The sequence below is a fragment of the Spinacia oleracea genome, chromosome 2 (assembly GCF_020520425.1).
Source record: "Spinacia oleracea cultivar Varoflay chromosome 2, BTI_SOV_V1, whole genome shotgun sequence".
Lineage (NCBI taxonomy): Eukaryota > Viridiplantae > Streptophyta > Magnoliopsida > Caryophyllales > Amaranthaceae > Spinacia > Spinacia oleracea.
Genome location: NC_079488.1, coordinates 86,077,210 through 86,191,074, shown reverse-complemented (window position 1 = coordinate 86,191,074; position 113,865 = coordinate 86,077,210). Strand labels below are relative to the sequence as shown.

The 113,865-nt window shown below is 36.8% G+C and overlaps 8 protein-coding genes and 1 long non-coding RNA gene across 15 annotated transcripts; 5 read left to right on the top strand and 4 right to left on the bottom strand.

The window, feature by feature from the left end:
* Nucleotides 1-23,805: 23,805 nt before the first annotated feature.
* Nucleotides 23,806-41,318, top strand: LOC110791724 (uncharacterized). The gene is made up of 9 exons (XM_021996486.2): nt 23,806-24,145; nt 24,686-24,766; nt 29,999-30,119; nt 30,202-30,296; nt 34,865-34,936; nt 39,071-39,331; nt 39,476-39,584; nt 40,706-40,892; nt 40,979-41,318. The coding sequence occupies exons 1-9, from the start codon at nt 24,122-24,124 to the stop codon at nt 41,061-41,063; spliced, it is 1,035 nt and encodes a 344-aa protein (XP_021852178.1). The 5' UTR covers nt 23,806-24,121; the 3' UTR covers nt 41,064-41,318.
* Nucleotides 41,319-48,097: 6,779 nt separating this feature from the next.
* On the top strand, nt 48,098-49,262 carry LOC130467970 (uncharacterized). The gene is made up of 2 exons (XM_056837189.1): nt 48,098-48,681; nt 48,969-49,262. Exons 1-2 carry the CDS (start codon nt 48,225-48,227, stop codon nt 49,001-49,003), a joined length of 492 nt encoding a protein of 163 aa, XP_056693167.1. The 5' UTR covers nt 48,098-48,224; the 3' UTR covers nt 49,004-49,262.
* Nucleotides 49,263-60,000: 10,738 nt separating this feature from the next.
* Nucleotides 60,001-66,170, bottom strand: LOC110791713 (uncharacterized). 2 transcript variants are annotated; one of them, XR_008928177.1, is made up of 4 exons: nt 66,104-66,170; nt 65,886-65,927; nt 65,706-65,766; nt 60,001-60,222 (listed from the first exon to the last, which is right to left on the bottom strand). It is a non-coding gene; the product is annotated as an uncharacterized lncRNA (long non-coding RNA). The 2 variants fall into 2 exon arrangements; XR_008928176.1 differs by lacking the exon at nt 60,001-60,222 and having other exon boundaries at nt 65,529-65,766.
* Nucleotides 66,171-66,954: 784 nt separating this feature from the next.
* Nucleotides 66,955-69,653, top strand: LOC130467969 (thylakoid lumenal protein TL20.3, chloroplastic-like). 6 transcript variants are annotated; one of them, XR_008928175.1, is made up of 7 exons: nt 67,521-68,301; nt 68,402-68,431; nt 68,625-68,731; nt 68,812-68,846; nt 68,920-69,000; nt 69,101-69,183; nt 69,282-69,327. XR_008928175.1 is itself a non-coding variant. In XM_056837186.1 (6 exons), the coding sequence occupies exons 1-6, from the start codon at nt 67,270-67,272 to the stop codon at nt 69,316-69,318; spliced, it is 333 nt and encodes a 110-aa protein (XP_056693164.1). In that variant the 5' UTR covers nt 66,955-67,269; the 3' UTR covers nt 69,319-69,653. The 6 variants fall into 6 exon arrangements, 4 of the variants coding, with proteins under 4 accessions (XP_056693164.1, XP_056693166.1, XP_056693165.1 ...); XM_056837186.1 differs by lacking the exons at nt 67,521-68,301; nt 68,920-69,000 and adding an exon at nt 66,955-67,310 and having other exon boundaries at nt 69,282-69,653; XM_056837188.1 differs by lacking the exons at nt 67,521-68,301; nt 68,920-69,000 and adding an exon at nt 66,964-67,310 and having other exon boundaries at nt 68,625-68,686; nt 69,282-69,653.
* A 9,737-nt stretch (nt 69,654-79,390) lies between these two features.
* Nucleotides 79,391-81,133, bottom strand: LOC130467606 (uncharacterized). The gene has a single exon (XM_056836161.1). The coding sequence runs from the start codon at nt 81,131-81,133 to the stop codon at nt 79,391-79,393; it is 1,743 nt and encodes a 580-aa protein (XP_056692139.1).
* Nucleotides 81,134-81,250: 117 nt separating this feature from the next.
* Nucleotides 81,251-82,789, bottom strand: LOC110789065 (uncharacterized). Its single transcript, XM_021993715.2, has one exon. The coding sequence runs from the start codon at nt 82,787-82,789 to the stop codon at nt 81,251-81,253; it is 1,539 nt and encodes a 512-aa protein (XP_021849407.2).
* An 8,221-nt stretch (nt 82,790-91,010) lies between these two features.
* Nucleotides 91,011-92,970, top strand: LOC110791712 (transcription factor RSL3-like). The gene is made up of 5 exons (XM_021996476.2): nt 91,011-91,694; nt 91,812-92,018; nt 92,125-92,190; nt 92,273-92,338; nt 92,673-92,970. Exons 1-5 carry the CDS (start codon nt 91,131-91,133, stop codon nt 92,763-92,765), a joined length of 996 nt encoding a protein of 331 aa, XP_021852168.1. The 5' UTR covers nt 91,011-91,130; the 3' UTR covers nt 92,766-92,970.
* Nucleotides 92,971-95,563: 2,593 nt separating this feature from the next.
* On the top strand, nt 95,564-97,563 carry LOC110791711 (transcription factor RSL3). The gene is made up of 5 exons (XM_021996475.2): nt 95,564-96,249; nt 96,336-96,602; nt 96,718-96,783; nt 97,095-97,160; nt 97,284-97,563. Exons 1-5 carry the CDS (start codon nt 95,770-95,772, stop codon nt 97,374-97,376), a joined length of 972 nt encoding a protein of 323 aa, XP_021852167.1. The 5' UTR covers nt 95,564-95,769; the 3' UTR covers nt 97,377-97,563.
* A 1,039-nt stretch (nt 97,564-98,602) lies between these two features.
* Nucleotides 98,603-109,303, bottom strand: LOC110791723 (vacuolar-sorting receptor 4). Its single transcript, XM_021996485.2, has 12 exons — nt 108,726-109,303; nt 107,328-108,020; nt 107,158-107,246; nt 106,961-107,030; nt 106,798-106,881; nt 106,611-106,687; nt 106,425-106,506; nt 105,131-105,213; nt 104,979-105,042; nt 100,197-100,325; nt 100,001-100,110; nt 98,603-99,105 (listed from the first exon to the last, which is right to left on the bottom strand). Exons 1-12 carry the CDS (start codon nt 109,051-109,053, stop codon nt 99,010-99,012), a joined length of 1,905 nt encoding a protein of 634 aa, XP_021852177.1. The 5' UTR covers nt 109,054-109,303; the 3' UTR covers nt 98,603-99,009.
* Between the last annotated feature and the right edge of the window lie 4,562 nt (nt 109,304-113,865).

The window sequence follows — 113,865 nt, the reverse complement described above, 5'->3', positions numbered from 1 at the left end:
ATCACAAAGTGACGTCTACTCGGGTCCGAGTCGCGCACCGCCAAACTCATCTGGCCGACGAGCGTCGCATAGCCCAAATCGCCCCAGCGATAGTCACCCAGTGTAGACACGTCCTCCACCATGCCTATCCACCTCGGGTCAAAGGTGTCAGTCGGACCCGATAGAAAAGCGGAAGTAATAAAATGGAGGTAGAACAGCCGAGCCTGTCTCGAAGGCGACTCCTCTACCCCATGCTCTAAGGCCCACATCAGGTCAGCGAAAGGTATCCCACGGGGCTGGTACGAAGGCAATCTCCTACCCATCCACGAGCCCAGGAGCCTAGTACCCTCAGCAACAGTCGGCGATGGGCAATCCGACCTCAGACGAACGGGGTTCCCTGTAAAGGTCAAGCCCGTCAAAGCCGTGTAGTCCTCGGGAGTGATCGTCATCTCGCCCCAAGGAAAATGGAAGGTGTTGGTGGTATCCCACAACACCTCATGAACGACCGCAGAAAGGACAGGGAGATGTTAAGCCGCAGTATCTCCCAAAAGGTCTCGACCACCGGAAACAGTGAGCTCGCCCTTACCAAAGCCTGGGCGTCCGAGCTCAGGAAGCTAAAAACGGTCTCACTCGTCGCTGCGCCATAGCCGCGAACCGTAGTCTCTCTCCTCGCGTGAAGGCGGGAAGTCACGTGGTGCTCTAGGTCGTAGTGCAGATCACGACCGTCGTAGAGCTCAGGGCCCACCCATAGGGGACCCGCGCCAGTAGACTGACGCGTCATGCCACGCTCCTCGTGGCCACCAGAAGGAGGTGACGACTCGTCAGTCATGCTGATCAATAATACAATTAGGCATTATACCTTTAACAAAACTGGCACTCACACCAATCACTAAAGGAGTGCATTCCGCTCATAAAATGGAGTCATACAATTTTTGTTCCCTAAGACATGATACTAAGTTCATATCGAGCAAAAAATTCCCTAAGTGAAATTTTTTTAATTAACTCCAACAAAATGAAAATTCTTCCATAATTTGTCATTCATGAATTATGAGGAACGCAAGCAATATATACCAAGAACACCTACATTGCAAGAAAACACTAGAGTCGTAGGTATACTTGGGGGCTAGCATGAAAATGCCCAAATTCAACAAGAATCAACATACTTGCGAAAATTAACATGCACAAACTAATTAACATGTTATGAGGAACATTTCCAACTATCTAATTGAAGGAAAGGGGCACAAAATCAAAAACCCCCAAATCAATTTCATGCATAAAAATACTTGACAAAAATACTGAAATTGACAAAAAAGCTCAAAATTACTGAAAATTACTTACATTGGGAAGATTAGGAAGTGATTTGGAGTAGAATTCGTAAAGAAAAAGTGAAGAAACGAGCAAGAAATCAGTTGAAAGAGATGAGGAGCTTGAGCGAAAATGGTGGAAATGGGAAAGGAAGGAGACGGTCCGCGAATTTAAAGACCCGTCTCCCCTTCGCGTTTTCAACGCCCAGCTCTGAGCGTTAGAAATTCTCGCGCCCAGAGCTGGGCGCTGAAAATGCTTCCCAGACAGCGAATATTTGCTGTCGGGCACGCGCAATCCCCTATTTTGTGTAAAATATCTGTTATCTTGATATTTCTTTCCCAGGAACGGTATTTTGCAATATCGTTAAAAATATACACAGTGTGGACCCACTTATAGGACACACCTGATCAGGAAATATTGCGGCCCACCAACAGGTTGTAATCACAAAAGCCCTTCTACATAGGCAAAATAAGAAATTCAAAATGGGCTCGCCCACCCTCAGCGGGCGGGGTCTGCGTCACTAGCCGCGCAGGTCCTCAGTTTTCGAAAAATAGAATCTTCAAAAACAAAATGAAACAGGCTCGCCATCTTCAGCCGGCGGGGTCTACGGCGCAAACCACGTAGGTCCTTATTTTCAAAAAAAAAATATAAAAAAAAAAATTTCAAAATAGATTCGTCCACTTCTATCGGACGGGGGGCCCATCCTTAGCGGACAGGCTCGCCATCTTTAGCCGGCGGGGTCTACGTCACAAGCCGCGTAGGTCCTTATTTTCAAATTTCAAAAACAAGATTCGTCCACTTTTTCGTACGGGGCGTCCACCCTTAGCGGACAGGCTCGCCATCTTTAGCTGGCGGGGTCTACGTCACAAGTCGCGTAGGTCCTTAGTCGCTGCAGCGATAACTTTTTCTGGTTTTCCCTTTTCCAAAAATTAAAAGGATTGGTTTTCCGTTTTTTCCAAAAAAGAGCGATGTCCTGGATTTTTCTTCGTTTTACGTCCCATAAAAACAAGGGGGTTTTCTCGTTTAACTAGCCCTGAAAATGAGAATCTTTAAAAACATTTTTACCTCGTGGTTGGGCTTGGCCAGGCCCAATTACACTTTATAGTTTTGATTTCGAAAACATCTGTAGCTACTCCCAACGACAAAGTGAGGGAGTTTCTACGCACCTTTAGATCCTTTCAATGACAAAGTGAGGAAGTTTCTATACTATCAGTTGACAAATCCCAATGACACGTGAGGGATATGTCGACATTTCAAAGTGATGACCCTTAAGTCAAATGTTATCACTCGGGGGCTCGTGAGACCCTCGCAAAACAGGTCACATACACCATGGCTTGTGTGACGCACTCCGTCTAATACTTTGACCATCGTCTTACTCCAAGACTCAGTCAAAGTGGGGGCTAACTGTAGACACCTACTTTTGTCCCCATTCCCGAAAGGGAAGGTTCGATGATGAAAATATAAATCTCCACTTGACACAAAATAACGAATCTCAATTCCCCTTTTCATTTCACCCGAAACCTGCTATTTATGGAAACCTGCTAAAAATAGTAACTACCGGAAAGAGTAGCTTCTAAAAGTGGCAAGTCATAAAAGATAGAAACCTGTCAGAATTAGGTGTTGCACTCCAACGTAAATCCTAAATGAGATAGAAAATTGCGAGAATCCTATTCCTAATATGATTCGGAAATAAGAGTTACGTATTAATTAAAATCCGAACGAGCCTAGAGTTCGTAACGGGCCCAGACGCATTCCGTCATGAAATTGATACGCACTAAAAAACTCAATTAAGTCTCAAACACTACGGATTTCAGAAATCCGAATCTTACTAAGAAAACAGCCTAGTCCCTATTTTCAACGCCTGGCTCTGGGCGCCGAAATCTTCGGCGCCCAGGCCTGGGCGCTGAAAATACCTGGGTACGTGTTTTTTCCTAATTCTTTGTGGATTAGAACTCTGCAATTCTATCTTTCCACGAACTCTTCCCTATAAATACAGTCCCAAATTCGACGTGAAAGGAACACACACACAATTCATATTCTGAGTATTGACTCCAACCCTTAGCCTAAGCCTCACGCTGCGAAATTGTTCACGCGTTCTGTCGCAATCGATCCATAAATCGAACAGAACGTATCCTGTCCCGTAATTTGAGATTCGTTAAATAAAAAGGAGAAATAGCAAAGTCAAAGTGGTTAGTTTTCTGAGAACCGTGACGCACCTCTCAAGGGTGCGTCGTAATGTGTCCCTTTTCGATGATTTAATTGCTTTCCTCGCCCTTTTTATGAACTGTTAAACTAACTAAATCTGATTGTTCTATCACGCCTAACAAATATAATATTTTTGGGAAATTGGATTATCATGCTAGGTCCCTTAATGCTATTTAAATCAGATAATCACGATCGATCTAGTATTATAAGTTGCATATTGCTAAAATCAACTCAGATTAGTTTAATAGTTAACGTATGTCCCTTCAATTATTTATGCTGAGCTAGTAAGGATATCCTGCCTCTGGAGTTATCGAAGAGCGAGTACTCCTCTCGGTAGTTACAGTCCCCCGAATCCTCAATCTCTACCTTGCGGGTGTATGTTGAGAGATCCCCACACCAGGGATCACAAGGGAACCTACGGCCGTCGTGGTCAAACATAATTGCACTCCCTTTATGTCACGATAACCGGGTTTTGTCAGTTTTTCTCATTGTCATTAAAAACTGAATGGCGACTCCTACATTACTAGTCAATTGGGTGTATACTCACAGGAAATCCAATTACACTTGATTGAATAAAAAGAATCGTCACACCCACGAGGGACGAGGTCACGCATTAGCCTCGTGCTTTTTCGACCCCCTCACAGTGGCGACTCCACTGGGGATAGTGAAGGAAATACTCGTGCTTGTAGGTAATCAAAATAGCCGAAGGGTGAAACGATCCTACCCCGCGTTTATTTCCCCATCAAGTTGGGACGACCTGAAAATCAGCATATTAATGTGAACGGGCAGAACCGCATAACGAATCTCGGCTCCTCAGGAGTTGGGACTAAGGATACCTTTTTCCGCCAATAGGGGGGTGCATACGCCGCGCATGTTTCCCACTCGGTACTTGTGCAGGTAGTTCACCTATCCCGAACCCAATCGCTCACTCATTAGGTCCCTCTCGCCTGCATGCCCCCTTGGCTTGCACTTGCGGGTTGGCCTCTTGAGCGAAATTCGTCTGTTGAAGACACTACCTCGACCGGGGCATGTGTTGGATCTACGATAGAAGCGGTACCAAGCCAGGCGCAGATAACTACCCATAGAAGCTTATCATAAACTACATGACATGTTATTATCGCCTCATGATGAATGTTAGTTATGTGTAGCGAAATATGTGATTGTGTGTGACAAACTATCCTAGAAAACCAACGACCTTAAAAGTTGCCCAAACATTCATAGACTAATTTGCCAGAGAGTTATACCGAAATACGTGTTCCGCAAACCCGAATGATCGCCACAAAAATAAGCGACGCTCGGAATGGCCTGTAACGAATCCCACAAACGCTGCAACGCGTAAAGGACGTTATTAGGTAAGCATGCAAATCGAAGTCGCATAAACAAAAAAATATACGCAAACAGAAACCGAGCACCAGTCAGGGACGCATTTTCAGCGCCCCTGGCTGGGCGCCAGAATTTCTCACGCCCGACGCTGGGCGCTGAAGTTGCTGCTTGGCCTTCTGGTCAGGCGCAGCAGCCTCGGTTCCCGCGCAAAAGGAAAATACGTAGCACAAAAAATGTTCGTAAAAAGAATTGCTACGAGGCGTAAGAAAAGCACTCGATTTCAAAAGCGACTCGTGAAAAAAAAAAAATTAATAACTCTTTATGTCGTTGTTAGGCCTCCTACGACGACAATGCTCGGTACTAAAAGTCGACCGTGCAAATAATTATGAATGTCACACGGGCAAAGATTTTCGAAAATATAAAGAGTTCAAAGTGCACACGTAGCGGTCCAAATATACTAGTCCGACTTAAGGGTAGTCATAGAATGTCTAAAAAAACCGACTCACGAAACAAACTAATGTGTCTCCTACTCCACAAAAATAATGCAGGGCCCCTGAATACCTGCCCGTGATAGCCATCAAGGAACACGATGGAAGAAGCATATCCCGAACATCTATACCTAGAGGTCGCACAAACCCAAGAGATGCATGCTCTGGGACACGACCCTTTACGTTCTCAAAGGCCACTCGCCCCAAAGAATCGTGCTATGCCAAAAACGCTCCCCAACTCACATGCTTTCGGGCTATTGTTTGGGTTAGAAAAGAAAAGAGCGAAGAATGAAACAGAAATTATGGCATTAGCTCTTCAAGATGAAGTGTTCGATCCTACTAAATTGATCGCTCCATCGCCCTCAAAAGATGACCAAATCCAACGAGGGTGGCGCAAGACTTTCAAATGGACTAATGCTCGTGGGATGAAGTTCAAGATATCTGCGGGAGAGGGTCCGATGTACGAAGAATTAGAGTCTGAATCCGAGTCTGACTCCGAGTCCGAACCTAGCAAAATTATAACCCCTCCAAAAAATAGTTTAGACCCGGAAACCTCTACTCCGGGAGATCTTTTTGATGTAATGCTTCATGACTTTAATAAGATAAACAAAACTTTTGAGTATGTGCCGCTTAAAAATCCGAGTAATAATGCAGAATGTCTCGCCACTAATGAGCACGAAAAAGAGCCAGAAGAGGAATACACCGAACTAATAAAAGCTGTAAGTGAACAAGAACTCAAAACTCCTATAATTGAGGACACAGAATCGGTAAATATTCATGGAACAGAAGAAAATCCTAAAATCATTAAAATTGGCCTCACCTTAACTCCCACTGAAAAGGCCGATCTAATCTCCACTTTGCGGGAATTCGAGGGTGTCTTTGTTTGGTCCTACAAAGACATACCAGGAATAGATCGAGAAATCGTTGAGCATAAAATTCCGCTAGATCCCTAAATGACGCCAGTAAAACAAAAGTTACGGCGGCTCAAACCAGAGATAGACTTGAAAATAAAAGAAGAAGTCACTAAACAATTAGACGCCGGCTTTATAAAAGTCTCCAACTACCCAGAATGGGTGGCCAATATTGTCCCCGTAGCTAAAAAAGATGGACAAGTGCGAATGTGCGTAGACTTTCGAGACCTCAACAAAGCCAGTCCCAAAGATGACTTCCCCCTACCTCACATTGACATACTAGTAGACAACACCGCAGAACACGCGCTCCTCTCCTTTATGGACGGGTACGCCGGATATAACCAAATACTCATGGCAGAAGAAGACATGGAAAAAACAACTTTCATTACCCCTTGGGGTACGTATTGTTACACTGTAATGCCTTTTGGTTTGAAAAACGTGGGGGCCACCTATCAAAGAACAGCCACCACGTTACTCCATGACATGATACACAAAGAAATCGAGGTCTATGTAGACGACATGATCGTCAAATCTAAAGACCGGCACGGTCACCTCCCGGCACTTTGAAAAGTTCTTCACCCGAATCTTGAAATATAACATGAGACTAAATCCACAAAAATGTGTGTTCGGGGTAACCTCTGGAAAATTGCTAGGATATGTTGTTAGTACACGAGGAATCGAGATTGACCCATCCAAGATCAAAGCCATTACCGAAATGCCCCCACCAAAAACTGGAAAACAGATAAGGGGCTTCCTAGGAAAGCTGCAATACATTAGTAGGTTCATTTCCAAGCTTACTATGACTTGTGAGCCAATATTCAAAAAATTAAGAAAATAAGAAAAAGTCGAATGGGATGAACCATGCCAAACTGCCTTCGATAAAATCAAAGAATATCTAAGCAAACCACCCGTCCTCTCCCCGCCTTTGCCTGGAATCCCTTTACACCTATACCTAACCATCACGGATACTGCAGCGGGAGCTATGCTCTCACAGTGTGTACATGGATCCGAGCGAGCCATTTACTACTTGAGCAAGAAGTTCATACAGTACGAGACGAGATACACAGAACTTGAGAAAACCTGCCTCACCCTCGTCTGGGCATCCAAAAAACTCAGACATTACCTATTGGCCCACACTGTTCATATAGTGTCACAACTAGACCCCTTAAAATACATGTTCGAAAAGCCCGCCCTAAATGGTCGCCTGTCCAGGTGGCTAGTCATGCTCTCAGAATTCGACCTAAAATTCATGCCAGAAAAAACAATCAAAGGAAGAGCGGTAGCCGAATTCCTGGCCGAGCAAGCCACGAATGAGGAAACCACAGAAGCTTACCTACTCCCTGACGAGGAACTTCTGATGATACGAGACGACTATTGGACACTATACTTCGATGGCGCGTCCAACCAGAAAGGATGCGGCGTCGGAGTTCTCCTAGTCAGTCCCGAAGGGGCCCATATACCAATTTCCGTCAAACTTGACTTCGAGGCCACAAACAATGCCGCCGAATACGAGGCCTACATAGTTGGGCTAGAGGCCGCAGTTAGCCTCGGAGTCAAACATCTACAAGTCTTCGGGGATTCTTCCCTAATAATCAACCATATATCCAAAAGATGGAAGGTCCGAAGCACTAGTCTCTCAAAATATCAAGCTCACTTAGACTAAATAGTCAAGCAATTTGAAAAAATCGAGTATATGTACTTACCAAGAGACGACAACCAATTCGCGGATGCACTAGCGAAGCTAGCTTCAATGCTCAACATCCCGAATGAATGGGACGGGATGACCCTTCGGGTCGAGCGAAGGAAAGAGTCGGCTTATTGCTGTGCCATAGACTCTGAACCTGAAAACACCGAAGAAGAACCATGGTATACGGACATCCTTCGTTACAAAACAAGTGGGGAATTCCCCCCAAACACCTCCCCGCGAGCACAAAAGGCCCTACGCCTCCTCGCTTCACAATATAGCATAATTCTGGGAGAACTGTACAAGTACACGCCGAATAAAATCAAGTTACTTTGTGTCCGCCAAAACCAAGCCCAAAGACTAATGGAAGAATACCATAACGGCGTGTGCGGACCCCATATGAACGGAAAAATGCTATCCCGAAAAATATCCCGCTCAGGGTACTATTGGACCACTATGGAAAATTTAATCGTTTTTACGATTTATTTTAAACGATAAATTTATAAACTAAAATTAACTATTTTTCGTTAACGATAATTTATTTATTTTTAAGGAATTATTTTAATTAAACATTTTTATTTTTAGCAATTTCTGAAAATTAATTACAATTTTTGAATTTTGCCAAATATTGTAAAATTATTAAATAAAAAAAAAAAGAAAAAAAGAAAATGTCTGATTTATTTCCTTGCTCCCCACGCACAAACCAGGAAGACAAAAACTTCCTTCCTTCCCTCAATTCAGTCCAAATGCAGATGCTTGGACCCCAAGTACACTCCCTTGTTCATCACACTTCCCATATACAAATTCAGAAAATTAAGGTGGAATTTCAACAACAAACAAAACACAATTTCAATTTCAATCTCACTCCTTATTTTTGGTGATTCAATCCAACCAACCACCATCAACCACCGTCTGCCACCACCGCAGCCACCACCGTGCACCACCATTCTCACAACCACCTCAACCACCCTGACCACCGTCGCCCCCAGCACCACCGCACACTCCACCCCTCGTCCCTGCTCTTCTCCTTCGACACTCCCCTGTCCCCCTCTTCCTTTTCTCTTCGCAGCACCACCGCCGACACCACACCACAACCGTCATCATCAAAACCAACCTCCGCCGCCACTCTCCCCGGCGAGCCGTTCTCCCCTCCGCCCAGAACCACCCACGAAACCACCCCAATCTCCCCTGTTTTCGCCCCTTTTCGTGCTCTTTTCCCCCTTCCCTCACTGATTCTGCCGCCGCGAACCACCCCACCGTCGCCTCCCGGCGCGGTTTCGGTGTTGCTGCGCCGCCCAAGACCCCGGCCACCACCCCTCCCTCCTCTCTTTCCTTCCCCGCTCCTCTTCGTCCTCCCTCCCTGCTCGTGCCTTATTTCCAGAAAACCAAAATCCAATTTTGGTTTAAGACTTTGTTTTTATTTTCCCTCAAAACCCACATTTAAATTTGGGCCATAATCCCTTTGGGCTTTTGGGTGAGTTAAGATTGATTTATAATTATCAGATTTTAATTTGTCAATACTTATGATTTAATAATTTTTATAAATGCATATTTACTAATAAAAATTGGTTATTATTTTTCAGATTTTATTATCAATTTTATGAGAATAAGATTCTAGTTTTATTTATCAAATGGAATTTAAATATTAGTTACAGGAAAATCGATTTATAAAATATATATGTACTTCGATTAAAAATTTCGATTAATAATAATATTTTCTTTTAAATTCGAAATTATATTTTTATTAAAATTCGTTATTTATAAATCCATTAATTATAAAATTTATGATTTACAAAATATTGATTTTGATTTATTTATCGATTTAGTACTAATTCAATTATTCATTATTTTGAAAGAAATTGGACTCGGAGCTCAGGACGAACGAACCAACGAAAATCCTTAGCAAAATCGTGGAAGTGAGGTAACGGCTATTGTTAGTACCCACAATTCCCTTCTAAATATGTTTATGAAATCATGACAATATGATTGAACTTATGAACTGAATGTTTTGACATGTTTTATGAATTGCGGGAAATGAAATGTGATTTGATTGAATTATTTATTATAATATGATTGATTGAATTATTTATTATAATATGATTGATTGAAATTCTTATAAAATGATCTTTATAAGAAACCATGAATGAAATGATGTTTATGCGATGCCATGAAAGAATTGATATATTGTTGATCCCAGGATCTAAATGATGTTTTACCATGATCTCATGATCTAAAGGATTTATGTTACTTCAACTGAAGTAAAAATGCTAAAATGTAAAATTAAACGAAACATGATAAATGAAAGTGAAAGACCTAGTCCGTTTGGCAGTATATGTTCACAGGTTACTATTCTCGGTCATGCATGTACCCATGGGGCATCCGCCCATTGAGCCAAGGCTCTCATGTTTTCGGGCCAAGGCCCCATGTTTTATGGACAGCGGTCCATCGTGGAAGACGTTCCACCATGTCATACTTGCCACGGCTAGCATGTGCACCCTAAAGTTATGAATGAATTAAATAAAGGACTTTATAAAATGTTTTACATTATTCTATTCTCCCTGTGTTATTAAATAAAATGAATTGAAATGAATTTACGCTACTAGAATAGTTCGTTACTGAGTCTTCGGCTCACCGTTTTTGTTTTCTGTTTTAGGTACTGCGGGGAACGATGGAAACGAGTAGTGGCGAGGAATTTCACTTTAATATTATTCACCTAGTTTATGTTTAAAAGTTTTAATAGTTTAATTAAAGACTTTTAGTAAGTTATGTACTTTTATTTTGGTATTATAAAGGATTATTTTATATTTTCGGAGTAATTAATAGCTTACGATTGATGTTTGCCTTGTAATTTCCAAAGGGAAGTTACGGCTGGTAATGCCCCGACCGAATTAGGATAATTCCGCTGCTAATTATGCTTTAATAATTGAATTAGAGGTCGGGGTGTTACAGATTACAAATCAACTATACCTAATATTTATACCAAAAGTAACCCAATCTTCTTCGAACCAAACTGCTCACCAAAAAGATATGAGCATCCATAAACGAAGATTGGGAACAAACGAAGATTGTGCTGCACATGTAAAAGCCCGCACTAAACCCCTTAAAATGAGCCCGCACTTGAGGTTTTTTCCTCTAGTGGAAACAACTTACTCCGCTACTGCCTTGTCTTCCGAAGTTTTGGTGCCACCATCACGTTGATAATCACTGCTTCCGGAAACTACCCTAGTAGTGACCGTAGTAGGATAGTACCCAACATAATTTAAGTTGTCACCACTGTCGTATCCTCCTGAGGGAAAGGTGGAGCCTCCAAGTCAGTCACAGTGCGCTCATTACCCCTTTTTCCCGAAGACTACCCTTCTCCTGCATTCGTTGACACCACAACCTTCAAATCCCTTTCATAAGCATCACTTGCACCAGGCCCCGGTGATGGCCTTGTGCATCTTGGTCAACAGCGGGCCACCAAAAAATGAGGGCCCATTTTTGCTAGCACAATATACATATTAAAAAAAAATTAATGAATGATGCTACTCCGTGTTCTGTTCAGCTATTCAATTTCCCAAATGAACGTTGTTCCCTCTCTCAACAAAAAATCAACGCTCCCATTCATCTTCCCTAAATTACTAGCTTTTTTCAATTCCAATAATATCACAAATTCCCAATTCCAATAATCTTATTTTTAATCTTCCATATTTTAATGAACAACTTACCATTCTCAAACAAATCATTAAATTCATTTCAAGAAAATTAAAAAAAAAAAAAAATCAGATTGGGGATTTCCAATTTTCGATTGAGTGGGATTTGGGGATTTGTTGAAGATGGAGAACAAGAATCGTAGAGAAAGAGGTAATTTCGTGTATATCAATTATCGGTTTATAAAATTGCTGATAGATTGAATCTCTGTTAAATTTTAGATAGGAGCTCAGCTGTTTGGGACTTTGGTTTTTAGGGAAATTTCAAGAGTTGATGATTTGATTGTCTATTTCTTCTGTTTATCTCAATCTTGATGTTGAATAATAGGAATTATAAGCTAAGAAAGGTTCAGACTCTTAATTTCGTGTTTTTTTTATGGTTTTGATCTTCCTATTAATTCCCATATATCTTAATATGCTTTCAATTCGAAGCTGGATTTATTTTTGTTGTTGTAATTTCAATTGATCGCTTCTACATTAATTCACTAATGTTTTTTCAAAAAGCGTTAAATAGAAAAGATTGATAAAAAATTTGAATTGTATTGGGATGTTATTTGAATTTTAAATATAGTTTGTTTATTTTATTTTTTTGGTTTCAATTTGTAGAGATAAAATTGTAACGCGTAATGTTTTGATTATCGCACTCTTTTTTTTAATATCAGGGGCCTCATTTTTAAGATTGAACAAGATTAGAACAGGGCCTCCGAAATATTTAAGACGGACCTGACTTGCACATGGTGGAACATTGAGAAAGAATTTGTGGCCAACTGCCATGGTTAAAGCAAAGGAGGCTAAACTGTGCACCACTTCATTATCAGCTGAGGGATATGCTTCACCACCAAAGAAGAGAACTTCTTCATTAAACTTTCAACATCAGAGAGAACTGGTGTTAACTCATGTGTGTAATACTGATCCAAATTAAGAGAAGAGCATTTTAACCAACAACTGCGCATTAGTTTCCAATTCTAACTTCTGAATATTATAGTCTACAGCCATGAGTAATCCTTCACAAATTGCATATAATGCAACTGCAAGTGGAGTAATGGCATTGAGTTTGCTTGAGAAACCCGTATACCATGTTCCAGCTGCCCCCATAGAATACTCCACCACCCCCTACTTCATTATAACCCTTCCAACTGCCATCTAAATTTAGCTTGATATGATCATCAGTTGGAGGAGTCCAAACTGAATCCTTATTTTTCACCACTGCTTTTGTTGGGGAATACAGTTAAAAACATATTAACGTAGCGAAATAATCCCCAAAGCCAGGAACCATGTATAAAGTACAAATCAAGCAGACTTACGTTTGTAGCGTGTTTTCCCTAGATTCAACGTACCACAAACACGAAAAGAACTCCAGATGTCGTTCCTCTACTTGGTTCACCGACATGTTCAGATCCGTCTTGAGCTCGATGGCTTAGAAGTCACTCAAGATATTTTTACTTTTAGGGAAGAACAGTTTGAATGGAGGCTCAAAAGAGATTAGGGTTTCACTTTTGATTTAGGTTAAACTGAATTACGTAGAGTAGTAGTTGGAAAAACATAATGGGAGGGGTGGTGTTATAACCCTAAGGTTATAACACTAGCCGGCCAAAAGCACAAAGGCCAAGGCCGGCCAGCACCCACGCATAAGCCCACGAGCAGCGCGCAGCCACACAGCCATGGGCCTTGGGCCTCGCTGTTGTGCGATGTTGCTGTTGTTGTCCCGCGCGCGCCCAACTGCAGGCCATGGGCCTTGCTCCCCGTTGGCGAGCTGCTGCGCTTGATGGGCCTTGCGCGCTTGTGCGCTTGGCTCGTCGGGCCGGCAACTTTGCCTTGCTCGTATTCACGACCAATGCCTTACGGCTATTGTTTATCGTATACTTCGTAGTACTTGACGAATCACCTTCGTACGATACGATTATTCGTTTCTCCTAGATTACGAATATATGCGATACGATATACGATTCCGATCCAACGTCATATCATATATTTATGTTTTTCCGAACTAATTCCCGAAAATCTATTAAATGAATTTCCGATTCATTTAATCCGGTGATCTGTTACATGCCAATAATGTGACCTTATAGGTTCAGTCAAGAGTAAGCTGTGAGCCTAATATAGATTAGAGCTCACTGATCGGAAGCATTGCTCCAGCCAGTTGTTCCGATCACTTGATCTCACTGAATTAATTGTTCGTAATTAATCTGAACCTTGGTATTAGACTAATGCACCTTGGGTGAAGGACATATTTCCTTCAGTCTCCCACTTGTCATTCAGACAAGTGTGCATTCACATTCCTTTGTCTCTTAATGTTACTTACTGAACATAAGGTAAGATCCAAGCCATCCTTATTAGGTCCAAAAGTGTTTCTCGGATTACTGAGTTCAACTGTTAAACTTTAACAGAAGGTTAAGCCTTAACCATTCTGAGCACGACCATGCATTTTCACAGTATCTAACTCTCCGAGAGGCCTTGTTACATAGCAACACCATATCCTATCAAATATAGGAGGACAATCCAGTCTTGCAATTTATGAACACTCACTTTGATTCATAGTACGCCCAATAACTGGTTTTATAGTCTCCTTTTACGGTGCGATGTTTAGCGAGCATCAAAACAAACTAATCTTCAAACGAGCAATCATAATTACTCATGTTTTGAGGAATGGTTCTAATCACCATTAACGAGAACTACTTATGACATGACTTTAATCTCTTAAAGTGTTCTCATGGTCAATCCGATACAAGATCCAATAAGTATCTATGCAAAATATTTTTGACATCCAGTCAATCTAGTTCAAGAAACCGAACTACAAATCTATTTGCAATCTAATCTTCATTAGTCATTGGTCGTCCAACCTTTCAATGACCTGGATTAGGGATCCTTTGTGACTTAAATATTTAAGTTCACTTATGGGTGTTTCTTTGTAGAAGAATCCATCTTGACATCCCATTTGAATGTTTTGAATAACTTGTATTTTTCATTTAATACTAAACCAAAATTAAATGAATGTGAAATAAAGAATTTCATAAATATGAAATGGTTAAACCAATTGTTTTAAACACAGATCTAACAGGTGTTCTAAAAAAAAGTTTAGAAAATCAAAGCCATTCTCCAACATGCTTGCTTCCCATGGTTGCTACATGTGCGTTGTGCTTCACTTGTGGCAACGGTTTAGTCAATGGATCTGCGACGTTGTCGTCGGTTCCAACCTTTCAAATCTCGATTTCTTTCCTTTCAACGATTTCTCGAAGTATGTGAAATCGTCGCAGTACGTGCTTGGACTTCTGGTGGCTCCTAGGCTCCTTTGGCTGGGCAATGGCTCCACTATTGTCGCAATACAACGCCATTGGTCCTTTAATGGAGGGGACAACCCCAAGTTCTTCGATGAATTTCGAATCCAAACAGATTCCTTTGCTGCTTCTGAGGCAGCAATGTACTCGGCTTCAGTTGTAGAATCCGTAATAGTTCTTTGCTTAGCACTTTTCCAGCTTACTGCTCCGCCATTGAGGCAGAACACAAAACTAAACTGTGATCTAAAATCATCTATGTCGGTTTGAAAGCTTGCGTCCGTATATCCTTTAACGATCAACTCATCTGTACCACCATAGACTAGAAACTGATCCTTTGTCCTTTTTCAGGTACTTTAGGATATTTTTGGCAGCAGTCCAATGCGCCTCACCTGGGTCTGACTGGTACCTGCTCGTTGCACTGAGTGCGAACGAAACATCCGACCTCGTACAAATCAAAGCATACATGATGGATCCAACAGCCAAAGCGTATGGAATTCCACTCATCTTTCTACGCTCATCAGATGTCTTGGGACACTGAGTCTTGCTTAGATATATGCCACGTGACATGGGTAGATGGCCTCTCTTGGCTTCCATCATACTGAACCTAGCTAGCACCTTGTCAATGTAAGTGATCTGGCTTAGTCCAATCATCCTCTTAGATCTATCCCTATAGATCTTGATGCCCAATATATAATGTGCCTCTTCTAAGTCTTTCATTGAGAAACACTTTCCAAGCCAAGTCTTTACAGACTCCAAAATAGGAATGTCGTTTCCAATAAGCAGTATGTCGTCTACATGCAAGACTAAGAATGCAATTTTACTCCCACTGACTTTCTTGTATACGCAAGATTTGCCCTGATTCTTGATGAAGCTAAATTCATTGAATGCTTCATCAAATCGTATATTCCAACTCCTTGATGCCTACTTTAATCCATAGATGGGTTTCTTAAGCTTGCATACCTTTCCTTGATTCTTTTGATCGACAAAACCCTCCGGTTGTGTCATAAACACATGCAGTCTCTTCAAGAACACCATTCAAGAAGGCAGTTTTGACATCCATTTGCCATATTTCATAATCATGAAACGCGACAATCGCAAGAATTATCCGAATAGACTTAAGCATAGCGACTGGAGAAAAGGTTTCATCGTAGTCAACCCCGTGAACTTGTCTGTAACCTTTTGCTACCAATCTAGCCTTGTATATGTATACAATTCCATCCTTGTCTTTCTTCAATTTGAAGACCCATTTGCATCCGATAGGTGTAAACCCATCTGGAAAATCAACCAAATCCCAGACTTGATTTTCAAACATGGAGTCTATCTCAGATTTCATGGCCTCTAACCATTTAGTGGAGCTTGGGCTCGTCATAGCTTGCTTATAGGTCATAGGTTTATCACTATCTAATATGAGAACTTCTAAGTTTTCAGTCAAGAGGACGCCTGTCCATCTATCCGGCTGAACCTTAGTTCTATGTGACCTACGAGGGGAAACAACGTCTTGATGAACTACTCCCACTTGCTCTTCTGAAGGCCTTGGAGGTTCTTCACCTTGAACTGCTTCTAAAGAGTTCTTGGTTCGTTGTTCATCTCGAATCTCTTCGAGGTCTATTATTCTCCCACTTGTCATTTTGGAAATGTGATTTCTTTCTAAAAAGATACCGTCACGAGCAACAAATACCTTGTTCTCTGACTTGTTGTAGAAGTAATACCCCTTAGTTTCATTTGGATACCCAACGAAGAAACATTTGTCAGATTTTGGTTCGAGCTTGTCCGAAATTAATCGCTTGACATATGCTTCTCAACCCCAAATCTTTAGAAAAGACAACTTTGGAAGTTTCCGAGTCCATAATTCGTATGGAGTCTTTTCAACAGCTTTTGACGAAGCACAATTCAGTGTGAGTACTGTTGTTTGCAACGCATGTCCCCAAAATTGTAAAGGAAGTTTGGGTTGACCCATCATTGACCTGACCATATCGAGTAAGGTCCTGTTTCTCCATTCCAACACTCCATTCCATTGAGGTGTCCCCGGAGCAGTCAATTCAGAAAGAATACCACATTATTTTAGATGGTCATCAAAATCATGGCTAAGATATTCACCTCCTCGATCTGATCTTAGAGCTTTGATTTTCTTGCCATGTTGATTCTCTACTTCATTTTGAAATTCTTGGAATTTCTCAAACGATTCAGACTTCTGTTTCATTAAGTAAATATAGCCATATCTACTGAAATCGTCCGTAAACGTTATGAAATAGCTGAAATCACCTGTAGCTTTTGTACTCATAGGCACACATACGTTCGTATGTATTAGCTCTAGTAGTTCGCTTGCTCTTTCTCCTACTTTTGAGAAAGGTCGCTTTGTCATTTTACCAAGTAAACAAGATTCGCATTGATCAATCTTCTCTAAGTTGAATGATTCTAGAATGCCCTTCCTTGGAAGTCTTTCCATGCGTTTTGTGTTTATATGGCCTAATCGACAATGCCATAGATATGTGAGATCGGAGTCACCAGTTTTAGCCTTTTTGGTATTTATGTTATAAATTTGTTTGCTTGTATCTAGCACATATAGACCATTTTCTTGTTGTACTGAACCATAAAACATTACATTCAAAGAAAAAGAACAACTATTGTCTTTAAATTGAAAACTAAAACCTTTAGAATCCAAACTTGAAACGGGAATGATGTTTCTGGTGATACTAGGAACATAGTAACAGTTTTCTAGTTCCAAAACAAAACCACTAGGCAAAGATATAAAATAAGATCCTACGGCTAATCCAGCAATCCGTGCTCCATTTCCCACGCATAGATCCATCTCGCCTTTATCAAGCTTTCTACTTCTCCTTAGTCCATGCTAATTGGAACATAAGTGTGAGCCACAACCAGTATCTAATACCCAAGAAGTAGAATTTGTGAGATTACAATGTATAACATACATACATGAAGTAGAAGCAACGTTCCCGTTCTTCTCTTCTTCCTTTCTCTTCAAGCAATCCCTCTTCCAATGCCCCTTCTTCTTGCAGTAGAAGCATTCAGAGTCGACAGGAGAACGAGTCACCCTTTTCTATTTACCAGAACTGGTGCCGTTGGACTTAGGTGTGGGCGCAGCCTTGCCCTTACCCTTCTTGCCCTTTTCCTTGCCAGATTTCTTGAAACCCTTGCCCTTACGCACCATAAGCATGTCGTGCTTATTCTCTTGCTTGAGCGACTTTTCAGCGGTTTTCAGCATACCGTGAAGCTCAGTAAGAGTTTTCTCCATATTGTTCATGTTGTAATTTAACTTGAACTAATCATATCCACTATGAAGCGAATGGAGAATGATGTCAATGGCCATTTCATTTAAAATGTCAGAATCTAGAGTCTCATGTTCTCAAACAATCCAATCATTTTAAGAACGTGCGGGCTCACTGGTTCTCCTTTCTTGAGCTTAGTCTCAAGGATCAACCTCTGAGTCTCGAATCTTTCGATTTTGGCCTGATCTTGAAACATGTTCTTCAACTCCGAGATGATTTGGTAAGCATCCGAGTTAATGAACGTTTTCTGAAGTTCAGGATTCATGGATTCAAGCATCACACATTTGACATCCCTGTTGGCCTGGATCCAACGGTTAAGGCAGCTTGAGTTACCTCCGGCCCGACGGCCTCTGGTAACTCTTCCTCAAGGACATACTCCTTTTCCTCATGCATTAGAACTTTTTGCAAGTTCCTTTGCCAATCGAGGAAGTTATTGCCATTCAACTTCTCTTTGTCGAGAATTAAACTCAAGTTGTATGAGTTGTTATTGTTTGCGGCCATTTGATTACTACATTTGAAAAGAATTTGCAATAATTAACCATTCATAATCTTTTAAAAACTTTGAAATAAAAGCAATCATGCAATCATTAAAGCTATTAAACATTTCATTCATGCAAAAATAAAACGATTCCAAGACCCTAAAAGTCCCAAATTCTTAAGCAGCTTTGGCATGTCTTAAGTCTTTTAAGATTCTAGGTAAGCAAAACCAATTGCTAATAATCTCCAAATTACTATTGGTTAATAAATTAATGCCATAATTCATCCTTTTGCCACAACATATGCCATTGTTGTTTGAGTTACAACCACAATCAACGTGTTCCTTTGGGATACCTTACCATCTAAGTCAACTAAAATAGTACCTCGGCTCGCTTTGGCGTAAACCTACTACCTTAGATCCTCATATTTTTGTAAGCGCTTGATTTGGAAGGCAATTATAAACTCAATATTACTTTGGACCTAGTTGTTTCTATGTCGGTTTGATTATTTAATGAACTAAATCTAATCGAACATACAAACAACATTCATGCATAATATACATTCATTCATAATATATATAAGTGCATAAATTAAACTTTGGTGAACTAGTATGACCCAAAACTTGGTCTTGAAGCATCCAATCTTCCTTCACCTTGTTAGCTTGGCATTGTCTTGAACTTCATTCAAAAGCTAACTTAAAGTTCTAAATATCCTAGAAGAACTTGAAATAATAAATAATTACATCAAAACTTCAATGGTACGCAGACCATATTTAAAACTTTACATTCAAAGATAAAACGGTACGCATACCGTATTTAACTATCCTAGATTGGCCATACTAGTCACCTTGAATACCTGCAATACATAACATAATTTCTATGCATTCATCCATTCGTGTCCTAAACGAATGGCCCAAATAAATATGCAAGTATTTACATGATTTATTTAAAAATCATGTTCACGTAAAACGCATCCTAAAAGATTAATCAATTTTGAATTATTAATCCTTAGAATTATTCTAATCAAAATTTAATTTAATTAAAATAATGGTGCCCTACGAAAATAATTAGAATTAATTATTTCATTTAATTTCATTAAATGGCTCCCACTTAAACCAACATTTTAGTTTGGACAATTTAATTTTAAATATTTAAACTCACGGCCAGGCCCAAGTCAAATAAAATAAAATAATTAAAGTCCACCGTTAGCCCTTTTTGTGCAAAATTAAGTCCAAAGCCCAAATTTTGGAACTTGATATTAAGCGAAGCAAACATGCACATTTGGCATTTGGATGCATCGTGGGCTAGACGAGTGCCCAGCCCAACGATGCGCAGTGCGTGCCAACATCGCACCCACACGAGGGCGCAAGCCCATCGCGCAGGCACAAACACCGCAGCAGCGCACAGGCGCATTGCCCATGCCCACTGCCATGCTGCCTTCGTCGCTGCTCGCTGCTTGCTGCCTTGGCCCAGCCGCTGGTGGCCTTGGCGTGCCGCGATCTCGCCCGAGCTCTGCGCGCACCCACTGCTCTGTTGAGTAGCACGCAGCGCACACAAGGCCAGCGCCTTGCTACCTTCGTGTGCGCGCACCCCTTTCGTCTCGCATACGGGCAGCAGCCCTTGCTTCGTGCAAGTGGCTCGCTATCCGACTTTTATTAAAAAAAAAATCAACCTTTTTAATGTTCGAAACGAAATTGCACGAAAAAATCATTTTCCATAATTTTAACAAACTTGTTCATTTTAATTACGAAAAATGACGTTTGATCGATTTTATTAAATTTCAAACAATCTAATTAATGAAATATAATAAACCTAGGCTAAAAAATTATTCAAATTTAACGAACGATAAATATCAACAAAAATTTGAATAAGTATGATAATTCAATCCAAAATTTTAAATCGTTCTAAACATTTAAATTTTAGCTTTTTTTTTTATCAAATTTGGGTTAGGTGATCGATTAAAATTAACGAATCTAATCAAAATTTTAATCGATAAATTTTTAAATCTGACATTTAATCATGAAATTACATTCCCCTTTCCAACTAAATAAATTTCCAGATCTAAATAATTAATAAAATCAAATTACGATCTAAAAATCATTAAATTAGGGAAAATTCAAATTAGGGTTTATACTTAACATTTGTGGTCGAAAATTTTACCATAATTTTAAAATATACCCAATAACAGTAAGGAAAAATTTCAATTAATTCCGAGTAGTTTAGGTCTAGTAATAAATTGAAAAACTTTCCAAAATTGTTAATTTAATTCATTAATTAACAAAAATGCCCAAAAACTCAAACTTCGGGGCCTGATTTTGCGATTATGTTCACATGAGTTGATCTTAAAACGCCTTTTAAAATCATATTAGGGTGAGAAAAATCAAATTTTTTACGACATTTTACGAATTCAGAATATTTTCTACGATCTATCCAATAATCGAGAAACATTCGAAAAATTCACGAAAAAATCAGGAAAAATTCGACAACATCACAAACATAATAACATGCCAAAAAGTACTTAAAATACATGTTTCTCATGATACCACTGTTGGGGAATGAGAAGTGAACAAATTCTCAATACTCCATTCTCACATATGCCGCGTCAATTGCCATATCATACCCACTCAAAAGGCAACTAATCAATTCTGAACTTCAATAAGCACTAATCAAGCAATGAAGGAAAAAAAAAGGAGAATTCAAACTAGCAATAAAAGGAAATATAACCATTCACAAAAAAGGAAATAACAAATTTTGTATGAAATGAATGAAATATAAATACAAATACATATGGAAAAGAATTTTTTTTAAAAAAAATTCAGGTTATATGTATTTAGAATGGAAATTTGAATAACATAAATATAATGATAGACTATTTCGAAAAAAAATCTTATAAAATTATGAAATAAATTGAAAAATATACAAATCAATCTAATAAATATAGAAAACGTCATTTGAAATTTTGCATTTGATGGATATTTAATCAATTTAATAAAAAAAAAGTATGTACTTTAGTCAAATGGTTAAACTATACAATTTATAACTAGCACTACATTATTTGATTATGACATTTTATCTTAGGCATCTACCAACATTTCAATTGTCTAACATATTAATAAAATATTTCTCTTATGGACGTAGATATATCCTTGATTAATTAATTGTATAACTACTCTCTATTTGTGTTATTACCATCATTAGGCAAATTTGCCAAAAAAGACCTTTTATAACCCTGAATTTGCGAGAAACAATCTTTTAATTTTTTTTTTGTGAAGTACGACCTTAAACTAAAAAACATTTGCTAGACACAACCAAAGCCCTATTTCAGGCGTCGACTCCCGAATTTCGGCCTTTGACCAACATGTGCAAGGCACAAGGTCTTCATTTTGGCTATTCACACTCATTTCTCTCCATTTATCCCATATAAAAGCATATTCCTTAACAAAAGAACCCCCCCCCCCCCCCCCCCCCCCCCCCCAAAAAAAAATCTTGATCTCTCTGTTCTCTATATTCTTTTTCCCAGACAAATGAATTTTCTTTCCTGCCCATACAGAATCACTAAATTTGCAAGCTCCAAAGGTGGTTTTTTTTTTTTCTCAATTCAATCATTCTCCAATATAGTTCGAGTGTTTTCATTTGCATTTTGGTAAGTTTGGTGTTGTAATTTTGTGGAATTGAAATGTAGGAAATTTAGGGGCTTTCCCCCCCAAATCTTTGAATTGAACCGAATTGAGCATCTCGGCGTTTGGTAATTGTTGATGTTGCAGTAACCACTCTTTCTCAACTCTCTCTAATTTTCTTTCAACTTCAAGTTTCCCTGCTTTCCATGATTCCTCCTTTGCTTCCACCCCTCCATTCTTTCGTTTTTCTTCGCTGTTCGTGATCTGAGCACTTCCGCGGTCTTGATGCTGCTACCAGTTTCTTCTAGTTCCATGAACAACTCCTCTTTGTTAGCTCTTACGTTTACAAACTCGCCACTTAACAATTTTTCAAGAGTGGCCTCTAACACACTACTTTTCTAGCTCCTTGTATTAGTTGTATAGTCCTATGATAAGATGCCATGAAAATCCATGTCCTTTAGTTCTTTGAGGGATTGCTTAGTCATCTTGACTTCTTATTGGCTGAGGCGTTATGTATCTGATGTTGCTCGTTCTTTTACACCATGAACTTTGTCTTCTAGGCCATCTAAGCAGTCAGACTTCTGGGTTTAGGAACATAATATAGCCTAAATCCAAACCCGACAAAAGGTAAAAATGATTGTTAGGAGTATTGTGAATTTGAATGAGAAAAAAACACATTGGTGTAATTTTTCATTGATGGCGCAACATAAGTTGAAGAGTTTGCAGATGTTTTTTTAATTTTTTTCTAATTATGTTTTGTTTTTCTTATGGGAGAAATGGAGGGAAATGGGTGTGAATAGCCAAAATGAAGACCATGTGCCCTGCACATGCTGGTCAAAGGCCGAAATTCAGGAGTCAACGCCAGAAAGAAGGCTTTGGTTGTGTCTCGCAATTTTTTTTAGTTTAAGGTCTTACTTCACAAAAAAATGAAAACGTTGTTTCTCGCAAATTTTGGGTTATAAAATGTTGTTTTTAGCAAATTTGCCTTACCATTATAATGTACAGAATAAATGTTTAATACCCTTTTTTTATTTACTTCTAATTTTATAGAAATCATGTGCATTAGCACGGGCCCATCCTAGTTCACACTTTATAGAAATTAGACAAGTATTTTATTAGCTTGGAGTAATTATAAATTTATATTCCAACCATTAAAAAGTAGTCTATCTGAGTTTTCTATCCTCAACATCAATACTAAGTCTTAAGATTTAAATTTTGCTGACATGTCATATGACTCAGCTAGTCTTAAGATTACATATATCAATTTGTAGCATTGAAGTGAGATAGTCTTAACAAAGTCTTAAATAAAGTTTTGAGAAACTAAGACTCAACTTAAGACTCAATGTGTGAGTTAAATAAAATAAAAAGTTAAAAATGTTATATTATTTGAGATGTTTTAAATGAGTTTGAGGGGGTGAAGAGCTAAATTTGGATGAATCTGGAGAAGTCTTAACAAAATTTAATTAATTAAATATTAGTGGAAAGCTGACATGGCATACGAAAAAGTATTAAGATAAAGACCCCCTTGATGTTACTCTTATCATAAAACGAAGAAAAGAAAAAAAGAAATTAGACAAGAGGAGAAAAACTGAAATGTGTGGGAAAATGTAAAAGAGCTGGCTTACAATCGTTGCTGCTGATACCAGAAAACAACTGTGAGAACGAAAGTGAGCTGTAACTGTAATCTATGATCCATCATAATTCTCACCCCCTCCCAGTTTCCTCTGTCCTGATTCGTCGTCCGATTTCCTAAACCCTAAGTTTTTTCTCCCCAATTGACCTCAGATTCGCTTCCAATCTCAACAAATTTATCATCAACTTTTGTGCTATTTGTCCCTTAATTCACAATTTTTTTTGAGGGGCTACATAATTTGTCAATGCAATGGTGGTCTGCAAATGCCGCAAAGTAAGTCCTCTTTTCTGCTCCTTATGCTATTCAGATTCGTCAATAATCCCCAATTTCGTAACTTTTTGTTTGGCGGCATGCTGAAATTAGCTCTTAATTAGAAGGATAAGCTGTACAGTTCGGTGATCTTGCTGTTTCAGATCTGATAGAGGGATCTCTTAATTAATACGCAAAATTGGGTTTAGTTTTTGTCAAATTTAGTTAATTTTAGGGGCTTTGGACGAAGAATAGTACAGGTTAATATCGGTTTTGTAGATGTATACTGGGACGAACTATCGTGAGTTATCAATGTTGTGTTTTTTTTTTCCGGGAATTGACATGATCGTAATGTGCGAAGGAATGATTAGTATGTGGCTTGCATGCAAAATTGGATTTGAGGAGTGATTGAACACTGTTTGTTTGTACCGTCAAATCGAAAACTAATATTCGGCTTTTAGTCTTGATTATATATCAGGCTATCAGCTTGCTTTATTGAATTGCTGTTTTTTCCGTTTGTGACAAATGGTAATGCTTACAGATGTTTTTTTTATGGGTTTTCAGGCAACTAAGCTATACTGTTTCGTGCACAAGACTCCTGTTTGTGGAGAATGCATATGCTTTCCTGAACACCGAATTTGTGTGGTAATAATTTCAAATTTATGGCTTATACCTTGCATATGAAAGAATACTACATCATCTTCTTCTATCCTTTCCTTGCATAGGAACTGTGCATAGTCTCATAAGTGCTGAATTTTTGAAGATAACCTGAATCTTATCTTAAATTTTTTCTCATTGTATAGTGTCTAGCCTATCAGAGGTAGGTAAACATAGAATGTATTGAATTGGCCTTCTGAAAAAAGGTGATTTTCTTTGAGAAATTTCTGATTGAAATTCTCTCCAGTCCTTTGCTAATGCCGCTACATTTAAGTGACACTAATTATTTTTGTATAGTGTTGTATGAAGCAGACAGAGATGGAACTTCTATAATTTGCATCACTTGTGAAACATGGTTTCTTAATCCAAATAGAGCCAACGTCATATTTAAATCATGTCTGTTACTCTGTTCCGAATCTTCCTTTGGATTATTCATATTTCCATGTTAGCTACATTAAAGTAGTTATTGGCGTTGTGCTACACTTTCCCTGACTCTGGGCTTTGGTAAACTTCTTTAATCAAAGCTGCCCTTATTATGTAGAGGTAAGGGAAGAAATTTATTTTTCAAAGTGACTAATTCTTCACTAGGATAAAAAAATTATTAGTTTATTGGTTCAGAAATCAATTACTTCCCTTGAAATGTGATCGTCTAAGGAATCATCTCTTTCCCTGGTAATACCTGTATGGCTGTACCACTGCTTGTTAAGTCAACTTCTTCTGTCTCATCTTTCTTTTGAAATCTAAACACCCTATTTGAAATTGTGTTCATGTAATCACATCATATGGTGTGCACCTAGTGCCTAGTGGTGGATCCAGGATTATCTCTTCTGTTGTACAAACCAAATGCCCTATTGGAAATTGAATTTTCTGAGCACGAAACAATACGAGTTTCACACCGGGACTGAGACACGGCCCGGACTCCCACGGGGGCAACGCTTGAAAACAAGCAAGGGCTTTAGCGAGTTGCGTTACTTTTTGTTCTGCACTTTGTGGTGGATCCATTGTTTTAATATTGGGTATGCCCTTCTGCAAGAGCAGTAATTTAGATCCGTTTTAATCAGCCCATAATTTTTCTTCAAACTCCCCTTTAATTTCTTTTTAACTTTTTAAGGCGTTTTTGTTTATAATTTGATTACAAAATCTTTAAAGGAAAAGCTTGAATCCTAATTTGAAATACTGTTGTTCGGTTATGCTCCCTCTGTTCCTTAGGGTGTGTTTTCTTCAACTTATATGACTCAAACTAATCTGAACTTATAGGACCTTATAAGACCTTATAGGACCTAAGACCTTATTGAAACTTATTAGACCTTATTTAAAGTTTATTAGGTTATTTCTGAACATTTAGCCATTTAAATATTTAAAGTAGTTGATTGCAAATATTAATAATACAGTTTTTTCATGAAATGCCCCTAGTTTTGAATAAATTCACCAAATATCCCTCAACTTTCCATAATTCATAAATTACCCCTATTTCAATACTTAATCTACCAAGTACCCCTATTTTAAAATTTAATACACCAAATACCCTTTAATGACGTCATCAACCTATTATTAACCAACCCACCAACCTTCTATTTAACCCCCTAATCAACCCACCCATTAACCCCTAACTAGGGGTTGATAAATTATTGGTTGATAATTAGGGGTTGATAAATTATTGTTCCGTATTAATAATAATTTATTGACCAAATCCAAGTTTGAATCCGACTTAAAAATCCGACAAAATCATTTTATAACTGTTAACCTTAAATTAGTAAGGATAAATTATTTTAATGTAAGGCCCTGTTCTATTGGACTGAAATTTCTTTAATTAAATTAAATTAACTGAACTGAAATTAAATTAAATCAACTGAACTTAAACTAAATTAACTGAAATTAAATTAACAGGATTGAAATGATAATAATAAAGATAATAATAATAATAATAGTAATAATTAATAATAAATTCTAATAATAATAATAATAAAAATAATGATAATAATAAATAAAATAATAATAATAATATAGTAATAATTAAGAATAATAATTATTTTATTAATTAATTAATTGATACTAATAAGATAATATAATAACAATGATAATAATTAATAATAACAAAAATAATAATATTCATAATAATAATTAATAATAATAATAAATAATTATAACAATCATAATAATATTTATAATAATAATTAATAATAATAGTAATTATTATTAGTAAAGTACTCTGTAATATTAATAAGTATTATTAATCAAAATAATAATAATAATATGCGGAGTATTAACAATGACATTAATAATATTAATTATAATTAATACTCTCTCCGTTCTTGAATGTTCACTTTCCATATTGAGTTTCTTTTTATTAGTCTCTTTTGGAATTTTTCCTTATTTGTCCAACATTTATCTCCATTATACCCTTATAAATATCCAAATAGTAAATCTTTATTCCTATTCAACCCCTTAATTATTTATCTCTCCTACCCACATGAGTTAGATTCATGTGACAAGTGTACTTTTATTGGATTGTATTAGATTCCAAATAGGATTACCATTCAAGAACGAAGGGAGTAATAGTAATAATAATAACAATAATAATTATAAAAAACTATGTCAAAAAAAAAAAAAATTATAAAAAAAGAATATTAATAATAATACTCTGTGTGGGATGCTGTGGTTCCTACAGTTTAAGAGGGTGAGGGTGCAGATGGATACCAAGGGTAGAGTTCAGCAGCTAATTTGGAAGAAAGTCAGGACCTCTGATGTAAATTGGTTTAACTCTTGGTGAGTTCCAGTTTGTTTAGGCTAGTTTAGCCTTTCAGTTTTGCTTTCCTTTCGTTAAGGCAGCTTACGTTGTAATACTGTGTTTTGGTATTAATAATATCTCTTATTTGTTTGCCAAAAAAAATAAAAAAAGTAATAATACTGTGTAAAATTTAATAATAATAATAATATTGAAAAATGATAATAATAGTAATATAATAACAGTAGTAAAGTAATGGTAATGATATTTTTATAATAATATTGATAGTAATAATAATGATAATAATAGTAATTTGAATTGAGCTGATATTAAATTAAGTTAACCGCAATTATAGATCCTGAAGTAAGGCATTATAAGCTCAAAAGAACAGGCGTAACAATATAAATATGATTTATTTAATATACCAACGTAGGTAATAGTCAAATATATAATAATGATGCTAATAATCATAATATTACATGTTTTATTCGTTGGAACTTATAGACCCTTATTGAAACTTATAAGAACTTATTTGGACCTTATTAGAACTTATAGAACCTTATTGGAACTTATATGACCTTGTTGAACTTATAAGACCTTATTGAAGCTTATCTGAACTTATTTGAACTTATTCAAACTTATTCAAACTTAAACTATTTAATAAAGATTCTATAAGTCGAAGAGGACACCCCCGTAATGTTCTACTCACTTTTTCTTTTGGGTGTTTCATAAAGTTCCCCTCACTTCTACTCTAGTTCTATTTTTGTCAAGCATCTTTTACTATCTTACCCCCTTTCTCCACAATATTTACACATTTTCCCTCACTCTCCCTTACTTTACCCACCTTTTATTACACACTCTCTTTTACTTTATCTACGTTTTGCTTACACGTGCTCACTTTTCTCAAAATTTTCTAGAAACAAGAGTCTACGGTCAATGAGTAGAACATTAAGGAAAAGAGGGAGTATTGAAAATAGCCTTCATTTTTATGAAAAAAACTAATAGAAGGATTCTATTCCTAAAAAGTAAGTATTCTATTCCTAAAAAGTAAGGATTCTATTTTAACCATTCATTTTTATTTTTTATTTTTTACCAATAGTTATATGACCCAATTGAAGGATGCCATATTGTCAACCCCTAGAACTAAAGAAGAAGGGTCAAAGGGGAATGCCATGTATAATCTATGGGCAATTGGGCATTGATTCAAAAGTAGAAAAAAGTGGGTTTTAATGTAAACAACAATAAGACAGATGGAAAAAATTGCATGTCATATATAAAAGTGGAAGTGGACGAAATAGCACGTTGAAGAAGAAAATGGGGAAGAATATCAAAAAAGTTGAAGAAATGAAAAAAAATCGGGAGGAAGTAGTAATCATGCCTCGGTTTGCGCTGTACGCAACTCTCCTCGAATAGCTCCTCAGCTCCTCTTGTTCCCTTTACTCTTGGGAGGGCACCAGCAGTCCAGCACCACTGTTATTTCTCCCCTTATTTTTCCATTTATCTGTGCTCAGTCGCTGGTTCTGCAACCAGAATCTCCAAAAATGTCGGTTCCGCTTTTGGATGGAAGGAATTGGGGAAAAATGTCAAAAAGTTGAAAAAACGAAGAAGAAAATTAGGAAGAAGTAGTAAACAACTAAACATACCTTGGTTTGCAAGTACAAAACTCACTGTCAGCACAGTAGATCAATTTTCATATTCCATTTTCCTTCAGAATTCTTCAAAAAAATATGTCAGTGTATTCAATAATGCACATGTATACCTTTAGGGCGTTCTAGACACGTCCTTCTCTGTTCTATGATGTCATAGCAATAAATAGTTTTGGTACTATTTTGGGTTTGGTATGATACTGTATGTTCTGTGTTGAACTGGTACTGATGGATGATATATGAAGCGAACACATTTTGAGCTGAGGTAGAGTGTCGATATACATGAAAGCCAAAGTCAGATAGCTAGCTGTCACTGTTCTCGCTAGATAGTTGTTATCACTTATCAATATAAAAAACATCCAGGCAGAATAATGGTACACATTTTTTATGGATTGAGGATTTTCTGTAAACAATTTAATGCAGGTGTTAAGAGATTATGGAATAGGGCAACCTGTCCTCATGAATCATATCTTATTTATACTATGTGATTGTGACAGATCTTAAAGTGTGGCATACTATACTGAAGGAAATAGTCTGAGATTTAGCTTGTCAATGGGAGTATTGTCCTTTCAGATTCATAGATATGCTTATTTGTCTTTTTAATTGATACATTATTTTTTTTCAAGTATTTGGCGTGGTCTCTATATAGAGTTAGATGTATGCGTCCTCATTTTAGTGTTTGGGCAGTGTTGTAATGGAGCAAGCTGGCTAAGTCGTAGTGAACTAGTGCCTTTAGTGGTAACATTGCTCATTCATGAAGGGTAATTTATATTGAAGGCTTTCTTATGGGTAATTTGTATTGAAGTCTGAGACATTGTTGACCTAGTTGTGCGTGTCAACTTTATGTAGGTCCGCACCTACTCAGAGTGGGTAATAGATGGAGAGTATGATTGGCCTCCTAATTGCTGTAAATGCAAAGCTGTGCTCGAGGAAGGAACAGATCCTCAAACTACTCGCCTTGGCTGCTTGCGTATGTTGTTTTGAGATGAACATTTTCAATTTGAGAAGGCATCTAATTAGATGTTAATATGAATTATGTGATCTTGGTTCAGATGTTATACATACAAATTGCTTGGTTTCGCACATTAAAAGTTCTCCTCCGCACACAGCACCAGCTGGATATGTCTGCCCTGCATGCTCAACTTCGGTGAGTCCCTGTTTGTTAGATTGCTTTAACGCTCATGTTTTCTTTTACTTTTAATCCTGTTCTCTAATTTTGTTAATGCCACTTTTTAAACTGCTGGACAGATAATGTTCAAGTAAGGTCTTGATTTTGTCATTCTATATGTAAACTTGATCTGTAAAAACAGTTTATGTAATATTGTTGTGTGTGGATGTGGATGTACTTTAGACTTAAGTCAATGTGTGGCTAATTTCTTAAATGCGGAGCTGAAGAGGCATAAAAATAGTAGAAATTTCAAGTGCAAGTTTTAAGTGCTAAAAGAGGTTTACATAAGAAAGACACCCCTCTTGTTGATTCATCTTGCTTATGGGGCTTTGTTGCTACTTTTGGGAAAATATTAGGCGTCATGGATTGTAGCATCCAACATGAGATACAAGCTGGGAGGTTGACCCTTAAGGAAGAGATATTGCTCTCCAATGTTGTCTTTTGTGTGATCGTTTCCATGATTGACCATACAGTTTTCATCTCAGGTGCCTTCGTTAGCAGTTGTTAAGATGTAGCCCATGTAGGTTTTAATTGAAACCAAAGAACTGGACAAAATGTCTGGGCTTGTGTTGAAGAATGATGATAGTCAGTTATTATGACTTCTCATCTCCTAAATTGTCTCCACTGGAACCTTTGGCAACGTGGATCAATTTCTTTCTTCTGAGGTCATTTCTATCATGCTCAAAATTGCGTTTAGATTAATTTTTTTGAACCTTCTTCTGTGACTTAAACATTTTTATGACCATTTTTTTCTCCTGTGCCATCAGACTAGTACTTCCTCTACTTTGTTATTTTCTGGCTGTCCCTAAATTCATATTTGGCCTGTATATAATCCTAGCTCATTTACATTAGTAGTAGCCAAATGGTTCAAGTATGGAACTGTCTGCTATGCTATCAGTCACCTACCGCATTTTTGTTTCTTTTGGACCTTTTTTCCCTCTCTTGTTTAACAATTTCTCTTATATCGTCATTCCACCATAAATTTGAGAAAAAGACCCGAGGCTCAATTGCTAAATTCACTCCTACAAGGCTTGCTGCCAGATCTTCTTACCTATTTCTGTGTTTTACTGCATATAATATGATTAGATTAAGCAAGAACTCATGAGTCATGATTTCTGGAGCCCGTATCACGAGTTTTTTGAGCTGTTTGTTAGTACTTTTTTACCAGTCTTTATTCTTAATTATGTGATCCTTTTGAACTCTCTCTTCTAAAGTGAGTCATCAGGTTTCCTATGCTAGGAAGCTGTTACTATTTCTGACCTTTTGCATTTGCTTGTCCTAGTGACATGCTATTTTATCTTCTTCAGTTTGTTATATCTTTCAGTGCCACATGGTGTGTTGGACAATAATCATGTGCTTGAACCACTATCCAGCCTTGTTGACTGTTTCAAGATTATTTGCAGATATATGCTAACTATGTCCTCTTACTAATATCAGTATTCAGTAATTGCTATGTTGTTGTTTCTTTTATTTTATTTTTATTAATGTTGTTTACCCTTATCATTAGCTATCTGTTTTCTCTATCTTATACGGTTTGACAAATTAAAGGCAGTGTTCTTTTCATCCTTTAAAAGTTATTTAGGCAATATAAGTTTGGTCAAGTTCTGGTAGGATTTTAAGTTCATTTTACAGCCAATATAAGTTCGGATAAAGTTTAACAAGTTCAGATTAGTTCTAATAAGGCTGTGTTTGGTTCAACTGAATTTAACTTATTTGAACTTATCTGAACTTATTTTTGCTGAAAAGAACTTATTTGTTAAATTGTCAAAGAAAAACTTACTTTTTCTGAACTTATTTGTACTCATCTGAATTTATTTTTGCTGAAATAAGTCAAAATAAGTTAAATTAAGTTGAAACAAACAGACCCTAAGTTATACTCCTGCCGTCCCTATTTAATTGTCTAGTTTCTCCAATTTGCACGTATCTAGGAGAAATTAATAAAAAGAGAAGATAGTAGGGTTTGGTTGATGAAAGATGCATAAAAAAAGTTGTGGGATTTAGTTGATTAAAGGTGAATAAAGGGAGATAGTGGGTTTGGTACTTTGATTGATTATAAGGTGAATATAAAGAATTCGACGTTTAAAAGAGATCAAGATTTTGGAGAGAAATTGGACATGTGAATAGGGATGGGAGCCCGGGAGGATCATAAACAAAATTCAGGTGCGTATGAAGTCTTTGTCTATTAGTCAAAACTCTGTACCTTTGTTATGCGTCAGCCCACCTCCTATTATTGATCCACTATTTCTGCCACCGACATATTGCTAGCAAGTCATTCTAGCTCGCCACCGCTTTTGCTTTGCACCACTTTGAGTCCACGAGTGTGACCAGCTGGTTACTTGGTCTCTTTTGCTTCACAGATCTTACAAACTAATAAGAAAAGCTCTAACAACAGTTACTGTACTATAGTTTTTGTTTGAATCAAGTTATGTGGATCAAGGTGACCTTACTCTCCATCTATTTTGCAAAATAATTTTTTTCTAAATCTTAGATCAACCCAATAATCGATTCTGGCCTCATTTATTGTTTGAATAAATTTTCATCATAAACTCAACCCAATATGCAGCTGATTTGGTTCTTACTTTTTGTCCAAGATCAAGAATGGTAATTGAAAGTTAAAATCTTTGTTCTCCAATCGCATTCGTCGACATTGCTTCCCCACAAATTTGTCTTTCAACAAAGTTTCTTGCTTTGGATAACTAATGCACTCTTCTTGCATCCTACAAAAGTCATCGATTATTGACCAAGGCAAGCGTTGCAGAAATGCTATGGTCTGCACCGTTGTGATTTCCATATTCTTCGACTTATGGGATTTCTATTCTTCGCCACCTTAGTTTAATGCTTCCTCCTTTCTTTTTTAGTTGACACGTTTTGACTTCTGAGATTATTTACATACACTGCTTTGACCATCTTTTGTAATTTATACCTAAGATAAAATATAATCATGTAGGATCTTGTTAGATTCATATTATTTGTATATTTTCAAAATATCAACTTATTGATAATTATTTGCTAATTTGCCAATAAAAAAAGAACTTATTGATAATTAAAGACATCCGTTGAAGTTTTGCGTTGGAAACGTGATAAAAGAAACGTGTCAACTAAAAAAGAACGGAGGTAGTATTCTATTTTATTTATCCCCTTTTCCTTGCTGTTGCTTCTGTCAGAAAGTTAATTATCTCTTGTTTTCCTTCCCTAGATCTGTTTATCTGTTGTGAGGGTATACATATTGGGAAAATTATCTCTGTGGTAAGGGAGAAGAAAGAAATGCTCAATGGAAAAGCAAAAACCCTATCTGACCAAAGTAATGATAGGGTGAAGGGGGAAACAGAGAGAAAGGAGAGAGTATACACTGGTTTAGTGTTACTAGTAGCATGAATATTGATATGTAGAGATCAGTTAGGGCCTACTCGTGTGTGATTAGATGTTTCCATTATAACTAAGTAAACTACCTGAATGGAGTGTGTCTTGTTTGTTTAATCTTTTATCCCTGTATCCGTTTTTTCTTTTCAATATTATCCTTGTTCTACGTTTTAGCGCATTTTAAAATGATATTAACAACGCTCATCTTCCACGAGTTCAACTATTTTCAATTTGAAGGTAGGTGGTTTGATGGGAAAAGAGCTAAGGCCTTCCTCTTAAACTTATTCTAAGAAGAAGAGTTGGGGGGGGGGGGATCTTAAGGAAAACACCTGAGGAGTACAAAATTTTGAAGCCAGGAAAAACACCTGAGGTGGTTGGGGTCTTAAGAAAATATTCTTTGACCTCACTTGATCTTGTTTGATTGTTTTCTCCCATTTCTCATTTTGGGGGCAGCTTGGGTCCACTATGCTGAACTTTTGGGGTCTAAATTTCTTTGCCTTCCAAATGGGTGTATTACGTATGATTGTATGAAGGTCCATGATGAAGGACTGGCCACTTATTTCTGAAGGTAAACTGCAGTAAGATTTAATGAAGATTACGTGCAGGGAACCTACTGGCTGCCTAAAATTCCACCTTGTTGGATCTTAGTAATAAAGTTTTGCGAGGCTACTTTTTGTTTTTGAGTTTATGACATTCGTAGCATATCTCCTTCTAATTACCTGTATTTGTTGATTGATCCGAGTTTCAAATATGAATGTTGCTTTTACTAAAGTTTTAAAAATATCATACAGATTTTAACTTTAAAGCGTAATAATGGGTGGCAGTGTCGCACTAGACCTTCTCAGTCAGTAATTTTGTGAATATGACTACGGCTTGATTAATTGTACCAGCCTCTTATGGAAAAATATGTTTTCTAGATTGATTAAAGCTCCTTGCTTATACTTCACTAGATATACATTATGACACTTGGATGTGTCATATTGTGCCAGATGTATACTTGTGACCCACATCAATATCTTGCTATCGTGTGTGATTCCCAAGTAACATACGTATTAGTTAACCTATTTTTTAAAAAGTAGGTACTATTGTGTGTTTTTTTTTTTTCATTCCTTGCCTGTAACTATCTTTAGAGTTTGTATCATTCTTGATTTCCAATTTTAACCGTAAACATTGTTCTTTGGGTGTAGATATGGCCTCCAAAAAATTTCAAGGATTCAGGATCACACCTTCATTCAAAGCTTAAGGAGGCAATTACGCAAGTAAGGTTCTTAATAGCTCTTGTTAACTAATACCTCCGTTTTTTTTATTTGCAACACTTCCCCAAAATGGAAACATCACAATACTTGCAACACACTTTAAATGGAAAACTTATTTTGTACTTCCTCCGTTTCGCAATAGATGCATGATTTCTTTTTCACGTATCCCAACATGCTTCTTTGAACATTAATATCTCAAATTGTGTGTAAGTAAAAATTATAAAAAATTGATATTTGGAATCCTCACAGTGATACGAATTTAACAAGATCTCACTTGACTATATTTGTTTTTACATAATGTGAAAGAATAATTGTCAAAGTTAGTTAATGAATAGTGTCCAAAAGAGAAATGATGCATCTATTGCGGGACGGAGGAAGTATGCAATAACATTTATGACCTAACTTTATTCTCTTTATTAACTTCTAACCTCTCACCCACCAAATAAAACCATGGAACTTTCCATTTATGCCCTCATAATAAAGAAGTTTGATTCTTTTTTCTTAAAGTGTGTAAGAAAGTGTATGTTGGAACTGTATAGAAACGGAGGGAGTACTTTACTCTCTTGTCCCGCTAAACTAGAAAAGTTAATAAATAAAATGCTTTTCCTACCTCGCCTTCTTCCTTTTCTTAGAAAAAAGTATGAAAGTGTGAACAACTTTGGTAATTTCTACTGACTCAGACATTTGCTATGAGCTATGCATAGTTTTTGTCGGCATAGTCGGTCTTCTTCCTAGTGTATTCAATATTCCATATGACAATTAGGGACTAAAGCCATCATAGGGAATCGGGGAGTGAGAGATTGAGGCTCAATCTTGGCATGTAGGAGCCAAGGGTTGAGCATCTGTTTGGGTTATCTTGTTCTTGTTGTCTGCTAAATGGTGTTATATTGACATCAAAATGGGAATTCTTGGGACAATGAGTGTTGTTCCTATATTTCTATCGAAAATGAATCATGTTGTGAGTTGTGATCCGACATTGTCTTTGTACTGCTATCTACGAAGCATAGAAAAAAAACGCGTTCGCGTTAACGGTCACATTGTCGCGGAAACCGCTTGTAATGGATGAATAGAACGGATCGTGGCTGATGCGGTGTGAAATTTTTGAAAAACATCACATTAGCATGTCTAAGCCTTATTATTACATTTTAAGTCTAAAAAGTATTATATCGACGCAATATAACCAAATCTATCATAATATGAGTTAGTATTATATTTTGCGAAAGCACTCGAAATATCATGTTTCATAAACTACATAGCTAATTACAAAAATATTTTTGGTCAATTTGTGTAAAAGAACGGTGTAACAGGACAAAAAACGTCTAACGCGGTGAGTCACCGTTACGTAACGGATGACGCGGGGGGAAAAGACGCGATTTTTTTCGAACCGTAGCGTAACGGGGTTTCGCGGAACGGAAATCCATAACAGGTTACAGAACGGCCGTTACGTAACGTAACGACCGAGTTTTAATTCCATGCTACGAAGTATCAATTTTACACTTATGAATATTCGCTAATAGAAACCTTGTAGCAACACAATTATATTTTTATGCTGTTTCACTGATTCAGAAAACTTGTTAATCCCTGTGCAATCCTGTAATCTAACCTTTTTTCTGCTTGCGAGTTGTGACAAGCCAGTGTTATGACTTATGAGCCAGCAGTAATTAAGGTTTTCATCTAATCTCGCTATTTCGACAGGAAACTAGCAGGCAGCATAGGAAGTTACTGGGCTACATTCACCCTTCACCTTAGGGGGGTTGACATTTTGGTTCTGACCTACAAAATGAACTCTTTTTTGTTAAATAGTTAACAAATTGTTGATATGAACTTTGTTTTTCTAGGTTCAATTTCCTGCAGACAGATAAGACCTGCTATATTATCATTCAGGATGACCTTGATATTCTTAGTTAAAATTGATCCTAGCGTAGAAAGATTATGCTTACTGTTTTACACAAGATTATTTACAACGGGCGAGATATACTTTTTGTTGAAGTAAGCAATATTCGCTCTAAAATATGTTGAGATGGTTAACCAAACATAATTATCTACAAAGAAGGACTCATATTGTGTTGCAAGTATTGATTATGGATCAAATCAATCTTTTCATTGATTATGCTAGTAAGCAATTTTGGGTTCTAAATTTGATGTATTACAATTAATAGAAATAACTTTTAACCAAAATCCATCCTTAAGTGAAGGATCTATCCCCAAAAACACCTTTTAACTGAGAAAATTAATATAAACCACCCTTAATACACAACTCTGTGCTGAAAGCCAACCTTGACCCTAATTCACTCTAATTAACCCTTATTCCATTTCCACCCCCATATTTTTTTGTTTTTGGGAGTTGTACGCTATATTAGTCAATGAAAGGCTTTACACAAATTCTTATTTAAAGGTGGTGTACAATAAATATTGTACATCGGAGTAAAAGACTCAAAATGTTTAAAAGTTGTCCAATGTAATGTAAAAGTTATTTATTCTTTTGTGATATAAATTTCCTCTTAATAAAATTATCCCTTCAAAATCAATAACAACATATAAAAGTAATTACTCCCTCCGCCCCAGATTAGTTGTTACACTTTCTTTTTCCGTCTGTCCCAAATTAGTTGTTACACTTCTAAATTAGGAATGACCCACAATTATTTTATTGTCTCTCTTCCCACTAAATTTTTTTTGTCCCCACACCCTCTCTCATTCAATTAAAAAATACACCTCACTAACTCCTATCACATCTACTTTTTCAATAAAATAACAATTGATAACCAAACAACCACTTATCATCTAAAACTTTGTGCAAAGGTAAGTGTAACAACTAATCTGGGACGGAGGGAGTAAGTAACTCTTTAAAATATTTATCCATCAAAAAAATATAATATAAAAGTTAATCAAAACATGTTAAAAGTTACCAAAAACTGAGTAACAGTTATCACGATGTACAATAATTTATTGTACATCTAGTGCGTGCAAGACCTTTTGAAGGGTTTATTTGTGCGATTAAAGTTATTACAGCCTCAGATTGGCATTTTATGTGCCCTTTGCTGCAATACAAAAATAAAATAAATACTTCGTGTTATTTTGCGTAGAAACAGGTTTTAGAGTTAGTGTTGAAAACAGGTCCCGTATTATAACTTTTTCTAGGCGTGTTGTATTAAAGAATGAAAGATGAACTATTCAAGCAAGAATCAATAAGCATATTAATTTACTCATAGTTTAGTGCCTTTAAGTCAGTGGATGAAATCATAAACTAGGAAGATAATTTTAAAGAAAACTTAGCTGGATTGATCTGACTAAGGACTGAATTTTGTAAATAAACAGTTTGTAAACAGATCCTATGAGGTGTATGCTTTTATGACTTTAGGTGTGTACTTGTTCAGTCATCACTATTTCTTGTTACCATTTTCATTGTTATTATACTAAAATAGACACTAGGATGTGCATGTCACATCCTGGTGCAAAATTTTCCCGCCTAAAAAAAATTATATTTTTTTATAGGATTGTGTTAACAGGACTCAAACAATATAAGAGTCCTATTAACACTATCCTATAAAATAGGATTGTGTTAATAATATAGGATTGCACCGGATTCTATTAAGTGTATTAACACAATCCTATAAATTTTTTTATAGGACTTTTATAGGATTGTGTTTATAGGACTCAAACAATATAAGAGTAAATTGATCGTAAAATTAAAATATAATTATTTAGCTTAACTTTGTTTTTGTAATTAATGCTTCTTACTTCCTATTAATGTTTTTTCAGGGGAATTGTACTTTCAATTACTTGGTTGATTATCGTAATTAAACATAGTACTCCGTATGAAATATTTTTATTGGAAAATAAATTAAAATTTAACGAAATTCTTAATAGTAGAATTTTTTAAATAAAGGGCCTTTTCTTTTTGTTTCGCCTATGGCCCATAAATTGTCAGGACCGGGCTTGATGTTCAGTCAAATGATTTTAGAATATCCGTGCATGCACGGGACCTAATCTAGTGTTTTAATATTAATGTTTGTTCTTGAAACCTGTTGAATGTTTGGATTGTTTAATCTAAGATATGTTTCGCTTATTAATCTGAAGTCTCGTGCTCTTCTGGAATACTGTTTTTTTAGTTTACAGTATCTGGTTGTCATATTGCAGACTGGTCTTGAGAAAAGTGTTTTTGGAAGCCATCCTGTCTCAATGACAGCACCAGACCGCGGTCCACCCCCTGCCTTCTCTTCAGATCCCTTGAAGCGTGTATCAGGTGCTGGAGGCATCGAAGGAATGAAAAATGAAGCAACAGTTGGTGTTGGAACAGGCTCATCTAGAGCTACTACACAAGATATTGTAGAGATAGAGGGTTCTCCCGCTAGTTCTAATCATGAGCCTAATTTTGTTAAAGCTGGAAGTCCCGCAACTGTAAGACTTCTATTCAAATCTGCATTTGAAGTTTGCTGTCAGTGTTTGGAGTCTGCATTCAAAAACTCTTGTTCTTTTTGTTGTAGTATTGTTTCTCGTAATTTCCTTTTGGTACGTCAGTGTTAAAACTAGAGGTTTGTGCAGGCTGGGGCTACTACACGGAAAGGTACAATACATGTTGAAAGGCAGAACTCTGAAATTTCATATTTTGCCGATGATGAGGATGGGAACAGGAAGAAGTACTCTCGAAGAGGTGAGGATGCTTTGCAAATGCTACACTTTCATAATACCCGTTCTTTGTACTATGGACTATGGAGTAACTGTCATGTATAGGGAAACAAAAAAAAATGAACATTTAATATAATGCCTTCCACCACCTCTTTTTTATTTTATTTTTTAAAAGAAAACTTTCATTCACTACCATTTCTATTTCTGGAAGTTTTTAGGTACTTCAATGCATAATTGTACAAAATGAAGCAATCACAAAACTGAATTTGACATTGGAAAAATAGACATTTACCAGAGTAGTGGGATGAAGGGAGTATTACTTTTCATCTATTTTTAATTAAAATATTTTAGTGATATCTACAATTTATAATAATAAATTATAAAGCGTTCTTGATCGTATGCAATGTCATATATTCATCTCAGCCAGGAACATTTTATACTTAATGTACAATAATAAGTGTTTATTTTAGGGTTTAAACTACAGACCACCGAGAATTGGATTTGATGTCTTGCCTTCTTAGCTAATTATAAGCTATGAGTTCTTACTTTATTGAAATATATTTAAGTTGGATTGGGTGAGTGTTTATTTTGTTAATGGTTAAAGCTCGACCTAGGAAAATAGGGGGCCTTAACAAGGAGAGTAAGATAGAATAAGTCTTGGTGTGAAGGCATGTGATTTCTGTTATGACACTTGGGATTGAAGATATATGAATGAACCATTCTGTCTTAAGACTGCTTTACCTGGATTCTAGTTTAATTATTCCCTCAGTTCCACACTGATAATCATTATTCATTAATATCATTACCATAGATAAAAAAAAACCTATATTTTGGTTGACACATTTGCTGATGTCCAAATCATGATTTTATTCCTCAAGGAGCTTTATAATTAGTTGCTACTATTTGCTGTTATTGTTGATTAAAGAGCATCAAGGGTATAAGTGTATAACTTTTTCCAAAATTTCGAAGTGTTGTAAATTAACTCAATATGACGATCTTCTTGAAACCAGCCAAAATTCTTTTACCTCTGACAGTAGCACCTGGACAGAGGGAGTATTGCATATCTTTTTTCATGCAAGCAATCAGATGCAACTTTTATGATTAAGCAAAGTGTTCTGTAACTGATTTGGTCATTAATTTCAACAGGTCCTTTTCGTCATAAGTTCCTCAGAGCACTGCTGCCCTTCTGGTCTAGTGCTTTGCCCACTTTGCCAGTAACTGCTCCATCTCGTAAGGACTCGTTAAATGCTGATGATATTACAGAAGGACGTGTGCGGCATCCGAGATCATCAAGAATGGATCCAAGAAAAATTCTCCTTTTCATAGCCATAATGTAATGTTTACTGATGTATTCTGATCTTCTATTTGCAATTTTATGTTTTCATGTTTTACAGTTGTAAGCTTCTTTGGTGGTTGCAGGGCATGCATGGCAACAATGGGTATCCTCTATTACAGACTTGCTCAAAGTAGCCTGGGCCAGGAAATGCCTAATGATGAGCAATAGTGATTTGCTGTGTAAGTTATTAATACCAATTGGAAGAAAGTTTATACCATCCTTCACTGTTTGAGTCTCTTGGCCAGTTGTCTGATTCTTCTAATGTGTAGACCTCATCGCTAGGTGTTTTTTTGTTTTTTGGTTCTTTTAAATGTCACTACACCATGTCTCTATATAGAACTGTTAAACCTCACTTGATGACAAATTTTCATCTCCACTTCTCATTTTGTTTTCATATTGGCGAGGAGTTTCTATTCTTTTTCATCTTTCTTGTTTGGGAATTACTGAATTAGGGTTGTTGCAATAGTAGTCTGTAGCCTTTGTACTCTTATCCGTAAGAATTGCTGTATTTTTGCTCTTCTTCAGCAGGATAGGTTAAACACTTAAACTTCTCCATTCCCCCCCCCCCCCCCCCCCCCCCTCCTCCCCGTTTGGGACGGTATATTGAAGCTGTAAATCTCTAAAATTATACCCCATGTGTTCAATACGTAATGTACTTAATATGGTTGGGGCTATAGGACCACAGTAGGGGTGTCCATCAAACTCTCAGAGTTCCTTTTGCCCCAGTTTTGATTTTGAATTCTCGAATCTTACTCTTTTTTTTTTTTTTTTTTTTTAACGTTTCAATTCTCAGAGAATTTGAGTAGTGGGGAAAAGGGCAATTTTTAGCTAATGTTGCCAATGCATTCATCTAGCTGTACCTAATTTTAGCCAATACATTCATCTATTACTCTTGCTTTCTCTTAGGGGGGAAGCTTCCTTTCATGGCTTCAGGCTTCTGTTTTTATTTATTTATTTATTATTGTTGTAGATGAATTATTTGTTTTTTGTTTGTTTGGATAAAAGGTACTTGTAGTTTTTGTTAACAACAGGGTACTTTCATTTAGTTTTCAGCAAGTAAACACAAGGCCAAGCAAAAAAACTACCGTTTTTCATTTTTATTTTATAATAAAATAAAATTATTAGGTGCACCAAGAGTATTCTTATGTCCATGGGTTATATCTCTTACATTTTCTCCTCAAATAAGACGTACGTGTAAAGTGAAAATGCGAGAGGGTGCACGTAGATGTGTTGGGATATAAGAGGGAGTAGGGAGTAGGAAGGGTTAGAAACTTAGAAAAACCCTAAATGAAATTAACTAAAAATCTATTAAAAGCTTTTATAAGAATTGGGGTTTTCTAAACCTCGTCCCATTATTCACCCGCCCTATTAAATAACCCAACTACCTCTCCTTATAATTACTAACCTCTTTTACATTTTGTAACTTTTGAACTTCCACCCACCCTTCAACCTTCACACACACTCCCACCACTTCGGTGAAAATTTTACGGCGACTCAAAATATCGATGGGCATTTTTTCAGCGATCAAGTCGGAAGCTTGCAGAGACTTTCACAGTTTGCGGTTACACAATGGTGGAGACTTTTGTCGTTTGAGATACTATCATGGTGGAAACTTCTACCGTTTGAGCTTCGAGCTCAAACAAAAGAGGAACACTACCATGACGGAAGCTTAAAACGCAAAAGTCTCCATGTTACAAAAAAAAATTAATTCAGTTGTTAGTTGTGACATTGATTAGTTTTATATAATTTAATGTTTTAAATGAATTTATTATTCCGGAAAAGTTTACTTAAACTTTTTCCTTTTGAGCTTCGTCAGTGGTGTAGACTTCCTCTGTTTGACCTCCCACCATGGGAGAAGCTTAAAATGCAAAAGTCTTGGCACAAAATTTAGCAGATGTCTATACTTTTTTTTTTTAACATGGAGACAACTGCATGTTAGGCTTCTTCCAGAGTAAAGACTTCTTCGTTTTAAGCTTCCACCATAGTAAAATTAGCTCAAACACCCGAAGTCTCTACCATAATGCAAGCTCAAAACGAAGAAGTGTAGGTCTATTTGAAATATCTATTAATCTTTTTTAATCAAATGTCTAATATGGAGTAATAATTTTTTTCAAAATAAATTATTCACTAAATTAATTTTTCTTATAAATTATTCTTAATCAGATTGAAATTTGTTATTACTGTATCATAAATTCAAAATCGGGTTAATATTTTTTTTTGACACGGGGCTTCTTCGTATTGAGTTTGGACCACAATATCGGCTTATACGTTTTGAGCTACCACCATGGTCGAAGCTTAAAGTGTAGAAATCTCTACCATGGTATAAGCTCAACACGAAGAAGTTTTCTCTTTGAAATATCTATTAAAAAAAAAATCATCAAATGCCAAATATGGAGTAACAGTTTATTTTTTTTAAAAAATAGTATTTGTATTTATTACTATTCTTGTTAATTATTATTGACCAAATTTTAAAAATTATTATTATAAAAAATTCAAAAGCGAATTAATATTTTTTTTTATAATACAGGGACTTTATTGTTATGAGTTTGGACCAAGGTAGAAACTTTTATGTTTTAAGAATTCTTCATGGTCAATGCTTAAAGTGAAGAAGTCTCTACCATGGTACAAGCTCAAAACGACGAAGTCTAGGTCTATCTTTTTTTAAAATAAAAAAGCTTTACCGGCTGGTGGCTGGAGGTTGAAGGCGGGTGGGAAGGGGGTGCAAGTTAAAAGGTAAAAGGTAAAAAATGTAAAAGAGATAGTAAATATAGGGAGGGTTAGTTGAGTTATTTATTAGGACGGGTGAGTAATATGGCGCTCCACAATAACTATTTACGTTCCTCCCTCTCTTCTCCTCTTTTTAGGGTTTACAAAAACTAGGGTTTCTTAGGCCGGAAATAGCCAAAGCTCTTTGGAAATTTGGTTATTTCCGACCCTTTCTCTTCAATTCTGTTTTGTTTTTTGCGTTCGATCTCAATAAAAAATAGACATTTTCAGTGTAATAACTACCCCTATGATGGTTCGCGTCTAGTTAAGTTTTTTGTATTTAGTTTAGTTCAGGTTGTTTTTCCGTAAATATTTGTGCGGAATTGAAATGGAGACCAATTTTCGACTACAATTAGACGAATCATACTAAAATCATATTTATCACGGCAACAACATATTACAGACCCCCTTGTCAAGAAAAATTGTAAATCACAACGATGTTAAAGAGGGTATACAAAATATTCGATATACTACCATCGTTGCTATGGTGAAAGGAAGTTTTTATTTGATTCTAATGTTATGTATTTGTTCAATTCAAATTTTTATTTAAATGTCATATGACTTTTTATCAATGAATTATTTAGATTATAAAATTTTTAAAAAGAGTATTTACATTCATGTGTAGAATCAAAGATAAATTGTTTTTTTTTACCACCTATAAAATTGCATTTTTTTTTACTATACCTAGAAAACTAAAACATGTACTTTAGCACCTAAAAAAAAAAAATTTAAACTTGTTTTTGACCACTTGAAAATAGAAAAATAGATGAAAATGTTATGTGTGACCCACTAATTCAATTTTCCTCCAATTTTTTACACTCACTCTGCGATTTTCTTTAACTCCTTCATCCTCCTCTCTTTGCTGTCATTGAATTTTGTCAATTTTGTGAATTAATGGAGGAAAAATTATGTGAATTAATGGAAGAGAATGAAGCAGGGGAAGAGAATGTAGTTAAAATACATGAAATCGAAGAAAAGAAAAATATGAAATATTACTGTTATTGTGGCACCCCACATAACGGTTTCATCTATTTTTTCATTTCCAGATGATAAAAAACAAGTTTTAACTTTTTTTAGAAGGTAAAATACAAGTTTTAGTTTTTCAGGTGGTAAAAAAATAATTTTTCGATTTTATTAGGTGGTAAAAATATAATTTTTTGATTTTTTAGGTGATTTAAAGAAAAATCCTAGAATCAAGCCAATCAAAAAAAAAAAACATTTTTTGTTAGAAATGTAATTAATAATCAATACCTATTATTTAAAAAAGATAACTATCTCTATTTTAAGGACATGTAAGCAACACCGTTATCAAGACATGTGGCGGACACATCAGCATCACCTCTTAGAAGACATGTAGCTATGCGTTTACACCTTTTTAAAAAACATAAAACATAAAAGAACAAAAAAACCCAAAACTGCCCAATTTCATATCCTGTCATCGTCTTATTGTCTTCTCTGCAGCTGATAATCATCTCTATTTTAAGGACATGTAAGCAACACCGTTATCAAGACATGTGGCGGACACATCAGCATCACCTCTTAGAAGACATGTGGCTATGCGTTTACTCCTTTTTAAAAAACATACAAAATAAAAGAAAAAAAAAACCCAAAACTACCCAATTTCATATCCTGTCATCGTCTTATTGTCTTCTCTGCAGCTCCGCATCCTCCTCCTCGGCATTAATCTTCATTCATTGCAAACTGATGAGTTCTCCTTGCAAATTACGACCATTGACAATCTATCGTCTTCAATTATCTTCAATTTGATCCCACCATCGCCAAAACCCTCCCAAAAACCTTCAGTTGCTCCTCGAAACAGAATCAAACTCCAATTTCACCTTCAATTCGATCCCACCATCTTCTCCCTATCTTTATTAGCCTTCATACATAAATTTATTCCCCCCCAAAAACGTTATCATTTTCTTAAATCATGTCGGTTACGGTTTGTTAGCACAGGCAGTCATTGACATTCCATCTCTCATATGTTAATCCTATCCTAATCTATACCTATTATTTAAAAACTAAAATCATATATATCACATGTCACTTTGTTGCTATTATCTTATTCTTCTACCTGCCACATGTCTTCTCTTCTTACTACCTATCTTCCCTTTTCGGTTTCACCCCTAACCTTTTCAGTCCTTAGTCTTTCCATATTCCCCTTCCATTTATCTCCAACCTTTACTCTCTCATTTAATCCATTTAATTTACACTTAAAATTAAAACCTTAATTATTTACTCCTCTCCTCTTCAATTGTGGTATTCATCTGTTTTGTACGAAATAAATTAATGTTAACCTTTTATTTATTAATGAATCATTTAATCTATTAATTCATGGAGAATTTAATCCAAAATATTTGGGTTTCTCTTTTGTAATCACATGACCGTCATAAATAGATATGAGGTAGCTACTCTATATATTTGTTTGATTTGCGTGTCTACTAGAATGCGGAGTTTATGGGAGTTTATATATATGCAGTAAGGTTCTATATTTTGTGGTTTTTTAAAAATTTTAATATTTAGTTCATGATTGTTGTGTGAATTCGTGTTCACTATTTTTGTAACTTTTATAATTATGTGAATTCGTGTTAACTTCCATTTCTATCTTATTCATCTGATTGATTAATTGTTTAAATTGAGTGTTTTTTCATTGAATTTAAGGTTAATTTATTAGTTAGTGACGATTACATAAAACATACAACTGGAATTGCTACAAAAACAAACATCTTAACCAGGTTATTCAATTTTTTTTGGAAGGTTTGGGGTTTTATGCAATTAATGTGATTAATTATATGAGATTAGAGAAATTTAAGTTTGGTTAATTACACTTCGCATGAGATTAGAAAAATTGGAGGGATTGACAGTTCTTAATTGAACTTTGAGGAAAATAGCACAAAATTACTCAATTTACTTCATAAACTTCTTCATGGGCATTGTGAAAGGCAGGTTAGATGGTCTTTTTTGGATTGCCAAAAATTAGACATCGAAATAAAAACATGAAGCACTTGGCAGGTTGTTAAGAAATACAGAATAATATTTAGGTATACATATAGTTTTGGAATATAGAGTGAAATTGTAGCTATTTCTAAAATAGTACGTCAGAGTAAAAGACTAAAAGAAGCACTCGATCACTTTAAATAGATGATCTTAGAAGATTAGATTGTACCTAGCGGCTTAACTTACAAAGTTTGATACTTCGTACTTTGATTAACTTCTTTGGCAGGGAAGAGAAACTTAAAGAAGCATTATTTTGTCTTAAGGAAATGAAAGAGGTAAGCAGCAAAGAAAGCTTTACAAATACTAAAAATATTGCTCAGAGAAAGTGACGTGTGTATGCAACAAATGTTTAGCATCACGAATAATATTAATTTAGTTGGTTGCTTTAAAAAATGATAATTATAATTTAGTGGAAAATGCTATTTGATACTCCATAATTATCTTTAAATATGTATACCACGAAAAAATAATAACCATTCAGATATAAAAAAAAAGTCCGTGCATTGTACGGGCTCAAAGACTAGTTTAGTTAATGAGGGAGACAAGTGGTGTAATTAGTTGATGAGTCAAAGAAACAATTGTTGTAATCTGTTAAGATATGTTAAGATATTAGATATTATTCTGTGAATATTCTGTAGAGTCCTAACTATGGTGAGTTACCTAATGTGTACCTAGGGTTTAGGTAACTGAGTTGTTCTATATATACGTATGTTATTAATGAGAATGATACGAGATTACACAATATTTGACATGGTATCATGAGCCTAGGTTAAAAACCCTAGATTTTTTTCCGCAAGAAATTTGAGAGGGTGTAGCCGAGTATTGAGAACAGCGACTTTCTTCGCTTGTTGAGTATTGAGATTAGGAGTTCACAATTCCTTAAGTATCACCATGAGTTCCGATGAGGAGGCACCACCAAAGGTCATCGCCGCCGCCGTCGACCTAGACTACTATCTCGGGTCAGGCGACGGCCCCGGTATTGTTATCACCCCTGTGAAACTGAGAGGAGCATCGAACTACGATGAATGGGCCAAAGCCGTTCGTCGCTCGATGATTTCAAAATTCAAATTTGGTTTTCTTGATGGGTCTGTGAAGGAGCCCATTACGGACGAGACGAAGATGAAACATTGGATTGCGGTCAATTCGATGGTGGTGTCTTGGATCACAAACACCATTGACGAGAGTTTGCGTTCGAATCTGGAGGACTTTGATATTGCTCACGAGTTGTGGAGTCATTTGAGGACGCGGTACTGCGTCGTGTCGGGCACCAGGGTCTGCCATATTAAGATGGCTCTGAGTGGTTGCAAGCAGGGCACGTCTGAGGGCGTCATGGAGTACTATGGCCGCTTGTTGAAGGTATGGAAGGAGTACGTACAGTATGCACGAGTTCCCAGGTGTGTATGTGCGGGTTGTACGTGTAATATAGCGAAGCAGGTGGGGGACATTCACGATGAAGATCGTCTGCACTATTTCCTAATTGGCCTGGATGATCACTATGAAGCCATTCGTGCACAACTGTTAGCACGATCGCCGTTGCCAGGACTCGACGAGGCGTACCAGACGGTTATGAATACCGAGACCATGCGCGCCAAGGCTGCGAGAGGTCCGGAGAGTGTCATGGCGTTCAAGGTCGAGACTAAGGCTCGGTCGAGGTCGGGAGATGTCAGTGGCAGATTTTGTGGTCATTGCAATCGTGAGGGTCATGAGGAAGAAACTTGTTATCAGCTGATTGGATTTCCTGAATGGTGGGATGAGAAGAAACGAGGTGGACGAGGGCCTGGTCGAGGAGGCAGGACGTCGATTAGAGGAGGCAGAGTAGCTCGCGGGGCAGCGTCGTCGACCAGTGGTGTCGCTCGTGCCAATGCCGTGAGCAATGCCACAGGAGGGGCGACAACCACTGTGACGAGTGGAGACGGATCGCATGGTGCAGTGACGACAACCACACATGAGCTTGTTGGGGTGACGAAGGAGCAAGTCCAGCAAATAGTTGACATCTTGTCACGACCTTCAACCAAGTTGCAAGGTAATCTTGATTTACGTTGGATTGTTGACAGTGGGGCATCACGTCATGTGACGGGTGATATTTCAATCCTGAGAAATATCAAGACATCAAGAAATCAACAGGTTGTGTTGCCGGACGGTCAACCTGCAAATTCAAACCAATATGGTTCGGTGGTCTTGGAGGATGGTTTCGTGCTCGATAATGTTCTATTTGTGCCTAAATTGAACTGCAATTTAATTTCTGTAACTCAATTAAGTGACGAATTACATTGTGCTGCTCAATTTACTAACAAAATGTGTGTTCTTCAGGACCGCTCGACGAGGATGGTGATTGGCGTAGGTGATCGACAGGAAGGACTATATTTTTTCCGTGGGGCTCCAAAGGTTCGTGTGCTAGCAGTGGAGTGTGTGGTCGACTTGTGGCATCAACGGATGGGGCATCCGTCGGAAAAAGTGTTGCAGTTACTTCCTCATGTGAGTCATAAGATTAGGAAGAATAAAACAATTTGTGATGTATGTCCGCGGGCGAGACAATGTAGGGAGAGTTTTCCAGTTAGTGTTAGTCGTGCTAGTCGCACATTTGAATTGGTTCATCTTGATTTATGGGGACCCTACAAGACTCCCTCGTCTTGTGGGGCAAAGTATTTTTTTACCATTGTTGGCGATTATTCTAGAGGTGTGTGGATTTATTTACTGAATAATAAAATGGAAGTTGCATCGACATTTCTTAATTTTGTTGCCATGATTAAGTGTCAGTTTAATAGATCCCTTCGGGTAGTACGCAGTGATAATGGTACTGAATTCAATTGCTTACAAAATTATTTTCGTCAACATGGGATTCTGTTTGAGTCGTCGTGTGTTGGGACGCCTCAACAAAATGGGAGAGTCGAGAGAAAACACCAACATATTTTGAATGTTGGGAGGGCGTTACGTTTTCAAGGAAATCTTCCAATAAAATTTTGGGGGGAATGTATTTTGGCCGCCTGTTACTTGATAAACCGTACACCTACCCCGATCCTTGACAATAAAACACCTTATGAGATGTTGTTTGGTAAACCACCATCGTATGTGCCTATCCGAGTGTTTGGGTGTCTGTGTTATGCATATAATCTCCGGTGTAAAGGGGATAAGTTTGAGTCTCGGAGTCGCCGATGTGTGTTTTTGGGTTATCCGTTTGGCAGGAAGGGATGGCAACTTTATGATCTAGAGACACATGAGTTCTTCGTCTCACGGGATGTCAAGTTTCATGAAGGGACGTTTCCTTTTGTAGATGAATCAGATGTGTTGCCACCGGTGCATGATGGTCATGGGGGGCTTGACCATTGGAGTTTGGATGAGAGTGGGACTACGGGTCCTGAGACCGTGTCGTCGCCTGCAGGTGATACTGCTGGGGTGTCGCCGCCTACAGGTGATACTGAGGGAGTGTTGTCGCTTCCGGGAGCTGATGAGGGGGTGTCATTGACCAGTGGTGACGACAGGGGAGTGTCGTCGCCTGTGAGGGAGGAACAACAACATGAAACACCTAGTCGAGTGGATTCAGACGTCGTCTCCTCACAGACAGGTGTAGAGGAAACGACGGATAGTGACGAGAGTGAGACAAGGCAGTGTGTGGAGGATACGGAGTTAGGAAGGGGGAAGCGTGTGAAGTTTCCGTCGACAAAGCTGAAAGACTGTGTGATACATACAATACGGGAAAAATATAGTACTTCCGACAAAACACCTACGGCGTCATCACTCTCAGGTACTCCTTATCCTATCACATATTTTGTTAATTATGAGCGTTTTTCGTCAAAGCACAGGCATTATATAGCAGCATTGCAAGAAGGGCAAGTTCCTAAGAGTTTTAAACAAGCGATGCAGCATGAGGGGTGGCGTCAGGCAATGGCCGCTGAAATCGACGCGTTGGAGGAACAGGGGACATGGACGTTGGAAAATTTACCGGAAGGGAAGAAAGCACTGGGGAGTAAATGGGTGTATACTGAGAAGCGTGATGAGGATGGGAATTTGTTGAGACTGAAGGCTCGATTGGTATGTTTAGGGAATCATCAGGAGGAAGGGTTGGATTATAATGAGACATTTGCTCCCGTCGCGAAGATGGCGACAGTTCGAACTTTCCTAGCTGTCGCAGCTGTCAAACAGTGGGACGTGCATCAGATGGACGTCCATAATGCGTTCTTGCACGGTGACTTGGAGGAAGAGATCTATATGAAGATTCCTCCTGGATTCCAGAAGAATCACTCTGACAAAGTGTGTCGAATGAGAAAGTCGTTGTATGGGTTGAAACAAGCACCTAGATGTTGGTTCCAGAAGTTGTCGACGGCATTGACGCACTATGGATTTCGACAGTCGCTGTCCGATTATTCGCTCTTTACTCTGTCTAAAGGTACGTTGCAGCTGAGTGTGCTCATTTATGTGGACGACATGATTATCGCGGGCAATAACAAGTTTGCGCTTGAGAGTTTTAAGGCATACTTGAAGGAGTGTTTTAAAATGAAAGACCTCGGGGCTCTGAAGTACTTCCTTGGGTTAGAGGTGGCACGAAGTAGTCAAGGGTTCTATGTATGTCAGAGAAAATATGCCCTCGACATCATCTCAGAGGCCGGATTGTTGGGAGCAAAGCCGGTGGACTTTCCCATGGAACAGAATCATAGGTTGGCATTGGCAGACGGGCCAGACCTGTCGGACGGTGAGCAGTATAGGCGTCTGATCGGACGTCTGGTTTATTTGGCTGTCACGCGACCAGACGTTGCCTACTCTGTACATGTCCTATCTCAATTTATGCAAGCACCAAAGGAGGCACATTGGGAAGCAGCTTTGCGAGTAGTGAGATATTTGAAGAAGTGTCCGGGTCAAGGTATACTACTTCGGTCGGACAGTGCGTTGCAGTTGGAGGGGTGGTGCGACTCGGATTGGGCAGGGTGTCCAATGACGCGTCGGTCGGTGACTGGATGGTTTGTGTCACTTGGTATGTCGCCAGTTTCTTGGAAGACCAAGAAACAGCATACTGTTTCTCGGTCGTCTGCTGAGGCAGAATATCGGTCGATGGCAGCTCTGACGTGTGAGTTGAAGTGGTTGAAACAACTACTACGCGACTTGGGGGTGACACACGACCAAGGCATGAGGATGTATTGCGACAGTCAGTCTGCGTTGCATATTGCACAGAATCCGGTGTTCCATGAAAGGACAAAACACATCGAGTCAGATTGTCATTTCATTCGAGATGCAATCAAGGAAGGGATCATCAGTCCGTCGTACGTGTCGACGAAGGTTCAGTTAGCAGATATCTTCACCAAAGCGTTGGGGAAGGCGCAATTTGAGTTTTTTTTGAACAAGATGGGCATTCGAGATCTACATGCTCCACCTTGAGGGGGGATGTTAAGATATGTTAAGATATTAGATATTATTCTGTGAATATTCTGTAGAGTCCTAACTATGGTGAGTTACCTAATGTGTACCTAGGGTTTAGGTAACTGAGTTGTTCTATATATACGTATGTTATTAATGAGAATGATACGAGATTACACAATATTTGACATAATCCGATCTTAATTACTTGCCATATTGCATTAGATTAAGATGGATGTTTTAAAAAAGGAGCATAATCTAAGAATATCCTTAATTATAAACATTTCAGTTGAATGATGCCAACATGGAGACATAGCTTCCCTCGTGTGGGTGTAGCTTTGTTTCTTTACTTAATTAAAGCCGGCGCCCGATATCCCTTTTTTTGGACCATAAGATTAACTCAAAAGTAGTGATTGATTGTGTGGGGCCGGGTGTTGTTTATCAACTGACATTTGACATAAAATCAGATGATTAGTAAGGAGTTTTAGTTATTAGGAATCCATTTGTTTCGAAAATTCTAAAGTAAACCATGTATACCGGTATACCGCTATTTACCACTATTTTAATAAATGATATATACTCGCTATTTATTACTAATTTAATGATAATCTCACTTGTATGGATCAGGTCCACGCTATTATTAGTGCGGGTCAAGATATTTTAGGTAATTTACAGCATTTAAAGATGTCATGGACCATCAATGTTCACGTGATCCAAAAAACGCGCGGCTCATATAGTAGCTGTTACGTTGATATAGTTGTACTTATATGTAATATAGTTACTCTACTAGTCATACATTAAATTTTAACAATATAATTATTATAAATATATGTGACATAGTTATTGTAAAGATCATATAGTAACTCTTAAGTTGATATAGTTGTATTTATATGCAATATAATTACTCTAATAGTCATATAATAAATTTTTAATGCCATTTTGATAAGAATCCAATTACTTAATTATGTATACATAAAGATATTGATTGTTTTATATCATATAGTAAATATTTCTATTGTATAGAAATAGTTACTTTTCTATATCATATAGTAACTCTTTCTATTCTATAGTTACTATTATATATTATATAGTTAATGTTATAAAAAAGAATAACTATATAAAAAATAAGAGTAATTATATATTCATTCCTGTAGAAAAAAAGAGTAAATTATAGAAACTATATGTTCAATAAAGTAACTATATCAATAGTAACTATAAAATAATAATAATATAACCATTTCGATAAGAATAACTATTCAATCCAAAGAGTAACTATGTCATTTAAAAAGTAATTTTAACTATAGAACAATTACTATATTATAAAATAAACAATATGATATAGATTCTTTAGAGGTCATATAGTAATTTTTTCTATTATATAGTTACTATTATATATCATATAATTACTGAAATAAGAAAGAGTAAGTATATCAAAAGTAAGAGTAACTATAAGTCTAGAATAGTAATTAAGAAAATATTAACTACATGGTTAATAGTTTTTAACTACGACATTCTAATTATTTGCATTTATTAAATAAACCACATTAAACTCAAATGTTTTTTGAACTGAAAAATTACTAATCGCAACGTCCACGTTCCTTCCTTCCACCAGCACGTCATCTCCTTCCTCGTTTGCATCCTCTCCTTCCTCTACCATGTCTTTGGTTTTCATTGTTGTCAGAACTTTCTTCCGCGTCCTCTCCTGTTTTTTTTCCTTGCATAAGTTATTCTTTGCCCGACTTCAATTCTGGATGCATCATCTTTGTATTTTTGAATCAATAATAATATAAACTAAGTTAATAACTTAACATTTAAACATGAAAAAAAACATAGTAACTATGTAAAACCTATAGCTTTATGCATCGTATAGTAACTCATAGAATTAATGATGGTAAGATACTCGCAGAATTGCAAATATAGTTATTGTTATAGTCATATAGTTGCTGTCATAATAACATAGTTACTTTTATTACTAATAACATAGAGTACAAAAAGAGAACATAAAAAGAACACAATGATAACATAGTAACTATTAAAAACATATAGTTACTATTATACATGATATAGTATCTCTTAATATTAATAATAGTCATATACTAGCAGAGTTGCAGATATAGTTATTGTTATGATCATATAGTTACTATGATCATAACATAGTAACTCTTATTACTAAAAACATAAAAATAACATCATAAAATACCATAATAACAATACCAACATATAGTTACTATTAGACAAGATATAATACTCATAAGTATTATTGATGGTCATTTAATCACAGAGTTGCATACATAGTTTGTAATACCCCGTATTTTTCCATATTTATAAAAGTATTTTTTATATTTATAAAGCATTTTTATGAATTTTAGAATTTAAATAGCATTCAAATACTTCCTCCGTATTTTAATACTCGCAACGTTTGTTAATTTCACGCATGCCAATGCACAACTTTGATCATTTATATCTTAAATTCTCTTTATGCAAAAATTATAAGAAGTTGATATTTTGAAAATACACATTGAGACGAATCTAACAAAATCCCACATGACTATGTTTTATCTTATGTAAAAAAACACTACTAATAGTCAAAGTAGATTATATGAATAGTGGAAAAAGTCCAAACGTTGCGAGTATTAAAAGACGGAGGAAGTATTATTTAAATGTATTTTTATTAATTAGAATATTAATTAATTAATTACGAAACGAATTTAATATTCGAAGTCGGGAAATTATTTGGGTTTCGATTTTAAAATGGTTTGAATTAATTCTAAACCCAACTCGTTTTCATGGTTAAGCCCAACTAGAGTTTCTAATTTATATTCCTAATTCAAACCCGATCATTAAATGAAAACCCAATACCCAAACTCATAAGCCTAGCCCACTAGGGATTTTGGGAATCCTATAAATACCCCTCTTAATTCAATTGGATTCCCTCATTAAACCCTCACATTATTTCTCTCTCTCCCTTGCACCACACGTCCCCCTCCTATCTCTTTTGCTCGTCCGTGCACAGCCCCAGCCGAGCACCCCTGCTCGTGCTCCCCTCGTTGCTGCACACTCGACGCCTAGCGCCTCGTGGGCCTTGCTCGTTGCAGCTTCCCCTCGCCAGCCTCGCACACTCGTTCCCTCGCCCCTTGCGTGTTGCGCCCCTCGCACACATGCACACTCGCACAGTCCCTCGGCGCTGCTGCCCAGCCCTCTCGCCCTCGTCGCACACTCGCCCTCCATCTGTCGAGTGCCGCTCAGCCCGCGCCCCTGCTACCTTGTTGCTTGCTTCGTCTCACACCCGCACACACACAAAACACTCGTGTGCGTGCCGCGCACCATACTCCGTATATTTTTGTACCTTTTGCGCCCGGTCACATTCAATTCGTGATCGTACCGTGCTATAGGCCGATTTGGTATAATTCTCTTCTTCCTAAAATATTTTATTTCAAATTATGTATTTTAAATTATGGATTTTTACTATTATTATTGAATTATGATTGATTAAACTGCTGGGGTTGGTTATGAACACCAAATTTTGAGGATTTTTTTGTTTAGATTATTGAAGGATATTTTGGTTTGAAGTATTATTGTAACGCCCCGAAGACCTCTAATTCACTAAATTAAGAAGCGGAAACATCCTAATTCGGTCGGGACATTACTGCCGTAACTCCCTCTTGGGAATTACAAGGAAATCATCATAATTATTATTACTTTAAATCTCCAAATTAACATAATAATCCTTTTATATCCATAATAAAAGTGCATAACTTAATGAAGAGCCTTACTTAAACTATTACAACTTAAACATTAACCTAGGTGAACATTGATAAAGTGAAATCCTCGCCACTATTCTTTTCCGTTGTCCCCAGCAGTACCTAAAACAGAAAACAAAACGGTGAGCCGAAGACTTAGTAACGAGCTACCCTAGCATCGTAACATCATTTCAATTCATTTTATTTAATAATCAGGGAGAATAGGATATGGTAAATCATTTAATAAAACATCTTTTTAGAAGCATAATTTCAGAAACATCATTTCAAGAACATCAATTCAGAAACATCATTTCCTTAACATCATTTCTTTAACATCATTTCTTTAACCTTTTTCCTTTTAACAGATTTATTCTGGTCGTCAGGACTTTACAGGAAAACATGGTAGGACGTCTCCTACGAGCAGGGGAAGCTAGTGCTACATACCCCTGTGCGCCCGCACAGCATCGCAGGCTGACTCTTTTTCGTAATTTAAACTTCTATTTTGGGGAAGCATATAAATAGGATTTCATTTCTTATTTTCAAGAGTTAGTTTTCATTTTAGTTTCGAATTAGTTTTTCAGCTTTGGCTCTAAATACTTTGTAATTTCCCAAATTTCTAGAAAGAGAAACTCAATGAAATTCAAGTTTGTTCTTCAATTCTCAAGTTTTGTTCAAGAATTCTGAAGCTTCATAGTAATTATTTCTTCCTTAATCTCTTTTTCTCTTTCATTGCTTCTCTTAATTGCTTAAGTTCTTGATTTCTACACTTTCTATTGGTTGTGGTTTGCATTAAATTTTAGGATTTCATGTTCAAATTGCTTGTTTGATTCTCAATTTTGCTTTCAATTCTTTCAACATGTTCAATTACATAATCCAAATCTTTAGTTTAATTTCTTTTTCAATGTGTAGTGAGTAGTTTCCATGCTAGGGTTAGGGGTAATGCTTGGGAAGTAGTTAGGGATGTAGAATTGAATTATTGTTGATTTTGTGATTAAATTGTGATATGTTAGATAGGAATTCCATGTTTGGCATGATTGGTAGTTGCAAATGCCATGAATGTTATTGAAATTGGAGTGTTCATCATATGCTTGTCAAGAGATTGAGAGTGTTTAATTGCATATGAGTAGCTATTTGATTTCATGAACCATTTTAGGACTTAGGTGACGCGAGAGCGTGCTATAGGAACTAGAATTGGTAAGGCGTTCTAACCAAGAGGGGTGAATCGCTAAAATAGTTGGTTGCTCCCTAGAAAGTATGTCTTTGCATCATCATGTATGTTATTCGATTCATTTTCCCCAATGAAACTCAAGTGGATCCCCAATCCCCCTAGCTTTTCCATAATTGATTGTTTGCCATATAAGTTTGGATTCGTTAGTTTCAAATCAATTCATCCATTCTTCTAAGATAGCGTGTTTTTCTTAAACTAAAGTCGCTTCGTTCTCTTGGGACGATCCCTAAACTTACCGCTATAGTTGATATAGTGTGTCGGATTAGGAGTTTTATAAATTTTGTTTGGTAGGCGGAGTTCGTTTCAACGACCGAAAAACGCCATATCATATATGTTCACAGGTTACGATTCTCGGTCATGCATGTACCCATGGGGCATTAGCCCACCCATGTTGAGAACCTCCTCTTATGTTTTATGGGCACCGGTCCATCGTGGAAGACGTTCCACCATGTCATACTTGACAACGACTATCATGTTAATAAAAAGGTTATGAATGAATTAATATAATAATTTATTAAATGTTTTACATTATTCTATTCTCCCTGTTTTGTCAACTAAAATGAGTTGAAATGAATTTACGTTACTAGAATAGTTCGTTAATGAGTCTTCGGCTTACCGTTTTGTTTTCTGTTTTAGGTACGGCTGGGGACGACGGAAACGAGTAGTGGCAAGGATTTCATTTTAGCAATGTTCACCTAGTTAATGTTTAAATTGTAATAACTCTAATGAAAACTCTTTAGTAAGTTATAAAAGTTATTTTATTAAGGAAATAAAAGAATAATTTTATTATTGTGGAGATTTAAATTAATTATTATGATGTTTGCCTTGTAATTCCCAAGAGGGAGTTACGGCAATAATGTCCCGACCGAATTAGGTAAATTATGATGTTTAATTACTTTCATTAGAGGTCAAGGCGTTACAAGAACTGGGTATTATTGGCCTACTTTGACAGAAGACGCCCTTTCATTGGTAAACAAATGTGACAAGTGCTAGCATTTTTCTCATCTTATTCATCGGTTGGCTCAAATATTGACGCCTATAACCAGTCCAATACCGTTTGCCAAATGGGGTATGGACTTGCTAGGACCTTACACGGAGGCTCCAAGTGGACGACGCTATGTAATAGTAGTTTTTGATTACTTTACCAAGTGGGTAGAGGCTGAGGCACTAAAGAACATCAAAACATATGATGTGAAGGCTTTCATCTGGAGAAATATCATCACCTGCTTTGGAGTTCCTTAATCGATTGTCTTTGACTAGGACTACAGTTTGAGACGCCTAAACTAAAGGAATGGCTAGCCGAGCACGACATTTCTAGATGCTTTTCATATGTGGGACATCCACAAGCTAATGGGCAGGTGGAAGCATTCAATAAGATCATCTCTGAAGGAGTTAAGAAAAAGTTGGACGAAGCCAAGAGTCTGTGGGCAGATGAGTTACCAAACTTCTTATGGTCCATTCGCACCACGACGAAGAACTCAGCAGGAGAAACTCCCTTTCTACTCACCTATGGGGCATAATCCGTCCTCCCAATTGAAATGCGTGAGCCTATTTTGCATGTCATGCTATATGATGACCATGCTAACTGGGAAATGATGAAGGCATAAATGCTTTTTCTCCCAGAAGTCAGGGGCAATGTCTCTTTACGCCAACAACTGTGCAAACTTTGGATGTCAAGGGAGTACAACAAGAAAGTTTCTCGTTGAGTCTTGAACGTAGGAGACTTTGTATTAAGGAATATGGAAGTTGTTGGACGAGCCAAGCTGACTCCATCTTGGGAAGGCCCTTACAAGATTTATGACGAAGTCCATGATGACACATACTGCATCGAGGATATGCAAGATCGTCCTATCCTCTGAACCTGGAATAAAAACAACCTTAAGAAGTATCACTTCTAACAAGCATTGAGTTTATAAACTAAAGTTTCCACTTTATGTAACTAGCCTAGGCCTAGGAGTATTCTCCATTGTCTAACGACGGCAACTGAGTAGTAATTATAGTACTTGGCTTCAAAATGCCTTGAATTTTTTATAATATAAATAATACTGCTCGTCCAATAATGCTCTTTTATTTTTGTCAATGCTGCATTATTTTAACTCATAGTATAGCCTAAGAAGTGGCGCATATCATAACTCGCTGCAAGTGAGATAAAGCCTAATTGAGGAAAGCCTAAGAAGTGGTCAGATTAGCACCCCAGTTAGGATGATGATTTAACAACCGAGTTCTGTTATAAAAGACCTAAACGAAATCAATAAACATTAGCCCACGTCATCAAGTTATGCCGCGTGGCAAAATAACCCTTGAAAGTAGGGATTTCTTGCTCAAGTGCACCACGACAACTATGTGTGCCTTGCGCCTTCTATGCCGTCCGTAGTTTTATGACAACCATGTCTAACGACAATCATACTGATTGATTGACTTGCGTCAATCAATTCTATTATAGACACGATCGTCATAAAACTTGACAAGCACATTTTTCATTACCCCGCGGCATCAAGTTATGTCGTGCGGCAAAATAAGTCTTGAAAGTAGGGATTGCTTTCTCAAGTGCGCCACGGCAACTATGTGTGTCTTGCGCCTTCCATTCCATCCATAGTTTTATGACAACCATGTCTAACGACAATCATACTGATTAATTGACTTGCGTCATTTAATTCGATTATACACTAGAGGAAAAAACCTTATAAGTTGCTCTTAAAAGTGGCTTATAAGGTGCCCTTCGTAAGTGCCACCAATGGGGGGGTCACTTATGTAAAATTATCAAAAGTTGCGCTTAATAAGGGCAACTTATAATCTTATAAGGTGCCCTTGTTTGCAACAAGGACACCTTATGTGAAACTTATAAGGTGCCCTTGTTGCGAACAAGGGCACCTTATAAGCTGCACATAAGTTGCTCTTGTTGCAAACAAGGGAAACTTTTGAGTTTTTTTTTTTTAAAAAAAAAAATAAAAAAAATCTGCAATATAATTCCTAATATTCTGCAATATAATTTCTGTTTCATCAAACACCAGCTTGACATTCTCAAAAATGATATAAATTTCAAATTTCCAATAATATTACCGAATTAATTCAAATGTAATTAATTAAATCGATAAATAACAAAATAATGTAAGAGTCACGAATAACTACAAATCTGCTCTATTTATTACACTGAGGGTAGTTCACAATCGTTGAAGTAAATAGCCCACTTGTCTCGAACCTCATCCAACTCCTTTTTGGTAAAGGGCTCCTCCCTTGGAGTTTTGAAAACCTTTAAAAGAACACCGTACATGCAAACACTAGAGGAAAAAACCTTATAAGTTGCTCTTAAAAGTGGCTTATAAGGTGCCCTTCGTAAGTGCCACCAATGGGGGGGTCACTTATGTAAAATTATCAAAAGTTGCCCTTAATAAGGGCAACTTATAATCTTATAAGGTGCCCTTGTTTGCAACAAGGGCACCTTATGTGAAACTTATAAGGTGCCCTTGTCGCAACAAGGGCACCTTATGTGAAACTTATAAGGTGCCTTTGCTGCAATAAGGGCACCTTATAAGCTGCACATAAGGTGCCCTTGTTGCAAACAAGGGCACCTAATAAGCTGCACATAAGCTTCTCTTGTTGCAAACAAGGGCAACTTTTGAGTTTTATTTTTTATTTTTAAAAAAATAAAAAATCTGCAATATAATTCCTAATATTCTGCAATATAATTTCTGATTTTGCAATATAATTTCTGTTTCATCAAACACCAGCTTGACATTCTAAAAAATGATATAATTTTAAAATTTCCAATAATATTACAGAATTAATTCAAATGTAATTAATTAAATCGATAAATAATAAAATAATGTAAGAGTCACGAATAACTACAAATCTGCTCTATTTATTACACTGAGGGTAGTTCACAATCGTTGAAGTAAATAGCCCACTTGTCTCGAACCTCATCCAACTCCTTTTTGGTAAAGGGCTCCTGCCTTGAAGTTTTGAAAACCTTTAAAAGAACACCGTACATGCAAACCAATAAATTAAATTAAGTTTCATATGCGAAAATAAAAATTAGATTGGTTGCGAAAACAATTATATTGGACAAAAATGACATTTTTGAACCCAACTACCAACAAACGAACCTATTTCCATATTCTAAACGTTTTTCATGATACATATGATTAGTTATATGATTATAAGACTCATTTCAAGTTCGTTATGCACGTCTATGGTTCATTTGGGTCGATATAGGTCATTTATGGTAAAAAATGGCATTTTCGATCCTAATTACCAACAAACAAACCTATATCCATATTCTAAATGTTTTTCATGATTCTTATGATTAATTATATTATTATAAGACTCATTTCAACTTCGTTATGCACGCTTAAGGGTCATTTGGGTCGATATAGGTAATTTATGGCCAAAATGGCATTTTCGATCCCAACTACCAACAAACGACCCTATTTCCATATTCTAAACGTTTTTCATGATTCATATGATTAGTTATATGTTTATAAGACTCATTTCAAGTTCTTTATGCACACATAAGGCTCATTTGGGACGATATAGGTCATTTATGGCCAAAAATGGCATTTTCGATCCCAAATACCAACAAACAAACCTATTTCCATATTCTAAACGTTTTTCATGATTCATATGATTAGTTATATGATTATAAGACTCATTTCAAGTACGTTATGCACGTCTATGGTTCATTTAGGTCGATATAGGTCATTTATGGCCAAAAATGGCATTTTCGATCCCAAATACCAACAAACGAACCTATTTCCATATTCTAAACGTTTTTCATGATTCATATGATTAGTTATATGATTATAAGACTCATTTCAAGTTCGTTATGCACGTCTATGGTTCATTTAGGTCGATATATGTAATTTTTGGCCAAAAATGACATTTTCGATCCCAACTACCAACAAACGAACCTATTTCGATATTCTAAACGTTTTTCATTATTAATATGATTAGTTATATTATTATAAGACTCATTTCATGATATTTATGAACGTCTATTGGTCATTTGGGTCGATATAGGTCGTTTTTGGTTAAAAATGGCATTTTCGATCCCAACAACTAACAAATGAACCTAAGGACACTTTCTAAATCTTTTTCATGATTCATATGATTAGTTATATGTTTATAAGACTCATTTCAAGTTCTTTATGCACACATAAGGCTCATTTGGGACGATATAGGTCATTTATGGCAAAAAATGGCAAAAAATGGCATTTTCGATCCCAAATACCAACAAACGAACCTATTTCCACATTCTAAACGTTTTTCATGATTCATATGACTAGTTATATGATTATAAGACTCATTTCAAGTTCGTTATGCACGTCTATGGTTCATTTAGGTCGATATAGGTCATTTATGGTCAAAAATGGCATTTTCGATCCCAAATACCAACAAACAAACCAATATCCATATTCTAAATGTTTTTCATGATTCTTATGATTAATTATATTATTATAAGACTCATTTCAACTTCGTTATGCATGCCTAAGGGTCATTTGGGTCGATATAGGTAATATTTGGCCAAAAATGGCATTTTCGATCCCAACTACCAACAAACGAACCTATTTCGATATTCTAAACGTTTTTCATTATTCATATAATTAGTTATATGATTATAAGACTCATTTCACGATATTTATGAACGTCTATGGGTCATTTGGGTCGATATAGGTCATTTTTGGCTAAAAGTGGCATTTTCGATCCCAACTACTAACAAATGAACCTAAGGACACTTTCTAAATCTTTTTCATGATTCATATGATTAGTTATATGTTTATAAGACTCAATTCAAGTTCTTTATGCACACATAAGGCTCATTTGGGACTATATAGGTCATTTATGGCCAAAAATGGCATTTTCGATCCCAACTACCAACAAACGAACCTATTTCCATATTCTAAACGTTTTTCTTGATTCATATGATTACTTATATGATTATAAGACTCATTTCAAGTTCGTTATGCACGTCTATGGTTCATTTAGGTCGATATAGGTCATTTATGGTCAAAAATGGCATTTTCGATCCCAATTACTAACAAACAAACCAATATCCATATTCTAAGTGTTTTTCATGATTCTTATGATTAATTATATTATTATAAGACTCATTTCAACTTCGTTATGCATGCCTAAGGGTCATTTGGGTCGATATAGCTAATTTTTGGCCAAAAATGGCATTTTCGATCCCAACTACCAACAAATGAACCTATTTCGATATTCTAAAAGTTTTTTATTATTCATATGATTAGTTATATGATTATAAGACTCATTTCATGATATTTATGAACGTCTATGGGTCATTTGGGTCGATATAGGTCATTTTTGGTTAAAAATGGCATTTTCGATCCCAACAACTAACAAATGAACCTAAGGACACTTTCTAAATCTTTTTCATGATTCATATGATTAGTTATATGTTTATAAGACTCATTTCAAGTTCTTTATGCACAATAAGGCTCATTTGGGACGATATAGGTCATTTATGGCCAAAAATGGCATTTTCGATCCCAAATACCAACAAACGAACCTATTTCCACATTCTAAACGTTTTTCATGATTCATATGATTAGTTATATGATTATAAGACTCATTTCAAGTTCATTATGCACGTCTATGGTTCATTTAGGTCGATGTAGGTCATTTATGGTAAAAAATGGCATTTTCGATCCCAAATACCAACAAACAAACCAATATCCATATTCTAAATGTTTTTCATGATTCTTATGATTAATTATATTATTATAAGACTCATTTCAACTTCGTTATGCATGCCTAAGGGTCATTTGGGTCGATATAGGTAATTTTTGGCCAAAAATGGCATTTTCGATCCCAACTACCAACAAACGAACCTATTTCGATATTCTAAACGTTTTTCATTATTCATATGATTAGTTATATGATTATAAGACTCATTTCATGATATTTATGAACGTCTATGGGTCATTTGGGTCGATATAGGTCATTTTTGGCTAAAAATGGCATTTTCGATCCCAACTACTAACAAATCAACCTAAGGACACTTTCTAAATCTTTTTCATGATTCATATGATTAGTTATATGTTTATAAGACTCATTTCAAGTTCTTTATGCACACATAAGGCTCATTTTGGACGATATAGGTCTTATTTGGTCCAAAATGGCATTTTGGACGGTTCATGCCAATTATAGGCGAATAGTTTTTTTAACTAATTTCTAGCCTAATAATACATCATAAATAAGCTATTTTATGTACTTTTTCCAGATCTTGAACTTCCTTGCAACTTTTGAATATGTCATGCATGAATTTCATCACGTAATAGCCACACTCGACCCTACCCTCTTGTTGGGCGCACTAGATTAAAGACAACATATATTAGATAATAGGAAATGTAATTGTTTTGGCCGTACAATAAGTAGTGAACAAGTTATTATTTACCTTAATTGATTTCCATTGAGGAAGTGCGTTTTTTTTTACATTCATTTTCATCAACACTCTGCGATTCCACAATTCATTGGAAGTTAATTAACATTAAATGCTTGAATGTAAAATATGATTGCAAGTTTTATTTGATTGCAAGTCCCAAGCATATATTCCCGAGCGTAAGACATGATCAACAGCTGAACAGATCAGAAACTGACCTGTTCAGCTGCTGATCTGCTGCTGCTGATCTGCAGCGGAACAGATCAGTTTCTGATCTGTTCAGCAGCTGATCTGCAGCTGAACGGATCAGATTCTGATCTGTTCAGCAGCTGATCTGCTGCTGAACAGATCAGACTCTTATCAGTTCAGCTGCAGATCAGCAGCTCAACAGATCAGAAACTGATCAGTTCAGCTATAGATCAGCAGATGGTTGTTTTCCCGAAGAGCTATTACATGATTGTTTGTGGCTAATATGGTGATTTAATTAAACTCGGCCAATATAAGTTTAATAATAATCCAGTCAGTTGACTCTTGGTTTAGCTCACATGTGACTATGTCACAACTTACTAAATGGATAATAAAAATTAATGGCTTGTCCACACATGTTTCATCAGCAAATACTATAACGCATAAACAAAAATTAGATCAGAATCAATGAACCAAAGTCAAATAAGTCACTTAATTAGTATAAATTCAAACTAAAATATCAATTTTATACTATACATACACCTTCTGTTCCTAAATGGATAATAAAGATAAATGGTGTTTACACACATGCTTGATCAACAGTTTATGTCATGCACCCCTGCGTAAACAAAGCTAATACAAATCAGGTTCAACAAGCTGGCTGCGGCAGCAACAACAGGCTGGCTGCAGCAGCAACAACAGCAAGCTGGCTGCAGCAGCAACAGCAGAGTGGCAGATTCAGCAACTAGAAGCTAGCTGGCCTGTTGGCAGCAGATTCAACAACTAGAAGCTGGCAGAGTGGCAACAGCTCGAGCAAGGGTCTCATATTTGCAATTTTATGAACTCAGTGAACGTTACGAGGACCTTATATTTGCAAAATTTTTAGATATAATCTATCGTTGACGTGAATCTTAATTGCACAATGTTAGCTAGCTATAGCGGAGTAGTATTTTTAGTTTTACTATCGTGTGTGTATATATATACTTCGTATAAAAAATTGATAATGTTTGTTTTTTATATTACCTATAAGTAATAAAAAAATCAAGTCAAACTTAGTATTTATAAATGACTACAAACCTCATAGGTATGATATATAGAGTATACTGAAAAAAAGAGTCAAGAAACTCCTTCATCATGTGGAGCCTTACCTAACAGTGAGAGAAAGATGTAGAAAGCCTTATAATTTGGCATCACATATCGAAGCAAGCACTGCAAAAAGGATAGAATCATCAATGTTAGTATCCCAAAGTCATATAGTGGCAACAAGTTGGACTGATAAGAGAGAAATATATCACATATGGAATTGTCTGTGATGGCAAGGGTACCACCTGGTCTAAGAAGCTTGAATGCTTCCTTCATCAACTTCCAATCTGTTTGTGGTAGGGGAAACAAATAGCATTCGTTTCAGTATATCAACCAAGGTACTAATCAAGCAACCAGTGATTTTAATGAGATTTAAGTAAATACGTGCTTCGTATAAAAGAAATCTGGGGTATGATTAGGAAGAATATGACATATAAAACATAGGATGTCAAAGTGATCATACCCAAAGGCGGGATATAGGGTCACCACATGCAGCGAGATTTCCAGGCCGCAAAAAAACAATCCGCATTATACCAGACCTCGAGTAAGTGATACAGATACACTGTTAACTAGCTGTTGATCAACAAGATAAAATAAGTGAATTTTGCAAAGAGTACCTGGCAATTACCTAGTGTTCGTGTCTTGAATCCTGCTGCACAATAGTCAAAGTAGTATTAAACTTAACAAATATGAGTATTTTATGCAGGATAACTAGACAAGACATACAATACTTACAAGAGAGACTGAAAAGGAATACGTCCCAGTTTTTTGAAATAAACTTGGGATAGAGTCCACTGAAAAAATATACAAACCTGACATCCTCTATGTCATGTGTTTGTAACAGTTACAATATGAAGTTCGTCAAACTTGAGGCAATCAGCTCTAGCCTTGAATTTTACGTCCAGGCACATCTCGTAATCGTCCCTTAAAATGTATTTTAGATCCTACTCGTTAGTGGTACTGCTTGGACTGAAGTTTGATGGTCTCTTTGTCACTAAGAATCTGCCACCAATTCAATCACAACTTAGGATGAACAACAGCAAAACCTTTGTCGCATAGCTAAGTTAACGACGATAACGTATAACTTTATGTCTCTCTATTCACTACAAGAATCAGTATCAAGGAGGGCGATTTTTTTGTAAAAGGAAGGACAACTGAAAAATCGTCCTATTAGAACAAATCAAACAGGGCAAATGTATATCGCCTCCCTTGATAATAACAAAGAGGGCGAAAATTGGATTTTGTCTTCTTTAACAATAATAAGAAGGGCGACTTGTAAATTTCGCCCTCTTTGATCAATTTAATAAAAAAATGTCAAACTCCTTAAACTTCAGACCTTGGGAACCAGAGAATAGAAGATTTCTTCCATCGCCCCCAATTTCTCTTTCAAGAATACCAAAATTAAAACCCCTCCCAATCTTTATTTTAGCTTTCTCCTTCCCTAAATTTTCAATTTAACTTCTCATCTCCCTCTCTCTCCCCTAAATCTCCAGTTTAGTTTCTCTCTCCGTCTTCAATTTCGCTAACCCTAATTTTATGTGTTTTGGTTGAAATTTGGTTGAGTTCGTATGAAAGTTGGTTGAGTTCGCTGAAATTTGCTTGAGTTCGCCTGAAATTCGGTCCAATAGCATGTATTTTCTCATATCTGAAGCTCCTCTAGAGTTCGCCTGGTATCGTATTTGCTCAACTTCTTCTTCTCTTTGCGAATTTTTTTGTTGTTGTGTCCTGGTATTTGAATTTGGGACCTAATTAAGTGACGAATTAGGAGATGTACAAGAAAATTACTATTGTCATATTGATTTTGATTTTTTTTTTTTAGTTCATCACTATTTGCCCAACTCTCTGTTTTATTGCGTTTTTGTTGTTGTAATATGGACGATTTGGCTCTATTTATTGAGATTATCTGAATTTTGTTGATGGATATTTGATTATGAACTTTTAGCAGATTTGATTATGATTGTTTTGGATGATATAAGTCTGATTTTAGTTTGAACAGGCTTTTCTAATCCAAATAGTAGCCTTAGATGTTTACAGTTGATAAAATTAGGTGAATGTACTCTACTAAGCTTCTCAACATAATGAAATCCTATATATGTTGAATATTGTTGGTGCCACTGAAATTTATCCTACCAAGTACCAAAAGTAAGATTCAAGATACCTATTAATCAAGTTTCGTTTGCAGTCTTTGCTTCGCGTAGAGATCTGTCGCATGCTCATAATTATCATCCTGATTTGTATTGATAGCTGTTACATGTAAATTTAATTGAAGGCTTACATTACTAGTTATTGTAATTGAAGTTGATCAACAAGACTCTGTATTGGAGCCTTGATAGTCAATAGAAAATGACAGGAAAGGAGGTTGACTGGAAGTGTTGTTGTGAAGGAATCCCAGACATCACACTACTCTGACAACACACTTTAAAGTACAAAATAATCAACTAGCTACAATAGCTTTACACTTTTTGGGTGCAAAATCATAAGTTTTCCTTTTCCAAACCCAGATTACCTAATTGTTAGGTTCAGGATCTAAAGATTGAAGCCACTAGATCTAGGCAATGTTAAACAAAAGAAGACTGTTGTTTATTTGAATAAGTTTGAAGCTGAAATGCGAGGCGAATTCGGGATTGGCTCTGCTGCTCAATATGGTTCTGCTGATTTAAAGTCTGCCTTTCTTCCATTGTTTAATTACTGTTTATTAAACAATTTATGAGTTGTTTTAATTTTGATTTGGATCTTCTCTCTTCTTTTTGGTTGGATGCAGGAAAGCTGTTCATGTCAATGAAAATTTCAGGTAAAAATTTAGTCTTACTGTTTCACAAATTCTGTATATATGAACTACCATTACATTACTAGTTCAAATTACACTATTATCGATCATTACTATTTATAATGGATAAATGTGTTTCGTTGATGTAATGTTGAAAAAATTGGAGCTTTTCATCATTCGTGTAACATAAGATGGTGTTATACTGTTAACTTTGCAGAAGGGCAAATTTCACATCAGCAGATATGAGGGAATCAGATTTCAGTGGTTCAACATTCAATGGTGCATACCTTGAGAAAGCTGTTGCTTACAAAGCCAATTTCTCTTGTATATATGCCTGCATTACTACTTCATTACATTACTAGTTGATGGATTTTGATAAACTGATGTAACTCTACCAATTCCAGGTGCTGATTTTAGTGATACGCTGATGGATCGTATGGTAAGTTACTGTTTTACACTCTTACTTATGATTTCCAGGTGCTAGTTTATTTAGTCAGATTGTTCTGTTTCAGAAATATTGTTGATTATATAAGCAAATCTTGTGAATTATTGGACATCCAGTTCTCAGTTTCATTGATTAGAGATTAGTTTTGGTAAGGAAAAGGCTTGTTGCTTTAATACTCAAGCATGTTATCCTCAAATTTCATGTCTTAAATAAAGCAAATCTTACTAATGTTGTTCTTGTAAGATCAGTCCTTACTCGAAGTGTCCTTACTGGAACTCTTATTCAAGGTGCTGATTTTAGTGATGCTGTTCTTGACTATCCCCAGAAACTGGTAAAACTTGATTTCACAGCTACATTATTACCCGTTTACATACATTAATTACCTGTTTATGGTATTGAAGGTTGTTAAGTTTCATCTGTGATGGACAGGCTCTTTGCAAGTATGCAAGTGGAACGAATTCAATAACAGGAGTAAGCACAAGAATAAGCTTAGGTTGTGGAAACAAACGAAGAAATGCATATGGTAGTCCTTACTCGAAGTGTCCTTGCTAGTGCTCTTATTTCTATTCTGGTGATGATATAGTACGAAAAGGAATTGTGTAGCTTGTTGATTTAGGTCATGTAAAACTCACCAAAGGCCAAATATTATGAAGTAACTGGCCTAACTGCTAATTGATGTTACCTTTGGTGCTATTATCCACTATGGTCTTTATATAGTTATTTTTTATTTGTTTTACTTTCATTTACCTTTGTATGGTTGGTGATAAGCTTGTTGCCATATTTATATAATTACTTAGCTGAGTTTTTGTCTCAACCAGATTTGTTTTTTTAAAAATAAAAAATTGAACAAAGAGGGCGACATTAGCAAGTTGTCCTGTTTGGTTTTGAACAAACAAGGCAAAACAAATTGCCCTATTAAAGCTATTTTAGAGGGCGAAATATATTCAAGGAGGGCGAGATAACGTTTGCTTTCCTTGTTTTCGACCAAAGAAGGCGAAAAACATTTGCCCTCTTTGGTTTTGATCAAAAAGGGCGAAAAACTAGTGTTGCCTTCGAAGGCTAATAGGACGAACCTAACAGGGCGATTTAAGGGCGATTTTTATGTCGCCCTTAAAGTTTAAAAGGACGATATTTTGATCAAAAAGGGCGACTTTTTTCGCCCTCTTTGGTCCGATTTGTTGTAGTGATTTAATCTCTACGCCCTCAAGCTACTTTAAATTAGCTTAGGACACACACAGTAATATCTACAACTACGTACTGAATTTTTGGGTTAAGATTATATCCCATAAAGCCTACAAATATTAAGAAATTCCTAAACAAAGATGCTGACAAGATCATTATTTCACCCACCATGTAAAGAGCTCTGCAGTAATCTGATTGATTATTGTTCAATTAAACATCACAATTTGTATGGCAATGAAGCTGTCATAAACTGGCCTCTTCATTCTTGAAAGACCACCAATATTGCTATAAATTTCACAGATACGAAACTTAAGAGAAAATAAACCTAAGCTGCAATTTCATCAATAAGATGAACAAAAACAGAATTTAGAAATTTGAACTACATAAAAGCCCCACTAAAATAATTTGTTCACAAATGGAATTTCAGGGCATGATTATCAAATAACCCCTCAAAACCCAGAAATGAACTATGACTGATTGAAGCAAATTTCATCAACAAACCATCCAAATCAATTGATCAATACATTTCAAACTAAACACAAGCTACAATTTCATCAGTCATTCAGAAATTTTACAAGAAGGGCAAAGAAAAATTAACCTGATCGTGATGCTGGCCAGAAAGCTGCAACGAAAACCACCACCACCGCCAGCCCCAGCAGCAAAAATCGTCCAAAATCCTTGAACAAACCACCACCACCGCCAGCCCCATCAGCAAAAGCCGTCCAAAAGAAGATATAGCAGATAAAACACCGGCGGTACGAGGTTTGATGTGGAGATGAAGGTCTGGAGGAAATCTGTTGAGGATGATAAAGTCGTCGCCATAAACGGCTTCTGCAGAAGAAAAGGGGAGCAGCCGAGAAGCGAGAAGAAAAGGGGGAAAAAATCTGGTTTCAGTAGTAAAGATTTACTTTTTATTTTTATTTTTTTTACTTTTTGTCATTAAAAGATGCTCTTGTTAGATAAGGGCAGCTTTTAATTTTTTAATTTTTTTTTTAACCATTATAAGTTGCTCTTGTTGTATAAGGGCAACTTTTGATGAGCAACTTATAAGGTTTTTCCTCTAGTGAAACCAATAAATTAAATTAAGTTTCATATGCGAAAACAAAAATTAGATTGGTTGCGAAAACAATTATATTGGACAAAAATGACATTTTTGAACCCAACTACCAACAAACGAACCTATTTCCATATTCTAAACGTTTTTCATGATACATATGATTAGTTATATGATTATAAGACTCATTTCAAGTTCGTTATGCACGTCTATGGTTCATTTGGGTCGATATAGGTCATTTATGGTAAAAAATGACATTTTCGATCCTAATTACCAACAAACAAACCTATATCCATATTCTAAATGTTTTTCATGATTCTTATGATTAATTATATTATTATAAGACTCATTTCAACTTCGTTATGCACGCTTAAGGGTCATTTGGGTCAATATAGGTAATTTATGGCCAAAAATGGCATTTTCGATCCCAACTACCAACAAACGACCCTATTTCCATATTCTAAACGTTTTACATGATTCATATGATTAGTTATATGATTATAAGACTGATTTCAAGTTCGTTATGCACGTCTATGGTTCGTTTGGGTCGATATAGGTCATTTATGGTCAAAAATGGCATTTTCGATCCCAATTACCAACAAACAAACCTATATCCATATTCTAAATGTTTTTCATGATTCTTATGATTAATTATATTATTATAAGCCTCATTTCAACTTCGTTATGCATGCCTAATGGTCATTTGGGTCGATATATGTAATTTTTGGCCAAAAATGACATTTTCGATCCCAACTACCAACAAACGAACCTATTTCGATATTCTAAACGTTTTTCATTATTCATATGATTAGTTATATTATTATAAGACTCATTTCATGATATTTGTGAACGTCTATGGGTCATTTGGGTCGATATAGGTCATTCTTGGTTAAAAATGGCATTTTCGATCCTAACAACTAACAAATGAACCTAAGGACACTTTCTAAATCTTTTTCATGATTCATATGATTAGTTAAATGTTTATAAGACTCATTTCAAGTTCTTTATGCACACATAAGGCTCATTTGGGCCGATATAGGTCATTTATGGCCAAAAATGGCATTTTCGATCCCAAATACCAACAAACGAACCTATTTCCATATTCTAAACGTTTTTCATGATTCATATGATTAGTTATATGATTATAAGACTCATTTCAAGTTCGTTATGCACGTCTATGGTTCATTTAGGTCGATATATGTAATTTTTGGCCAAAAATGACATTTTCGATCCCAACTACCAACAAACGAACCTATTTCGATATTCTAAACGTTTTTCATTATTCATATGATTAGTTATATTATTATAAGACTCATTTCATGATATTTATGAACGTCTATTGGTCATTTGGGTCGATATAGGTCATTTTTTATTAAAAATGGCATTTTCGATCCCAACAACTAACAAATGAACCTAAGGACACTTTCTAAATCTTTTTCATGATTCATATGATTAGTTATATGTTTATAAGACTCATTTCAAGTTCTTTATGCACACATAAGGCTCATTTGGGACGATATTGGTCATTTATGGCCAAAAATGTCATTTTCGATCCCAAATACCAACAAACAAACCTATTTCCATATTCTAAATGTTTTTCATGATTCATATGATTAGTTATATGATTATAAGACTCATTTCAAGTTCGTTATGCACGTCTATGGTTCATTTAGGTCGATATATGTAATTTTTGGCCAAAAATGACATTTTCGATCCCAACTACCAACAAACGAACCTATTTTGATATTCTAAACGTTTTTCATTATTCATATGAATAGTTATATTATTATAAGACTCATTTCATGATATTTATGAACGTCTATGGGTCATTTGGGTCGATATAAGTCATTTTTAGTTAAAAATGGCATTTTCGATCCCAACAACTAACAAATGAACCTAAGGACACTTTCTAAATCTTTTTCATGATTCATATGATTAGTTATATGTTTATAAGACTCATTTCAAGTTCTTTATGCACACATAAGGCTCATTTGGGACGATATAGGTCATTTATGGCCAAAAATGGCATTTTCGATCCCAAATACCAACAAACGAACCTATTTCCATATTCTAAACGTTTTTCATGATTCATATGATTAGTTATATGATTATAAGACTCATTTCAAGTTCGTTATGCACGTCTATGGTTCATTTAGGTCGATATAGGTCATTTATGGTCAAAAATGGCATTTTCGATCCCAATTACCAACAAACAAACCTATATCCATATTCTAAATGTTTTTCATGATTCTTATGATTAATTATATTATTATAAGACTCATTTCAACTTCGTTATGCATGCCTAAGGGTCATTTGGGTCGATATAGGTCATATTTGGTCCAAAATGGCATTTTCGACGGTTCATGCCAATTATAGGCGAATAGTTTTTTTAACTAATTTCTAGCTTAATAATACATCATAAATAAGCTATTTTATGTACCTTTTCCAGATCTTGAACTTCCTTGCAACTTTTGAATATGTCATGCATGAATTTCATCACGTAATAGCCACACTCGACCCCACCCTCTTGTTGGGCGCACTAGATTAAAGACAACATAAATTAGATAGTAGGAAATGTAATTATTTTGGCCGTACAATAACTAGTGAACAAGTTATTAGTTACCTTAACTGATTTCCATTGAGGAAGTGCGCTTTTTTTGACATACATTTTCATCAACACTCTGCAATTCCACAATTCATTGGAAGTTAATTAACATTAAATGCTTGAATGTAAAATATGATTGCAAGTTTTATTTGATATGTACAAAAAAAACTAAATACGGAATGTACTTATTCAATAGTGAATTGACCAACACGGATCGTAATGGATCTCGACGACAAGAATCAAATTGATAAATTGTGTGGCTTTAAACACATATCACAAGGAGCATCCAATGGAGGCTGTAATCACAAAAGAGTGGTTTAATAATCCATAATATGCCACAACAATCACAAAATATCATTATAATCGACACTAATGTAGGACAATAAAGATATTAAAGCAAAGGCATACTCTTCAAACTACGGGGCTAATATGAACTTGTTTTTCGCTTTTGTGCATTGACGGATACCGTCATCGAGGTATTGACTGACTTCGGCTCCATTGTTCATGCAACTAGCACCACTTATTGATTGTGGATCCAACCACCCAATATGACTATCCGAACTAAAATCATAGAACTGAAGAGACCTAAAGAACAAGCAAACATAAGAATAATCGAAACTTGGCAAACCATTTACCTTAATAAATACATTACCATAACTAACTATATTAATTACCTCATGAAGACTTGTATCATTGAAATATTAAGCATATCAACTTTGAGGAATTCACATATATCGTCTTTAGTTACCCATGCTGTGCCATGCTCAAAAAAGTGGAATAATGACATGTCCATCTGAACTCCAATAGCATTACCATCCGGTAACTCACTAACAAGACTATGCAACCATTTGCACGGCTTACTAAGAGAGTCAAAAACATCTGATTCCACAAGTAAATTTGCATGAGAAACTGGACCTTTCGATGATTTAAGTTTGGAGTTTTGACTCTTGCCTTGTGAACTTCCTTTTGCAATCAACTCCATTGATCGTTGACCATCTTTTCTAGCTTGAGTTGGTGGTTTCTTTTGTTTAGCTTTCATTGGTGGCGCTTTTAGTTTCTTGATGATCTGTAAGGTTAATTTACAAAAACCAAGAGATTATGAAAAAACTTGTTTATTGAAATATATAGGAAATGTTATGCAAATTAGGAAGGCGTGGAATTAGAAACACAAAACACCTTGTCTGAAAACTTCACCCATGCAAATGGCCATAGTACATAAGAACCGGAGGCATCGGCCAAAGTATGGAGGAAATTGTTGGGCACCGGAAGTATCCAATCCAAATAGTCTTCATGAACATTGTATGGGCTGACCGCATAATAACCACTCGGGACTTGCTTGAAGTGGACTAGTGATCGGTCACTTTGTGGTTGTGCATTCTCATCGGCCACCACATACAATTTATCACCATTTGATTGTCCCGGGTCTAGTAGTTCGCAAGGCGTCTCCTCCTAACATTCAACCATCAGGATATGCAATAAGTAAAAATTTAGCCATCACGTTATTGAATGAATTAAAACTCCAAAATTTATATAAGAACATTACGGAATTAAACTCCAGAATTCAGCTCACCTTTAATTCAAGCATTGGTTGGACTCCAAGCATTGGTTGAACTTCAAGCATTGGTTGAACTCCAGTAGACGGCTGAACTCTAGCAGGTGGTTGAAATCCAGTAGGTTCTTGACCTTCATTAGGTGGTTGAAGGTCAAGAATTGGTTGGCTTGATGAATACAAAGGGCTACGGCGGGGCAACTCCAAGCTTTGTAAGCCCATCTGTTGTAGGATTGCCTCAGTTATCTCCTTCTTCAGTTCTTCTCTCATCGAAGCTATATCTGAAGCTGTTGAAGATGCACTGAAGTTTGAGTTGGTGGGCTTGCGATATTCTTCACCATACGCCTTTTTCAAGCCAACACGTACCCCTCCGAAACCTCTTGGATGCCCGGAAGGGTCAGGTTCAAGAGTCATGTACAAGGGATCCTTGTTTAAAACTGAAGAAACCTTGCCTTCGGCACATGCTTGTTGATATTCAACCTATTTTATGAAAACAATATAGAAAGTGATTGTTACATTAATACAAAGGTAGACAAAATGTATAATATATATTAATTCAAATTATTGAAAATCACTCCATTTACTTACTAGTTTATCACAAGCCTCTTTTGTTTCGGGATTAACAATTACATATTTCCCATTTTTGTCGAGACTATGCATCGAACACCACCAATCATTGGCACGGGTGTTGCCACCGTTGGGGTATAATCCTTTTTCTTTCCATCTCTTCCTCTTTTCTTCATAAGTCTCGGTACCTAGCCGATGAGTATGTTTTTTCTTCTTTGCATAATTTGAACACTTTTGGCGCTTTGCCTACAAAGTATACATGTCAACTTCAATGCAAAATGTAAACAATAAATTTATAAAGTACGTAGGTAGATTGTTTGAAAATTTACCACTGCATCTGGACTTGTTTTTTGTGCAACAAAAGCCTCCCATTCCTCTGGTGTGATGTGCTTCCAAATGTCAAAAGGGAGCTTTATCGGTGGCGCTTTTTCACCTTCTTTTTCACCATCATTTTCTCCTTCATTTTCTCCTTCATTTTCACCTTTATCTACCTTACTTATCTCTCTCGTCTTAGAAATCCAGCCACTCACCAACTTGGCTTTGAAGTTTTTGAATCTCAAACGTAGATTAGATTCAAAAACGTCCTTCTTAGCTTGGGAAGGTTCAATATGGAATTGATTCTACACAAACAAATAAACATGGAAATGTTAGTTAACATGTATAGTCCCAAGCATAAATTCCCGAGCGCAAGACATATGATTAACAGCTGAACAGATCAGAAACTGACCTGTTCAGCTGCTGATCTGCTGCTGCTGATCTGCACCTGAACTGATCAGATTCTGATCTGTTCAGCAGCTGATCTGCTGCTGCTGATCTGCAGCTAATCAGATCAGTTTCTGATCTGTTCAGATGCAGATCAGCAGCAGCAGATCAGCAGCTGAACTGATCAGTTTCTGATCTGTTCAGCTGCTGATCTGCACCTGAACTGATCAGATTCTGATCTGTTCAGCAGCTGATCTGCTGCTGCTGATCTGCAGCTGAACCGATCAGTTTCTAATCTGTTGTTAGCATGTTTTGGTGATATTTTCAGTCTTCTGGAATAAGGAAAGATTCTAATTCAGAAATACAGAACATACATTAGAGAATTGAGGTTAAAATGTCAAACTTAAACCCAAACTAGGTTCATTGCACAAGAATCCATTAGTTATGCAGTATGGAGGAAAGTGAATGCTGGTGGTGCAATTTAAGGAAGTGAAACTTCAATTTGTTATGGGAAAGGAGGATATATAAAAGCAAGAAACTTAAGTATATGTCCTGGAAATTTGTTTGATTTTCTACCGTGCATCACTCTACCACCCGTGTGCACCTCAAACACATTCTGCACCATGTATAAAATAAACGCTTTGCACGTTCATTAAACTCGCGAATTACTTGGTCATAGTTAGATTTTGTACTGATTTGCACTAATCCAATCAATACAAAGAACAATAGAACACAACATCTTAGACTTGAATGGATAATCAATATAAAATTTAATGCAACTTTAACAATCCAATCAAAATAGTTACAAGGTTGGTTACACACTGTAATACACACACACACACACACACACACACACACACACACACACACACACATTGTCACATCCACAGACCAAAGTATGAATGAAATGAAGATTCTGATCTGTTCAGCAGCTGAACTAATCAGTTTCTGATCTGTTCAGCAGCAGATCAGTTGCGGAACAGATCAGAATCTGATCAGGTAAGCTGCTGAACAGATCAGAATCTGATCAGTTCAGCTGCAGATCAGCAGCAGCAGATCAGGTGCTGAGCAGATCAATTTCTGATCTGTTCAGCAGCTATTCTGCTGCTGCTGATCTGCAGCTGAACTGATCAGATTCTGATCTGTTCAGCACCTGATCATGTCGTTGTTATGTTCGGACGTATTAGTTGTGCATGCCATAGTTATGTTCGGACTATTTGCATGCTCTAGTTCGGACATCAAGTACACGATTAGATAAATTTCTAGAATTAAAAATTAGGCTTACCATTGCATCATCCCAAAAAGTTTTCTTCAAGCCCTCGGGTACATCCTCCCATTTCAACAAAATTGAAATCTTCCGCATACAAAGGCCTGTAAATGTTGCATACTTACGGCGCCACTTACCACAAGGGTTATCGAATTCATTGTACTCCAAGTACATCTCTTCTCTTGCCCCAAGTCCTTTTGTTGGCCCTCTCCCCTTTCTCTTCACACGCTTTTTAACACTTTTACTTGTGCTAACTTCATTTGCCACCACATGTTGATGGTTATCAATTGGGGGGCCCTATCGGCCATAACCTCAAACTGCTCAATTCTGTGTATATATTCATCATATTCACGATCTTCCGACTCACCTTTATCCTCCTCCACCGCTGCATCATAATCCCCATCCTCACTACGTTCATCATCATCATCATCATCCATCAGCTCATCCATAATAGGGTCATCATTATCATCCATGATATACCTGAGATTAAAGAAACAAAACCACGTCACAAAACAAATATGTTTATGAAACTCATTTCAAGTTCGTTATGCACGCTTAAGGGTCATTTGGGTCGATATAGGTCATTTATGGCAAAAAATGGCATTTTCGATCCCAACTACCAACAAACAAACCTAAGTCCAAATTCTAAACCCTTTTCATGATTCATATGATTAGTTATATGTTTATAAGACTCATTTCAAGTTCGATATGCACGCCTATGGGTCATTTGGGTCGATATAGGTAATTTATGGCAAAAAAATGGCATTTTCGATCCCAACTACCAACAAACAAACCTATATCCACATTCTAAACCTTTTTAATGATTCATATGATTAGTTATATGTTTATGAAACTCATTTCAAGTTCGTTATGCATGCCTAAGGGTCATTTGGGTCGATATAGGTCATTTATGGCCAAAAATGGCATTTTCGATCCCAAATCTAAACAAATGAACCTAAGTCCAAATTATAAACCTTTTTTTATGTGTCATATGCTTAGTTAGATGTTTCTAAGATTCATTTCAAGTTATTTATGCACAGCTAAGGCTCATATGGCTCGATATAGGTCATATATGGCCCAAAATGGCATATATAGTCCAAATTCTAAACAATTCATCCAATAGCACACAGAGAAAATAGTCAAACTTATATTAAAAGAAATGAACCTAAAAACAAATCAAGACTACGAGGCCGAAGCCCAAATAGTCAGGCTCAAAATATGTCCAATACAAAATACCAAAATACCAAATACGTACAATACAAACTACCAATAGCTAAAATGTGACTATTTGCCCAATATAGTAGCTTTAGGTTACAAATTTCAACACAACACAATACACAAGTACATTGCATCAATATGGTTTTCTTCAGTACACAATATACAAGTCTTGCACCACCAACACAATACACAAGTCTTGCACCACCAACTGCTCCTTGTTGGTTGTTTCTTCATGCTAGTCTGAAGTCGCCTCTTGTGTTTTCTTGATTCATGTACTGTAGACCAATTGAACATGTGGCCTGTTAGTACGGTCCAACACACAGTGACAAGACCTAAATTAAAAAGCTAGATGTTGTGCCAATTTAACTTGTTTAGTTCATACCTCTAACCATTGCTAGATTTCGTCATCAACAAGTATTCCTTCCGTGTGATCTGAACGCATGTAATTTGTGTCATTATCCACATTGTTTGTCACTTCAGTTTCGGGATTGGTGAATGGAGGTGTATCATCAAAAGCATCATACTCGTCCTCGTCCTCAACATCACCGACACCGAGGATGTTTCTCTTTCCCGGTACAACAATAGACCACTTCTTATTGGCAGGGTCGGTTATATAAAATATTTGCTTAGCTTGTGATACAAGTATAAATGGCTCTTCAGTCTCACGCAAACGACCCAGGTCTACAAGAGTGAACCCACAAGGGTCATCCCTTTTTACACACCTCTTATTATTATCAGCCCACTTGCACCAAAACAGACCAACAGTCAATTTTGTTCCGTACTTAAGCTCCCATATATCTTGGACTCGCCCGTAGTAAGATAACTTGGCATCAACCGGAGATCCATCCTTAGCACTAGCATACTCTCTTGATGACGCCACAAGGGAGACACCACTATTTTGCACTGACAAGGACTTCTGATCTTGGCGCTCAGTCCAAAATGTGTATCCATTGACATCATAACCCTGATATGACTGCACGGCTTCCCGAGGACCAAGAGCTAGATACTGAACAGTTTCACAAACAGTATTACCAGCTACCTCTAGTTCACCCATCACCTTATCTTGGAACCATTTAATGAACTCTCTATTATGCAATTGCGTCAATTCTCTTTCCCCTTTGGAAGGGTATTCATTAGCCAATTCCTGCTTATGCATCACCAAATATGGGTGGACGGCTAGAATATGATGCAACACGTATAAGTGAGCTTGTAATAGCTTATGCGTAGGAGGTGAGATCAATTTTGACCCAATTGTACCATTGCCTTCTAGTCTTCCCTCATGCCGAGATGTAGGAAGTCCAATCGGTTCAGGTTTTGCTAAATACTCGGCCACAAAATTTCCAACTTCTTCACCCACGTTGCCTTGAATCATACTACCTTCTGGTTGTGCAGGATTCCTCACTTTATCTTGTAAAACACCCATGTGTCTCTCAAAAGGATAACACCACCTCATGAACACTGGACCGCACAACTTAATTTCTCGAACAAGATGGCAAATTAAATGAACCATTATGTCAAAGAACGAAGGTGGAAAATACATCTCAAATTCGCATAATGTTTGGATTACTTTGTTCTGAAGTTCATCGAGTGTTGACGGATCAAGCACTTTGCTACATATCGTATTGAAAAATGAACAAAGACTAGTAATACTATGTCTCACATGCTTTGGCAATATCCCACGAATTGCTATGGGTAAGAAAGTTTGCATCATGACATGACAATCGTGAGATTTCATACTTGTCAACTTCAACTCGCCATTTAAAGACACAAATCTTTTCATGTTCGATGAGTACCCCGAGGGAGCCTTAATTCCATACAAGCACTCACAAAATAACCGCTTTTCTAATTTGGACAATGTGTAACAAGCCGGAGGCAAGTAATGGGTTTTCTTCTTCCCTTTGTCGTTGCCCTTTTCTTTGCCTTTGCCTTTGCCTTTGCCTTTGCCTTTTCCTTTTGTCTTGGCACCCCCTGTTTCCATTTCCTTCGTTCTATTATTTCCCGAAGTCTGAGGCCACAGCTCTGGACGAAGCCCCTTACTTTTAAAGTATTCTCGCACTCCCTTGGTATCCTTTGTCTTGCCCGGAATATTCATAAGTGTCCCAAGAATTGCTTCACAAACATTTTTCTCGATATGCATGACGTCAAGACAATGCCTAACAGGTAGATCTTTCCAATATGGAAGTTTCCAGAACACAGACTCTTTTTTCCATAATCCAGTTGTACCCTTGTCTTTCACTGACTTGCCGAAGACCGTTTACACACCCTTGACCCGCTCATAAACTTCCTTACCAGTCAACGCTCTACGGGTGACATCCATCTCAACATTCCCATCGAATGCTGTCTTCATCTTACGATAGGGATGATCACGTCTAAGAAGCCTTCGCGTTCGCAAGAACACATATTTGTGACATTCAAAAATATATTTGGATTGTGTATCCTCTTCACAAGTCGGGCATGCTTTCATTCCTTTGTTCTTGTAGCCGGATAAGTTACCATAAGCAGGGAAGTCATTGATGGTGCAGAAAAGCATTGCACGCAATCTAAACATCTCATTTGCATGTGCATCAAACACGGAAACCCCTTCATCCCACATCTTTCTCAAATCATCAACGAGAGGTTCAAGGTAGACATCTATGTCGTTTCCCGGTTGTTTAGGCCCCGATATAAGAAGTGACAACATGATGTACTTGCGTTTCATACACAACCAAGGAGGTAAATTATATATGACTAAAAGTACTGGCCATTTACTATGTTGGGAGCTAAGAGTGCCAAATGGATTCATCCCATCCGTACATAACCCAAGCCTCAAATTCCGAGGTTCCTTACCAAAAGTGTCATGAAGCTTGTCAATAGTCTTCCACTGGGGAGAATCAGCAGGATGCCTAAGAAAACCATCTCTCTTCCTTCGATCAGGATCTGCATGCCACCTCAAATTCCTTGCATCTTTTTTTATCGAAAACAAGCGCTTGAATCTCGGTATTATGGGAAGATACCACAACACCTTAGCTGGGTAAACATTCTTACCCTCGCTTACCCCTTTGCGTTTGTAACGCGACACTCCGCACCGTGGACACTTATCCAAATTCTCATACTGCTTATGATATAGCAGACAATCATTTGGACAAGCATGTATCTTCTTGTACTCTAAACCAAAGGGACACATGAGCTTCTTGGCATAATAGTTCGACCTGGGAAGTTCATTGCCAGCCGGTAACATATCACTTAGCGCCACCAACAACTCAGTGAAACTAATGTCAGTCCAGCCTCCGCTTGTCTTGATATTGTAGAGTGTGAAAACAGCGGAAAGCTTGCTATACTTTGTACAACCAGGATACAATGGCGTTTCAGCCGCCTTAGACAAGCACTCAAAAACACGATCGCGAACTTCATCCTCGACCTCGTGCAACATGTCCTCGACACGATCATTATCATCATCAATATTATTTTCAACGTCATCGTCATCCTCATCCTCAAAACAATCGGCTTCCCCTTCCGCATAGATAGCTTCTTCTTGTTCATGCACAACATTCTTACTAGAATTACCTACGTACACTCCACTCTCACCATGATAAACCCATACATGGTAATTAGGTCTAAACCCACGCATAAATACATGATCTCTAATCACCAAAACATTATTGACCGTGTTCACATTCTCACAATCGGCACAAGGACAATAAAACTCTTTGACCCCCGTACTAGCTTGATGTTGTAAAGCACTCATACAGAACTCCGAAACCGCATGCATGAAATCCTTTGTGTCACGTCTACCATACATCCAACTACGATCCATCTCCGGGAACTTCTAAACAAACCAAAACCCCCGTTTAATTGGCATAGAAAAGCAAAAACTCTACCACTTTAGCATATGCATACAGAAGTTGATTTATCGAATGAATGCATGCTTCCAAAGGTCCTTATCACTCCAACCTAACCCATCCTTGAACGTCTAACCCCACTAGTGAATGCATGTCAACTATTCAATTCTAAGGAAAATCCGGCAGCATTTCCCTACTGTTCACCAAGTACACGATGTAGGTAAGTTATTACCTACATATGTACCCAGAGAACAAAATAGGGAAACGACGAGCCAGTATATTCCTTAGAATAAAAAAGAAGACATACATTCACTTCCTAAGTGAGATTAGACGTCCAAGAATAGTCCCAAACCGGGGACTATTCAAGACTTACTCCTAACGAGTAAGTCTTGAACGGGTATCTAGGCATATGATGATGATGCATTTACTTCTAGACAATAATGTAAACAGTAAACATATATACATAAATGCTCGAAAATAAAGTGTAAAGGGGGAAAACTCACCTAAAAAACAATCGACAATTTAATTTCTACTGAACAAGGTGGGGAAGCGTCTAGCCTGCACATAAAAGCAAGAAGCTATTAGATTACAAAAAAGTGAATTGCATGTGTTCTACTGATAATAAAAAGATTTTAGGCCGCATACAGATGAGATCAACAAATTAAAAATAAGGAATTGTGTTCTTGTTAATAACAAGATTTAGGCCTTATTTTCATAACTCGTTTGTTTTCTTTGTTTTTATAAAATTTTAAAGTTTAATTGGTTTTATTAGTTTTTAGTTTTCATTATTTATTTCTAATTGTAATTGTACTTCTATTATAATAATAATAATAATAATAATAATAATAATAATTATTATTATTATTATTATTATTATTATTATTATTATTTTTATTATTATTACTATTATTATTATTATTATTAATTTTTATTACAATTATTATATATAATTTTGATTTGTATTATTATTATTATTATTATTATTATTATTATTATTATTATTATTATTATTATTATTATTATTATTATTATTATTATTATTATTATTATTATTATTATTATTATTATTATTATGCAATACACCACTGACCACCTCCCACGTACCACCACCTCCCTCCCACGTACCACCACCACTGACCTCTTCCCTCCCACACTGCCCACCACCACCTCCCACCACCACCAATACAACTCCCTCCCACTGACCACCTCCCCCCCACTCCCACCACCACCGAATCAACCAACGCACTACCACCACAAGAACAAAACCGATCGACAAAGCAATTTCATATTAAATAAGGGTGTAATGTAACTGAATTATGTAATTAAATCATACCTAGGAACATCAACCACCTAATATGGAGAGAATTGAGTGGTGAGTGAAGAGAATTACCGCCGGTACGTGAGAAGGAGCAGATCGAGGAGGCGCCGCGTAGGGCTTTGTCGCCGGTGAACATGAAAGCCTCAGAGGAGGCCGGTGAAGAGGAGGCCGGTGAAGAGGAGGCGCCGGTGAAGAGCCTTGTCGCTAGGCCGTGAGAAGAACGTACGTGTAACAGAATTGCAGGCCAGCTGCGCGCGAAGAACGACGGTGAGGATGGTGCACGGTGATGGTGGCCGGAGTTTGAGTGGCGGTAAAGAAGAATGGCCGAACGTCGGTGGTGATGGTGCGCGGTGATGGTGGCCTGAGTTTGAGTGAGTTTGAGTGTGGACGAGAGCAAACTTGAGTTGTACGGAACTTTGAAGGCTGCTGTAGTGTTGTTGCGTGAAATAAGAATTACTTAGGTTTAAGGTGCCCTGGTTTCAAATTGGAGGGAAAGTAATTTTTTTTATTTAATTTTTTTTTTAAACCATTATAAGTTGCTCTTGTTGTATGAGGGCACCTTATGTTGAGCAACTTATAAGCTTTTTTCCTCTAGTGATAGACACGACCGTCAAAAAATTTGACGAGCACATTTGTCATCAACCCCCGACATCAACTATGATGTGCGGAAAAATAACCCTTGAAAGTAGGAATTATTTTCTCAATGCGCCCCTGTAACTATGTGTGCCTTGCGCCTTCCATGTCGTCCATAACTTTATGATGACCATGTCTAACAATAATCATACTAATTGATTGACTTGCGTTAATCAATTCTATTATAGACACGGTCGTCATAAAACTTGATGAGCACATTTATCATTAGCCCACGACAACAAGTTATACCGTGTGGAAAAATAATCCTTGAAAGTATTGATGTTTTCTCAATATCGCCACGAAAACTATGTGTGTCTTGCTCTTTCTATGCCGTCCATAGTTTATGACGACCATGTCTAGCGGCAATCATATTGATTGATTGACTCGTGTCAAATAATTGGATTATACACAAGACCGTCATAAATCTTAATGAGAAGCATGGCAATTTGGTGAATGAATAATTTTGGGACTTACATGGCATACTTGGAAAGAAAAGCAGAAAACAACACAAAAAATATACCTTTCACAACAAAATTCCAAAGAGACATGCATCCATGTTAAACTAAGGTGCACGACGACACCAAAATATTTATATGCCCCATGGAATAGATTCACAAACATACAAAAATAAAATTGTTAAGTGCTGAGCAGGCACAATGATACATACACCAGCGGCGTAAAAACTTCACAAATCTTTAAAAAAGTGCCCAAGGCGCGAGCCAACAAAAGGTTGAAGATCAGGCTCTAAGTCCACCACTTATGGCGGTTTTTTCACAAGAGTCTGCGTTAAACCCTGAGCATCCCCTGCCATGGGAGGCTCTTCCTTTTTAGGACGGCGATGAGGCTTAGGTCTCGCCCTTTTTTGAACAATGGACGACTCAGACTTAGTCGGGGAGGCCCTGTTTCTCAACATGGATAGGCTTGTCTCCTTTCTTCCCTTGGCCGCCTCTTTGGAAGCTTCCTTGGCTTGATTTTGCATACAAAATACCGTTAAGTGGCCGCCTATCTTGTAAAAATGACGAGGCCACATATGATGGCAGACCCCATATGATAAGTATGGGCTCGTCACCAAAGTGGATGCCCGTCTTGTAAAAATGACGAGGTCCACTTATGATAGTAGACCCCATACGCTAAGTATGGGCTCGTCACCAAAGTGGACGCTCGTCTTGTAAAAATGACAAGGCCCACATATGATGGCATACCCCATATCCAAAGTATGGACTCGTCACCAAAGTAGTCATCCGTCTTGTAAAAATAACAAGGCCCAAAAATGATAGCAATCCCTATACGCTAAGTAAGGACTCGTCACCAAAGTGGATGCCCATCTTGTAAAAATGACGAGGCCCACTTACGATAGAAAACAACATACACTTAGTACGAGGTCGTCACCAAAGTGGCCCCCCATATTGAAAATTGACGAGGCCCAACCACTTGTGATAACAAATCCCATGCGCTAAGTATGGGATCGTCACCAAAGTGGTCGCCGGTCTTTTGCAAAAAATGAATAACAAGACATTATACGTGTAGATAAATACAAGATAGAATTTACCTTCTCCACAAGCTCGACAGAAGCCTTCTTCATCTTTGCTTCGCAGATCTCCGCGATCCACTTGGACGTGTCGCCCGCTCCCACATCTACGTCTTGCAGTTGGCTCATTACTTCAGTTGCACAACAAAACTTTGGTTAAAATCACCAAGTCAATTTGAGGAAAAAAAACAAGTACAAACAAACGTGATATGTGACGCGCCTTATGGTCTAAATATCTACCTTTGGTCATAGAATACACAAGATCGACGACAACTAAGAAAACCTCATTTTCAAACCAATCTACGTGCGGCAACCACTCGACCGGCACATGGAAAGTTTTCTCTTCAGATAGAGAATAAGCGGTGCTTTTGAAGATGACATTTATTTGGTCTCACTCTTCCGCCGTGAGAGGAGGGAGGTTATCATGATCCATATGGTTGGTCGTGTCACTCCACAGGCCCATTCGATATTACATTTTGTCCTCGTCGGTTTGGATAACGAGCCACCTCTTCCTCCATTTGCCATTTTGACGGCTTACCCATAATTATTTGGTACGAGCCACGGCTACTAAGGGTAAACCAACCCTCAACGACATTTGGAGACTGAGAGATAGACACTAAATGGAGGAAGGTAGCCAAAGAAGGTTGGACTCCCTTCAAATTACATTTGGCTATGTAGTCAAAGACGTTTGCCTAAGATTAGGGAGTCAGTTGGGTAACTTCAATGTTAAAACCGCCCAGGACGTCCACCACAAAAGGATGTGGAAGAAATCGCATGCCCAGTTTAATTGCGGCAACATACACTGGAAACTCGTCGTGAGATAGACCACTCACGGTAGCCTCCATATCGGCTGGCACTTTGAAATTATAGCTTTCGCCTACGCAAAGGCCCTCCTTGTAGTCCCAACCTTGCCTCTCTAACGACTTCATCTATCCTTAGTCTGGGTGAATTTCAGAGGAAAGAAGATGAGCCGCCTCTTAGCCTCCTTGTCTAACAGACGCCGGAAGAGCCGCCTGCATTTTCCTAGGCACACTGACCCAACGGTCGTACCTCATCCGCGTGGGTGCGCCCAGAAGAACTAGTCGCCCCCTCTTCCTCCGGGTCGGCATACTCGTCTATTTCTCTGAAAACCTCGAGATACTCAATGTCGTATGTCGACTCTGTAGAAGAACTTCCCTCGGGATGAGGTTCCATAACCTCGTTGATCCCGCAGACGTGAGCGAGAAGATTCTGTCGTCTGCTTAGTTCTCGTCATGTTGTCTGCATAAGTTAAAAGGAACGGCTTAAGGAAAACCGGGAATAAAAGATCTGGTGCAAGACGAGTGGCGCCCACTCTAGAAATAATGGGCGGCGTCCAAAACTAATGACCTAATGCCGCCCACCTCGGTAAAAAGAAAAAAAGATAGAACACTAAAACTCAAGAGAACAACTAAAGAAGGAAAAAGAATCGCACCTTGAAAATCTAACAGGAAGAAGTGTGAAGAACAAGATGAGTTCCGCGAAGAACAAGTTTGTGATGAACACAACGGCGGTCGAAAGTCGCCTACTGATGGTTCTCTCTCGCCGGAAATCACCTTCTTCGGAGCTCAAGAGAGTGAGTGAAAGTAAAAAGTGAAAAATGAAGAAAATTACTCCCTATTTATTAAGGGGAAAATTTGAGATTTGTGACACCTGTCACCATCTTGTAAGGATCCCAAAATCCATCAGGAATGCGAAGGGTCAAGAAGAGATATCCGAATTGAAAGATTGTTTCCAGAAATACCCTCCTTGAGGGGAAAATGTTGTTGGCAAAATTATTGTCCCTTATGGACCACTCGGGATACGACATGTGTCCCTTACATATTTTATCCATCATTCATCCTACGAGGATCGTATTCTCCCATGTGTCCTTAACATGCAAGAAAATTGCTAGCGAGGAGCTAATTACGTGTAAACGTCCCCAAGAGTATGTATTGCATCTCGATTGTACGCGTGCAGTGGCCATGTGTTCTTAGAGGTAAGATTTGTATGTATGTATGTATGATGATTTACCATTATTCAATAAGGCCCAAAAGGCTCACTTGTGTCACTTTGAAAAATGGTGGCTCAAGGCAGAGGACACATGTCCTCTCCTCAGGACTCAACCAATCATATTGCAGGATTCCTAGGTCATTCCTTGAAAAACGTAGTACTATATAAGGCTCTAAGTCTCAAGGGACACTCAGGGGTGGATGGAGGAGGGGTAGTGGGGATGGCAGTGGTACTACTAAGTAGGTTGTTTCGTCTGTTGTGTTTCCCTAGCATGGATGTTCATAGAAAGGTTTGGGTTGCTAACAATGCTAGGTGATTTTGGGGTAGATGGTTTGGCTTTTGCTTTTGCTGTTGCAGTTGTTTATTCCTCGGCTGTATGTTTTCCTTTTGGGCGGTTGGTTTTTGGTACTTGCCCTTTTTGTAAGCAACTATATGTATCGTTGTGTTAGTTTAATATAATTCCTCCCGTTACGTTAAAAAAAAAAAATCTCAAGGGACAAGGACCATTCAATTCCTCATTCCAACCAAATAATTTATTGTGTTATGCCTTCTTTCTACTTTGAGGTTGAGTAGTTTTTTTTGTTACCGGAGTACGTAAACTCAAACTTGACTTGACGACCATGAAATTGACCATGCATAAATGAGATTAGTAATAAGCATTAATATAGTTAACAAAAGGTTATTGTTAATGAATCGAAGAAGTAAGTAAAAAGTTGAATTACTAATAACGGTTTAACGACATAATTGATAATGATGTAACCATCAATTAATTAAGTGTATTACACGTTGCACAGGAGGTGAGCTGGGGAGAATAAATGTGGCAATAGAAGATTAAAAATGGAGTACGTAGTCTTGTTTGTTAATATTTTTACGTGAAACTTAGACAAGGGATATGTTGTGGAGTGTGCTAGTTACGTACGTTGTTAATGTATGTAACTAAAATTTGTACAAGGGTTATGACCTATGACCTTCAACTTCCATCATTTTCAAATAAGAAAGATTTAAAATTAAAGCAACATACAATTCATTGTTGACTGATCTTACGCAAAAGAAACGGATAGTCACAAACGAAACTTATACTCACTTGTGCTTTTTTTAGCATACGGATCGAGATAATGTCAAACAAAATATTTAGTGGTTTTAGGTTATTTAATTATATTTATGGAGATTTAACCTAAGACCTAGTGGTTTTAGGTTTTCAAATTAGTCACATTTGCTTTGCCTATTTCCACCAAAGAAAAATCATTCTTGCTAACCGTGTCTCAACAACAATTTAGACGAATCCAAAACTATATGCTTGCTATTTGGATGTGATGAGCAAAATAGTCTTTGTGCAATGAAGTACGTACAGAAGGTGCATTTTCGTGTTAGAAATCCATTATATTTCGGTTAATTTTCTATTACTCCAGAGAGGCAGGACTCTAGGCCTTACAATTATGTACATACCCCGTAACGTTTAACATATTATAAATCTTACTTCGTATGATAACAGAGAGCTAGCTAGCTAGCTAGGGGCACATTAAGGAAAAATATTTAATATGACATTTTATACTCATTTGTCCTGATTATCCCTGGAACTAGCACCAATCAGTGATTAGTAATCACTAATCAGTAATCAGTGTCTGTTAATTATCATTGGCTATCGTATTATAAAATCTGGGCTATCTATCATTGCTCTTAATCATTTCTACCCTCTTCTGTCAATCATTATCCATCCATATTATTTGTTCGCCTTTTCATTTTCGTATCCAATCAGGAATAGCTACCTGGTCCAATCACAGTCTAGCTAGTGTTTAGATTATCTGAGCATTGTCTTTTTATGGCACCAAAACCCTGTACTGTAATTCCATTTTGTCAATGTTCAATATATTAATGCATTACTAGACACTACATACATTCACTAATATTCTTCTTCAATGTTTGTTTTTGACATCGGTGCATGGAAACGGACACAGATATGATGCAGATATTCGCACCATATTATGAACAGAGGAAACAGACATGGACTAATTAGAGTGTAAGGCAACATAAGTCCATAATCATCTATCTTATTCATAATTTGTGTATTCAGAAAACAGAATTTGACAGTTAAAATGTTGTGATTTTTTTGGGTTTAATTTGGATAAATTAGACCAACTCTTTTAAGGATTAGGAAAATATTTTGTCTTGTTCAATGTGGGTTATGAAGTTTCCTCTTCTCTGATGTCCTGGTCCTAAGCTGAATTTATTGTCATAACAACTACCTATAGCTTTTGGAATGTCAAAATGTAGTTTTTTAATAAGATATATAATTAGTCGAATTTAAATCCAATAAAATATAATACCACGTCCCTGCAATTCGCAGGATATAATTCTCCTTGTGCCTTAGCACCAAATCATACTTACATTATGAAATAAAGGTCCCTTTTCACTGATTGCAATAGTTAACGTGTTATTCGTTTTTTAATTATATGTTTAAGGCCTCTAAGCCATCAAAAGGGTTTTATGTACTTCTCTTAGTTTATTCCCCATATTAGTTTTTCTAGTATATATCATATATGTGTGTAAGGGCCTGCAGAGGCCCCATCAATCATTTAGAAGTAGCTACACAACAAAACTGTCGTTTTACTATTAACCAAGTCAATCTCCAACTTGCTCGATCTTTTAGCTTGTGACTATAAATATGTGTCCTAGTGCATCATTATTTCTCTCAAGCTCGAACAAAAATCTAGCTTCTTCAATTCAATTCAATTCAATTCAATTCTAACTTACTTGTAACACACAACACCAAAACCAAAACCAAAACCAAAACCAAAACCAAAACCAAAACCAAAACCAAAACCAAAAAATGATGATGGACGGGGGAGAATGGAGCTCCTTTAACGGAGTTTGTGTTAATGATGAGGCCGATTTTATGGCTCAGTTGTTTCCTAATTGTTCCCTTGATAACGAGCTAGAATCATCGAGCTTGGTGTTGTCATCCTCTTGTTACTCTGGTATGACGGAGGGTGACAATGGCTCTTTCTTTTCAACTGATGAAAACAATTCTAACTTGTATTGTTTGTCTCAAGGGAGTAGCTATAGTGGCAGCAGCAGTAGTAATAATATTGCATACCCTTATCATGAAAACTATCATTTTTTTGTAGCTAATAATAATGATAGCTCATGCCATTTCCCTGTTGATTTATGCCCATCTGCTGCCAAAAACTTTATCCAACGCCTTCCAGCTGGTAATCCCATGGAAACAAGTGACAGCTTGAATCTAGAAATGAGCTGCGGTGGCAGCTTTGATGATCAACCAGAATATTCGGATAATAAGCATTTGCAGCTGAAACAAGAATATGAAATTGAGCCAGCTTCTGAAGATAGAAGCAGTCATGAGAGTGCAAGGAAAAGACCTCGAATTTCAGAGGTAAGACTCAATGTTTTATAGCGCGCTTTAATTATAGTGGTCAACTAGTTAATCATATTATGCCTTTCACATTATAATATAAATAAATAATGTCTGATTATTGCATTGTATGTTCAGAAAGGGAAGAGGAACATTAGGACAAAGAAGAATCAGAAAAGTAGTTGTGATGACCAAGATAATTCTGCTGACCTTAATAAGCACAACTCAAGTAGCAGTTCCGAAGAAGAGGGCTCAAAGGAAACTAGTACTACAACTGTCATCTTGAATGGAAAAACAAGAGCTAGCAGGGGTGCTGCAACAGACCCTCAAAGTCTCTACGCCAGGGTAACCATTTTAATCCTACAATATCGATCGAGCAATGGATTATGGATATATATAGATTTTGATTCATCATTCATTAGCAATTGCTTTTCATTTCAATTTTCTGCAGAAAAGGAGAGAGCGGATAAATGAACGACTAAGAATCCTGCAGAATCTTGTTCCTAATGGAACCAAGGTAATTGTCTGTTTTTTCCATTTACCATTTTCGTGGAAAAGTGAGTATCTCATATATGGTACGTTTTGATTCTGGTTGACAGGTTGACATAAGCACAATGCTTGAAGAAGCTGTCCAGTATGTCAAATTTTTACAGCAACAAATTAAGGTATAAAACGAGATATCATGACTGACATCCTTTATGTAGGCGTTTTATCATATGATCAGAAAAGGACATCATGGCTTCATTTCAACAAATGACCATATATAATACTCCACATCTCATTCGGGAACTATATATATAATCAAGCCGGGTTTAAAGTTCAAAAACGAGAAGACAAGACAATGACCAATTGAAATAGTATCATAATTACATTAATAAATAAAAAAACAAAATGTAAATAATAGAAGGCTGGCTTTATTGAAAGAATAGTTTAAAATGGAAATATTATAGTCCATGATGATGATCTAATATCTTGGATTGATTTATTTGTTCCTTGCAGCTATTGAGTTCAGACGATTTATGGATGTATGCGCCTCTTGCATACAATGGAATGGACATTGGTCTTGATTCAAAGATCAACTCGTTACTATGATATTCCTGACTACATACATCATACATGATACATCTGCCTCTTGTAAACTTGAAACACACATAATACCAACACTAATAATAACTAGCTAGGCCTTTGTAATCTTATACTATTATGCTAAGTTACAATGCCAACCCATTTTTTTCCTGAAACCTGCAAATAAAAGCGGGTGACAGATATATTACATTTTATATTATATTAATTTACACGGATCGGATCTCCAATTTTTTGTGGCCATTTATTATTTATTATTATCATACTGGACCTTGTTCGAAATACATTGCTTAGCTTCTTAATGAGTTACGGTGGTTTGTTCTTGATGGACTCGTCGTTGATTGGTTTGGTTGCGAATGTAATATTTTTGGATGATTCACATAAAACATAAAAACTTTGCTAAGTAGTAACTTACTAACTTGATGTGTCAAAGTTGCAAAAAGCATGTTGATTTGTCTTGGAATATGTAGCAAAGTTTGAGTTGAGAAATGAGAATGGGTTAAGTTTCTGATTGGATTACTTAATTCACAAGCTATAAGAAAGTTGGTTTTTATAATTATTGCATCTTAAGGTGCATTTTGAAAAGAAGAAAAACAGAGAAGTTAGAAAAGAAAGAAAAAATAACAGTAAAGTAAAAAAACAAAATCAAGTTCATTAAGATGGTCAGTAAGTTGTGATTGAAATGATAGCTAGCTGTAAAAAATCAAGTGAAAACAATCTTTATAGCTGAAGCCAACAAGGGCAGCTGGCGATGTTTTAGGGGAAGAGCTCATCCCACAAGTGGCAGTGGCACCACAGTTGTGGTGGTAATTTATAAACTTGTGACTTCCATCCCAGGACCGTGCCAATGGACACAGGTGCCAGTATGTAGTAGGGATATCGATATTGACCATTGTAACCCACCATGATTATGATAACAAAGATTAGACAGGCACAAGAGGTACTAGGGGATCTCTATTATTGCTTGATTAGATCAACTCATCACGGCCTTGACAGATGATATAGATTATAGATCTTCCAAGGATTTTCTGATATTTCCAGTGAATGATTAATAGCCTTCTTGCTGGGCCTGGTTTGGTTAACGGATGCTTTTCACAGTGTTTCTGCTACCTGTCTTCATTTTAATCATGTTAAACAAATTTACCTGTTTTGTCCACATTCATATTCGATTACCTGATTTTGTTTACTAAACGCTAAACATCTTTCGACTTACTAATTTCATTTACTAAACTTGTACACTTTTTCACTCCCTCTCCACATATTCACACTTAAGCCCTCGATCAGGGCTTCAGCCTTTTAACATGTTTGGATATTACACGTTAAACACCGTGCATTCATCCAAATAGGACACATATTTGTAAGTCCGTAACAGTATAACAAATTAACAAGTCCTGCCTATCAAGTATCAACCAAACAAACTTGTTCACGACTAGGCGATCATATAGTAAACAAAGATGGATCACACACAAGACAGAAGTTTGTTTGGTGAATTGTTTATACGGTGCATGAACTAGAAAGTACATAATCTGTTCGCCAAGTCACACATGATCTTGTTCCCTTGAAAGAATATCCCTATAACTGTCTAGGGAGGTAGAACAAGGTCCTTAGCCTAACAGTACCCAGATGCAGTTGTTGGATCAGGGGCTATTAACAGTACCCAGATGCAGTTGTTGGATCAGGGGCTATTAACAGTACCCGGATGCAGTTGTTGGATCAGGGGCTATTAACAGTACCCAGATGCAGTTGTTGGATCAGGGGCTATTAACAGTACCCGGATGCAGTTGTTGGATCAGGGGCTATTAACAGTACCCAGATGCAGTTGTTGGATCAGGGGCTATTAACAGTACCCAGATGCAGTTGTTGGATCAGGGGCTATTAACAGTACCCAGATGCAGTTGTTGGATCAGGGGCTATTGTGGAAATAACTCATCAAACAACAAGCACTCATCCAATAATCCTGATTATTTTATTTTTTGACCAAATTACAGAACATTGAAGAGGACATGAGTAATCAAAAAATAGCGTAAGCAGATATTTGTCTGTATCAAAGTATATTCTCTTATTGTTTAAAAAGGTCTTATTTGTAGCTTCAAAGATCTCTAACTTGGTCTTTTTTATTTTCCATTAAACATACAGATTACAGAACTCACTGCACGTCCTTGCAACTTGCTAAGAGCTACGATTCTTTCTCTAACCCCCCATCCTAAAATTTTATTCCCTCCCTTTATATTATTTTAAACAAACCACTTATTTGTCTGGTACTACCAATTATATAATTCGTACTACATTCTCTCATCAATCATTGGACTGTATGTGTAACCATTTCTTCATTCTTGTTCATGATTCTAGCTTGTTCATGTTAATGTACATTCCCCATCTCTCATTTCATTTTTTTGTCCGGAATTAGTAGTCACACACTCACACTGCACACATACTAATCGATTTAGAATGTCGACAATATGTTAATCACCTTTTATATAAGAAAATCAAATTACAAACATTTTTGTAATACATAATTTGTTACATATGTCGACATATAAGAAGTTGGGACAATGTGATAACTAATTCTGGACGGACGGACCAACGTTGTATTATTTTGTGACCACCAACCATATAACTAAAGTACTTGCTATGAGTTGTCATGGGCCCATCCAAGTAGACTCGTGCAAGCTGCTGATGTAAATGGATAGTGACATTAATATTTGTTAATCATCCTCAACAGCTAATCATTTAGTTAAACAGAAAACTGTTTATGGCAAGGTCAATTCTAGTGCTTCTATTTATTTCTTCTGTTGTAGACATATATAAGGAGCAATCATCTATCTATCCTCATCCTCATCCTCATCCTCATCCTCATCCTCATCCTTGAAACACGGTCGAAAGCATCAGATAAAATCCAAACTCAAATAAGCTGGTGCTAGAAATTCTAACATTGTAATAAACACAGCAGCATACATATATTATCCTTCTCTTTTGCCTTACTTAAGTTAGAGTAAAGAAAAACAAAGAGAGTATGGAAGGAGGAGAATGGAGCAATTTCAATGCTGGTGTTTGTGTGAACGAAGAGGCCGATTTTATGGCCCAGTTGTTTCCTAGTCCTAACGACATAAATGTTAATTTTATTATGGCTAATGCTAACAATACTAATAATAACAATAATACAGAAGGTGGTAATTCATCTTATTATTCTTGTGATTCCACCTCAAACTCTCGAAATGTGTACCGTTATTCACAAGAGAGTAGTTATAATCATGAGGTTCATTATCACAACTATTTCAGTGATAATCATTTAGCAGTAGCTGCTGCTAGTAATGCATCCTCGTTACCCATTGATTTCCTGCACTGTCATATGGAAGATGAGGAAAATGGCGCGACAATGGATAATGATAATGCAGATTTGAATGAAGATGAGTCTCAAATGGATCCTTCTGAAGAGGATAATAAGACTTGCAATACCTCTTACAACTCCAAGAAAAGAGGCAGAGTTTTAGAGGTAACAAATTAACATTTCTACTTGTGAATATATTTTATATTTTACTTATTAGTTATGGTAATTGATTGTATTATTGAAAAATGCAGGCAGTTCAAAAGGGGAAGAGGAGTGTAAGGGTGAAAAGAAGCCAGAGTAGTCTAACATTAGGTGGAGGTGATGGGGAGGAAAATGATGGAGGCACGGTGAATAACATTAGACAGAGCTCCAGCTGCGGTAGTTTAGAGGATGATTGCAGCTCCAAAGGAACAACAACTACTACCACTACTACAACTACAAATACAATTCTTAATTCAAGTGGTAAAACCAGAGCCAGCAGAGGCTCTGCGACTGATCCTCAGAGTCTTTATGCAAGGGTAAATCTTCCGTCTTTTTCATTTTTCATCCTAATTATATATTGTTATTATTATAATCATTGCTTGCCAATGTACATGAACTAAATATTCCTTTTTGTATTTACCTATCTACCAGAAAAGGAGAGAAAGGATTAATGAGAGATTGAAAATCTTGCAGACCCTTGTGCCTAATGGAACTAAGGTAAGCACAACGATCAACATTTTTTTTTAAAATACTTGTCGTTTTCGCTTTTGTTTCATATTTTCAACATTATTCCATTATAATTTCATTTCGAAAGGTTGAAAAAAATATTCATTCTTTATACATGGTCCAAAAGAAAGTGCGCGTATTAGAAAATATATTTAATTTGCAATATTATTAATTATTTAGAAAGGGTATTTGGCAATACTTTAATGTGAGAGGTATATTTCTTGATATAGTTTAATTGAATTAATAACTTATGGTTTATGAATGTTCAGAAAGTCAACTAATTTATTTTCACATATGTTTAGGTTGATATCAGCACCATGCTTGAAGAAGCTGTGCAGTATGTCAAATTTTTGCAGCTTCAGATCAAGGTAAAAAACACAAAATGAAGCTATTTCGCTTTTTTTTTTTAAAACATTGTTTTTCTCTTTTTAGTATATGTTTTAGATTGAAACATGAACTGAACTTCTGTTCTTTTTTTTTTGGTTCTGCAGTTATTAAGTTCTGATGAGCATTGGATGTATGCTCCAATTGCTTACAATGGAATGAACATTGGACTGGACTTTCATTTTAACCTTCCAAGATGATTTAATCAAGGTCAACGACATATACAGCTGCAAAATTTTGTTGATGATATATACAAATTCTCATGTAATTAACAAAGAATTTTTTTCCTGTATGACTGTATCAGTTGTATGTTATAACTCTATACAAAACAAATACTCCCTTTCGATCCGTTGAAATCTTATAACAAATCACATAATTGGTTTCATCCATTGTTTTATTAATAGTTTGTTACTAATTTAAACATATAAACGTTCATTACCTAGAGATATTATTTTAATTTCCGTATTTGATTTTGTCATACATTTACCCCCAATGACAAACATTGACATGTATCCAAACGGAAGAAATATGTTATTTATGGGCATCCTTATTAGATGGAAAAAAGCTTCCCTAATATTTTTAACAGTTTGCACTATTCACTATTCACTATTCACTATTCAGTATGATGGTGTGGCGTTTCTTTGCGAAAACTAGTCTGAAAATATTACACTTTTTGGACTAGCATGGATGATTTTACATTTGCCTAAAATAATTCGTGTCAATCATCGGAAGATGAGCAAAATACAAAATACAAAATGAACCTCTACTACATATTTGTACATGTTACTTTGTACTTAGCTTGTACATTCATACTTTGATGACATACAATATCCAACAAATAAAAAATAATGTACTAAATGTACTATTCCCTAATTAACTAGTTAATTAATTATCGATATCATATTTCTTTACAAGCTGCCTTTTCTCTCATGACGATTATATACAGAACATAGGTATAGTTTAACGACTTCTCTTTCTCAAATCTGTAATTTTGTGGTTAAATTCATGATGTTGATCAATCATCATAAACAAACTACTGACTAATTTGATATTAGTAGATTAGCCTAAATCAATTGAACTCCTTTGTAATTCAATAGTCCAACTACTGACTAATGTGACTTGATGGGAGTGGCTTTCGCTAGGCATCAGTGGCAGTGGCTGGACATCTAGAGCTCCGATCGCGATGGCCATATGTTTACTTGATGCGTCTTTCAAGCCTTGGATATTTTTAGGGACCCAAAGAAGCGAAAGCAACTACCAACATATGGCAAATTTGCACAGGCTATCCGAATTAGTAACAAGATTTTGCTAATTTGGTTGATGAATAAAATGAGTAATAAAACCCATTGAATACACTTAGGCAATAAGCATATACAGTATTTAATAGGCGCACCGAAACAAGATAAAACTTTGTAACAAAAGTGACTTAACAAAAATGGTCCTAGACATATTTTAATCACGTCAATCAAAGTTGACGCACCAAAAAGTGAATCCAACAAAACTATAAAAAAGAAAGGCAATGAAAGCGTAAGGATTTAAGTAGATACAGAATTTCTATTTGGACAGGGAAACCGGTAGTCAGCAGTCTATTTGGCAACTTTTGTCAATTCCACTCGGCAACTTCCCCTCTACAACAGTAACAAGTTACAGTGCATATAAAATAACTGGGGGGAAAAAGAAGTTCCTATGGTAATCTTATTCTCCGGCATAATTACAAAGAGGTGGTAGTGTACACTCAAACCCAAAGGATGGATGGATGGATGATAGGGAAGGGCAAATAAACAAGCCAACATCCCCTTTTGATCAGAAATAACAGTACAGCACTCGACGTTCTCATGCACGATCATCAGAATGATTTACAATTTCTGTCTGGCTGTCCAGCGGCATGTACTGAGCCATTATAGCTCTAATTTCTGAATCCATGTATTGCTGCAAGTTGTAAAAGGATATATGTTAGCCTCATCTCTTACTTTTAAGGACCATCGCATAATCACATACTCCTACGTTTCAGTAGCCCATCAAGTTATTTCCCAGGAAGTTAAATGTCCTACTAAGTGTTTTAAAATGTTAAGGAGTCTAGGCAGTTGGCTAAGGCACCAACCTTCACATTTTGTTACTAACCTATATTTTTTTCAGCCCAACAGCATTCTAGTATTGCAATCTCTCTGTCTGAAAATAGCCGTCCCATTGTCCCAAGTCATGATTGAGGATCTTAAGAATATGACATAATCTTACTAAAAATCATTTTGTTGATTGAGTTATACACTCACCTTATTAACTAAATTTTAAGTGGAGGTATCTTGAGAATTCCAATAACAAACTGTTGCTAATTTAAGAAATGTCACCATCCTTTCCCAAGATGTCTCAAAACAGTATACTTCATATATCAATATTATTTCCTGATAGAGCAAATGATCCTAAGGATTGCAAGTTCCAATCTTTTAGCATGTCCAAGTAAATAACCATTTAGAACAAAATTTCTACAGCTGACAGCAAGCTCAAAAAAAATCTACCTTGTTGTGCAGTGTGCTTAAGCATTTTCCATTAGAGGTTAAGGGCTTAAACCTGATTCCCTGAATGCTTATGATAAGGATGGTATCAGCTTAACAGTGCTAAAGCTTCATTCATCCATATTACCCTTTTAAATGTTAAATTGGTTGTTCATAGTCCATAGTAAATCATTTTACCAGTCCAGAATAAGTCACAACTCAAGAGCTACCCTGATTAGGAAATCAGGGATTTGGAAACGAATATCGCCACATTTCAAATAGCTAACAACCAACCACACAATAACAAATTTACGCATTTAAGCAGTAAAACTTACCCTGATCCTGTACTTGTAAAAGAGATAACCCCCAGAAGCAATCATAGCCAAACCTATCAAACTTAGCCATACAGCAGCCCAGGTCGATTTTGCCTGTGCAGCCGATTTACCTACAGGACACAGAACAACATTAAAGCCAACCAGTAACATAGCACACTTTTCAAAAACACAAAGCTGGAAGGTTAATAATGCTCACTTATGCAGGTATCATGGTCCTTCATGTACAACAGATCCCCGCTGCATGAGCAGTCATAGCTACCCCATGTATTCTTACAGCTACAGTCAGAGCACTGGCAAGCTGTTTTCTCTTTGCATTCATCAATGTCTGGAAAATGAACACCACACCATATCATAAGATAAAAAAAACATTATTCAAAAAACAGCATAAGCAAGCCAGGTGTGAAACAGTGAACAGTCTCAGAAAAGTTCATTGTCAAATGTCATACAGTCTAACTGATAGAAATAGCAAACATGTCAAACTTTCATTATCAATATCATCAATGACAAAGACGATACAGTTTTGAAGAACAAGCAGAAGGATTGTGAATTGTAAACTACTTAGGAGTCAGGAGAAGAAGCCGGAGAAAACATGAGACGGAACTCAGAAGACATTGATTTCATCTTTTGCAGGTACTCTGATCTCCAGAGTGCTCCAGACATAATGAATTAACCCTGTTAGTTCCCACTTCCCAGCATACACTTAGTCTTGTTTACAACTTCCTCTAATCCTCATTGGCTTGAGTTTTTAACCAGAATAGAATCTTGAAGATCATAAAAACAGAAATAAAATACCAAAATACCCTACAACGGAATTGTCTTATTTACATTATCTTTTATGATCCTCTTAACTTAATTTGCTGGGATCAGAGGATAGAAAATAAGATATTTAGCACTCAGACTATAACAGAAGATACAGCGCATTCGTGTTCGCCATATTATTAAGCAAACCGTTTCGAATTTTTCAAACACTTTTACTTGCACATAACACTCGAAAGAATTTAGTTCACCACCATATACAATGATATCTTGTTCAAATTATTATTCTCATGCATTCCATCGACGAATTGGTGTTATAAAAAGATAAGGATTAACTAAGCAATACAAATCATTATCATCAAATTACTTCATCCCTTATGGAATGACTATATTCCCAAAAATTAGATGGCCAATACTATTATCAACTTACTTACATTTGGTGATTTTCAACTATTCCTCTTTTATTAATGCCAGAAAGTTAAGGTTTGAACCAACATCTACTGTTGTTCTTTTGCAACCTCCCTTGTAATGGGGTAATTTTAGCTAATTGGCTATTAATTATTAAATGTGCCCAAGTATTTTGGTGGACTAAAATTTTATGCCATAATGAAAGATCCAGAAATGATAAAAATATGACAGTTTAAGTATGAATAGACAAGGAACACAGGCTGGTAATTTTAGCTAGTTGGCTATTAAATAAGCCTAAAGTATTTTGGTGGACCAAAATTTTATGCCATAATGAAAGATCGAGAAATGGAAAAAAAAATATGACAGTATAAGTATTAATGGACAAGGAACACAGCCTGTTAATTTTTCTACTATGCATGTGCAGTAAATCAGTAATAACCCTGCTAGGCCTGCCAAAAATCAAAACAACCTTAAAACCTAACCTGAACCAAAAATTAAATAGTGGGGTTTGGCAATTTTTTTGCGACAAAAAACCTGGCAGAGTAATTTGTGGGTCAAAACCAACTTGTTTGGGTTTTTGACCAACTGACATTGCGAACTCATCAATTATTTTTCTCTTGGGTCCATAAAAGATACAAAGGAAACATAAGAAGAAAAAAATGAGAGCTACTACTACAGCAGTTGTCTACATGGAGAATCAGGAATGACTCTTTGTGGTGCAATAAAGTAATGTCCATAAGAAGTTGTTGATAGTATAGTCATGGTTTCAAACTGGCTCGAAGACATTACGAATAAAAGAGCTAAGCACTAGTCACAGTGTAATAATGAGAGAAAAGCAAACTATTTAAACAAGATGAGTGTAGACGATAAAAGCTGGTCAGATAGATTGTAAAGGCTTGTAGGCGCTTAGATCCCTTTTTGAGTTGTAACTTTTTGTTTACAGAATCCCGATGGCTTTTTTAAATTGAAACTTTGATAGTAATACAATTACTTAATATCATTGAAAAGAATCGAAAACCATTACCAAAGTGAGAATGAGATTATGGGAACTTTGAACAAAAGTTACTTTAATTATTAATATACGAAGTAGTTGAATTTAGCATGATTTTTGTTGGACTTATACATCATTCATTCATTTGTATGGCTTGATTTGGCTATGAATCAACTATATGGCACTAAAACGGAGGATAGAGAAGTGGTCATAAAACCCATTAACCCATTGGATCTACCCAAACCCAAAAAAAGAAGGGACCAAAAGATGATCTGATCATCTGAACCTGAAATCAACCGAGTCAGGCCCGATTTGTGTGACAGGTCTACAGTGCACTTATTGATCTTCTGCCTTGTTATACAAAATGGTCTACCAAGTATTGACAATTTTGCGAGCATGGATTCTACTTCGTTAACAGATGCTGCTTCTGAAGAGAATGAATCCATGGAGGTACTGTGATCTCAATGAAAATTTGCTGCTACTGCACAGCATCATATTGTGATCATAAAACAATAAAATGAGATTTCTTCAAAAATTAAACAAGCCACCAACTCACCCTAATCTGTGAAATTTGGGCAGTGAGTAACCTCAGTATATTTGGTGGTTGGAAAAGGTCTTTGACCAGATTCTAAAGAATAACCAATTTGTAGTTAATGCGACAATGCAATACTGTAATCGTTTCTTTCTTCTAATCAGAAGGTATGGTTTCCTGAGCTAGTTATGGTTGGTTAGGCTTGTAGCATATTCTTCCCTTAGGCCATGCAGACTATCCCTCAATGTACTAATGAAAATGTGTAATCCCCCCCCCCCCCCCCTCTCCCTCCAATAGACGAATAATAGTTGGTCTTTGTGAAGAGACAAAGTAGACATTCTCGGCGAGATAGTAATCCACAGATCTAGCATATGGAAACTACCTCAAATTAAAACATTAAGAGGAAAAAAAAATTAACTTTCACAAACCTATACTAATATATTAAAAAGTGTTTGTAAGAATGTATACGTATCATCGCGAATTAGCACTAGAACAATGTCAAGCGACATGTTTAAAAAGTAATGTGACAACAAAAATACACTTAACACATATATTCGAACTTGTGACCAACAAGTATTGAATCATAAATATTACCAATTTTGCCAACTATTTTTGTGTTTTGTTACTCCATATGAAGATACTTAAGTGGAAAAAGATGAGTATTTTATTTTAATTTTCGTCGGAAGATTGAACCTGTCTCCAGGCTAGCAAAAGCTTTCAAATTCTTAGAACGAGACAGTAACCGGGACTATTTAACTCAATCCATTATAAGGTCAAATTCACTTTTTGATAGTCTTTTATGTTAGTTACTACACTTCACTCTGTATTAAAAACTATTAATTTTATAAGACAATTTTGAAAAGAAAAAAATCATAAATAAACTTAGTAACTTCAATTTTATGATTTTTGAAAAATTAATTCTTTTTTTTTTCATTTGCGACACATAATAACAATTTTTTCACGAAATTATAAAAAAAAGTCAGACAAGTGTATCTTACTAAACATTACAACATACGAAGTATTAAAAGTAGCAATCCGAGGCAACCCTCGGGCTATACACTAGTTAAATTATTAAAACATTACCACAATTTACCAGTAATTTTTCTTCCCACGCAACAAAGGAACACGGTCCATCTTAATGGAACAAAAGGGCATGTTGAAAATTTCAGGTTTCCAAATTATTTACATGTCCCATTTCTTCACACGAGAACCTTTTAGCTTTTCTATACTCCCTTCATTCCATAAGAACTGTCTATTTACTGTAGCAACAAAAACCAAGGAAAAAAGAGTGTGGAAATGGATCCTTCTTGCTTTCTGGATAAGAAAAGGAATGTGGTTTAGAGAGAGATGGGAGTTGAGTGCCTAACAATTTGGGCCAGGAAGGGTATAAGGGAAAAGAATTTACGAAGGAATAAAGAAGCAAGAAAAATTTGTGGAGCAAACTCAAATGGAAAGTAGGAAAGTTCTTATGGAACGGGGTCATGGGGATGTATTGTTCAAGGCCTGGGATTTCTAATATCAAGGATCTCATGAACCTCAAAGAAATTATTTGAACTTGAGATTACAAACTGTTCATATCTTATTCAACAACCCAATTTTATCGAATTTATTATTGGGGTGCAAGTGACCCTACGAATCTTCAGTTCCATTAAAGTGGGAAAGTTAGATTGTTAGGTTGACTTCAACTTTAAGTGCCTACCTAACTAAGGTCCCATAAGTCAACACAACTTGCTTAGCTAAGAAAAGAATAATAAGTTTCATCTATGATGCAACTCATACAAGAGCTTTTTAGTTCACTAAGGTTGATAATTTGTTAGATTTGCATATGCCTTTTCCTTTTATCTTTTTTTTTTTTGAAAAGTAATTAAGGGACATATTTTGACAAAAAAAAAAACATAGAGGAAGCTTATTGTGTACGTATTCAAGGAATTGCTATTTACTTGAGGAAGTTGGACTTGTTGAACCAAACACGGCCCAATTTCTATAGTACCTACATTCTCTCCTTTTCTCTATCGTGTACATCAAAGAGTTCTATAAGTTTGTAGGTCAATTCACATAATACTAAAATACAGCAAACTGCGGCCAGATAACTAACATTTAAGACAGAAATTTGAATATAACATACACAAAGGAAGTGCAGAACACAAGCAAACAGCAAATAGTATATTAATCACTAAGGCAGAGTCTATGATATAGTACCACAATGAATATCCTTATAAGAGGGAAAAAGTTTCCAAGGAACCCCATACATTATATGTGTTTCAAGCATCTAAGATTAGAGACATTTTTACCTTCACAGCTATTCACACCATCACCCTTGAACCCTGCAGGACATTTGCAGGTATCCTCGTGATCCTGCCAGCATTAAAGTAGGAGCAGATTCTGAAGCCATTTACCAAATTTTATTGTCTGAATGTACATGAACCTTATATAACTAGCTTACCACACAAGCAGTAAACGTCTGCCCATGACGGCTCTCATGCCAACATCCACCATTGTTTATCTTGCATTTACCAGGTCCATTTGCTGACAGAACAGAAACACTAATTAACTTAATGACATCAAAACAAGGCAAGATGCATTCCTCATTTCCTTGTGACAGTTCAGCACTTCTACTACATTATATACATCAACCCCGAAATGAAACAGAAAATCATATTGTACTACAGAAAAGATAGAATGACATCTGAAAATGCTCTTTTTTGTGATTAAATAAGTAGATATATATGAAAGATGACAAAATCATGTCACTCATATACAAAATGGAGGGCTAAAGCCAAAGATACCAAGCTATCAAGCTATCATGTAAAATTTTATTTTCTGAGAAACGCAAGTTTTGCTAAAGTAACTCAAGACATGACAAATTATCACTTGACTCCAAAACAGCCTCATAAACAATCTTAAGCTATTGATGCAAGTCAGATCTATTCATAAAATCAGTGCCAAGTGCACCACCCTCACAAGTCAATACAGGGTTACTTGATTATATACTTTATGATTGAATTACATGTCTAAAGGTTTTTGTAACAAAACTCACATGTTCTGATTATCTGGTTCATAAACTTATCATTTTTCTGGATTAGAAGAAGGAAAGACACTATCATAAGCATAGCCAACACTAAAGCACTTTCATAAGTAATACTCAGATCTGGAAAGCAAATTCAATTTTCTCTTCACAGAACCCTAGGGTCCTGGACCTCTTGGTATTTTTTTTAATAGAAATAAGTGAATCTGCAAAACGCATCCAAACACTTGGAAACGTAAGAAGCAGCTTTTAGTGACAATAGTCAATAAGCTTGGATAAGCACCAGCCATTACCATTAGCATCAAAATCTAAGAAGGAATGATAGCACCAAAATATGCAGTTTCCAGATAGATAGCCAAGTTACAGTTTAGGTAAATTTAAGGCATCCTATGTTCTGTTAGCCTGAAGAATTCTTCAAAATCAGGAGAGGAAACAACAATTATGCTGGCTTTTGTTAACTCAGTAAACCCTCATTCCAGTATGTTCAAATTTGAAAGTTCAAATCTTGAAATTATAATTTAAAATTGTATCAGTGAATGCACATATTAGAAAGATATCCGACTCTTTCGGGGTGATAGCTTGAGCTAATGAAGCCTATTGTGGCAAAGTATACACAACATAAATATCTATAATGCATTGACAAGAATTTAGTGAGCGGCAAAGCCACCAATATGCCAGATATTGCATGAATAAGACAAGATCAAGGACATACGTTTGCATAAACTGTAGCCATCCCCTTGAAACTGCACACCATTTATAAGGGGGCATTCACATACTCTTCCACGAAAAGTATCCTATATCAAAAGAAAAAACGGGTTGGAGAAACATAAGCACTGAATTAAAATGCACAGCGGATGGGGATTGATGAGACTTTAAGCAACGAGATATTACTGGATACCTTGCAAGCAGTAACATTAGAGGCTTTGTCTTGCCAACAGCCACCATTGTTATCCAAACACTCATTTGTTTCAACCTCTGGCGTGCAAAACCACAAAAAGAAATTTTACGGAAAACTTAACTATCAATAAATAAGATATTTTACTCATAGGTACTAACTAATAAGCACCATGTCTACAGGGCCTTACCATCACTCAAACAAACAGCAGGTTCGGTAGTTTCTTCAAAACCGGAACAAATAGCCTTCAATACAGCTCCTTTCTCCAACTTTCCTGTAGTCAAATTGTTCAGACTTCAGAGGGACAAGGCCAGCACTTATAGTGTGACAATAGAAGGTTGATAAAGACCCACCTCGGTATTGATGATTGTTAACAACAAGTGTGGGCAATATGGTTACATCACCCCTTGCTCCTTTTCCAATCTAAGCAAAAGTTATCAAATCAATATTTGATATAACTGAACACTAACACAGATAAATCAAACTGTAGACATATAACAACACTAGTTGCGAAAACACACGAAAGTATCCAGGACTCCCAGGAGCATACCTGTGCCTCCTGCTCTTCTTTCAATACAGGATTATCAGAATCAGCTTCTGGGTCCCCCATACATTTCTCGATTTTCTTCAAATCAATTCCTGCAAATTAATGCTAACATTATGCCATCATCTATAGCAGAATCTCAAAAAACAGGTTGATACATTGACCGTAATACTAACCCAATGATTTGATCACCCCTTCAGCACAATCCTTATTGTACTTTTGATCCTTCATGGGACATCTAATCTGGAAATCAGTGACGTAATCCCACCAAATCCATGGCTTTCTTGTCTCATTTGCAACTTTATAGACACAGAGCTGCCTCAAGTTTTCAACCACCACATCCTTACCCTCATAGCCTCTGCTGAAATCTTGCTCAGGATCTGGTGCACAATATCTTCCATGATTGATGCACTGGGATTTGCACTGTTTGCTTATTGTGAAAGCCTGAGGACAATACCATGTGATATAATGCGGCGTGAACTGTGTATAACCACCCTTTTCAAGTATCTGAGCAGCACCTTTAAAATCCTTCATAAATCCCATCAACATCTGACATTTCACCCCACATTCATCATTGCTAGTTGTCCACAGCTCATATTCAACTCGATCATCAGGATGAGGAACAGCTTCTCTCCAGTCAAGATTCACATTTACCATGTCCCCCTTTTTGAATGCTTTCTTCAGTGTGTCACCAAAACTCCTCTCTATAAGTGCAGAGGGAATGGTAATGTTCTCAATGTACTTTGCAGATACACTATCTTCTTCAGGTGTATCCATGGTTATCAACGCTTCATCAACATCATCTGCAACCAGGACAGCAGCTGCACCAGCCTGCTGCGCATTCCACACCTTCAAAGCAAAAAAGCAATCTGAAACGAAAACAAATGCATTACTACCTGCACAACAAAAATACTTAACACCTAAGCGACAAACTGATCCTCTACGGCTCTACATGGACCTTGCACAACCTCATTCAAGTGTTGCCTAGAGGCTAGAGGGAGCGAACGCTGAAAGACATTTAAAAGTTATCCTTACAAAGAGTCCTTAATATACAAAAAAGCCACTCCAATACCAGCCGTTTCACAACAAATTATTCCAAGTAAAACATTTTTCCATATAAAAAAGTTATATACTCCAATGAGTATCTCTCAACTGAACAGAAAAGAACACAGCTATGCCTTTAAACTAGCATACATAAACAAATCCAGCATAACTAAAATTCACTGTTACTTAATCTGGTAAACCCCCACACACTGCGATCCAAAACGCGAAATAATATATGCTATCGGTACACTTTTCAGGCTAATTAAACCAAACTAGGTAGGGAATCCCGAAAAGGGTAGCTCAGAAGTTATCAACCAACACATTAATCAACAACAAACAGCTCAATTTCACTCAACAAAAAGGAATCACTAAGTCAACACATTTCAACTTCACTTCAACCAATCCAATCAACAGTCTAATCTCAACTATTAACACAAAGATCAATACCCAATAATCGAAAACTCGAAAACAAAACAGTAAAACAACAAACAATAGAGAAAGTCAAAAATTCAAAAAACACAAAAAATAACCTCCGCGATCGAGCAAAACGAAGGTGGGTAATTGACCAGGCTTCTTCTTGAAAGAAATGCTGAAATCACTGAAATCCTTACACCCCTTTTTATTATCCTTGGGATAAATTACAGTCCCAGCCATACTACCACCATATTGAGGAATCCCGAAGTTCCCAATTGCACTATCGTAAGTACCCTTTACGTCATCTGGTGACGTAACCCTCAAGCTGTTCTTCTCCACAACAAATCTGGATTCAATTGAAGAAACCCATGTCAAGATTAGAAACCCTAGTAGTGTCAAGCTAGTTATCCTCTGATTTTCTCTCTCCTTTGACCGTGGGAACATTTTCGGGTTTTTTAGAGAGAGAAAAACAGGGTTTTGGGGGTTTGGTTTAGTTAGCTACAGGGTTATAGAAATGGAGGATAGCAGTAGAAGATGATGAGAGAGAAGGTGCAGTCAATAAGAGAGAGAAAAGTCCCCGAAATTTCCAGAGCAGTTGTTGTTGTTGATGAAGGAGAGAGAAACCATGGAGAATGAATTTTACTGTAGTACGAAACTTGCTGAAGTCTTGCCTAAACTTCTGACGGCTACTAAAGTCGTTGTAGTAGATTTTTTTTTCTACCATTTGGAAAGTTTTGTGATATGGAGAAATGTTTTTTTTGTTTTCCGATAATGATGTAGGTAAGATATTATGTTAGTTTTTCGATAATGGTGCAGGCGAGATTTTATCAACATATACGAAATTTAAAATTTGTAGCTACCTTAGTATAATTACGGAAACATGATTACTTCCTGCACGATTCTTAATTAAGGATGGTGTAAAATAAAAATAGTAAGATGTATGTAAAGTTACTCAAAATGTTTAAAAATTATTTATTTTTCAGTGATTTTCCTTTCAAAAAATTTATCCTTTTAAAAATCACTTTGAATGTATAAAGTGTTAGGTTATGATACATATGACAATTCATAAATCATGCGGAAAAACCATAAAGCCAGGAAAGCATATTATTTACACATAATCATTTAGCATAGAATAGATGCATACATGTTGTAGCGTGCCTTCCCTAGCTGCGCCCGAACCGAACAAGAACAAGTCTTTAGGACTCCAAGTGTCGTCCCTCCGTAGATAGTCCACAGTACGTCTGGATCCGCCTCAAGATTGACCAACTAGAATCGCCCTTAAGGTGCTTAGGAATTTCGGTTATTATTGCAAGAGTGTGGCTGAATTTTCTTTCAAAAACTTACCCTTTGAATACTTTAATCGTTCGTATAAATTATGACCCTAGGCCCTTATTTATAGAGGTTTGGAAAGGGAATTGGAATCCTAGTAGGATACGATTTAATTAAACTTAGAATCCTACAAGGACTCTAATTAATTAAATAATCCTAATAGGAATAGGAATTTAATCATACATCAAATCCTAATAGTTTTAGGAATTATGCATGGACACAAACACACACGAGCATGACCCGCAAGCATGCAGGCCATGCCCGCGCACAGCCCACACGCCCACGAAGCCCACGCGAGCTACCGCAGCCCACGAGGCTGCCATGGCCTAGGCTGCGCGCTGGCCTGCCTTGTGGTAGGCCTGCCGCAGCCTTGGGCTGTGTTGTGGCGCGCCATTGCTTGTTGGGCGATGGCTTGGCTTCGTGCTGGGCCTTCGTCCGGCAGGCCTCGTCCGATGCTTATTCGTACGATACGCTTCCGATAAAATTCCCGGTTTCGGAATTCATTTCCGATACGAACAATATTTAATATTTCCGATTCCGGAATTAATTTCCGTTTCGAACAAATATTTAATATTTCCGTTTCCGGAATTATTTTCCGATTCCGATAATATTTCCAATTCTGACAATATTTCCATTTCCGGCAATATTTCCGATTCCGGCAATATTTCCATTTCCGATAATATTTTCCGATACGTACCATGTTTCCGTTTCCGGTAATATCTACGACTTGGATAATATTTATATTTCCGATACGATCCATATTTCCGTTTCCGGCAATATCATCGTTTCCGGAGTATTCATTTCTTGCTTGTGACGATCTCAGCTCCCACTGAAACCAAGATCCGTCGATTCCGAATATCCATAGATGGGGTATTTAATGCCATTAAATACTTGATCCGTTTACGTACTATTTGTGTGACCCTACGGGTTCAGTCAAGAGTAAGCTGTGGATTAATATCATTAATTCCACTTGAACTGAAGCGGCCTCTAGCTAGGCATTCAGCTCACTTGATCTCACTGAATTATTAACTTGTTAATTAATACTGAACCGCATTTATTAGACTTAACATAGAATGCATACTTGGACCAAGGGCATTATTTTTTTCAGTCTCCCACTTGTCCTTTGGGACAAGTGTGCATTTCCTAATTCCTTCGTCGCTCGATGCTTGCTCTTGAACATAAGGTAAGAGTTGTCATCCTTATTATGTCCAGAGGTGTTTCTCGGTTTCAGAGTTCAACTGATCAAATAAACATATAATCATAGCCTATGATTCATCCGAGCACGGCCATGCATTTCACAGTTTCTAGCTCTCCGAGTGGTCTTGTATAACTTTTAAGCATCTCATCCCGATTTATGGGAGGACAATCCCAATCTTGCGATCTTGAGATTAGACTTCGTTTGATAGGTGATTACCTGAGCGTTGCCTTTATAGCCTCCTTTTACGGTGCGACGGTTGGTCAACGTCAAAGCAACCAGTTCTCAAACAAGTAATCTCAAATCACTCAGGTATTGAGGATTTAGTGTCTAATAATTTTAATGAAATTTACTTATGACAGATTTTCATCTCTTACAGTAAAGTTTCATAGGTTTGTCCGATACTAGTCTTCCCAAAGTAAGTATCTATGCAAATGATTATGACATTGCCATGTCCACATAGTTCAAGAAACAGAACTACTAGTCATCTTGCATTCTAGTCGTCTAACGTCTTCTATGCGTCCAATTTTATAGAAAACTCCAACCAGGGACCATTTTCAACTTTTGACATTCAAGTTCACTTGATAGACATTTCTTAGTCACAGGACTGGTCCTGACAGTCTATCTTGAATATATCGTCAAATTGAAGGGACTCATCATTTAATAAACCACAAATTAAATTGAAAAATGAATTCTATTCATTTATTGTGAATGATTAACCAATAATGTTTTACAAAGATTTAAACTCTAAAACTTTAAAACATTAAATAAGGACATCAAAGCCATTCTCCAATATGCTTGATTCCCATAGCTGCAGTGTGCGAGTTGTGCTTCGCCTGCGGCAGAGGTTTAGTCAATGGATCTGATATGTTGTCATCAGTTCCAATCTTGCTTATCTCGACTTCTTTTCTTTCAACGAACTCTCGTAGAAGGTGAAATCTATGAAGTACATGCTTGACTCTTTGGTGGTGTCTAGGCTCCTTTGCCTGTGCAATAGCTCCGTTGTTATCACAATACAGGGCTATTGGTCCTTTAATGGAGGGGACTACACCTAGTTCACCTATGAACTTCCTTAGCCATATAGCTTCCTTTGCTGCTTCATGTGCAGCAATGTACTCCGCTTCAGTTGTAGAATCCGCAATGGTGTTTTGCTTAGCACTTTTCCAGCTTACTGCACCTCCGTTGAGGCAGAAGACAAACCCAGATTGTGATCTGAAATCATCTTTGTCGGTTTGGAAACTTGCGTCCGTATAGCCTTTAACAATTAATTCATCATCTCCACCATAGACCAGGAAGTCATCTTTGTGCCTTTTCAGGTACTTTAGAATATTCTTGGCAGCAGTCCAATGTGCCTCTCCTGGGTCTGACTGGTATCTGCTCGTAGCACTGAGTGCGTACGCAACATCTGGGCGTGTACATATCATAGCATACATTATTGAACCAATCAATGGTGCATATGGAATCCCATTCATTCGTCTACGCTCGTCAAGTGTTTTGGGGCACTGAGTCTTGCTTAGAGTCATTCCATGAGACATGGGTAGGTAGCCTCGCTTGGAGTCTGCTATCTTGAACCTATCAAGCACCTTATTGATATAAGTGCTTTGACTAAGTCCAATCATCTTTTTAGATCTATCTCTGTAAATCTTGATGCCCAATATGTAATGTGCTTCTCCTAGATCCTTCATCGAAAAACATTTCCCAAGCCAAATCTTGACAGAGTTCAACATAGGAATGTCATTTCCGATAAGTAATATGTCGTCGACATATAATACTAGAAAAGCAATTTTGCTCCCACTGACCTTCTTGTATACACAAGATTCGTCTGCGTTCTTGATGAAACCAAAGTCACTGACTGCTTCATCAAAACGTATATTCCAGCTCCTGGATGCCTGCTTCAATCCGTAGATTGATTTCTTTAGCTTGCATACCTTTTTAGCATTCTTTGGATCCTCAAAACCTTCAGGTTGTGTCATAAACACAGTTTCTGTTAAAACGCCGTTTAAGAAAGCGGTTTTGACATCCATCTGCCATATTTCGTAATCGTAATATGCAGCGATTCCTAACATTATCCGAATAGACTTTAGCATTGCAACTGGTGAAAAGGTTTCATCGTAATCCACACCGTGGACTTGCCTGTAACCTTTTGCAACCAATCTAGCTTTGAAAACTTCAAGTTTCCCATCCTTGTCCTTTTTCAGTTTGAAAACCCATTTGCTTCCAATGGCTTGGTAGCCATCTGGCAAATCGACCAAATCCCATACTTGGTTTTCTGACATAGAGTCTAATTCAGATTGCATGGCTTCTTGCCATTGCTTGGAGCTAGGGCTCGTCATAGCTTGTTTGTAAGTCGCAGGTTCATCACTTTCAAGTAATAGAACGTCATAGCTCTCGTTCGTCAAAATACCTAAGTACCTTTCCGGTTGAGATCTATATCTTTGCGATCTACGCGGGGTAACATTTCTAGATTGACCATGATTCTCACCAGATTCTTCTAAAGATCTCTGAGTTTCATTCTGAATGTCATCTTGAGCATTCTCTAGAGTTTGTTGTTCGACTCGAATTTCTTCGAGGTCTACTTTTCTCCCACTTGTCATTTTGGAAATGTGATCTTTCTCCAAAAAGACACCATCTCGAGCAACAAACACCTTGTTCTCAGATGTATTGTAGAAGTAATACCCCTTTGTTTCCTTTGGATAGCCCACAAGGATACATTTGTCAGATTTTGGATGAAG

What these genes read in the sequence shown, in the direction of transcription:
- LOC110791724 (XM_021996486.2), top strand. Translation starts at nt 24,122, where the DNA reads ATGGTGGTCTGCAAATGCCGCAAA. An exon ending in TACTCGCCTTGGCTGCTTGC is followed by an intron (nt 30,120 to 30,201) that starts GTATGTTGTTTT and finishes ATCTTGGTTCAG; the next exon opens with ATGTTATACATACAAATTGC. An exon ending in CTCCTTTTCATAGCCATAAT is followed by an intron (nt 40,893 to 40,978) that starts GTAATGTTTACT and finishes TGGTGGTTGCAG; the next exon opens with GGCATGCATGGCAACAATGG.
- LOC130467970 (XM_056837189.1), top strand. Translation starts at nt 48,225, where the DNA reads ATGAATACCGAGACCATGCGCGCCAAGGCTGCGAGAGGTCCGGAGAGT. An exon ending in ACCTTCAACCAAGTTGCAAG is followed by an intron (nt 48,682 to 48,968) that starts GTAATCTTGATT and finishes TGTGTTCTTCAG; the next exon opens with GACCGCTCGACGAGGATGGT.
- LOC130467969 (XM_056837185.1), top strand. Translation starts at nt 68,246, where the DNA reads ATGCGAGGCGAATTCGGGATTGGCTCTGCTGCTCAATATGGTTCTGCT. An exon ending in TTACAAAGCCAATTTCTCTT is followed by an intron (nt 68,732 to 68,811) that starts GTATATATGCCT and finishes TACCAATTCCAG; the next exon opens with GTGCTGATTTTAGTGATACG. An exon ending in TTGACTATCCCCAGAAACTG is followed by an intron (nt 69,184 to 69,281) that starts GTAAAACTTGAT and finishes TGTGATGGACAG; the next exon opens with GCTCTTTGCAAGTATGCAAG.
- LOC130467606 (XM_056836161.1), bottom strand. Translation starts at nt 81,133, where the DNA reads ATGCATATCGAGAAAAATGTTTGTGAAGCAATTCTTGGGACACTTATG.
- LOC110789065 (XM_021993715.2), bottom strand. Translation starts at nt 82,789, where the DNA reads ATGGATCGTAGTTGGATGTATGGTAGACGTGACACAAAGGATTTCATG.
- LOC110791712 (XM_021996476.2), top strand. Translation starts at nt 91,131, where the DNA reads ATGATGATGGACGGGGGAGAATGGAGCTCCTTTAACGGAGTTTGTGTT. An exon ending in AAAGACCTCGAATTTCAGAG is followed by an intron (nt 91,695 to 91,811) that starts GTAAGACTCAAT and finishes TTGTATGTTCAG; the next exon opens with AAAGGGAAGAGGAACATTAG. An exon ending in TTTTACAGCAACAAATTAAG is followed by an intron (nt 92,339 to 92,672) that starts GTATAAAACGAG and finishes TGTTCCTTGCAG; the next exon opens with CTATTGAGTTCAGACGATTT.
- LOC110791711 (XM_021996475.2), top strand. Translation starts at nt 95,770, where the DNA reads ATGGAAGGAGGAGAATGGAGCAATTTCAATGCTGGTGTTTGTGTGAAC. An exon ending in AAAGAGGCAGAGTTTTAGAG is followed by an intron (nt 96,250 to 96,335) that starts GTAACAAATTAA and finishes TGAAAAATGCAG; the next exon opens with GCAGTTCAAAAGGGGAAGAG. An exon ending in TTGTGCCTAATGGAACTAAG is followed by an intron (nt 96,784 to 97,094) that starts GTAAGCACAACG and finishes ACATATGTTTAG; the next exon opens with GTTGATATCAGCACCATGCT.
- LOC110791723 (XM_021996485.2), bottom strand. Translation starts at nt 109,053, where the DNA reads ATGTTCCCACGGTCAAAGGAGAGAGAAAATCAGAGGATAACTAGCTTG. An exon ending in CGTTTTGCTCGATCGCGGAG is followed by an intron (nt 108,021 to 108,725) that starts GTTATTTTTTGT and finishes TTTTCGTTTCAG; the next exon opens with ATTGCTTTTTTGCTTTGAAG. An exon ending in GGACCATGATACCTGCATAA is followed by an intron (nt 100,111 to 100,196) that starts GTGAGCATTATT and finishes TGTGTCCTGTAG; the next exon opens with GTAAATCGGCTGCACAGGCA.